This window comes from Capricornis sumatraensis, chromosome 5 (genome assembly GCF_032405125.1).
Source record: "Capricornis sumatraensis isolate serow.1 chromosome 5, serow.2, whole genome shotgun sequence".
NCBI classification, from domain to species: domain Eukaryota; kingdom Metazoa; phylum Chordata; class Mammalia; order Artiodactyla; family Bovidae; genus Capricornis; species Capricornis sumatraensis.
In genome coordinates, this window is record NC_091073.1 from 49,389,548 (window position 1) to 49,533,726 (window position 144,179).

At 39.2% G+C, this 144,179-nt stretch overlaps 5 protein-coding genes across 9 annotated transcripts in view; 2 read left to right on the plus strand and 3 right to left on the minus strand.

Moving 5' to 3' along the window:
• Nucleotides 1-259: 259 nt before the first annotated feature.
• On the plus strand, nucleotides 260-16,451 carry PMPCB (peptidase, mitochondrial processing subunit beta). Its single transcript, XM_068972395.1, has 13 exons — nucleotides 260-364; nucleotides 1,404-1,544; nucleotides 2,556-2,642; nucleotides 3,247-3,376; nucleotides 5,372-5,570; nucleotides 6,013-6,092; nucleotides 8,529-8,641; nucleotides 9,458-9,601; nucleotides 13,740-13,900; nucleotides 15,079-15,164; nucleotides 15,247-15,335; nucleotides 15,507-15,582; nucleotides 15,673-16,451. Exons 1-13 carry the CDS (start codon nucleotides 260-262, stop codon nucleotides 15,735-15,737), a joined length of 1,476 nt encoding a protein of 491 aa, XP_068828496.1. The 3' UTR covers nucleotides 15,738-16,451.
• DNAJC2 (DnaJ heat shock protein family (Hsp40) member C2) lies at nucleotides 15,923-46,613 on the minus strand. Of its 3 annotated transcripts, none has more exons than XM_068973338.1 (17): nucleotides 46,438-46,613; nucleotides 44,190-44,380; nucleotides 41,686-41,761; nucleotides 33,626-33,724; nucleotides 32,543-32,684; nucleotides 30,819-30,899; nucleotides 29,844-29,909; nucleotides 29,427-29,518; nucleotides 29,228-29,349; nucleotides 28,683-28,832; nucleotides 21,973-22,061; nucleotides 21,829-21,898; nucleotides 20,216-20,400; nucleotides 19,487-19,587; nucleotides 19,255-19,362; nucleotides 16,314-16,468; nucleotides 15,924-16,076 (listed from the first exon to the last, which is right to left on the minus strand). In XM_068973338.1, exons 1-17 carry the CDS (start codon nucleotides 46,499-46,501, stop codon nucleotides 16,002-16,004), a joined length of 1,866 nt encoding a protein of 621 aa, XP_068829439.1. In that variant the 5' UTR covers nucleotides 46,502-46,613; the 3' UTR covers nucleotides 15,924-16,001. The 3 variants fall into 3 exon arrangements, with proteins under 3 accessions (XP_068829440.1, XP_068829439.1, XP_068829441.1); XM_068973340.1 differs by having other exon boundaries at nucleotides 15,927-16,076; nucleotides 44,190-44,291; nucleotides 46,438-46,520; XM_068973339.1 differs by lacking the exons at nucleotides 21,829-21,898; nucleotides 21,973-22,061 and having other exon boundaries at nucleotides 15,923-16,076.
• Nucleotides 46,614-50,225: 3,612 nt separating this feature from the next.
• Nucleotides 50,226-65,101, plus strand: PSMC2 (proteasome 26S subunit, ATPase 2). The gene is made up of 12 exons (XM_068972568.1): nucleotides 50,226-50,348; nucleotides 52,027-52,064; nucleotides 52,589-52,670; nucleotides 53,760-53,859; nucleotides 58,632-58,763; nucleotides 59,201-59,273; nucleotides 59,652-59,747; nucleotides 60,410-60,574; nucleotides 61,449-61,536; nucleotides 63,806-64,008; nucleotides 64,105-64,201; nucleotides 64,288-65,101. The coding sequence occupies exons 1-12, from the start codon at nucleotides 50,279-50,281 to the stop codon at nucleotides 64,443-64,445; spliced, it is 1,302 nt and encodes a 433-aa protein (XP_068828669.1). The 5' UTR covers nucleotides 50,226-50,278; the 3' UTR covers nucleotides 64,446-65,101.
• A 4,801-nt stretch (nucleotides 65,102-69,902) lies between these two features.
• On the minus strand, nucleotides 69,903-106,394 carry SLC26A5 (solute carrier family 26 member 5). Of its 2 annotated transcripts, XM_068972334.1 has the most exons (18): nucleotides 106,243-106,394; nucleotides 103,869-104,008; nucleotides 100,103-100,213; nucleotides 98,865-99,031; nucleotides 98,150-98,314; nucleotides 92,441-92,593; nucleotides 89,851-89,933; nucleotides 84,836-84,983; nucleotides 83,816-83,929; nucleotides 82,758-82,835; nucleotides 81,980-82,075; nucleotides 81,676-81,782; nucleotides 77,201-77,270; nucleotides 73,826-73,918; nucleotides 72,849-72,956; nucleotides 71,960-72,160; nucleotides 71,289-71,343; nucleotides 69,903-70,087 (listed from the first exon to the last, which is right to left on the minus strand). In XM_068972334.1, the coding sequence occupies exons 1-18, from the start codon at nucleotides 106,392-106,394 to the stop codon at nucleotides 69,903-69,905; spliced, it is 2,226 nt and encodes a 741-aa protein (XP_068828435.1). The 2 variants fall into 2 exon arrangements, with proteins under 2 accessions (XP_068828435.1, XP_068828436.1); XM_068972335.1 differs by lacking the exon at nucleotides 81,980-82,075.
• Nucleotides 106,395-139,165: 32,771 nt separating this feature from the next.
• The window catches only part of RELN (reelin), a 536,845-nt gene continuing 531,831 nt past the window's right edge, over nucleotides 139,166-144,179 (minus strand). For both annotated transcript variants that reach the window (XM_068972809.1, XM_068972810.1), the window contains one exon: nucleotides 139,166-140,224. In XM_068972809.1, coding sequence (XP_068828910.1) covers nucleotides 140,128-140,224 — 97 coding nt within the window. In that variant the 3' untranslated portion in view covers nucleotides 139,166-140,127. The remainder of the gene's footprint in view (nucleotides 140,225-144,179) is intronic.

Here is a 144,179-nt window from a genome sequence, read left to right on the forward strand (position 1 = left end):
TATGTTGCCCCAAGTTACCTTTAACTCTTCTACATTTGTTCCTTGCACGTCGTAGGAGATTAAAGTAACCGCTGATCCAAGGGCTTCTACAGACTCCCTAATTCGTGTTCTTCAGGCAGCACCACGTCCAGAAAGACTCCAAGACCGCTTACAGGACTGTCATTCCCATCATGGTCACTAGGTGGGGTCCGCCCTCTCGCCTGGGCCCTCAGGTCATGACCCCGGAAGCACATCCTTCCTACAGTCTAGAACGGAGACCATGGCGGCGGCGGCGGCGGCGACCCGAGCGGTGCTGTTTTCTGCGGCGCGGCGGCGGCTCTGCGGTTTCACCGAGAGGCTCCAGATCCGAGGCGTTGCTGGGCCGGTGAGCTTCCGTCTACTTGTCTGGGTGCCACCTGGAATCAGGCTAGACCGGGCCTCACCCGCAGGACCCCGTGCGGCGACCCTGAGTTAACGGGCGTCTGCCCCACACACTTCCAACTGCGGATCGGGCCTTAGCCGGGACCCGTGGGGCATCCGGCTGCCGGGGACGCTTATTCCCGTCGGCGCTGGGCTGGCTTTGGTCACCCGCAACGCGTGACCTGCCAGGGACGTGGGATGACCGTGGTTTACTAACCCCCTCCCCCAGTTACTCAGAAGTTATTGTAAAAAGTGCGTGTTGATTACTAAAAGCAGTGGTTACAACTGAGGGGCGGGGGGGGGGGTGCTTGTTAAAAACCGAGGACCCACCCGCATCCGCTCCGAGTTCTCTTTTTGCCTAAAACTGGCTCTCGTCCAGCTCTGCTTCCTGTGAACCCTGGGGCAGCTAAAGGAAAAGTTTGTCTGTATATGTATTTTTCTCGTAAGAGACTAGCTTTCTCTAGAGTTCGTGGGACTTTTAACATATGTATAAAGAAGAAAACATATGGGGACCTGCGAATAGTCCATAGTCAATAAATCAGTCAGCCAGAGTGTATCTTGAGTAATTACCCTTCTTTCTACCCTTTCTTTTTCTGTCCTTTTCAAAACTTTGCTTTTCTTGAACAGTAGAAGCTAAGCATTTCTATGCTGTGCGTGTATTTTTATATTTTGCTCTCCCTTTCTTGACTTTTTTCTCCCCTTCTTGTTCCCTTTATGAATACTAAACATTTCTAGAGGTACTGAAATAAAAATAGTTTCTTTTAGGATAATGACAAAAACTGTTCATATTTCTTCAGAAAAGGGGATGTTTGTAGACATGTTGCTGGCTTTAGGAAAGTGGTTGGTTGAGGAATGGTCCTAGGGTAGGCAAAGGCATGGATCTAGTGAAGTAAAAGTTGAGGAAAGAGTACTTTAGAGTCTCTTTGAGATAAATTTGGTTTTCTGATCAATAATTTGTATTAAGAATAGTGATATGTTTTGCTGCTTCCTTTCTCCCCAACCAGTCATTATATCTTGGAGGAAACAGATTGAGAAGTACACAGGCTGCCACACAAGTTGTTCTGAACGTTCCTGAAACGCGAGTAACCTGTTTGGAGAATGGACTCAGAGTGGCCTCTGAAGACTCTGGGCTGGCAACATGCACAGTAAGTGATTTAGTTTGACCCCTCATTAGGGGAGAGCAGACTGTACGTGTAAAGCTTTTCAGTAGGTTGGCAGGTAGTTGAAAGTAGCAGCGGTTATTTTGCCTCGACAAGTGATTGTTACTTGTGAAGCGTTTCTTCTGATACCTCCATGCTGGGTGCATGTGTGCTTAGTTTAAGTGACTGCATCTTGTAGCAGGTTGTATTGTGCAGTGTTGATAATAATGAGAGCAGTATATTTGCTGGACTACCGTGTGCTCAATGTTTTTACATACCTTGTCTTATTTGATCTTTAAAATACTTCTTTGTAGCAGGGATCATTGCATCCATTTCATAGCTGAAAAACAAGATTCGAGAAGTTAAATGGTTTTGTCCAAGGTCACAACAACTAATACATGACAGAACCAGGATCTTAACCTAGATTTTCTGAGTCTCTTCTGATGTTCTTTATCTTATACTTGATTATTGACTGTAGTAACACACTGGGCTAACAATCTGCATCCTCAGTAAAGCTGGCAAGTAAGTATTTGTGGCACCCAGTAGACTGAAGACTAAAATTTTTAAATCTCATAATTCATAGGATTATATTGTCAATCCAGTCAAGAAAACTTTAATGTTAAGACTGGAAAGCATTGGTCAGAAAAAGGAAGAACACTGCCCCCACCCCTACCTTGCTGCTGCTAAGTCGCTTCAGTCGTGTCTGACTCTGTGCAACCCCATAGACGGCAGCCCACCAGGCTCCACCATCCCTGGGATTCTCCAGGCAAGAACACTGGAGTGGGTTGCCATTTCCTTCTCCAATGCATGAAAGTGAAAAGTGAAAGGTTACTGAGTCGTGTCCAACTCTCAGCGACCCCTTGGACTGCAGCCTACCAGGCTCCTCTATCCATAGGATTTTCCAGGCAAGAGTACTGGAGTGGGGTGTCATTGCCTTCTCCGCACCCCTACCTTATCCCCTCAAAAAAAAAATAAAGAAGATGATGTCTTATCTAATTCTTACCTGACTGTATTAAGGTTGGGCTCTGGATTGATGCTGGAAGTCGATATGAAAATGAGAAGAATAATGGAACGGCTCACTTTCTGGAGCATATGGCTTTCAAGGCAAGTTATAAAGATTATTTTTTAAATGCATTTTAAGAGACAGTAAACACAGAGTCTTATTGTAAGGTAAAGAGAACTACTTCAAAAGTGAAAGTGAAGTCGCTCAGTCGTGTCCGACTCTTTGCGACCCCGTGGACTGTAGCCCACCAGGCTCCTTCGTCCATGGGATTCTCCAGGCAAGAATACTGGAGTGGGTTGCCATTTCCTTCTCCAGGGGATCTCCCCGACCCAGGGATCGCACCCAGGTCTCCCGCATTGCAGGCAGATGCTTTAACTTCTGAGCCACCAGGGAAGCCTATGCACGTCTTATTTTTATTATTTTTTAGAATCTTTTTTCAGGATAATTACCTGAAATAATGACTGATAATTGCTCTGTAGAAGTGAAACAAAGATTTTCTCTTGGGATGTAACTGTCATCTGAAAGAATGTCACTATTTCTGAAGCCTGATGTAGTTTAGAAACCAGATTTGGTCCTTACATCAAACTGTACATAGGCTTCTGTCCTCATATTCATTGTCTGAACTGTGTAGAACAAATGAGGGATAAAGGGAGAGATTATACATATATATATATTTCTTTTCCCCCTTTCTCTCTTTTATTTCAGGGCACCAAAAAGAGATCCCAGTTAGATCTGGAACTTGAAATTGAAAATATGGGTGCTCATCTCAATGCCTATACCTCCAGAGAGCAGACTGTATATTATGCCAAAGCGTTCTCTAAAGATTTGCCAAGAGGTATTATTATTTATACTGCAGATATGTAATTTTCACAGGCATTCAGAAATAATTTAGTACTGTTTGCATTATGTTTCTTGAGAAAGAGTAAACCCCAGAAATGTGAAAATAAGTGAATCAAACTCTGGGTGAGGGGGCACCTATTTTTCCTACCAATACGACAAATGATATTAAATATTTATAGGCTGTAAGACTTGTACAAACCAGGTCTTAACACTTGATTCAAATATTAATTCCTCCAGAGTCATACCTGGCTAGTAAATGATTTTTAATTGTTTTATTATATATTCACTTTTACTGTCTACTTTTTATTTTTGTTTTTTCTCTGTTCTGTTATCTAAATTTTTCATTTCTGTTACAAGCCAGAACATATTTTATATCTTCTGACTGTTGGGCTTTGTTTTTGAACAGAACGTGCTTGCTTCTTTATTGCATTTGCACATTCTGGTTCTTCCTCCTGGAGTACACTTCTTTCTTAGCTTCCTTTCCATTAATTTCAATTTCAAATTTGAATATCCAAAATTCAATTTATTTAAACTAAACCCCCCCAAAATAAACCTAAAACAGCTCACTCATTTTTCCCTCCCCCATCTCTGGTGATGACCAATGTGAATAAAACTGTATCATTAGAATACTTAAACAATAGTTTGCCCCACCTAACTTCCAGGTTGTCTCAGTTTGTAGCTGCTTCTGGAATAAACAAGTGATGGTATTATACATGTATGTGTGTGTGTGTGTGTGTGTGTGTGTGTGTGTGTATGTATATGTAAATTCTTTGATACTTGTATATATCCTATTTCTGACTGCATTTGACTTAGAATATCTTTAAGGTCCAATTTAATTTCAGGTATGTTATTGAGGATCTATGCTTTTAAATTTCAGTATTAAATATACATTAGAAAGAAGATTCTGATTAAAACATAAATATTGGGAAATATGAATCCCCACTTTTAGGTACCAGTCTAGACTACTACTTCCAAATAGAGGAGGCCCTTCATACAGGAGCTCTCATTTTCCCATCTGTCTTTGGGCTCTTCCTTACCCATCTGGGGCTTTACTTGTCTGGACAGATGGGATTTTATTGTTTTTAAATTTTATTGGAGCATTTTTTATTTGATTCACAACATGGTGTTAGATGGACAGATAGCTTTAATTTGGTTTTACAAATTATTTTTTCCTCTTGGTCATAATCTCAGTCCCAGCTTATTCTTGCAGTCTGTTTTGTCATTTTGGGCAATATAGAGGTAATTGATTACAGGAAGTCCTTGGTACTGGAACATTATTGCTTCTGAAACAAGTCCACTTTAAGTGAATTTAAAGAACAGAAGTTTACAGTAGAGTAACAAAATGAAAGTTGATAAATTTGTTTTCTATTTACAAAGATTTAGATTGTGATTACAACTGTATACTAATTCTTCATGGATAGTTGAGGTTTCTCTTTTTTGGAGAAGCATGTACTTTCTCTGATAAAATTGCTTAATAGCATGATATATCCTTTAGTTTACTTGTGACTTTTTACAAATTAGGGTCGTTTTTGTATAAATATTTGAAGGTTTCATCAATTTTCCCCAAGGGTCACTTAATTATCCTTTGATAGTCACATGTATGTCTTTTGGGGTAATTATCCTTTTCTTCAACTGTTACCTGTTCCAGCTCTGTTGAATCATCATTTATCAGAGACTTTGATAAACAGAATCTAACCAACATTGACCATTAATTGGAATTAAGTGGGGAAAGATGTTTGAGATGACACTAATTCTAGCAAATTTAGGAATTTTCTCCAAGCTCATCTGTACCACAGGGGATTATATTTTTCGTTTTAATTTATTCCTTTTAGGTATATCAAATGTACAGAAACATTTATTTCTTCCAGTTTAATCATTTATTCACTGTTGAGTGCTGGTCACTATCGTGGTTTCTGATGCTAATTTAATAGATATTAATAGTGAAAATGAAGACTGTTAGTGTTTCTTCTTGTGTTTTATTTTCAATTAGCTGTAGAAATTCTTGCTGATATAATACAAAACAGCACATTGGGAGAAGCAGAGATTGAACGTGAACGTGGAGTAATCCTTAGAGAGATGCAGGAAGTTGAAACCAATTTACAAGAAGTTGTTTTTGATTATCTTCATGCCACAGCTTATCAAAATACTGCACTTGGACGGACAATTTTGGGACCAACTGAAAATATCAAGTAGGTATAATTCTCAGATTTTTTCTTTTTTTTGAGAAAAAATTTGAATTGTGAAAATTAACATTCACAAACATTCAAAAAGTATGTTTCAGAAAGTAATTTTTTTACCCCCAATAATCTGAATGAAATGGTATCATTACAGTACTTGAACGACCCTTTAGCCCTACTTGACTTCCAGGTATCTGGGTTTATACCTATTTCTGGAGTAAACAAGTGATATTTTATAAATATATAAATATATCACTATATTTACATTATATATATATATTTTGAAATTCTTTGATATTTGTTGCATATATCCTATTTCTGACTGCATTTAACTTAGAATGATCCAATTTAATTGGATATTAATGTTATATTATATGAAGTATAAAGGTATATTATGTGAGGATCTGTGCTTTTAAATTTCCCTTTAGTACTGCTTTTCTTTCTCCATTTACAGATCTATAAATCGTAAGGACTTAGTGGATTATATAACCACACATTATAAGGGGCCAAGAATAGTACTTGCTGCTGCTGGAGGTAAGTTTAAATTTCTATGACTGTTTTAAACAGAGTGATATGCTTATCAGTTTGATCCTGTTGGGAGATATCTTTAGTTTTCATTTACAGAGCAAATTGTTTAGTATGCTGGGTAAGGGCAATGTGGAACACTGAAACCGGACTTCCCCCGTCTTCTCTTATTAGAGTTTTTTAATAGGAAAACTTAGTGACCCTCTAGTACATAAGTGTACAGACATAATGGAATTTACTTGCAAGGAAAGGGCACATGGGTGAGCTGGAAGATAATGACAGTGGAAGATAGTGTTCAACAGTTTGGGAATCTCTTTGAGATTTTAAATGATTTCTTGAGAACCAGCTTCATCCTTGGTCAGGCATGGCCTGAGGATGAGTATGTTGTTTATTCATTCTTTGTTCATTCAGTAGATCTGCTAATTACTGAGAAGGGGAAGCATATAAGGGATTTTGAGACTATTTAATGGGAATTTGAACATGAAAGTGGCATGAGGACAAGGCCTCCTTGGAGGAATGTGTTCGAAGCCAGTGAAAGAAAGTAAGTTCAGGTTAGATTTTACTAGATTTCCTGGTAGTCTGAATTTAGGCAAATAGTACATTTTATTGGTTTCCAGTTTTATTTTCTCTTTTTAAGACAAAATGAAGATTTACATGGAATGTTCTTTTGTGTAAATTTTCCTTTAGAAATGACAATAATTTAAAATTCTAGTTAGCCCGGATAGACTTCAAGCTTATTACTTGGGAATAATGAAGAAGATGAAAATGAGGTTAACTGTCAGAAACATGTTACCTTTGTGTGGCTCTATGTGCTCTAAAGTTCTCTTGAGTTAGTGACACTGTTTCTAAAATGGCTGGTGCTGACTGGAGTTCCACAATGAAACTGCCTTGGAAAGGGGACACTGTTGGTTGGATGGGGCCTCGATAACTAAGTTGTCTAGGAGATTCTGCCATTGTTGGTGGCATATGGATTCAGTGGGTTTTGTCACACAGTTCATTGGTTCATTTTGACATTGTCAGAGTTGGGATGTCTTACAATTAATTAATGGCCTATTCTAGATTAATTACCATATTGTCTTATGGGTACATAAGCAATGATGTTTCTTATAAGCAGTGGCATTATAAATTCAGTGAAATAGGCCAGACCCAGCTTCATTTAAAAAAAAAGAAAAGAAATTATTGGCCCCCCTGCCTTTTGGATAGAGGTAAGTAGAGGTAGTACTGGGTCAGGAGCTTAGTCTGGAAAATCCAACCAGGAGGGCTACAGATAAAGGTAGTAAGACAGTGGAGGTGGTTGCCAGGTGCTGAGAATTGTGTCCATGCTCACAGGTCTACACTCTCTGCTTGTCATCTTTTTACCACCAAGGTCTTATTGTTTAGTCACCGTCTGGACTGATATCCAAGGTGGCTCTTCTATGTAGTGATTGTGAAAAGAACGTGTATATAATCATTCACTGTCTTGTTTTATACCAGAGATTGTTTGGAAAATATGGGTGTAAGTTGTGCTTTTATGATCTAATGGAATGTTTCATTAAAAAAAAAATCTCATAGCAATATTTTTTAAGGCACTTACTCATGCCTGAATTAGTCTTGTAAGTTTAAGAATCTTTCACTGAAGCTCTTTAGGCTCAAGTTTGGAAAATAGGGCTATAGAATTCAAGTACTTACATTTTGGATAGCAAATAGTGAGTATTTGATTGGCTATGAATTTATTCAGGAATCTGTATGAGGTTATTTAAGTCCTGAATTTTGATAGCAGAGTAGAGAATAAAACATGTCTTATGTCCAGCTTTCTTTAAATGATACAGAGCTCATATTCTTTTCTACTCTAAAAATTTTATTGAAAAGTAACCCATTTTTGCTAGTTTGAACTAGGACTTTTGGGGGCTCTAGTGACTTAGTTGGTAAAGAATTCACTTGTAATGCAGGAGACTGCCTACAGTGCAGGAGACCTGGGTTGGATTCCTGAGTCGGGAAGATCCCCTGGAGAAGGAAATGGCAACCCACTCCATTATTCTTGTGTGGGAAATCCTATGGGCAGAGGAGCCTGGTGGGCTACTGTCCATGGGGTCACAAGAGCTGGACATGACTTAGCAACTTCACCACCACCACCACCATTCTAGGACTTTTAATTACTTAATATAACATGATTTTGTATGGAAAGTAATACCTCCAAGCTGTCTTATCCTTATTTTTGAATTGGTGGATGAAAACTGATTGTTCTTCAGAAGGAGAAATCTGTGCAACTGCAAGTCTTATCACCAGGGATAAAACGTGCTTTGTGAGCTTACTCTTGAAAAGGCTTTTACTGACTGCAAGAAGTCCTTGTGTAACCTGTATCATTTATACCACATTAAGCTCATTGTAAACAGAAGTACTGGCAGTTAATTATGTGCTTTACATTTTATTGCTGCTGGATATATGAAATATTTTCCTTCAATATAGGAGTTTCCCATGATGAGCTGCTTGAGTTAGCAAAATTTCATTTTGGTGAATCTTTATCCACACACAAAGGAGAAATACCAGCTCTGCCTCCGTGCAAATTCACAGGAAGTGAGGTAGGCCAAGCCTCCTTAGCTTTTAACACTTTTGGTTTCTTGTGTTGTATTTATGACCGTTTGTACAAAATGTGCCTGTTGCTAACAGTAAAATGGAGGAAACCAAAGGAGTCCAAATGCACATGGACTCAGTTGCTTGTATTTCTTCCTGTTGCATATATTTAACCACCTATTTTTCTTTTTTAAGGAAAGTATTGTTTGGTCTTTTTGTGCTTTTTGACATTATGCCTATTTTCCTATTGGCAGGGCATAAAATTAATCTTTTATTTTAAAAACATCCCACATTTTGACACTGTTAGATTTATTCCTGACTGAGTCTACCCACAGTACATTTCTGTGCGTAGCTGTTAAAGCCAGAACTTCTAGAGAAATCTGCTCTCTATCAGCTATTTCTTTAAGCCTCATTAGAAGGTTTGTTTGCCACATTAGGGATGATGCTCATATGTCAGTATCTGGAAAGAAGCCTGATGTTGGCAGTTACACGAGACTTAGCATTGGCAGTACAAAAATAAGCCTGTAAAATAAGCCTAAATTTAGACAGAAAAATTCAGACTGATTATTTCTGCCAGTTAAATAATGCAAAGCTTTTTGACCACATAATTATTTGGTGGCTGTGTCTGTAGTATTTCAACTGGAGATCTTTTGGTGAAATCCTTCTGAACTATGGAGTATAATGAGGCCTGACTGTTCAAAAAACAAGAGTGTCATGGTGAGCATTTTAAGTTTGCAATTAATAGAACTGTGAATTGCTTTCTTGTCAAGCATGTTACAGAGTGGTAATCTTAACTAGAGCTTTGCATCCTTTATCCCAACTAGATTCGAGTGAGGGATGACAAGATGCCTTTGGCACATCTTGCGGTAGCTGTTGAAGCTGTTGGTTGGGCACATCCAGATACAATCTGTCTCATGGTTGCAAACACACTGATTGGCAACTGGGATCGCTCTTTCGGAGGAGGAATGGTATGTGATTTTAAAAGTAAATTTCCGTAATAAATGAGAAGATAAAACTGTGCTATGAATTTTGACTTACGTATGAACTGATCCTGGATTGCTCCCAGGCAAGAAAAAAGACAATATTTTTTCTTTTGCTGTATTTTTCGAGGATTCATTCATAGTATTATATCAACATGAATATCCTAATTTTATAACCGTTTAGTTAAGTCACTCAGTTGTGTCTGACTCTTTGCGACCCCGTAAATCACAGCACGCCAGGCCTCCCTGTCCACCACCAACTCTGGGAGTTCACTCAAACTCACGTCCATCGAGTCGGTGATGCCATCCAGCCATCTCGTTCTCTGTCGTCCCCTTTTCCTCCTGCCCCCAATCCCTCCCACCGTCAGTCTTTTCCAATGAGACAACTCTTCGCATGAGGTGGCCAAAGTACTGGAGTTTCAGCTTTAGCATCATTCCTTCCAAAGAACACCCAGGACTGATCTCTAGAATGGACTGGTTGGATCTCCTTGCAGTCCAAGGGACTCTCAAGAGTCTTCTCCAACACCACAGTTCAAAAGCATCAATTCTTCAGTGCTCAGCTTTCTTGACAGTCCAACTCTCACATCCATACATGACTACTGGAAAAACCATTAGCCTTGACTAGCTGGACCTTTGTTGGCAAAGTAATGTCTCTGCTTTTCAATATACTATCTAGGTTGGTTATAACTTTGCTTCCAAGGAGTAAGTGTCTTTTAATTTCATGGCTGCAGTCACCATCTACAGTGATTTTGGAGCCCCCCAAAATAAAGTCTGACACTGTTTCCACTGTTTCCCCATCTATTTGCCATGAAGTGATGGGACCAGATGCCATGATCTTCATTTTCTGAATGTTGAGCTTTAAGCCAACTTTTTCACTCTTCCACTTTCATCAAGAGGCTTTTTAGTTCCTCTTCACTTTCTGCCATAAGGGTGGTGTCATCTGCATATCTGAGGTTATTGATATTTCTCCTGGCAATCTTGATTCAAGCTTGTGCTTCTTCCAGCCCAGCGTTTCTCATGATGTACTCTGCATATAAGTTAAATAAGCAGGGTGACCATATACAGCCTTGATGTACTCCTTTTCCTATTTGGAACCAGTCTGTTGTTCCATATCCAGTTCTGTTGCTTCCTGACCTGCATATAGGTTTTTCAAGAGGGAGGTCAGGTGCTCTGGTATTCCCATCTCTTTCAGAATTTTCCAGTTTATTGTGATCCACACAGTCAAAGGCTTTGGCATAGTCAATTTAAAGCAGAAATAGATGTTTTTCTGGAACTCTCTTGCTTTTTCCATGATCCAGCAGATGTTGGCAATTTGATCTCTGGTTCCTCTGCCTTTTCTAAAACCAGCTTGAACATCTGGAAGTTCACGGTTCACGTATTACTGAAGCCTGGCTTGGAGAATTTTGAGCATTACTTTACTAGCATGTGCGATGAGTGCAATTGTGTGGTAGTTTGAGCATTCTTTGGCATTGCCTTTGGGATTGGAATGAAAACTGACCATTTCCAGTCCTGTGGCCACTGCTGAGTTTTCCAAATTTATAATTGTAGTGAGGTTAAATTCATTGTTTTTCAGAAGGGCATATTAACAAGTATTTGGGGATAAAAGGGATATTTGAAGTATATTCTCAAACAGTTGAAAAACATATTAAAGAGAATGGTAAAGGAAAAAAAGTAACAGTTGTTAAGGAATTTGGATAAAGGTAATTCTTCGTACTATTTTTGTTCCTATTCTGTCTTAAATTACTTCAAAATTATTGTTGTTCATTTGCTAAGTTGTGTCTGACTCTTTGCAACCCTGTGGACTGTAGCACACCAGGTTCCTCTGTTCTCCAATATCTCCTGGAGTTTGTTTAGACTCATGTCCATTGAGTTGGTGATTTCATCCAATTATCTCATCCTCTGCTGCCTCCTTCTCTTCTTGCCCTCCATCTTTCCTACCATCAGGATCTTTTCCAGTGAGGTGAGCCTTCACATCAAAGTATGGTGGCCAAAGTATTGGAGCTTCACTTCAGCATCAGTCCTTCCAGTGAATATTCACGGTTGATTTCCTTTACCATTGACTAGTTTGATCTCCTGGCAGTCTAAGGGATTCTCAGGAGTCTTCTCCAGCACCACAATTTGAAAGCATCAATTCTGTGCTCAGAACTCTTGTATCAGTATTTGACTACTGGAAGAACCATAGTTTTGACTACATGGACGTTTCTCAGCAAAGTGATTTCTCTGCTTTTGAATACACTGTCTAGGTTTGTCATAGTTTTTTGTCCAAGGAGCAAGCATCTTAATTTCATGGCTGCAATCACCATCCACAGGTTTTACAGCCCAAGAAAATAAATCTGTCACTGCTTCCACTTTTCCCCCTTCTGTTTGCCATGAAGTGATAGAACTGGATGTCATGATCTTAGTTCTTTGAATGTTGAGTCTTATGCCAGCTTTCTCACTCTACTGTTTCACCCTGAACAAGAGGGTCTTTAGTTCATCTTCATTTTCTTCCATTAGAGTGGTATCCTCTGCATATCTGAGGTTATTGATATTTCTCCCAGCAGTCTTTGATTCCAGCCTGTGATTCATCCAGCCCGGCATTTTGCATGATGTACTCTGCATAGGAGTTAAATAAGCAGGGTGACAATAATACAGCTCTGTCATACTGCTTTCCTAATTTGGGACCAGTCTGTTGTTCCAAGTCTGGTTCTAACTGTTGCCTCTTGACCTGCATACAGGTTTCTCAAGAGACAGGTAAGGTAGTCTGGTATTCCTCTCTCTTTAAGAATATTCCACAGTCTGTTGTGATCCACACAATAAAAGGCTTAGTGTAATCAGTGAAGCAGATGTTTTTCTGGAATTTCCTTGATTTCTCTATGATCCAGTGAACGTTGGCCATTGGATCGCTGGTTCCTCTACCTTTAGTCTGAACAGTTTGTACACCTGGAAGTTCTTGATTAACATACTGCTGACACCTAGCTTGATGGATTTGGATTTTGAGCATAAACTTACTTGCATATGGAGTGAGTGCAATCGTATGACAGTTTGAACATTCTTTGGGATTTCCTTTGGAATGAAAACTTACCTTGTCCAGTCCTGTGGCCACTGCTGAGTTTTCCAAATTTCCTGACATATTGAGTGCAGCACCTCAACAGCATCACTTTAGGATTTTAAATAGCTAAGAAAGTGTATATATCTGTACTCAAAGACTTTGACAAAATATATTTCATACAAATATCTTAGGTTCACATTCTATATTTCAGATCTTTAAGCAAACTGCCAAAAGCTCTACAAAGTATGTTGGTTAATAGCAGTGCATTATTTCACTTTTAAAATTAACCTTTTTTAACTTTTTTGTTGGCAAAGCAAATTGACATAATTGTTTTTTGGTTATGGTTATAAATGATTATTCAACAAAGCCAGAACACATATATAATTAATAACCATATCCCAGTGCTAGAAGTGGAATGCTGGGTTGGATTAGCCAAGGGATCCTGAGAATGTGCCCAAACTACAGTATGTGAAATCATCCCATTTTTAATTTTAGGGATAGCTCTGTCCTGACAGGATTTGTCACATCTCTTTTTTGGTTTTAATTTTTGTATTGTAGTTGATTTATAATGTAGTTGTGTTAGTTTTGGGTATATAGCTAAGTGATATATTTATATAAATCCATTCACAGAGTATTACTTAGAGTTCCCTGTGGCATGCATAGGTCCTTGTTGATTATTTTATATATAGTGGTGTGTGTATGTTAATCCCAAACTCAAAGTCTGTGAGTCTGTTTCTCTTTTGTAAATAGGTTCACTTGTATCTTTTTTTAAGATTCTACATATAAGTGATATATTTGCTTTTCTCTCAGTATGATAATCTCTCAGTATGATAATGTATTATTTTAGAAGTGGGTGTGCAGCTTCTAAGGATTAACTCTTAACATTATGACTTTCTCTGGAGATGATGCATTGGGCTGGTGAGATAACTATAATTCTTAGTTTCATTAAGTTTTAGCTTTTTATTGAGATATTGCTGAATAAAACTGAGAAACGCAGCCTTTTTGGGCAGTCACTATTTCTACAGCTCATTTTTCTTTCTCGTAGTCCGCACATGTATACCTACAGTTCTCCTGGACAGTTTCTTTTCCTTACAGAATTTATCTAGCAAGCTGGCCCAGCTTACCTGTCATGGCAACCTCTGCCATAGCTTCCAGTCTTTCAACACTTCCTACACAGATACAGGATTGTGGGGAATCTACATGGTTTGTGAACCAGCCACTGTTGCAGATATGCTACATGTTGTTCAAAAAGAATGGTGAGAAAATAATTTAAATCTTGCTTAAGAATTACCAATTTAGACTACTTTGTTCTTTTACACTGTTGATGGTGATTAATTTTTTATGGTGATATGATAGCATTTTATTAAGAGAACAAGACTAAGTACTGTTCAATAGTAGCAACTGTTGCAATGTTTTAAAGATCACATTTCTTCTGGGTTTCATGTGAAGCTGATTTATATTATAGAAAGTTCTTAATCATTAAGTAGCAGATTATTTCAGAAAGATCTTAAAAAGTTAAAAATGTGTAGACGCCAACTAGAATTTTAGAAAATATTTCTAAACCTATCTGGCTTGGAAAGGCTGTGTTATAAAAATGAGTCTGAGGTTGTAAAAGTCTTCAAAAGTTATAAAAGTCATTCATTGTTATAAAAATGAATCTGCTAAAAGAAATGTAGTGTTTTAGTCAAAACTAGTACCTTGAGACAGGCAGAAGGTCCCATGGCTTCTTGGAAAACTGTTAATTTAGCTCTGGTCTCTTTCCTGTACCATTCTTAAATGGTTTACACTCTAGCTAGATGTGAAGTGAAGTGAAGTAGCTCAGCCGTGTCCGACTCTTTGTGATCCCATGACCTGTAGCCTTCCAGGCTCCTCTGTCCATGAGATTTTCCAGGCAAGAGTACTGGAGTGGATTGCCATTTCCTTCTCAAGGGGATCTTCCTGACCCAGGGATTAAACCCAGGTCTCCCACATTGCAGGCACACGCTTTACTGTCTGAGGCAGACTTAAAGAGATTAGTAATCATTATTAGGTTTAAGTTAGACTCAGCTAGATTATTTTGAGAAACCAGTGACCCATTGATCTGTCTATCCCCTAGCAAGTCAGATCCTAACACATGGGGATTCACAAATTTTCAAAAAGACTGTAGAAGTTCTCAAAATGCAGTCAGCCTATTTTTATTTTGTAGTGAATCTCTGCTAACCATATCACTTTTGAGAAATTAACCCTACCAGGAAAATAATCAGTAATATTTTAACTTTTGTGTAACTGTTGGGATAGATAGTAATTTCAATTTTTACTAAATTGAATTCATAATCACTTGTACATTGTGGTGTAACAGAGAATATAGCATCCTTTCTTTCTTTAGGTCATTAACTCATAAAACACATAACATTTTCAAATTACTTGACCTTTGATTTTTCCAAATGGTTTTTAGGATGCGACTGTGTACAAGTGTCACTGAAAGTGAAGTTGCACGAGCCAAAAATCTTCTGAAAACAAACATGTTGCTGCAACTTGATGGTAAAAGAATAAAGACTTAGGTCTTATTTTCACATGGTTGATCTAGATTCCAGTCCTTAGTTTTCCTTTTTCTTTAAAACAGGTTCCACTCCCATCTGTGAAGATATAGGTAGGCAAATGTTATGCTATAATCGAAGAATTCCCATCCCTGAGCTTGAAGCAAGAATTGATGTAAGTAGTCCTTAGATACTGTTGGATCTTGTATAAAACAGTCTTTGTTATTAATACAACAAAGACTCAAGATAGGTATCATAAAATTTGCTTTAGCTCTGAAACATTCCAGGTATACAATGTCTTTACTACTACAAAAAACTCAGAATGCATGTATCTTCAATTTTTCAGGCTGTAAATGCTGAGATAATTCGAGAAGTGTGTACCAAATATATTTATGATAAGAGTCCAGCTGTTGCTGCTGTTGGTAAGCCTGACTCCTAGTCTCCCATGCAGAAAGTTGGCTAAGGACTTTCCTTCTATTTAGTTATAACTGTCTTTTCTTTTAAATCCTTAGGTCCTATTGAGCAACTACCAGATTTTAACCAGATTTGCAGTAACATGCGCTGGCTTCATGATTAAAAATGCTCCCAATAAACATTTGGAACATTATAAAACTGAGACCCTCAAGTTGTAAAGAAAAAAAACAACACATATACTGGTAAATAAGAATAAAATACCATATGTCAGATTTTGAAAGGATAAGACCACTACAGTGAATGGTAGATCTCTGAACTCTGAGGAATTATGCTGGGACACACTTTAAGTATAATTTTAAGAATGAAAATTTGTATAGTATTTTCAGTTTTATTATAAAAATGCACACACAACAAAGATTGTCATAAGTCATTTCTTGCCTCTACTTGCATTCAGCACTTGCTCTTGAGCAGCTTTCTTTGCTTTTACCATTTCAACCAGTTCCTAGGAAGAAGACAAACATTTTAGACAAAAAGTTTTCAGGATTTGCAGACATTTCTAGTGTTTCATATATGTAAAACATTCAAATTGGATAAATCTGTACTGAAAAGGTTGATTTTTTTAACTAACTGTCAGAGCTAGGAAATGTCTAATACTGACCCCACAACTATGGTGGTACTGAAGTAAGTACAAAAACATAATTTAAATGATAATGGAATCTATAAACTAAAGATCTACAACCTTGTATCGTTTCATGCAGTCCTTCTTTGTCCTGCCAGGCACTGCTTCTGCTATTTTTTCCCATCTTTCAGGTGTATTTACTGGGTATGTTTTCAAAGCTTGTTCCAAAAGCTTCTGTTCTTCTGTTGTCCAAGGGGTGAAATCTGTGCATGGACCTGTTTAAGAAACAAATTTTATTTGAAATAGTTATGCTAATTTATAGAAAACTGTTTTGGAACACCTTCTCAGATGAGTCATTTGGTAAGTGCCCATCTGAATCTGGTGTGTAATCTTGAAGCTACTTTGAGATTAGACACACATATACCAGTATTGAGTTGACCACAAAGTTTTCCATCTTATGGAAAAACCCAAACAAACTTTGTGGCCAACCCAATATTAACTAGGGAAAAAAAACTTTAGATAGCTCACATCCCAGAAAATTATCTGAGACAAAAGGAAAGAAATGCTTTGTATTTCTGGTCTCAAAATATACTTACTTACCAGACATTTTTTTAAAAAATCAAATTTTAAAATACACAGTTTGACTGTTGGGTTCAAAAACACAGTCATAAGAAATTTTAGATTAAATACACAGTTTGACTGTTGGGTTCAAAAACAGTCATAAGAAATTTTAGATTTCTGATAAATCTAGTTCCTTATAGCACAGAAAAAAGAGCTGCCTAATTACAAAACCGTTAGCTGGATGAGAGCCTATAAACTACTCTCATTTTATATTGGAAAAAACAGTTTTAACAAAATTGAGGCAGGTACCCAATGCTGTAGAGGCAATGTGAGATTAGATTCCATGTTCCAGTGTACTGTCAGCACGTCCACTAAAGCCTGTGCTGTACATCTGTACTAAACCAAATCTGTATGTCTGATAGAACACTTCATAGATCTATCACAAATACATTCCTTCCTAAGGATGTAAGAAGTGCATATCCCACTTTTGTAGGAAAATTAAAATGGTTAAAAAGCTGACTTGGTTCAGTAGTAAGTCTAAGTTAATGAACTGATAGCTTAAGTTATTTCAGACCATGCAACGAGAACACAGCGGTGCCTATCCTGCCAGTAATGAGACTACTACTTCAAATGGTATCCGGGGGTGAAGTCTGGAAATCTAAGTTATTTCCCAATTAAAAGATACTCATAGGCACAGTGAACAAGTTAAAAAACAACACACACCTCAAAACAAGGCAGAGAACTTCCATTTAAAAACTTCTGGCTTTTTTGAAGTCAGCTTTTAAGTTCCAGAAAGCCCTTAAGTGGAATTTTGTTTTATTAGTTTGAAGACCTGTTTAACATCATAGATTTAACTCACTTTCTCTCTCTTGGAAAAAGATGGAATTGGCATGTAATTATTATCTGCTATTATATCCAAGTATTGGGTTGGCCAAAAAGTTCATTTGGATTTTTTGTAACATTTCCTGGAAAAACCTGAATGAACTTTGTGGCCAACCCAGTACTTCACAATACCAAAATGAATGAAATGTAAAATTTCTATGAGAAATCACCATTCCAAAAAATGCAGCCAGCTTGCTGTTTACTGGTACAGTTGGAGAGAGGGGGGCCTATCCATTAAATCCACAGAAGAGATAAAGGAGTCGGGCCCAAGTACCACGTCACCGCCAATCACTCCTGCCTTCACAGGGTCACCCACTTAACAGAAAACAACCATCAGTGCCTGCCTCAAGCATGCAAATTAGAACCATAAGAAAGGGCTGAGAATAACAGAAATATCTGAACATGTCTGCATTTTTGTGGAGGGCATAGGGACCAAGAGCATTATCTCCTTTAGACGTGCCCTCCAAGTGTCCTGAAATGTCCACTTTGTTACTTATCTTTCTTGTGCTCAACTGCTCAGTGGTTTCTGGCTTTTTGTTGCCCCATGGACTGTAGCCTGTCAGGCTCATCTGTCCATGGAATTTTCCAGGCAAGAATACTGGAGTAGTTGCCCCTTCTACTCCAAGTAACATTCTTAAAAGAGCCAAAATAACACTCAGCCTAGACAAAAGGCACCCTTGATTTTGCAAATGCAATGAGCAAACACAATGATTTTTTGCTCTTTACAGAACATTCTAAGTCGCTTCTATTAAAATATTTTCAAATTGAAATACCGGATAATAAATCAGACTAAGAATATAGGAAAAGTGGCACTGCTAAGATAGGGACAGGAGATCACGAAGAGTCAAAGCTGTTAGTTAATCCCAAAACAGATTTGGCACTGTGATCTGGAAAGTGTATCCAAGATTAGCTTAGGGAGAAAGGACTGGTGGCTCACCAATGCATGAAGTGAAAGACAACTTTTCAAACTTTTGTCAGCAACTCAGAGTAAGGAAAAATGTATCACATCCCAAACACATATACACATGAAAAGAAGTTTCACAAATACCCACTTGTATAACAGATGTAATGCCCTCTGATATTTTCTATTCATGACCCATTAAACTGATTTCATGACCCACTTCTGAGTCATAATTTGCATTTGAAACACACTGGTCCAGAGTAATCAGATTATCTAGAACACTCAAGACAATGTCAGCATAACAAATTGTGTCTGTGTAACTTGTTCTGAACAATGATTTGTAGGCATGCTGCCCCTCTACTCCTGTCTTCTCTTAAAAACTAGGACATTTCCTTATATATAGTGTATTTTTCAAAATCAGGAAATTAACCTTGATAAGTTAATTACAGACCTTAAATTTCAATCGTCCTAATATCCTTTAATACTGATTTGTAAAATTCGATAAACAAAACAAACACACCCCTCCCCTCGTGGCATATGAAAAGGAAGAACTGCAGTTCTCAGTGGTGTTGAAGTCAGTCAGTCCTAAAGATTACACTTTCCAGTCCGCTAAATGCTTTATTTTCCAGTCATTCTGCATGTAGGCCCTAGATCTTGTATATTCTCAGATAGACACAAGATTAGCATTTTCTACTCAGAAGAATGAAATTACATTACCTTCAAATCGTTCTGAAGGTGTTGCATTGTCTGCCTGAGGCACCACGCCATGTTCTTTCTTAAATTTATCAAAAGCCTTTTTATTTATGTCATCCTTTTGATGAGGGTCTGAGAAGGGAAAAAAATTTTTTTTAATATAATACAGTTCATCTCAGTCTTTCATTAAATTGCATAGATTACTTTAAAAATATGTATCTAAGGTAGCAAAGAAACTGATTTGGCAAAAACTAACCAAGTTTTTGAAGGCTCTTTGCTTTGCCGATAACATCTTTGGCGGTTCTCTTAACTCCAGAAGAAGAATGTATGTTCATGTAATTAGCAATAACTTCCCATCTAGAAAAATGGATATAATAATGAGAACAAAAAAAAAACAAAAAATTCAGAATGATCCTACATTTTTACTGCAGAAGGGTTAGCTATAACATCTAAAGAATTAGCTCTAAATTGGTGCTCTAATTATTACTATTGCCTGGACTTAAGTGTTTAAATCAGGTGTATATAATCTTACAGATCGTGTAAAAAATCAACAGAAATAAGAGCACACATTTGTGCACACTGCCATTTGGATACATACTTTTAAGCTCCAGGTTGAGGTGGGAAGTAATAAAGGAGAATCAAGACTAAAGAGAAACCATGGAACACAAAACCTAGTGCCTAGTATAAGCCACAATGGACTAAGCCAACATGACAGTCAAGGTTTATGTTTCCTGATCCTTAATTTCCTGAGGAACTGATGAAGCGTCCTGCTGTATATATGGATTTTTGTATGTGTGCTAGTGTAAGCTGTTAAGACTAGCAGGTTCAAAATGCACTCTGCTTTTGACATTTTCCACCATGGCACAGAATTTAGCATCTAGACCCAAGCACATCTTTGGAAACTTGCTGTAATATGCTGCTATTTCAGATGCTTGTCTACATAATCCTGAGGCCCAGTGAAGAGAAGCGTCATTAGAACCAATACCTTGAATTTGTTCCAGCAGGGAAGAGATTCACAGCTTTAATGAGTAATTGCAGATCATCTTCTGACCAATGTTTACTTCCGTTTCCACCTCCGCCAGCTGACTTCTCTGCATTCTTAGATGCTTGTCGCATACGAGCCTCAGCTTCCTCTTTCTCTTTTCTAATTTGCTCATTTATTTCTTCTATCTACACAAATATCATAGGTAAGTCAGGGACTTAAAGCATCTTACTACTCTGAGCTCTCTTTCTGGCTGGGCCCCTGTGGTTCTCGACCCTCAGCATCATCCAGACAAGGACCCTATACTGCCCCAGCCAGGCTGCATATCTCTGCTTCAAGGAACCAAGAACCAGCCTCAGCGTAAACTACACTGTATTCCTGTCACATAGTTATCTATTTGCTGTGGACACTACTTGTCAAGTCTACAGTCAAGGGTTACCCACAAGGCAATTTCAAAGCTCATATCTATCCTTTCTTTTGCAGATATTATCGTTTATTCTCTACAAAAAGGTCGCAGCACAGCAAAATGCCCTTTGTTTAATCTTCAAGTTCTACCTTTTACACTGTCACTTCCAGTGTACCTTCAAACATGCACAAGTCAAACAACAAAAACAAACACATGCCTTTACTTGATGTTGCTTCTGCTATCCTGGAGTCATCTTTGACTCACTTTCCCACTTCAGTCCCTTAGAACAAGTCACCAAGTCCCAAAGATTTCAGTGATTCCCATCATCACTCATAGTCCAAATCCTCCAAGTGAGATTCTTACACTAGTCACTTATACTTATCCAATGCCTCTTGTCTGCAAATGCCAGATTAATAGCAGTGTTAACCCTGTGCTATTCAAAAGATCTGTGCTTATGGAAACTAGTCATCTTGGTATTCAAATCTTCCTTAATTTGGCACTACTCTTCTTAACCAACTTAATCTCCCACTCCCCCCACCCACCAAACTTTCTACTCCTACCTGTATTTTATGGTTCACGCTGCTCCCCTGACCTTCATTTAACAATGTCGCCCTTCAAAACTGGCTCAAACCCTTCACTGAGCTTTCTTGACTGCTCCAGCCTAGTGTTGGCACTTCCTCTCTAAGCTACAGACAGTATTTACTGGGGGTCCTGCATCTTTTGATCCTTAGGTCTTTTCTCTTTAGTGTAACTGTTCCTGAACTTTGTGGCAGCAATAGATATCATAAGACTTTCTCCACATCACCTAGGCACAGGGTTATATATAGCAGGTACTAACACTTGTTGCATTGAATTGAATTTCTGGGCCTGTTTCCTCATCTGTAAAATAAAAGGTGTAGACTAGACAGAATAAAAACCTCTTTTGGTTCTAAATGTTATTACCCTACAAAAATTTGCTCAAGGAATTAATCAACACAATTTTTAACAGTGATTCTGAAAAATCTGTGATTAACGTGCTAGATGACCACAAATCAAACAAATATATATGATAATAAGCATAAATACTTAAATCCAGTTTACATCAACCCAAACAGAAATGAGAGACTTTCTGCCCCTACAGTAACTTCCATGTTAGGTGGGGAAATACTGAGGTGAAAGCAGTACTGAGGCAGAATTAAGTACTAAATACAGGTAGAAGTGAAACGATTACCTGTTTTTCCAGAGCAGCCTTTCCTACTTCTTTAGTAGATGATGTGAGTGTTTCATTCAAGCACTGTAAACTTAAAAGAAAAAAAGGGATGAAACTTTATCCTAAGCCCAACAGAAGACTTCAACAGCAGCTCTATAGTTATACCTTGCTAATTCAAGCCGATCACAAAGTTTTTCCACTTCTTCCATCATTTTAACACGTTCTGCCTCACTGTCAGAAAAGTGATTCCAGGTCTAGAAGTATAAACACAAACATATTCATCTTCTATCTACTGGCACTCAAGACATCCATAAACACTTACAAAGCTTGAAGTTTTTGAGAAGTTCTTGGTTGAACATGTTGCCTTCTGACCACCACCAACCACATTCCCCAGGCACCTCCCAAGGCTCTCCCTGGCCAGCCAGCAATAAAGAGGCATCAGGAAATGGATGGAGCAAAACAGAAACAACGCGATGGTGCAGAGGACCTCTGGATGTTATAAAACAACGATTCCCCACAGAACCACTGAAGAATCAAGACACTATTCACAACAAAATCCCTTTGTTAGGCTGCCTGTTCTATCTAGTGTGCACCAACTATAAAAAAATAATGTGTTAAGGAAGAGGAAGTCCAGCAACACCTGCTGACTAGAGATGATACTTAGGATGGAATGTCATGATGTGCCTGGATAAACAAGAAGTGGAAAATACTTCTTATGCTTCTTTAAGCTGCTGCTGATACATTTCCCATTCTTTGCTCCCTTACTCCATGCAATCTGGTGCTAAGGTTCCAATGCTTGTTTTACTGGGACACTTCCCTAGGCTTCTGCTTCCTCTCAGTTCAGTCACTTAGTCATGTACGACTCTTTGCGACCCCATGGACTGCAGCACGCCAGGCTTCCTTGTCGATCACCACCTCCTGGAGCTTACTCAACTCATGTCCATCAAATTGGTGATGCCATCCAACCATCTCATCCTCTATTGTCCCCTTCTCCTCCTGCCTTCAATCTTTCCCAGCATCAGGGCCTTTCCCAATAAGTCAGTTCTTTGCATCAGGTGGCCAAAGTATTGGAGCTTCAGCCTCAATGTCAGCCCTTCCAATGAACATTTAGTACTGACTTCCTTTTGGATTGACTGGTTGGGTCTCCTCACAGTCCAAGGAACTCTCAAGAGTCTACTCCAACACCACAGTTCAAAAGCATCAGTTCTTTGGCGCTCAGCTTTATTTACAGTCCAACTCTCACAACCAAACATGACTACTGGAAAAACCATAGCTTTGACTAGATGGGCCTTTGTTGGCAAAGTAATGTTTCTGCGTTTTAATATGCTGTCTAGGTTGGTCATAGCTTTTTTCCGAGCAGCAAGCATCTTTTAATTTCATGGCTGCAATCACCATCTGCAGTGATTTTGGAGCCCAAGAAAATAAAGTCTGTCACTGCTTCTGTTGTTTCTCCATCTATTTGCCATGAAGTAATGAGACCGGATGCCATGATCTTAAGTTTTTTGAACGCTGAGTTTTAAGCCAACTTTTTCACTCTCCTCTCTCACTTTCCTCAAGAGGCTCTTCAGTTCCTCTTTGCTTTCCGCCATAAGAGTGGTGTCATCTGCATATGTGAGTTATTGGTATTTCTCCTGGCAGTCTTGATTCCAGCTTGTGCTTCACCCAGCCTGGCATTTTGCATGATGTATTCTGCATATAACTTAAAGAAGCAGGGTGACAATATATAGCCTTGATGTACTCCTTTCCCAATTTGGAACCAGTCTGTTCCATGTCTGGTTCTAACCGTTGCTTCTTGACCTGCATACAGATTTCTCAGGAGGCAGGTAAGATGGTCTGGTATTCCCATCTCTTTAAGAATGTTCCAGTTTGCTGTGATCCACACTGTCAAAGGCTTTGGCATAGTCAGTAAACAGAAGTAGATGTCTTTCTGGAACTCTCTTGCTTTTTCTATGATCCAACAGATGTTGGCAATTTGATCTCTGGTTCCTCTGCCTTTTCTAAATCCAGCTTGAACATCTGGAAGTTCTTGGTTCATGTTCTGTTGAAGCGTCGCTTGGAGAATTTTGAGCATTACTTTGCTAGTCTGAGTGCAATTGTGCGGTTGTTTGAATATTCTTTGGCACTGCCTTTCTTTAGGATTGGAATGAAAACTGGCATTTTCCAGTCCCGTGGCCACTGCTGAGTTTTCCAAATTTGCTGGCATATTGAGTGCGGCACTTTTGCAGCAGCATCTTTTAGGATTTAAAATATCCCAGCTGGAATTCCATCACCTCCACTAGCTTTGTTCGTAGTGATGCTTCCAAGGCCACTTGACTTCACATTCCAGGATGTCTGGCTCTAGGTGAGTGATCACACCATAGTGATTATCTGGGTCATGAAGATCTTTTTTGTATAGTTCTTCTGTGTATTTTTGCCACCTTTTCTTAGTATCTTCTGCTTCCATTAGGTCCATACCAGTTCTGTCCTTTATTGAGTCCATCTTTACATGTAAGTGTTCCCTTGGTAGCTCTAATTTTCTTGAAGAGCTCTCTAGTCTTTACCATTCTATTGTTTTCCTCTCTTTCTTTGCACTGATCACTAAGGAAGGCTTTCTTATCTCTCCTTGCTATTTAGAACTCTGCATTTAGATGGGTATATCTTTCCTTTCCCCCTTTGACTTTCCATTCTCTTCTCAGCTATTTGTAAGGCCTCCTCAGACAACCATTTTGCCTTTTTTTTTCCTTGGGGATGGTCCTGATCACTGCTTTCTGTACAATGTCACAAACCTCTGACCATAGTTCTTCAGGCACTCTATCAGATCTAATCCCTTGAATCTATTTGTCACTTCCACTGTATAATCGTAAGGGATTTGATTTAGATCATACCTGAATGGTCTAGTGGTTTTCCCTGTGTGTATAGTTGCTCAGTCGTGTCTGACTCTTTGCGATCCCATGGACTATAGCTCACAGGTTCCTCTGTCCGTGGGATTCTCCGGGCAAGAATACTGGAGTGGGTTGCCATTTCCTTCTCCATTTAAGTGTGAACTGTGCAACAAGGAATTCACGATCTGATCCACAGTCAGCTCCGAGTCTTTTTTTCACTGACCATATAGAGCTTCTCCATCTTTGGCTGCAAGGAATATAATCAGTCTGATTTTGGTATTGACCATCTGGTTATGTACATGTGTAGAGATGTCTCTTGTGTTGTTGGAAGATGGTGTTTGCCATGACCAGTGCGTTCTCTTGGCAAAATTGTTAGCCTTTGTCCCGCTTCATTTTGTACTCCAAGGCCAAACTTGCCTGGTACTCCAGGTATCTCTTGACTTCCTACTTTTGTATTCCAGTTCCCTATGATGCAAAGGACATCTTTTTTGGATGTTAGTTCTAGAAGCTCTTGTAAGTCATCATAGAACCATTAAACTTTAGATTCTTTGGCATTAGCGGTTGGGGCTTAGACTTGGATTACTGTGATACTGAATGGTTTGCCTTGGAAACAGAGATCACTCTGTCATTTTTGAGACTGAACCCAAGTACTGCATTCTCTTTTGTTGATTATGAGGGTTAGCCTATTTCTTCTAAGGGATTCTTGCCCACAGCAGTAGATATAATAGTCATCTGAATTAAATTCACCCATTCCCATCCATTTTATTTAGTTCCCTGATTCCTAAAATGTTGACATTCACTCTTGCCATCTCTTGTTGGACCACTTTCAATCTACCTTAATTCATGAACCTAACATTCCAGGTTCCTATGCAATATTGTTCTTCACCACATCGGACTTTACTTCCAACACCAGTCACATCCACAACTGGGTAGTGTTTTTTTGCTTTGGCTCTGTCTCTTCAATCTTTCTGGAGTTATTTCTCTGCTCTTCTCCAGTAGCATATTGGGCACCTACTGACCTGGGGAGTTCCTCTTTCAGTATCCTATCATTTTGCCTTTTCATACTGTTCATGGGCTTCTCAAGGCAAGAATACTGAAGTGGTCTGCCATTCCCTTCTCCAGAAGAACACGCTTTGTTAGAACTCTCCATCATGACCTGTCCATCTTGGGTGGCCCTACAAGGCATGGCTCATAGTTTCACTGAGTTAGACATGGCCGTGGTCCATGTGATCAGTTTGGTTAATTTTCTGTGATTATGGTTTTTATTCTGTCTTCCCTCTGGTGAATAAAGATAAGAGGCTTATGAAGAAAGCTTTCTGACAAGAGACTGACTCGGGGCAGGGCAGGGGGAGACAAGGACTGGGTCTGGTCTGATGGGCGGGGCTATGCTCAGTCAATCTTTAATCCAATTTTCTGTTGATGGGTGGAGCTGTGTTTCTTCCCTGTTGTTTGTTCCCTCCCTTCAAATGGCAACCCACTCCAGTATTCTTGCCTGGAAAATCCCATGGATGGAGAAGCCTGGTAGGCTACAGTCCATGGGGTTGCAAAGAGTCAGACACTACTGAGCAACTTCACTTTCACTTTCTTCCTTAACACCACCTGTTTGGTACTTTCTAAACCTAGTACTCATCTTTAAGTATTTCAATTGCCTGTTCTCTTATCATTCTCCATCATTAGTGGATCCTGAAAGCAAAGACTGTGTTATCATTATTGAACCATCAGCGCCCTTCTATCCATACCTTAAGTATTGGTGACTGCCAGGGTCCGATCTCTACACTCCTTACTCTGTTCTTTCTCCCTGGGAGTCTCATCTATTCTCCACTGAGATGTGGATGACTCTGTGATGATCCTGCTAAATGCCAGACTTGTACCTCAAAGTCACCTACTGAGTATCTTCATCTCAACATGCCCAAAACTGAAATAATTTTTCCTAAGCCCTTTCCTCTTCCTTTGTTTTCTATTTCACTGAGTAATATTATAAACCATCTAATATTCCACTCAAGAAACCAGAACACATATTAACCCTTCTCCAACTTATAATCAATATCAATACCCAACAGGCAACAGCCAATCTTACCTCCTAAATGTTGGTTCATGTCATTTACCTTCTTCTGTTTCCACCATCTCTACCAGTTTAAGGCCCATCCGCTCACCTGGATTATGCAAAAGACTTTTGTCTCTTGGCCTCTTGTGTTCTCTTGGCATCCTGAGCAAAACTGACTCAGGATCAGATTTAGACTAGCAATGTCCTTTAAGACCCGACCTCTCCTTCAGCTGCCTCTGGTTCATCAAACCTCCTGTATGGATGTGTCAGTGGCTCCTTGATCTCTCATCTAACCCCATATACACACTGACACCTGACTAAATCCCACTAGATCCAAAAATCCTTCCTTAACCACCTGTTTGGTACTTTTTCAACCTGGTACTCATCTTTAAGTATTTCAATTGCCTGTTTTCTTGTCATTAACTAGTGGATTCCTGAAAGCAAAGACTGTGTTTTCATTATATCAACATCAGTTGTAACTGCTTGGCACATACTTAGTGCCTATCAGACATCTGATGAGTGAATAAAAGAACTTATGCTGGAAAGGAGCAATAATATAAAGTTACCAAAGGCCAGAACTTTAACCCTCTTTTATGTACCATCTCTAAGAACTTTTAAAATTTTCTATTTTCTAACTAACTTTTAAAGTTTTTGATTCAGTTCTCCTTATGCCAAATCTAACAAGTGCTACATGTGAATGATCTCCTCTCATCTTCATAACTCTTTCTAGGTATTATTTCAGTTACTGTAAAGGTGAGGAAATTGAGACACAAATAGGTTGAGGGAACCTCCTAAGAACCACAGCCAGGACATAGAAGTAGAGAATGACTTCAAATCTAAGCTGCTAGCCCTGAGGCCATGCTCTCAACAACTATAATACACTGCATTCTTCTCAATATAATTTTCTAGGTGAAATCTGAGGAAAATATTTCATTTTTTCTATTTAGATTTTCTGCTTGTCAAAAGTCTGAAGAGACAGATTATATTTTTATTAAATGTCTTTCAAAGCCTAGTGATGGGGCAGTTTTAATTTCAATTTTATGAAGTGAAGATTTAAGATGCCATATATTAGAATACATATTCTAGTGTCTGGAGCCTCTGGAGAGTTACATGAAAGAGTTTTCTGTACATAGTAAGCAAGAACATACTTACTGAATTAAACTACAATGGTGTAGTATATGGTGTGGCAATCTCTAGCTTGGAATTTCATTAATTTATCCATTTGATGCTGTGAGATATGAAATAATACTGGCCTCTAACTTTACCAGTTTAAAACATAAGACCGTCTCTTGGACAAAACTACATTTGAAAACTTTTGGGCCTTTTTAGTCAATATTTTTAGTAAAATCTGTATTTGAACACAAACTACCAGCACTGAACTAAATAATATCCCTTTATTTAGACAAAAATGAAAGCTTTTAGATCTTTAAAAGCAACCCATGTTTAACTTCTAAAAGAACTTTTTCTGTGATAAAAATTAATTTTACGCTATTAAAGAAGCAACCAGACAAAACCAATTTGTGACGCATTCTTAGAATAAATGATCTAATATCTCCAGCTGGGGGAAGGGGGCGAGATAGTGATGGTAGGGGACTTGTGACAGACACAACCAGGAGATACACAGCTGACACTGTTGCTCTTATTTAGATCCTAATTTGAACAAGTATAAAAAGATGTTAAGATAATCAAGAAGATCTGAATATGGGACATGTATTAAAATAATAAGCTTTTTTCTCTCTGAAGGTTTAAAAAGGCAAAATGGTTATTTTAAAAACAAACAAAACACGACCCTATCAGAGTTGCATACTGAATATGCATGTGTGAAATTTTTAAAAAGTGAATTTTAAAACATTTATGTTTTGAGATAAAATGCAGATGGTAGTTTATATTTTAATCGTATAGAAATATTTTAAGTTTAAACAGAAATCTGATTTACTTGTACGTAGTGCTTGTTCAATCAGTCGACATACCTTGCATGAGTTTCGAAGTTTTTGCCTTTCTTTCTTAATGGCTTTTTTCTGGATATCTTTTTCCTTCTTTGCCAATAATGCTTGTTGTCTAACTTCCTCTTCTTCTTTCTCCTTTGCTAACCGAGCAGCTTCTAATTCAGCTTGTCTTTGCTTTAATAAAATTATTTCGTAATAAAATTAGAATTCTTAAATGCTCTATAGCCTTACTAAAAAAATACAATTTTTAGTAACTTGTATTACAGAAAAGTAAACATCAACTTATTAAGACTGAAGGAAAAGCAGATGGTAAAGTTCTACAAAAATTTATAGAAATGTAAAACAGACATATTAGAAATAAGTGTAGTATTAAGAAATTTATATGACATCATGTTTTTGCCCAGTAAGAATTTGGTGGTAAAGAAGATCCTTCTATGAACTGTGCCAAGTGCCATGATTCATTCAGAGTAGCACCTAGTTCTCTGCTGACAGATTCAGTGTTTAAAATAGATCTGAAGACAGACAATATTATGAACATTTAAAGTCCAACTTATCAAGTGTCACCTTACTTTCTCTTTAGCCTCTTGCTCCTTTCGTTTTGCGTCTGCTTTTGCTTTCTTTTCTGCTTCTTTCTTGGCTTTTTCCTCTTCCTTAAATTTTTTTATCCTTGGGTCACAGCTATATGCATTATCTACCAAAACAAAGTTAAATCTTTTGAATGTCTAACATTTAATTAAAGAACTCTAAAAATTCGTCAGTTACACTTACCAACTAATGTTCTTATTCTGTTCATTTCTTCTTTTTTCCTTTGGGCCCTTGTTGCTCTGTTTTGCTTTTCAATCCATCTCCTTTCGTCACGGCTATTAAATAGGAAATATTGGAAACAAGCTATTGCTTATAGACGGTATGGTAACACTTTATAAATAAATAAAACTAGTTAAGCAACCAGAAGAAAAAGAATTTGCTGACTTGAGCTTTATTGACAATTTCGGTAAGTAATTTCATTAGCATATCATATTTAGCACTATTAAGCTTAACTTGTGAGATGGGATCTCAAAATATCAAAAAAGTCATTTAAAATGGATACACAGACAAATGTGAAAGAAAATATACACGGTGCATTTTTATATCATCACAAATACCAAAGAACCAAAGAAATGTCTTATCAATAATTTACATACATACCATTCTGCTTTTTCTTTTTCTTCTTCATCTAAATAAGAAAATTCTCTCCAAGAATCAAAATTATACCTAATATAAATAGAAATAAAATAAAGTCAAGCTAAAACAAATGAAAAATATCTTCCTTTTAAAATTAAGTTAGGGGCATAAAATTTTAAGAAACTTTAATGACAAGTGGATGAGTTTAATAGATCCCTCCCCTCTTTTCTGATACTAAAATCACACTATACTCAAGTCTTTTTCTTCTTCTTTTTAAAACGATGCTGTATTTGTAGTCAAAAGTCTAAAATACTTATCAGCCCCAAATCAAAATCCAGCTTCCTGCTATCTCTTTTGAATATCTGGTTTTACTCTTGACTGGGACTTGTTACAAGCTGTCCCTGCCTTCACCTCCACTAGGTTTGTCAAGTTTTAAGGTCACCTAGTAATGGTTACTTTACCTGGTTTGTATTTTCCGAAGGTAAGAGCAACTACAACTGACAGAGCTAAATTTGTCGTTTCTGTTTTACAGTGATTTTGTTTTCATATTTACCAGATAATTAATGAGAAAGTATAGCACACATAATATAAAAGTAGAAAATAAGCAATATGTATTAAAATTCGTGAACCAGTTAAAGACCACAGTCTTACTTTGTCATATATTCAAATAACTTTAAAAAATAAATGAAAAATTATTTTTTACTGAATTCAAATGACTCCTTATTTTTCATTTTTTTTTATTGCTATAGTGTGCTTGACATCTAGAAATCTGGTTGAGACAAAACAGATTGAAAAAATAATCATAAAAACCTAAACATTACACAGGGGATAATACAGCATTCTGTGGAAACTTTGATTTCTTAAGAGAGTCCTCCTTTTGTTCAGTGAAGGTTCTGTGATTTCCCCATCCATCAATTAATTTATAAAAGTCAATCAAGTACTTATTGATTACTTTTCTTAAAAAAATGAAAGCACTGGAGAAACAATGTATTCACTCACCAGAAAGAATAAAATGCATCTACATCTTCAAATGATGAATTCATATCACCAAGTTTAGGGACATTTTTTTTATTTGACCACCTGAAATATTGAAAAAAAGAAAAGCTAAAAACATTTTGTACAAACATTCAACAACTGATTTGTTAAAAAAGTTTTTATCAATCCCTTACAATCTCCCTGCCCTACGTCCTCCGTGACTAAGAGGCAAAGCAGAGGGATCAGGAGTGCTGTGATGAGCAATACAGGTGCAGTAAAAGGGAGGGCAAGGGGAGGATGGGGTGCAGGATAAAACAATGGAGCAGTGTTCTCACTCTCAGCTTATCTTCAGTTCTATAAATTACAAGGTTGTGGAAGATGCCAGGGGTGGCCAGGAAAAACAGACTCTAGTGCTGCGTTTCAAGCTCACTTAGTCCTGCAGTACAGGCAGTACAGAAGTGACCTACAGGCTGAGCCTTTTAAGAAACGTGAATCCTCAGAGGGAATAGATTTCCACCTCCTCATCTCTACCACCTCCCCCTTAAGAATCAGACTTGTAGGTTTAGCACTTCACCCACCAACTCTGGAAGGACCCTGAGACTGCTACTGACCTGTTTTTCCAACTTGATGCACTGTTCCACACACACACATGAATACAATACACTAATTTTTTTTTAACAACCTTAATTTTTTTTTGTTTAAACCACAAAACAAAGGTAAGGAGAAAGGGTGTAGGAAATAGTAGGCTGTATCAAACCACTAATCAAAGTGCTTCTCAAACTTAGCTGCTGCTGCTGCTGCTGCTAAGTCACTTCAGTCGTGTCCAACTCTGTGCGACCCCATAGATGGCAGCCCACCAGGCTCCCCCGTCCCTGGGATTCTCCAGGTAAGAACACTGGAGTGGGTTGCCATTTCCTTCTCCAATGCGTGAAAGTGAAAAGTGAAAGTGAAGTCACTCAGTCGTGCCCGACTCTTAGCGATCCCATGGACTGTAGCCCACCAGGCTCCTCCATCCATGGGATTTTCCAGGCAAGAGTATTGGAGTGGGTTGCCATTGCCTTCTCCCAAACTTAGCTACCCATCAAAATCGCCTCCGAGCATTAAAAAACCTATAGGCATTCCAAACCACTTAGATTAAAATCACAGTTTCTCCAGGTGGAACCCAGGCATAAGGAACTGTTCAAGCTCCCCAGCTGATTCCAATATGCAGCTAAGATGTGCTGAGGAAACCTTCCAGTGCAGATGGAAGCAAAAAAATGTAGATTACTGGTTCACACAATTTGAAACCGATTTTAATTAAATAAATTACATATGACTTAATCTTAAATATAAATTCAGCCTTTGTCAGAGAACCTTATGATAACCAGATGCTCAAAAACAGAATAAAAGTTTTTCCTAAATGTAAACTGACCAAATGTAGTAGTGTACCTGTTAACAAAGGTGAAGGAGAAAATGGGAAATCACTGTCACCTAAGTATCAGCATCGCACTACATAAAGTCAATCACTATTCTTTCCCCCAAAGGAAATTTAAAAGAAAAATGTCCTGCGAGCTAATTTAACTAAAGGAAGGAAGAACTGTTTAGAGAATAAAATAAACAATTATAGTAAGTTCAGCAGAGGAGCTCAATATTGTAAAGGAGGAGGAAGAAGAGAACCAAGCTATTGTTAGAGGGAAAAAACAGAAACTTGGAACTATAAGAAGCCAGCCAGTAAAGCATTATGATCACAAGGGAATGCCATAACTCACCTGGAATTCCTTTCAAACACTGGGGAAAACACTTCGAAGAAATTGTCCTTTGCTTCACTTTTAGAAGGAACTGAGTTATCAAAAGTAGGATCTACACTGTTAAATGCTCGTCTTTTCACTGGATCAGATAACATTTCATAAGCTGAAGAAAAAAAAAATCAAAGGTCATAGCACCATAATGCTACATTTTTTTCCTTAAAATAAAACTATGTTTTGTACTTAAAAGTTGTATGTGCTTATGGGGAGGGGAGGACTTCAGTAATAGCTTGGGCACTGCTGGTTGCAACTGGACTTAAAAACTTCTGTAAGTATTTCCTCTGGAAAAGAAGGGACAAAACAGTAAACACTCAATCTTGAAGAAAGCATGACTGAGGAAAAAGAAACAGCTAGAAAATTAACTGTCAGATCCCAAGGCTGTTAAAAAAAAACAAACAAAGGATCTTTGGCATCCTGAGCACTGTATAAGAGTGAGCCAATAAAGATAAGTTTGAAGTGTATCCAGTTTTTAAAAAATTAACATCAAAATTAAAAGTCACATTTAAGGAAACATTTAGAAATGGTGGTTGTCTCTATTAATTTGCTTATGAGGATATGGCTATGTAAACAGCCACTGACAGTTGTGGGTCCTTTACTAGGATAGAATCAACTTCTTGATTTAAATAAGCAAAATATCTGAGGAACAATTTAATTCCATAAAGTGTCTGAAACTGAAAAAGATCTTAGTAGTCTCAACCTTAAACACAGCACTTATATGAAGTAACTCCAGGATAAGCTTCTCGTAAGAATCACCTGCAAATCTTGTTAAAAATGCAGATTCAGATTCAGTAGGTCTGGGGCATGGCCAAAACTTCTGCATTTCTGACAAGCTGCATTTCTGGTATTGCTGATGCTGTTGGTTGGGAGAAGCTCACTTTATAAAGTGAGGCTGTGGGGGAGATGACCACAAATAACCAGATGTTAACTAAAAATGTTTTTAAATGTTATGGTATAAATGAACTACAGTCTACATAGGAAACCCAATCCAAACAATTAATAAAGAATATTCACTATTAAAAATTCCCAACTCTTAATCCGCTTTCTTACCTTTAGTTATGCAAGTGAAGTAGTCATTATCTCCTTCTTTTATTGGTTCACCAGCTGCTTTCCGTTTGTCCGGGTGATGTTTTAAAACCATTGCTTTATCTACAAAGTAAGATTTGGATAACTTGTCCTTTAAGTCATCAAAATTAAAAAAGAAGATCAGTTAAGCAGAGCCATTTTTAAAAGCATAATATTAGTTTAAAAAATATTTTCTCCCACAGTAAAACATATGCTTATTAAAAAGAAATTACAGAGAAATAATTTTAGTGTGTGTGTGCTCAGTCATGTCCAACTCTGTGCAACCCCATGGACTGCACCCTGCCAGGCTCCTCTGTCCATGGGATTTTCCAGCAAGATTATTAGAGTGGGTTGCCATTTCCTCCTCCAGGGGATCTTCCTGATCCAGATACCCAAGTCTCTTGTGTCTCCCACATTGGCAGGCAGATTCTTTACGACTGGGCCACCTGAGAAACCCTGAAATAACTTCAAGAACTGGCCAAAGTGCCAGCACCCAAAAAGACAACTGCTATTAATATTTTGGAGTACTTCCACACAGACTTTTCGGCCTTAAGCATGTACCTTTAAAAATGTAGGTATAATCATATTATATATACCAATTTAAGTTGTGATTTTTTTCAACTAAGCATTACAGCAGTTCCATTTTCCAGGCAGTTGCAAACGCTTCAGAAAATTTTAACAACTATTTAGTACAGTATTTCAAGTAGATTTATCATAACTTATTCAACTATTTCCCTACTGTTGGGTATTTACTATAGATTGTTTCCAATTCTTCACTACTGTAAGCTATTTCAATATGCATCATTTTGTACAGAAGTATTTTTTCATATTTATGACTTTCTTCTCAGAATATACTTAGAGAAGTATATCAGTGAGTGGAATGTATGAACAAGTCCCTTTCTAAAAGTTAAACCACTGCAACCCCTATGTTAACATTCTTTTCACCACAACCTCAACAGCACTGACTCAATCGTTTAAAATATCATTATCACTGGTGCTCAAGGAGATCAAAAAAATTTTTGTGGTTGTTTCTATCTTTCATCCCTTACTTATGGAGTAATATAGAGCTATCATAGTTTTTCTTCTTAGTCTGTGAGTCATTTTACAATGAATAATGGCTAGCTGTTAATATCCATAAAGCATTTAAAAGGTGCCAGCACTATTTATCAATTAATCTTTTCAGTAACTCTCTGAGAAAAGTACTATTAGTTTCTCCATTTTACACATGAGGAAATAAGGCACAAGGAGGTTAAATACCACTTACTTTACCTCTGTGCAACCTGTCCAAAGTCCTGGCCAAATCGGGCTCCAATCCAGGCAGCCTGACTCCAGAGCCTGTGCTTGTATGCTGCCTCTCCTAGTCCATCATGTTTGATGCTCATGCTCTCCCCAGCTGCTGTGACCATTCTTGTGTTTTTAAAATACATTCAGTTCATTAATTCATATTTACTGATTATTTCCTTTATATTGTATTACAGTACTTATAAAGGAGGTCCTTCATTCTTCAGAAGTTTGATATGTTTTTATCTGAGTATCTTCTATGGTCAAAATTGAAAAGCTTATTTAATTTTCAAAGTCCTAATATTATCTAATAATCCTTCCCTTCTCTACTAATTTGTGAGGCTTCCTTTATCTCAGTAAATTTTACCAAGGTCTGTTTCTGGCTATTCTTATCACAGGATTATCTTTAAAATGACTCTATCTTTCTAATATATTTGATGGTACCTTCCAGAAACTATTATTTTTATTTTTCTTGCACTTGGCTACTTAATTCCACTCTCTTAGTTTTTAGACAGATCCTGTTACCTACAGCTTCCCTTTTGACTCAGCTGGTAAAGAATCCACCTGCAATGCGGGAGACCTGGGTTTGATCCCTGGGTTGGGAAGCTCCCCTGGAGAAGGGACAGGCTACCCACTCCAGTATTCTGGCCTGGAGAAGTCCATGGACTGCGTAGTCCATGGGGTAGCAGAGAGGTGGACATGACTGAGCGACTTTCACTTTCATATATTACCTATAAATAACATATTTCTTTCTAATAGTTCTCTCTCCTTTAATATCTTAATTCACTGACTCAAACTTCCAAATAGCATAAAAGTCATTGGCAGACTCCCTCATGGGTGTTTATGAGAATATCACAGTTAAAAGTTTGCTGGCAGTGAAATCTGAAATATGTAGGAATTAATTATATTTCTTTTCAAAGTTCTATTTCTCAAAAAAGAGTGAATATTAAATTGTACTGTATGTACTTTCACTATCTTCTTAGGACATCACATTGATATATTGATAATATTATGTAAATATAAGCAGATTTAGCTTTGTTAATATATTTCTTGAGTAATATTCATGAGCAGCATTCTTTTAACATTGTTGAATTCATTTTGCTATCAACTGTTTTTGTTTGTTTTTAGTATTATTCAATACATTCATGGATGAGATTTGTAGTTTTGTTTTTTTTTAAAGCTTTTCTGGCCACATTTAAAAAATTAATTAGAATAGTTTGAAGATTCACAACTAAATTAAGAGGGTGATTAACAGACCTATAGACCCTCTGCCCTTCCTTATCAATTCCTCCCACCAGAGCAGTCCATTTGTTATTTTTTTTTTAATCTGTTTTTTTTTTTTTTTTCAAATCTGGCTGCACCATGTGGCTTGTGGGATCTCAGTTCCCTAACCAGAGATCAAACCCAGGCCTTGGCAATGAAAGTGCTGAGTCCTAACCATTGGACTAGCAGGGAATGCCCACTATTTGCTACAACTGATGTCCCTACACTAACACTTCACAATCACCTAAAGGCCACAGTGTTCACTCCTGGTGGTGGATATTCTGTGGGTTTGGATGAATGCATGACAACACATATCCACATAATATACAGAGTATTTTCACTGCCCCAAATCCTCTGCATTCTACCTATTCATCTCTCCTCAATCCCTCAACCCCTGGCAACCAAGAACTTTTCACTGACTTTTCCATAATTCTGCCTTTCAATGCCACATTTTCCATACTAGGATTACATTAACAGTCATGAAATGAATTGTTCCTAAAACAGTTTATGTTCAGCATAAGAATTTTCAATTCCTTAAGCATTTGAAAAAATATCCACTTAAGAATACTATAAGAATACTTTTCCTTCTTATAAATCCATTTTAAGATATTATCTTCTTTTGTCTTTCCATCTTCCTCAATGATATTCTTTTAAATATGTGAATTGAATGTTTTATTTTTTCTCTCCTTTAGAAAAGTTAACAGGTATTCTCTGGTGGTCCAGCAGTTAAGATTCCACGCTTCTACTGCGAGGGACCTGAGTTCGATTCCTGATCAGAGGACTAAGATGCCACATGCCTTGCAGTGCAGAAAAAAAAAAACCGGGGGCGGGGCGGGGAGGAGAAGGTAACATGACAGCTTTGCAGGCAATGAACTTCCTGATGGTAGGGCTCTAGCTGCCAGCCGTCTGTTCTGATAGTCAGTGATCTTGCTCTCACATCTATTAATACAATTTTTATTTCTGTCTAGGTCCAAGTGTATGTATATACAAATACTCAAGTCAATTTTATTTTTGGTTTGTTGAATCAGATCTACTTTATTACATAGAATAAAGTGTTCATATTTTAAGTACTCCATTCAAAAGATTGTGAAATTGTATACAGTTGCTTAACAACCACTCAAAGGAAAATACTGATTGTTTTCATCACTCAAGAGTTCCCCTGTACCCTCTTTTCCAGTCAAGTCCCACCCCCCACCAACTGGGGCTACTCTTGGGATTTCTCTCATGAGAGATTATGTTTGTAGGCTCTTGAAGTTCATCTAAATCGAATCATACAGTATGTCTTTGTATCTGACATAATGTTTTAAGATTCACCCCCCTTATGTATATCAGCAATTTTTAAAAAACTGCTAAACACTATTTTATGAATATAAGCAGTTTGTTTATCCATCATCCTGTTGGTGAACATTTGGGTGGCTTCCAGTTTTTGGACACTGTGAATGAGGCTGTTATGAATATTTCTGTACAATATTTCTTTTTATGGCATATTTAGTGATTTTTGTATATACTGCAAGGGTTCAGAAACTTTGATAAATACACTTTTGTTTTTTTGAGCTACAGTCAAAAAAACAAACAAACAAACAATTGTATTATCAGTTTGTCCACTAACACTTAAGAGGAGACATTTTCACCTTCTAGCTGGTTTAAGAAGAAAAGGAATTTACTGAAGGTTATTAGGCACCTCACAGGAACTAAGAGTCTGACTATTAGGCCTGGAAGCTAATAACAGAAACAACAATCACATCATACAGGATAGTTCAGAGGTGTGATGACCCCACCATTGTTAGGCACTGCAAGAAGGAAGCACTGGCTTTTCCCACGGCCAGTGGTTGGGGAAAACCATAGCTTCTCTAGTCACCGCTCGGGGCTCTTCTACCCTCGTTGGCAAAATGGATGCTGTGCAGATCGGCCTAACTCACACTGTTCTCCTTTGAAATTCAAGTGTGTGCTGAGGAGTAAACCCTAATGGCAACCTACTCCAGTATTCTTGCCTGGAAAATTCCATGGAGAGGAGGCTGGCAGGCTACAGTCCAAGGAGTCACAGAGTTGGACACAACTAACCACACACATGCACGCACACATGCCTACAAATATTCTCAATCTCAAGTCACAGCTCTTTATAAATCAGGTAAGTTTTCTTGTTTATTTGCAATTACTGCCTCTGTTACATTTATTCTGACCCACTCTTTAGGGAAATTTGACATCTTTTTATTCTTCCCTTCTGAATCTTGGGACATTCCTCTAGGCTCTCTGCTTTACTGTTTTCTAACTGTAGTCAGCCTTTGTAATTCTAAACCTTGCTCTCCTGTTTTGAGTTTCCAGGCAATTCTATTTTTTTTTCTCTTGAGTCTCTCTCTGCAATGCCTATGCCGCCCCTGCCTTACCCCAATGCAACATCTACGTATCACACTGACAAGGTGGACTGTCTTCTTTTGAACCTTATGATAAAGTCTGAGATAGGCGATGCCTGTTTTTTGTTAATAGTCTCCTCTTAAGCTACACTGTTTTTCTCCCTCACTGACTCTTCCACCTGGTCACCTCTAGTCATTTATGTACAGTATACTCTGCCCAGAGGTGGGGCTGAAGGAGGCAAAAGATGTCCTCCAATATTAAAAATGAGATAACGGAGGCCAAAGAACATCTTTCAGTTTGAAAGAGAGACCAGGGTAATTTCTGAGCAACTGTTGTGCATGTTTATTGTAATTTCGGACTTCTCTCTCCTCCCTTCCTCACTAAAGACAGTTTCTGGGGTTTTGAAGGTACATTACTAAATGGGCTTTTATTGTACACTCATATTGCTATTATCAGAAAAAGCATCTATGATTTTTTATATAGAAGTACAGCTGATTTACAATATTGTGTTAGTTTCAGTTTATAGCAGTGATTCAGATATATATATATTTTTCCGATTCTTTTCCATTATAGATTATTACAAAAAGTCTCTATTATTTCTAATTTTAAGAGGCATTCTATGAAACAGTTTTCAGCTTAAAATATGAGAATTACTTTTCAAATATTTATTTATTTATATTTATTTGGTTGCAACGGGCCTTAGCTGTGGCCTATCGGATCTTCAGTTGTACATATCAGATCCAGCTCCCTGACCAGGGATTGAATCTGGGTCTCCTTCACTGGAGCACAGAGTTCTAGCCACTGGACCACCCAGGAAGTCCTCCATAAGAAGTATTTTAAGCTAAAATTATTAAATTTAGAAAATTCAAATCAAAGACTTTATTTCCAAGCAGAGACTATCAAACCTACATGCATCATTTGGCAGTGTGGCAATTTTTCTTCAAGAAAAAAATGGAAATACTTTTAGTATGCAAGTACTTTCTCTTAGTCCATCATTCAACTTTCCTAGCAATTTATTCTTTTCAGATAATGCAGAAAAGGAAAAAAAAAAGATGACTTACTTTATCCACTCATGAATGAATCCCTAATTTTCATCATAGCCATACAAAAAATGAAAACTTTCAACAAACTATTATGTACAAAATATGCTGTAAGGATATACTATACAATGCAGGGAATATAATCAATATTTCACAGTAACTATAAATGGAGTATAACTTTTAAAAATTGTGAATCACTATACTGGACACCTGTAATTTATATAATATTATACACTAACTACACTTTAATTTAAAAAATTAAAATGTGAAAAAAGCCTACAACCTCCTTTATGTGTTGGTAACAGGATTCAAGAACTAGAAGGGTCTCAAATGTAATCAGACTCATATTATTAGGTTTGTCTATGCTAATAATTACAAACTTGCAAACAATTAACTTTGCATTTTTACTTTTGAACTAGATTCCAGGGAGCAGTAAGTAGCAGTCATCTATTTTACAGTGACAGAGGAAAGAGAGTGTCAGTCTTCTGAATAAATACTGAGAATATTCAACAAGGAGGCAGAGAGTTAGTTGTAAATCCACATGATGTTAATAATCTGTACATTGGGGGTACAAAACTTTTGGCAACAGAATATTCAAAAATTAATTTCTATTATCCCAATAAAATGAATGGACTTAACAGAAGCAAATGGATGTTTCTTTTATAATCATTACATATGTTTCTATCTTTAGAGAAACAATTCCCTCATCTTAAAACATAAAACTACTTTCATAGTTCTAAACCACTTTCAGTTCTTTCACAAATTTGTATGTGCCAACACATTTATAGTATTTGTATGCTATTCTCTCAGAGTAAGACTTTGCAGATACTTTTCCAGAGCAAATAAAATTTCCTAGCATTTATGTATATTGCAATGACAATTCATATGCATTAACATATGCTTATTCTAAAATCATGGCAGGCTTTAAAGAAATCCAATAATAGGTCTTAAATAATCTCATAAATTCAACTAACAAAATGAAGAAGATACTTCCTGTGACTTTCCTAAATACAAACAATAATGGGAAAATTTTGAGTTTATTTATCACAGTTGTGTGTGCTTTGTGCTCAGTCACATCTGACTCTTTGTGCACCCCCTGGACTGTAGTCCACAAAGTGTCTCTGTCCGTGGAATTTTCCAGGCAATAAAACGAGTGGGTTGCCATTCCCTGCTTCAGGGGATCTTCCCGACCCAGGGACTGAACCCGAGTCTCCTGCATTCGCAGATGGATTCTTTACTACTGCATCACCTGGGAAGCCCCATTTACCGTACTTAGGCTCAACCGGTATTTTTCAACATGAGGTAGGTCTCATTCAGTCATCTTTCTCCAAGTAGAATACTTTCTCTTCTTGACTGACCCTGATTCCCTGCTCCTTTTTCATATGGCCACAATTTTACCTCCTCTGATCTCAATATCCATTCTCTACAGTAGAAGGCAGAAGAACACTGTTCTAAGATAAAAGAGAAAACTGATCACCTTCACCTCTTTCATGAAGCTTTACTAATCAGGTGACAAAACAGTGTGTAAGAAATTATGTCCACAAGACATCAGAGGACAGAACAGTTTAGAACACTAAGTGGACAGTGACCCTTAAGCCAATGAAGACTAGTTTGCCAACGATTTCTGCCCCTGCACCTGCACCCCACCAACTTTTAACCATGTCAATAAAAAGAACAATGAAGCATCAGATACCTCTTTCTCGGACAGAAGAGATAAGATGGTATCAACAGAGATGTGACCTAAGATCACAAAAGAGCACCGACAAACTGAAGCTATCAAGGCATCTTCCACTAAGCACAACTGGCCAAACTTCCAAAGGGAGGCGAAATACTATTTTTTAAAAAAGTGTGCCATTAGAAGAATGTTGTTTATTCTGTCACAAATACACTCACCTGGTTTCTTGACCCTAATGAGAATATCCATTCAGGAGACTTATTGTTTATTTTTGATTTTGAAGGTAAGGAGACTGTGGTTATACATTGGTATACTACATAACTTACATTAAATCCAGAGTTATGCCTAGAAACTGTAATCATGCAATACTTTTTCAAGAGGATAACATTTGCTATGGCAGATATTTGATTATTCCAAAATAACCAAGTACTTACGAGCTGCTTTAATCTGTCTCTGTGTAGCTTTGTATCTTATGTGGCCAAGTCCAAGTACTGCATAATGATCTTGGTTCTGATAAAGACACAAAAGGGAGTCAAATGTGAAATGAAGCCATATATCCTATCCCTTGTGTTGCTATCCTAATACAATGTTTCCTAAATTAGACTCTCATAATAGAAGTCTAGTGAAATATTCCACATGAGTCCTGAGGTCATAGAAGTTTAGAAAACGTGGACCACTGTATATATAGCCTTCTTGATAATTTGTATACACAGAAAGCAAACAAAGGCTCTGAGAAGCCCTGCAGTTAAAAAAAAAAACAACAAAAAACCCAAAACAAAAACAAGCAGACAGAAACTTAGAAAGTCTAGTATTTTTTGAAATTACTTGACCAAATAACTTTTTCTATTAATACAAATTAATATCCTATGGCTATCCTTAAATCAAGGTATAGCCAGAAAGATTTCAGAACTGAGGGGGGCATTACAGAAGCCCCAGTAGGTTGGGCCAGTGGCAATGACAGGATAGGAACCATGTGAAGCCAAGAAGCTTGGATGAACATTTTGACAAACTGAGGTTTCTTTGGATAGCAAGCACCTGCTTTCATTTTTCCTTGCAAATTTAGAGGCTGAGGCAGCACTTGAGCGAAGGCTCCTAACAGAACTCAAAGGGTGTATGCAGTATCAGAGATTGAGTGGGAACAAAGGGGAGTTGAAGGTATAAAACATGGGAGAAAAAAAATCGAATAGGATCAACTGGTGTTCCTTTAAATTCAGGACTGCAAACTCCCAATGGATGGGTTCCTTTATTATGCCTGGCACTCACACTTCATTCCACTCTCTCCAACTATTATTACATATCTTGGTCCTCTAGTCTTTCCTTAAGCTTCATAGACCCTGCTCCACCCTCTCATCAATGGCCTTGTTTCCTGCTTAAGGAAAACTATGTAAATTACCACACTCAAATTCCTGCATCTTTTTGCCACTGTCCTGCATCCATATATCTTTTCCCTTTCCCTCACCACTGAGAAAGCCTGTCTTACTAAGACAAATTACTCCATTCCTCTTCTTGGTTCTAAACACCATCTTCTCTACGTCTGTCAAATGCTACCATCTTTCAGCCGTCTTCTAAATTTCAACTGAATTATTTTCATCAGTAGAAGATGCTCTGTTATCGCTCCTCATTGAGACCTTGCTTCCATTTCTTAGCTTCCCATCAAAATTACTTCTTGAAAAAGCTGTCCTCCTTTAGCTTTACATCCTCTAGAATTTACTTTTCAAATCACTCCAATCTAGTTCTACTCTGTCCATTCTCAGCCCTGGGGTTATGAAGCTGCTCTCTTCAGAATCAATTTCCAACTGCCAAATACAAGATCACCCAACTGCCTTTATTTGACTTCAACTTTCACTGGCAGCACAGGTGACTCTTTTCTTGAAACATTATCTTGCTTTAGTTTCTGTGAATCCACTGTTTTTCTCCCATCTTTCAGTAGCTTTTCCAGTTATTCTGACTGGCTTCTCAATGCCCTACAAAGCTCAGTCCTGGGGTTTCTTTCTGTCTCTCTCTATACCTTGATCCAAGCTGATCTGATCCGATGCCAGGGTTGGAAGATAGTAATTGCCCTGTAAACGCTCATAACTCCCTAGTTCACTCTACCACATATGTCTGAGTTCCAGATGCAGAGCAACACAACACCATGCCCCCCACAAACTTCCTTTTCCTGCAGTGCTGTGCTGGTGACCAACACCACAGTCTAACAGGTGACTCAAGCTGGGGTGATCAGGGGTCTTCCAAATACGTCCCCTTCTCCTGGGCAGCACGACCAAGGTCTCCAAGACTCGTCAAGTCTACCTCCCCCCAAAGCAAATCTTTCTCCTCTGTCTCAAAACTTGGCTACAAATTTAGTTCAAGCACCAAGCATTCACTTGTACACTAGCCCTATAACAGCAAACTGTTCCAGTCCCCTCTCATCCTGCCCTCCCTTTTCAAGCAAATTTCTGTACTACCAGAAATTACTTTTCTGAAATTAGCTCAGAAACTTCTGATGATGTCTTACTTGTCCTGAAAACAAATTTAAATTCCTTCCTTGGTATGGCATACAAAGGACACTCCAGAGTTCATTCAGATTCTGCTTTCAGCCTGATTTCTCACCACCACCCTTTCATGTGCTACTCTACCCTTCACCAAGTCCTGAAGAGGCAGCACACATTCTTTTACTCCTTCGTGTCTTTGCATATCTATTCCTTCTGCCCAGAACACCTTTTCTCCCTCTTGCTTCAAAGATTGTCACTTAACCTTTCAAGACCACTCAGACATTACCTTTTCCGTGAAACCTTTCTGGATTTCTCCAGTAGAGACAGCATCCTATGGCTAGTGCTGTCCCACTCAGGACTTGACCATAAACAGGTGCTAAATTATGATTATTTTGTTGAATCATTTAAAACCATGGTTTAATAATGGAAAACTGCATCTGACTGAACAAGATTCAGATATTAAATACCTTCCAGTCTTTGGGATCAAGTGTTTTCAGCATGGGAAACTCTTCTAACTGCAATTCTTCATCTTCTGATTCCTCTGATAACTCTTTCTTATCCTCCAGTTCCTGAAAAGAGGCAGAAGCATTTCTGTTTCTCCTCTTAACAAAAGCTTCAAACCATCTTCCCACAGGTTCAACTTGACAGAGTGTTGAGGCTGTGAGTGAAAGTGTTAAGAGAGGCTTCAGTGTATTGCACAGAATAAATCTGTTCCAAGGCAATAAATATCAAACCACTGACAGCGTAAGTATATAATTTTAAAACCATCAACTGAGAAACTAACTGCAGTAATCCAGTTAACATGAGGATAAGCAATAAATAATCATTTCCTAGTATTTACCGAGTTAATCAACATCTTCCAATTATCCGATAAAACAAGACGATCAGCAATATCAATAAATTGATACTTTTCTGAGAAAATGAGAGGAAGATGAGGGACAGGGAGAGATGTTTCTAACTGCCTTCTTTTTAGACTAGTAATTGTAATAAAGCAACAAATAATTATAAACTCATAAAGAGCCTCATCAAAAAAATCTTCTAAAAACTCAAAATATTTCAATTATTAAAACCTGAATTTAGATAGCTTTCAAACATTTTAAGAATTCACTAGCAATGATTTTTTCTGAAGGACAATTTTCAAGCAGCTAACAGGAATTTACTAATGAAACTGTGCTTTAGTGGAACAGCTCTGAAATCAAAAGCTCTGAATTTCAGCGTGGGTCTGATTATTAGTAGCTATCTGAAATGAGTCAGAGATGCCTTCAACTGTAAAATGGGAATACTTATCTGCTTCCTTGTAAAACTGGATGACAAACTATGAAAGCACTTTGAAAATCAAAGGAAAAAAGCAAGAAAAGTGAAGTCACTCAGTCATGTCCGACTCTTTGCCACCCCATGGACTGTGGCCTACCAGACTCCTCTGTCCATGGAATTTTCCAGGCAAGAATAGTGGAGTGGGTTGCCATTTCCTTCTGCAGGGGATTTTTCAGACCCAGGGATTGAACTCAGGTCTCCTGCATTGCAGGCAGACCCTTTACCATCTGAGTTACCAGGGAAGCCCCAAACTGTTAAGTAAAAGTAAGTCTTTATCATTATTCCTGGGAAGTGCGGTAAGTCACTATACCTTTGTACATTAACAAAGAAAGGTAATTTGGGTCAGGAAAAAAGTCAGCATCTTGATTTTAATTTTATATTTCAAACAAAAGCAAAAAGCTGTATTATCTAATAATAACTCAGATTTAAGTCTTTCTTTGTACTGAATAGCCACAATTTTGTAAAACTAGTTCCACTTTTGTTTTACTTGAGTAGGAAAATTGAGGTTTCTTCTACCATTCACAGAAGATTCCAAACCACTATGTTCAAGAAGTACGACCTGTGTGTGTAGTGCAGGTGTGGCTTTCAAACCTTTCTATTTTCGAGATTACAGAGAAACCTCTGTAAGCAGGAACACAACATGTGCCGCGAAGTATGTCTGAAATCACATACAACAAGCGTCTGTATAAGTAGTTCTGATAATCAATGAAATCACTGAAACTAGAGACTCTTTAAATTTACAATACTATGACTATCCTGGGCTATAAATCTAAGAAGCTGCAGCAGCAGGGGAACTTTCTTTCCCTTAAAAAAACCCCCAAAACTGAAGAGAGTTGATTTACATAGGACGTTTCACTTAATGACTGCCTTTAAAAGTCTGTCTACATGTATCTTACCACCACCACACAGTGGTCTTTTCTTATCGAATATAAGGAGCACTGTTTGGGTTGGGATACCTAAAAAACAAAGCCGGAGCAGACGTACAGAGGGAGAGAGGTGTTTAAGTGAGCGCCGGCAGCAAAGCTTTGTAGGGGCTCAGGCACGTGGGGAGCTCGCTGCAGGCAGTTTCTTGCCTTAGGCAAGGAGATGCTTTTAAGAACCTTTTTAGGGTACTGAAGGGTTCGGTTCCGAACTGCTCCGCCTGATCCATGAGTCAGCAGCAGCGACACGAGGAAGAAATTGCGGGGGCAGAAGGAAGACGCCCCCCTCCCTCCTTCCTTCCAGTCCGGGGAAGGACTTCTGTGTAACAGGGAGCAAAAAGACACTCGTGACGTCGCAGCCCCGCACTCGATAAGCTAGCTGCCACGGGCAAGGAGAGCGAGGTTACGGGGTCACCAAGGTGGAGGACCGAAGAGAGCGGCGGCTGAGGCTAGACGGAGCCGGGGCTGAGTGGGCACGTACCAGAGGTCAGAGCGTGGGTGATGGCGGTGCCCTGGCCGTCTGCAGCGCTTGGCAGGAGCAGCATGACGACGCCGGAGCCAGCCCCGCGGGCGCAGCGGCTCGCGTCCCAGGAGGAGGGCGCTTAGAGTCCCTCCAGCTCTACCTCTCTGTCCGAGCCTCGCGCCTTGGCTCGACGAGGTCCAGGAACCGGCGCATGGAGACTGCTAATAACTACTTCCGGGATGAATCCTTCGTGGTGCGTAGGCCAATCCCACCCCCATTCCCCTCCGCCAACGTGTGCGGCTGCCTTGGTCCTCTACTGACTAACATCCGGGTGGGGACCAAGATTCACGCATGAAAGGTTCCTAGAATTATCTGTTTCCTGGTTTAAAAAAAAAGATTAATTTCCGCTTCCAGTGCAATACATAGAACATGATTTTCTAAAGCAGCTCTTACTATATTCTTTTCCTTTTTAAGTTACTACTACTTTATTAGTCTGAATGTAACCGTTCATTTTTGTAGTAGCTCTACTTGTATAAAAAGTGAAAAGAGGTGTACAAATTAGTATTGAGAATAACTGTTACAGCCTATACGTTTACAGAGAATTCTGTACATACAACTCTAATGCAATTATGTTTACCTAAATAATAATAGAAAGTGAAAGTTGTTTAGTCATGTCTGACTCTTTGCAACCCCATCAACTATACAGTCCATGGAATTCTCCAGGCCAGAATACTGGAGTGGGTAGCCTTTTCCTTCTCCAGAAATAATAGAAGCTAATGTTTGTTGTGCTGTTACTAGTTTACCCGTGGTATCTCATTTAACACTCCTATCATTTGCAGAAGAAACCCCTCTCAGTGTTAGATCCTAATCCAAGGCCAACAATCATTTTACACTGCTCTAGGAGCATTAAGTTTTCTTTCAGGATATTCCCAATTACAGGACTCTGGGACTAAATTGTTCATAAAGACATTTATACTTCAGCTGTATGATTCCTTCTAGGACTGAAGGAAAAAGCCAGAATTAGCAAAAGGAAAATGGGTGAAAATTCACAGACCCTCCCACCCCCCAACTCCCACTCCCATTAGCCCTGCCAGAGTATCTGGATTAGATTGTGCAAAAGAAAAGACTTGATGTACCCACTCTTCCTGCAAAGAGAACCAGAAATAAGCAAATTATAATCTAGGAATTAATTTTCATTGTTAAAATACATTGACTTTTACCTGTGTATGTCACATGACAAAACTGGTATTTCAAAACTAAGCTAATCAATTTCCCACTAAAACTCTTATTGACCTCTTTCTTTATTAATTTTCAGTTCAGTTCAGTTCAGTTGCTCAGTCATGTCTGACACTTTGCAACCCCATGGACTGCACAGGCCTTCCTGTCCATCACCAACTCTTGGAGCTTACTCAAACTCATGTCCATTGAGTCGGTGATGCCATCCAACCATCTCATCCTCTATCGTCCCCTTCTCCTCCCTTCTTCAATCTTTCCCAGCATCAGGGTCTTTTCAAATGAGTCAGTTCTTCGCATCAGGTGGCCAAAGTATTGGAGTTTCAGCTTCAGCATCAGTCCTTCCAATGAATATTCAGGATTGATTTCTTTTAGGATGGACTGACTAGATCTCCTTACACTCCAAGGGACTCTTAAGAATCTTCTCCAGCATCACAGTTCAAAAGCATCAATTCTTCAGCGCTCAGCTTTCTTTATATTCCAATTCTCACATCCAAACATGAGCACTGGAAAAAACATAGCCTTGACTAGACAGACCTTTGTTGGCAAAGTAATGTCTCTGCTTTTGAATATGCTGTCCCAGGTTGGTCATAATTTTTCTTCCAAGGAGCAAGTGTCTTTTAATTTCATGGCTGCAGCCACCATCTGCAGTGATTTTGGAGCCCCCTAAAATAAAGTCTGACACTGTTTCCCCATCTATTTCCCATGAAGTGATGGGACCAGATGCCATGATCTTAGTTTTTTGAATGTTGAGCTTTAAGCCAACTTTTTCACTCTCCTCTTTCACTTTCATCAAGAGGCTCTTTATTAATGTAACCACTGTTAAAACAGTCTCCAAGGTTCAAGATAACATGACTCCATTTTCTTAATATTAATAATTTTTTCTCACACTTCTTCCATCCATTCTCATCATAACCTTTAAATTGTAGAGAAATCACATAAAATTCTCATCTTAACCATTTTAAAGTGTGCAGTTCAGTAGTGTTAGGTACATTCACTCTGTTGTGCACCCAATCTCCAGTACTCTTTTCATCTTGCAAAACTGAAACTCATGGTGTTAAATAGCAACTCCCCATTTCCACCACCCCTATGTCTCCATCAACCATCATTTAACTTTCCATCTCTGAATTTGACCCCTATAGGTAACTCCTATAAGTGGAATCATACACCACTATTTCCTCACAAGTGGTTATGTGTCAGATTTTTTCAAGGCTGAATAATATTCCATTGTATGTACATCTTATTTATGCATTCATTTGTTGACTGGGTTGCTTCCACCTTTCAGGTATCATGAATAACGTTGCTACGAATATGGAGTACAACTATCTCTCTGAGACCCTGCTTGTGTGTATTCTTGTGTGTATACACCCAGAACTTGAATTGCTGGGTCATTTGACCATTCCATTTTTAACTTTCTGAGGTACTGCCATACCGTTTTCAATTGTAGTTACACCATTTTAATATTTCCATTTTCTCCACATTCTCACCAACACTCCCCCCCCACCAGCCTTTTTCAAGATAATAACCATTCTAACAGGTATGAAGGGATGTTTCACAGTTTTGATTTGCATTTCCTCAGGGCCTAATGATGCTGAACATCTTTTCCTGTGCTTGTTGACTATCTGTAGAATTTTTTTGGAGAGATATCCATTCAAGTACATTGTCTATTCAAAGAATCAGGTTTTGTCCTGAGTTTTAGATTTTTCTATTCTCTTTGGAAGACACCACATAGCTTAAAGGATCTTAGTTCTCCCACCAGGGATTGAACCTGGGCTCCCACAGTGAAAAAGCTCTGCATCCCAACTTCTGGACCTCCAGTTCTAACCTTTGGACCAAGTTTTAGTCCTTTATATATTCTGTGTATTAACCCCTTATTAGATACATGACTTACAAGTATCTTCTCCCATTCTGTAGGTTGCCTTTTCACTGCTGTGTACAGAAGGGTCAGGCTTTTTTTTTTTTTCCTCCAAATACTACAATTGTCTCCCAATTGCTCTCTTCTGTTCCTCATCTCCTGAATTCGTTTCTTTCAAAACCTGTTTTCCCTGACTTCCCTGTATCTGAAGACTGTACCACTCCTTACCAGCGAGCTCAAAAATGGAAACAATTTACCTCCCCATCCGTTGTTAACATCAAATTAATGAACAACTCCTATTTACCTTCACTCTATAAAACAAGCCACTACCCACTGCGAATCTAATAAGCCAGGTACTTTACAGACGTCGTTGTTTAATACCTCCACAATACTCTGAGGTCAAGAGGAAAATTAAAGCACAGAGATTAAAGAAGTTACCCCAAAGTATAGCGTAAATGACTAAAGCAGGATTTAAACTCAGCAACCTGAGTCTGTGTTGGTCTTGAAATCTGTTGCTGAGGGACCTCGCCACAGTGAGAGGCTGAAGGAGAGCGACGTTCGCCCTCAAACTGGGATATATTCCCCCTTTCCCGCTTCGCCGGGTGCAACGCCAGCGTGTGACCTCCGGGGCGCTCTTCTGCCTGGCGCCGCAGTGAAAAGGCCGCGGAGCCGGCTTTACTTCCGGTGAGGAAGGGAAAGGTGGGGGCACCACCGGAAGCGAGGAAGGTGCTGTGTAATCACCGAGGAGCTGAGGTATTTGGATCCCTTAAAATGCCTGATTACCTCGGTGCTGATCAGAGGAAAACTAAAGAAGATGAGAAGGACGACAAGCCCATCCGAGGTCAGTTGACACAGGCAGGGGCTCCAGGCCGCGTCAGGACCAGTCTTGGCCCGGCGTGGGGGGAGGGGAGTGGATTCCAGGTTGTCGTTCTGTCGGTGCGGCAGCCGGGTTAACCGGCTTTCAGTCCCACGTCCTGTGTTCATGTTTCGCTGATCGAAATTCTTATTCACATGCAGCTCTCAGGTCTTGAAGAAATCTCGCACTCCACTTGGTCTTGCAGGCCTTGAAAAGTTCCCCGCCTGGTGGTGGTTGCTTACCTGGACCCTCTTTTCCGTTCTTCCGCTCCCTCAAGTGACAACTTGCTGCTATCACTGCATAGCCAGGATCCTGAGACATACTGTAAAAAAAAAAAATTTCTTTGACTAGGTAATGCACTCACATGATTCAAAACCCCAAAGAGAAAAAGATAAATTGAAAAGCGTCATCCTTGACCGCAGCCATCTCTCCACAGAGGAAGCTGATTTTGCCATTTTGCCTCATCTTTCTATACATTTTCTATGTACATACAAGCAAGTTTGCTTGTATATTCCTTTTCTATTTTAAAAAAGAAAAAGCATAAATGTAAATTTCTGTACATCTTTTTTTTTAAAATCTTAGTATGTTTTAAGAATTAGTTTATATCATTATATAGAGTCAGTGTGAATTGTGTAGAATCCAAATTATTGGACTTTCAGTCACGTATGAATTAATCATCATTGATGGACATTTCGTTTTCTTCTAATCTGTTGGCCATTATAGAGCAATGAATAACCTTGTTCATGAGACTCTTACCACATGCACGGACACAAGCTGTAGGGTAAATTTTAGAAATGCAGTTGAATTTTTTTCTTTTTTGACATTTTTATAGACAGTGCTGGATTACTCTCCTTAGAGACCATACCACTTGACCCTTTACCTGCGACACTTTCGTTTATGATTTCTTTGCTTTTGTACTCTCATGTTTATGCTGCTTTGTTTCTTATAGGTTATTTTAAAATGTTCTTACAGTGGGTTTTTTTGTGTTTTTTTTTCTCTTAACTCTTTACTTTCTGAACAAGTTCAGCCTCTCGTAGCACCCTTTCTTCTTAATAGTCACCCACCCCTCAAAGAAACATTTCCTCTCCACTTTCATGTCACTCTTTTTCCTTGAAAGAGATGCTCAGTTACCCAGTGGAAAACTTAGTCGTTGATTTAACATTTCATCTGTGTATTTCTCTGGATAAGTTATAATTCTATAAACATATTAACAGGTTTGTCCCTTGGATACAGTTATAACTAACGTGTGTGGAATTTTTTGTGTTTCTAAATCCATGTCTTTATCTTAAAGAAACACTGAGACTAACATTCTTTCAGGTGAGAAAACTGATGCTCAGAGAAATTAGTGGTTTTTCCAAGGTAACTTAGCAAATGCATGACCCTGCTGGGACTAGTGCTCAAGTCATTTTGATTCTTAAAGTCTCTGGGCTCTCGGTTCTTGTTATGTCATATCACTCTGAAGCTATTTTATATAACGTTAAGAATCTGCCTTCGCCCAGTTAGATAAAAGTTCCTTCAGTCCAGGAACTAATTGATGGTTATATTTATATCACTACAACTTTGCACAGTTCTTCTCAGTTGGCATAGTTTGATTTGAACAGAAAAGAATTGTGAGCTCAAGTTTCTTTTGTTTGAATTTCATGTATTATCTCTCTTCTTTTAGCGCTGGATGAAGGGGATATTGCCTTGCTGAAAACTTATGTAAGTCCTTTCAGTATCTACATAATACAGATGTGTTGTGTTGAAGTAAGGACTCTTGTTGATATTATCTTTCCAGAATAGTTAGAAGAGACTCTCAGCAGTTTAATCTTCACTGAAAAAAATTATATATCTACAGTTTCTATCTAGACTAAATCAGAAGCTTATACATTATTTTTATACTATTTGTAATTAAAGTGTGATACAATATGGAAAGATATTGAAATAACTTACACAAAAATTTACTATATTGAAAATGTGTGAAAATGAATTAGCTGAAATGGTACGTTTTAATGCATAGAAATGGGCCTCAATTTTAGATAATTTCAGGCATCATGTTGATTCGTTATTTTGCATGATGGTGTGTTGCCTGCTTGGGGAGCATAGGTTGGTTCAGGAATTGTTCTGAAAATGAGAAACTCTACTTTCATTTTACAAGCTTTAGGACAATAATAGCTATTACAAGTGTAACTTAAAAGTTTTTGTTAATATAGTTTAATAAATTGTTGATATCCTTTATCTCCTAGGGTCAGAGTACTTACTCTAGGCAGATCAAACAGGTTGAAGATGACATTCAACAACTTCTCAAGAAAATTAATGAGCTCACCGGTATAAATATATTTTATTCCTGTTTCCTTTCTTTATGTGTAATGGTTTAATTATATCAAAGGAGCAGAAATACAAATGTTACTCTTTAATCATACACTTAAAAAAAGTCATCCTTTACCAAACACTATTTTATTTGCTACAAATAAATGTGCTATTCCTCTTATAAATAGTTTGTTTTCACTTTAAAAGCCAAAATAGAAGAGAATTCTTCCATAGAATCAGGGCCAAAGTTCCATATTAACCACAAAAATCCGTTAGTGAATATAATGGATATGCACTAATAATTAATACACTCTAAGTTTTTATTATTGTTTCCTTTTTTCTTTCATTTTTTGAAGTTTTTTATGTCTACTGTTAGTCATCCCTATTCTACTCTTAATTGCTAACAAGGAGTATTATAAAATCCTGTCTTCCAGATTTAAATTATGTATTATTTCTGCCCAAGTGTGTAAAGCAGTATATATAACTTTATTTTCACAGAGAAAAAACTAAAAAATGAAATATAAAAAAAATTCCCCTTATCTGTTAAGAGATTGGATCTCATTTAATAATCTCTTTCACTATTTCTACAAGCAAGTTTAATGCTTGGCGATTAAGAAACATTATCCTTTAAGCAAGTGATGTTTCTGTTGGTCAAGGCCAAATTCAATAGACTCTAATTAACAAGTCAGAATTTCTTGAATAAAAATATCTTACATGGTATTTATTGCTTGAAGTAAGCAGACTGTGGTCTAGTAGTTGGAAACTTCTTGAGAACTTGAGTGGCGAACTTTCATAGTATTTGACCTGCACAAAAAAATGTCAAATATGACATTACTTTTTTGGCCTATGTGTACTCTGGGGCAGTAGTTTTCACTTGGGGTGATCCCCCTAGGACATTCGGCAATATCTGGACTCTCTTGATTCTCCTATCTTGAGGGGGAAGTGGTGCTAGTGATGTAGTGGCTAGAGGCCAGGGATGCTCCCAGCCATTCTGGAATGCACAGGACCACGCCAGCAACCAGTTACTCAGTCCGAAATGTTAGTATTGCTGAGGTTGAGAAAGCTTGCAGTACATTTCAGTGAGTTTTGTGATATTTCTTTATATAGGTATTAAAGAGTCTGACACTGGCCTGGCCCCACCAGCACTCTGGGATTTGGCTGCGGATAAGCAAACACTCCAGAGCGAACAGCCTTTGCAGGTTGCGAGGTATGCATAGTGGTCTCTGGAAATTTATTTTTTATCTGTACTTTTGAGTATAAGGCAATAGTTCCTAAAGAATTTTTATTCCATATTCCAAGTAAATAAAGCTTTCTCCAGAAGTATCTGGGGTTAAAATTTTATGCTTTTAGTAATAATTCAAGAAATAGGCAAAGACATAACCATATAAAAGATTTAAATGATATAGGAAAATACAGAGCAAAATGCAAAAACTTGCCTTTCCCTCCTCACTGTTCATAAGTGATGATGTTCAGGCATCAGTGCTCCTTTGAACACTCATGTTAAATATTTTTCTGTGGGTGTGCATACATACCTATAGCATAGCTTACTAGAAGTGGAATGGGGACAGAGGTATTTACTGTTAAGAAACGTGTGGAGAAAAAAATGGTTCGCAGTTTAAACTCTTAACCAAAAGGTTTTGAGGGAAATGTATGTTTGCCTGATCAGTGTTAAGATACGTGATTATTGATTTCTGCACTTTTGCCATTTGGGCAAAAAACCCAGCTCACTTTAATTTGTGTTGTGCTGATGACTAGTATACCTACTTCTTATTACTTCTTTAATGTTTTTTTACCTGTGATGCTGGGCTCCCATGTCCTTCAGTGTGCAGGTTTTCTTGAAACTATTTGTGAATGATTTCTTTCCATTTTCTTGGTCCTCTGTTCTGGACTTCTGTTACTGACTGGATTGTTTGGATATGCTAATCTTTCTTTCCTGCTCTTCTGTGTCTTTTTGCTCCACTTTTTCGTGATCTTTTCTGAACTTTGAGTCCATGTATTGATTTTGTTCCCCCTCTCACTTCAGTTTTTAATTTCTGGAGCTTTTCTTTCTTTCAGTGTATGTTTTGTTGCTTTTTGAATGTCCTGTTCTCATATCATGGTCATAATATGTTGTCGTCTCTAAGGAAGCTAAGGCTACATTGGAAGGTTTCTGTTTCCTCTAAGATGGTTTTTCCCTTTTTTCTTGCTTGGTGTCTTTTTTTTTTTTTTTAATTGGAGGCGAATTACTTTACAATATTGTGGTGGTTTTTGCCATACATTCACATGAATCAGCCACAGGTGTGCATGCGTCCCCCATCCTGAACCGCCCCCCGCCCCACCTCCCTCTGCATCCCATCCCTCTGAGTTGTCCCAGTGCATCGGCTTTGCCCCGTTTCATGCATCAAACTTGGACTGGTCATCTGTTTCACATATGGTAATATACATGTTTCAATGCTATTCTCTCTAGTCATCCCACCCCCGCCTTCTCCTACAGAGTTCAAAAGGCTGTTTTTTACATGTGTCTCTTGCTGTCTTGCATATAGGGTTGTCATTACCATCTTTTAAATTCCATACATATGTGATATACACATATGATACAGAATTAATATACAGTATTGGTGTATTTCTTTCTGACTTACTTCACTCTGTATAATAGGCTCCAGTTTCATCCACCTCATTAGAACTGACTCAAATGTGTTCCTTTTTATAGCTGAGTAATATTCCATTGTGTGTATGTACCACAGCTTTCTTATCCATTCGTCTGCTGATGGACATCTAGGTTGCTTCCATGTCCTGGCTATTGTAAACAGTGCTTCAGTGAACACTAGGGTATACGTGTCTCTTTCAGTTCTGGTTTTCTCGGTGTGTGTGCCCAGCAGTGGGATTGCTGGGTCGTGTGGCAGTTCCATTTACAGTTTTGTATGGAATCTCCACACTGTTCTCCATAGTGGCTGTGCTGGTTGGCATGGTGTGTGTCTTTTATGCTAGATGTCTGACAATCTTTGGCTTCTGTTTTAGTGGGAGGCAAAAAAGCCGATAGATGCTCTAGATTTGGCAGTGAAGCATGTCTGCCCTAAACATCACTGTAGCTTATATGGTTGACTGTTTAGCTGGCGAGCCTGCAATGTCAGTATCTTTAGATCTTTTCACTTGGACGGTCATTTTCTCTAGAGCAGTTGTCCTCTGTCTCCTGTTGTTTCCAGTCTCCAGTATTTTGGAAGAACAATGGAGGTAGGGGTCTAGGGAATGTCAGCAGCAGGTTCACTTAGGTTTAATCACGCTTCCCCTCTCCTCCACACCTGCCTCATTTTCAGTCAAGTTAGTACCACCACTACCACCCTCCTGCTCCTTGCCCCAGCATTTCTTGATAGCTTCTGTTTTACTCTCTGCCGAATATTTTCATCACCTCCAAATGAAACCCCAAACACATTAACTGTACCTATTCCCCTTTCTCTTTGGACATGGCAGCAGCTAATCTACTCTATCCATATGGATTTGCCTATCCTGGACATTTCATGTAAACGAAATCATGTAGTATATCACCCTTTGTTTCTGACTTTAGTGTCACATAATGTTTTAAGCTTCATTCATGTTGTAGCTTGTATCAGAACATCATTCTTTATAGCCAAATAATATTCCAGTCCAATTTCTCTCTTCATTGGTATTGTCTGTTTGGTGAGACCTTGTTCTCACACTTCCCACTAATTCTTTAGACATGGTTTCCTTTGGTTTTCAAAAAAAACATTTATGACACGGATTAAAGATTCTGTTTAGTAAGACCAGTGTCTTCCCTTGAACTGCCTTTCCCCTGTGTATGGGCTGTATCTTACTTCTCTTTGTGTCTCATAACTGATGGAAACTGGATGTCAGTTTTGGAACCCAGATTTCTCCTTTCCCCAGGGTTTGTTCCTGTTGTTTTGAAGTTTTTTGGTCAGCCTCTTGTAATCTCCAACTGGTAAATGTTGCTTCAGCCAGTTGATGTTAAATAACTGCCGCTGATTGTTTCCAATAAATGCCCTGTGGGGAGGGCATCTGTAGACAGTGAACTCTGAGTCAGGTCAGATAGAAACAGATCCTGAGAATGGGGCTTTTTAGCCAGTTGTCAGACAGGTCAGGAGTTTTCTGAGGCTGGGCTTTTGGAGGAGCTCCATTTCTTCATCCCTGCCTTCCCTCAGGGAGGCTGCTTGTTTCCACCTTTACCATGGCTGAGAGGCTGTTGGCTTTCAAGTCTTCCGCAGAGGTGGGGAGAGGGCTATGGGATTAAAGTGAGTTTAAATGCAAAACACTCAATGTTCTTACTGGGATTTAGCCTTTTTTTTTTTTCCAAACCTGTAGTTAATTTCCAGAATTCTGAGAATGTTGATTTGGACTGTTTTTGCCAGTGTTCTCTTTGCTTTTAAGGATGAGCAGGTTTTCAAAACTCTTTACTTCAATGTTCTGCAAGTTGAGGTCCCTGTATATATACTTTCTCAGCTGAGGATTAAAAAAATCTGTATCTGTGTTGGCAGGGTCTGTCAGATAAAGTAGTAATGGATATTTTATATAAAATTATACTTCCCTGGTAGACTTTGGCTAATAACAGAAAATGGAGTCCTGTCCACAATTTATGCTGCAAGGACAAAGCATTCTTTACCTTATTCTTCAGTTCAGTTCAGTCGCTCAGTCATGTCCGACTCTTTGCGACCCCATGAATCGTAGCATGCCAGGCCTCCCTGTCCATCACCATCTCCTGGAGTTCACTCAAACATGTCCATCAAGTTGGTGATGCCATCCAGCCATCTCATCCTCTGTTGTCCCCTTTTCCTGCTGCCCCCAATCCCTCCCAGCATCAGAGTCTTTTCCAGTGAGTCAACTCTTTGCATGAGGTGGCCAAAGTACTGGAGTTTCAGCTTTAGCATCATTCCTTCCAAAGAACACCTAGGACTGATCTCCTTTAGAATGGACTGGTTGGATCTCCTTGCAGTCCAAGGGACTCTCAAGAGTCTTCTCCAACGCCACAGTTCAAAAGCATCAATTCTTCGGCGCTCAGCCTCCTTCAGAGTCCAACTCTCACATCCATACATGACCACAGGAAAAACCATAGCCTTGACTAGACGGACCTTTGTTGGCAAAGTAATGTCTCTGCTTTTCAATATGCTATCTAGGTTGGTCATAACTTTTCTTCTAAGGAGTAAGCATCTTTTAATTTCATACCTTACTCTTAGCTCTGCCTAAATGCACATTACAGAGACTATTTTGTATTTCCCTGTATTTGTTGCAATAGCTTATAAGCTTTTTCTCATATGAGTTCTGTTTTTGTGTTTCTTCTGTAAGCAGATAGTATAGCAAATAGGGAATAGATTACTTTCTCCTGTGATGTATGCTGCTGCTGCTGCTAAGTCACTTCAGTCTTGTCCGACTCTGTGTGACCCCATAGACGGCAGCCCACTAGGCTCCTCCATCCCTGGGATTCTCCAGGCAAGAACACTGGAGTGGGTTGCCATTTCCTTCTCCACCTGTGATGTATGTGGGATAGCAAATTCACCTTCACCATAACCCATAGGAAGAAATATATTTAAGTTAAAAATAGCAGCAACAGTAAGAATGGGTTTGAAATATAAACTCAGGGAAAAATGAAAACACACTTATTACATGATGTAAGATGAGATGACTGTCTTTTAATAAGAAAAATAAAAAGGAGAATACCAGAAGATACAGAGGAGTATCACTAATAAAGGGATATAGTTATAAAAATCAAGAAAGGGAACTTCCTAATGATGAACTATTTGGGTTTAATTTTCCAGGGGAATATATCTTCTGAAATTTTAGTGGCTTGACTAAAGCTGAGCAGACCCTTGGGATTGAGCATATTCTGTAGCGAAGGATCCTTCACAGTGGCCCAGTTTCTGCAGTTTACACCTGCTCGGTAGTGTACTGCTTGCCCAGGAGAGAATCCAGTTACTTGAGTTCATTATTAGTGGTTCAGGTTCCTTACTCTAATCAAGCCTTTTGCCATGTTAGATGCACAAAGATAATCAATGCTGACTCAGAGGACCCGAAGTACATCATCAATGTGAAGCAGTTTGCCAAGTTTGTGGTGGACCTCAGTGATCAGGTAGCACCTACCGACATTGAAGAAGGGATGAGAGTTGGGTAAGATTTCTATCTACAGTGAATACTCGTCTTTCATTAAAAATGCCCTGTCACATTCATGTCCTTGACTTTCTTTTGAGTGAATGAACTGGGTGTCATGCAATACCAGGGGGTGATCTAGTAGAGGACTGTGCTTGAACATCCTTTCTTCTGCATCTGCTTCCTGACCTCCCACCCCTACTTAGCCTTTCATGGCCTCAAATATCAGGGTTAAAGTAAGTACAGAATTTTAGAGTTGAGCTTGCTGGTCTATTTAAGGTAACATGGTGTAGGTGGAGGAAGCATCTGCCCTAGGATGGTTATAAGGACTAAGGGAGTTAATGTAATTAATGTATATAGAACACATGATAATTCAGTCTATTTTTTTGCATGTGTTATTGAGTTATGAGTTACGAGTTACTGAGTTAAAGAGTTGTGTCTTTTTCTAACCTCTTTAGTGTGGACAGAAATAAGTACCAGATTCACATCCCACTGCCTCCTAAGATTGACCCAACAGTCACCATGATGCAGGTAAGAAACTGCAGGAGGGAGAAGGAGCGGCGTGAATCTGACTACAGTCGCATTAGTATCAACAAGTGCTGAAAGTTTTAACTGATAAAACATATCAATGTGTACACATACACTGAAGAGTTGCCAACATTTTAAAAATAATTTTTCAGGTGAGAAAGTCTTTATCAGTTTTTTACTAGTTTGTCTCTCACTTAGTGTTAGAACAGGTGGTATAGCTTGTGAGTCTAGGACACTGGCAGTGTATTCAATTTTTATTGAAATTCTTACTTGGTGTAAGTCTTGATTTTTCTTTAGGGTATAGGGTCTACTCTACTGGATAGAACAGTTAGTATTCAAAAGTGTGTGGCTCTGTGTTGTACATTTTCATCCTTCTCATAGGTGGAGGAAAAACCTGATGTTACATACAGTGATGTGGGTGGCTGTAAGGAACAGATTGAGAAACTTCGAGAAGTAGTTGAGACCCCACTGCTTCATGTAAGTGGCTGAGACTGTTGCTTTTTAAATTTCTTTGTACAAAGATATGACAGCCTTTTGCCTACTGTGCACTAAAGTTCTGCTTATATATTCATTTTAGATATTTTTATTTTCCTAAATAAAAAATTTTGATGGGGTAGAGGGTAAAGGTGTGGAGAATTGGGAAGTTCCAGAAGAGAAGGCAAAAGGATTGAGCAGCCAACCCAATTCAAAAAAGAAAAATCTATTTAGAGTGACAAAGGAGGTTGAGATATAACCTTTATAAATATGTTACATATGTTATAGGTAGGTTATTATAAAAGAAGCAGTGTGTTTTAATGATATCAAGAAGAAATGGGCTTAAATTGAATCAAATTAAGCTTAGAGAATAATGCAAAAAACCAAGATATTAAATATGAGATAATACTTTTGTTAAACTTTTTTTTTTTTAATTAGGGGAAAAAAGTGTTTTTGTTAACCCTGGATAGTAGGATATCTTTAAAAGCCATTCAGCCTTGTATTAATGAGTCTGGATCTTATGTCATAGAATAAGTAAAATTCTTATTTAGATCAAATACATAAATTATGGACTTAATAATTTTGGTTTAAAAATACTGATGTAGAGATAGTCCTGTTTTTATTATAGAGAGGTGGTAAGTGTGAAAATTATGTCTCCATCACAGCCAGAGAGGTTTGTTAACCTTGGCATTGAGCCTCCCAAGGGTGTGCTGCTCTTTGGTCCACCGGGTACCGGCAAGACACTCTGTGCTCGGGCAGTTGCTAATAGGACTGATGCTTGCTTCATTCGAGTTATTGGATCTGAACTTGTACAGAAGTATGTTGGTGAGGTAAAGTAAATTGATTATAATCAAGGAATATGTAGCTCTGTGAAAGATTTATAAAGCATAGATGAAATTAAAATGGTGATTCCCCATTGAAAGCTTGAGACCTGAAATGTTTTGATTGATGGATTGTAATTAGTAGTTAGAAGTCTAGAAGCCACTAGTCTTCCCTTGTAGTTATTTGGAAATAAACAACTGCTTAACATTTTTAATCAGTATGCTCCCTACTGAAGGGTACCATTTTCTACAGATTTGGTTTATAAGATAAATACCCCAGTAATGCCCAGAGAATGTATTAGAAAGAGTGTTCACTTCAGGGGCCGTGTTTTATGTTCTTTTGAAAAAGAGACTGGAGAATGTCTATATATGTATGTGGGGGATGGTGTATGTACACATACAAACAGACATTTTTTTTTATTAGGGAGTAAGTTTAGGGCTGAATATATTACATTGAAATGTTAATGATTAGTATACTTACAGTGAGAATTAGAAAAGGATCTTCATATGTGGAGATATACTTTTATTCTTTGATCAAAACTTACAAATCAAATTCAGTGGTCAGAAATGCCAAGTGATCAGATTCTTTCATTTCTTCAAGTTTTATTGATTGAAATGGTACCTTTATTCAAATGTGTTAATTTGATCTCAAGTCTTAAAGTTATTGACTATTTAATAAGTGCAGAATCATGAAATTACTTAATAGTGCTTTAAACCTAGTGAGATTAATTTGATGGAATAGGTAACACACTTTAATCTTTGTGAGAAAATTTTAGGTAATGACAGTTGAGGATGCTTGCAGGAAATACTGAAAAGGTTGAAGCATAACTTCTTAAGAAGATTTTAAACCAGGTCTGAATTAACAAATTATTTTTTTCATTAGGGGGCTCGAATGGTTCGAGAGCTCTTTGAAATGGCCAGAACAAAGAAAGCCTGCCTTATCTTTTTTGATGAAATTGATGCTATTGGAGGTATGAATGGTATCTTAGAGAACTTTAAGACTGAGTTTCATGAGGATTCTATAGTAGTATGTGTGAAGGTCCCTGACATGTTAATCTTGTATGAAGTTTTGATTCCGACTCTTTCATGAGCTTTGGCACGTGAGAGCTACAGATCTAATAGTAGGACTATGCCATAAAGGGGAAAAGCGTTAAATAGCGTCGGTATTTCTCAAAGTCTTTATCTTTGAACTTTCCCAATTTCATTCACAGAACTCGTATTTTCATACTTTGGCAACTCCTTAATTGAGATACAGCTTCACTTAATTGGATCAGAAAGCAGTTGAGGCATAATTTAATTGGTAGTAGTTCATAAAATGTACATAAAATATTATTACTGGCTTCATAGATTTGATGAAATACAATATTAGCTGTGCGATCTAAACAAGTTGTCTTAACTAACTCTGAGCTCCAGTTTGCTTCTCTTATAAAAAGAATAATTACAGCTTTATTTCATGGGTTTTTGAGAAGCTTGAAATAAGTAAGAAATGTGGTAGACTCTGAAAATTCCATAGTTTTATTGTTCCTTGGCTGTTGTTAAAATCTATACAAGTAATAGTCCCTGTTACCTGCAGAAGCGTTATATCACTAGACAGTTGTGATTTAATGAACTCAGTGACCAAAAAAATATAGTGGACACTGTAACAGTGGTTGGGGACTGTGGTTGTTAGCCTTGCTTTTAGACTCGATGGGTATTGTGGGCTTTGGACATTCTTCTCTAAATGTTCAAGGGCCGTAATTTGTCCAGTCTATAGATGTGGTGGTGACCCTGATGTCATTTTTGTAATACCTTAGGAATAAGCGTTATGATGTGAGGATGCTCTGAATCCGTGGTTTCCAAAGTGGATTTTAATAAAACTGTATTAAGGTGAAAGTGAAGTTGCTCAGTTGTGTCCGACTCTTTGTGACTCCATGGACCATAGCCTACCAGGCTCCTCCGTCCATGGGATTTTCCAGGCAATGGTACTGGAGTGGGTTGCGATTTCCTTCTCCAGGGGATCTTCCCAACCCAGGGATCAAACCCAGGTCTCCTGCATTGCAGACAGACGCTTTACCCTCTGAGCCATCAGGGAAGTCCATATTAGGGTACAGTTTTGTATAAAACTGTATTAGGGTACTAGAAGAAAATACTTGGATTTTGGTTCATGTTTAATCTCGTTTAACAATTTTTCATTTTGGTGTTTGATACTGTACATAATACATTAATGCAACACTATGTATTTGTACAATTTTAAAATGAATATATATATATATATATTTGGAGGTCATTTTTTGTGCTATACTGATTGCAATGAAGGCGAGTATTGACACTGCTATTCTAATGTATCCGAATTGGTGTGATAGTAAGCTGTTACAGTTCTACTGTATTATGGATTTAGCCATATTTTTGACGGTTTTACAAAAGCATGGCATTTTCTTACATATAATCAAATACCATTATAGTGCTAAAGTTTGCATGTATTTTTGTTACCTAGTCCAGGTGTATGTTGTGTCAAATAAAAGAGGTGTTCTTGAGTGACTTAAAAAGCAAAATTGCTTAAAGAAGATTTTAAAAAAATACTTATTTAAAGGAACCTATGTTAAATAAACCTATGATAGTTTAGTTAGTTTAGTTTAGTCGCTCAGTCGAGTCCGACTCTTTGCGACCCCATGAATTGCAGCACGCCAGGCCTCGCTGTCCATCACCATCTCCCAGAGTTCACTCAGATTCACGTCCATCGAGTCAGTGATGCCATCCAGCCATCTCATCCTCTGTCGTCCCCTTCTCCTCCTGCCCCCAATCCCTCCCAGCATCAAAGTCTTTTCCAATGAGTCAACTTTTCGCATGAGGTGTCCAAAGTACTGGAGTTTCAGCTTTAGCATCATTCCTTCCAAAGAACAACCAGGGCTGATCTCCTTCAGAATGGACTGGTTGGATTTCCTTGCAGTCCAAGGGATTCTCAAGAGTCTTCTCCAACACCACAGTTCAAACTCATCAATTCTTCGGCGCTCAGCCTTCTTCATAGTCCAGCTCTCACATCCATACATGACTACTGGGAAAACCATAGCCTTGACTAGACGGACCTTATTCGGCAAAGTAATGTCTCTGCTTTTGAATTCTAATGGTTTTGTGTAATGCAGGCTGTTCTTACAGAATTTACTTACAACTGAGAGGTTCCTTTGGGCTGGAGGGCATGATATTCCCCAGAGAGTGCTTCTCTGAATGAATGTGAAGATCATGTCTTTCCTCCTGTCTTCTCAGGGGCTCGTTTTGATGATGGTGCTGGGGGTGACAATGAAGTGCAGAGGACCATGTTGGAACTGATCAATCAACTGGATGGGTTTGATCCTCGAGGCAACATTAAAGTGCTGATGGCTACAAACAGACCTGATACTCTGGACCCAGCACTCATGAGGCCGGGGAGACTGGACAGAAAGATTGAGTTTAGCTTACCTGATCTAGAGGTGGGAACATCATTTCACTGTAGAAAAGGGATTCTTTAAATTTTTTCCTTCCTGTGCTATTTTCCATTTTAACATTGTCAATTTCCCCGTTCTCAGGGTCGGACTCACATTTTTAAGATTCATGCCCGTTCAATGAGTGTTGAAAGAGATATCAGATTTGAATTGTTAGCACGACTGTGTCCAAATAGCACTGGTAGGTGGAAAGATCTTGCTTCTGTTTTTCGGTCTGTCTGTCTGGGCTGCTTTCTTTAAGCCTGTTACTTTCTTTTGGTTTGAAAGGTGCTGAGATCAGAAGTGTCTGCACAGAAGCTGGTATGTTTGCCATCCGAGCACGGCGAAAAATTGCTACTGAGAAGGATTTCTTGGAAGCTGTAAATAAGGTCATTAAGTCCTATGCCAAGTTCAGTGCTACTCCCCGCTATATGACATACAACTGAGCCCTGGCAGTGTTTGCGAAAACATTTCTTTTCATTGGAATCCTAACCGTATACAGGTTTCTTAATAACCATTTCACGTACAAAATAAATGGTTTTCAAAATTGTATGCTTTTTTCCCAGATGCCTTTTTTTTTCCTCTGCGGTACAGTAAAGGGTGATATCTAATGCCATTCGACAGAAAAGCTGTTTTTTGACTCACTAACCATTTAAAGGTTCCAAATTGTAAAGTGCTCACTTTGACCACGTATGTTCTAGACATATGCTGGCAGGGCGCTGTACCTACATTATCTCACTGTGTCTGCCACTGTATCTGCCCAGTGAGGTGGATTTAACAGATGCACAATTTTCCTAACTTGTTTCCTTGTCGCAGAGCTGAGATTCGAGTCCAAGTTTAACTGCTCCAGTGCTGATGCTTCTATCCATAATACTCTTCTTCCCTCATCACAGTGGCCGATCAAGGCACACGATCACATGTGTTTCAGTAGTTGTTTTTTTTCCTACAGTGTTGAATAATAAAGCTTTGGCTAAACTTTGTTTAAAGTGTAAGAAGCATCTGATGTAATGTGTTTTGCTTTGCCATTTAAGTTGATTTCAAATTAATTAAGGATTGTTGATATTAATGACTAGCAAAGTAGTAAAGTAGAATAATATATAATACATATTATTATATGTATTATAATAATATCATTTAGAAAACCCAGAATTGGCTTTATACAGAAAAGTACTTATACAGAAAGTACTTTAATGGTTTAAAATTTTGGTAAAGCTCCCATAAGAATTCTGGTCTACACTGAAGTATTTCTAAAATAAAAGTATTAGAATCCTAAACAAAGTTCTTTACAATTATTTCATGTACCGCCACCACCAAATTCCTTCCCTCTTTCACCACAATAACCCCCTTCTATGCCCCTCCCAAACACTGAGACCCAAACACAATAAAGAATATTTTTATTGTAGTTCAGTATTCACAAGTAATGCAAAATAGAGATGAATACATTGTAATTCACAAAAAATTGACAACATAGAAAATGCCCTAAGCGTTGCGTTGAAATCTTTAAATAAGAAAATTTTTAAGCAGAAAAATTAAAGCCATTCATTCATAAAATCCAACCAACCTCCCTTCTCTTTTCATTATTGTGAACTTGATCAGAAACGCTTTTCCCTAAACCTGCTATAGTCTTTCAAGAAGTATGAAGTAAAGTGAACCATTTCCAAGTGATGCTTGTAAGTGAATACTAAAGATTTATGTTTTTGTTCTGTTTTGTTAGAACACACTCTTTAAAGTCTTAGCACTTGTTCATATATCACCACATACATCAGATGGATCAATTTGAAACAGCTCAAATTAGATATGTGGTACTCAGGCCGAACCTGTTATAGGTTCTGAATAATCTTGACATCTCCATTACATGATGAAAATCTACTGGCCACACATCAAATCAGTACACAATGAATTATTTGAAAAATATGGGTGTCTCTGCCCAGACACATGCATGCAGATAGCATCAACACTAACTAGAGTAGCATGTCTGTATTCCATTTAAAAAGAAGAAAATAACACATTCACTGGTAACTGCCTCCACGTAAAATATGTATTTGTGTGTACAGACACCTGTTTACACATGTATCAGCATGCTGATAGAATACAAAGGATTTCTGACTTCAAAAAATACTGTAATGACCTTTTAAATAACATTTTTAAAATGTGATTAGATTTATAAAATTTAATTTCCACAAAGCCCAGGTTCATTGGTTACAATGAAAAACCTGGTAAGGCAAAGTGGATTTTTGAGATGCTCAAAGTATATTAAACCTAAGTCAGACAGCAGGCAAGTTACCTGGCTTGGAGTCCTGGCTTTTGAACGTTTTGCTATGGGAAGGAATTAAAAACCATTGTGTGCATTTTGGTCAGCTATATGTTTGGAGAATTAGATACTTTATCAGCACTCAAACCACATTATCAAGAACCTACACACTGAATCCTAAAAGCATTCCTAAAAGGTACACTAAAAAGGGACCAACAGCATTTTTGCACTCACTAAAGCATACAGTCTAACACCAAGGAAGTTGGGTTTGATTTTAGGATTGAAACTGATTAAAAGGGTGGGCTTCTTCACCATCATAAACTTCCTTCCTCATTCCCACTCAAGGGCACCTCCCAACATCAACACACACCTGCCCCCTGGCCGGCAGACTCTAGGTTTGCTACCCTCGCCAGTCACACAAGAGGGCGGTCTCATTTTCTCAACATGGACCTTTGTAGGCAGGCATCTCCTTTCTCTGTTAGACAGGTAAGGATGCAGGACCAAATACAGGGAGTGGATATTTTAGATGTTGCCTGAAATCTACAAAATGACCTCGTAGGGCTGCAGAGGACCCATTCCCTTCACTGTTTCTCTTGAGTCCCTCTGCAGATGAGACTCACATTGAGATCCCACTCTCAGCTGCTATGTGATTGTACAGTCAGTGTCTATGACACGAATGAGGAGTTTCCTGGGCCCTGGTTCACAATTGTTTGCAAACGTATTCCATCCAACTGTGAGAACAGATGAACCATGGTCATATTGGCAGAGGATTTGAAAAAGACAGCTTCAGTATATGGGACCTTCCTGAAAACAAGGTGTTTCCATACTGCCATAAAATAAAGTAGTCTAGTCCTTATATCTATCAGTGGATTATGCTCTTTGATAGGGCAATAAGAATCTGAATTTGAACCTGGGCTAAAAAACAGAAAGATACAAACAGAAGGATACACAGCTTTTAAGGTCCAGAAAAGAATGCAGTAGAGATAAAATTTGTAAGTATAAAAAGGTCAGGAAACTTCCCACTATATGAAACAAAAGATTCCAAAATATTTACATATAGATTACATTTTGAAATGCATTCTTATGTTATCAGAGGCATGCAGAAAACACACTTTTCCTCAGTAAGACTTCAGTGCTTTTTATGTACATGGTAGAATTCTCTTCAGAATAGGTTAAAAATTAAAGGGCAGAAAAGTTAAATGCAAATTTGTAAGCTATGGATGGTACTTTTCCTGTATACTACTTTCAGTCTATCACCAACCAAGACTTGAGTATATGCTGTGTGTAAAGCATTTATTGAAAATTAATGCTAAGATTATGCAATATATAACATTATTTAAAATCCTTGAGCTCTACTTTAATGGCTGAAATGATCAAGCCCTTATACAAGTTTTCAGTGTAAGTTGAGGTCCTACAACTACATGCTCTTTCAGAAGGCAAATGTATCTGGTCTTGTGTGTGATGAGTGCAAAGGAAACAACTGGATGCAAATTTAATTTCACTCTAGATCTAGATACAGTATCGGTTATAAAGGAGGGGGACTACTTAAATTAGTAAAGTCATTGAGAAACCTGATAGGAGTTAAAGGAACAAACCATAGGGTTTGGTTTGGAGTAGGCTCATGTTAATCTAGTCTTTTCCTGATGTACTTTTCTCCTCAAAGTGTTTTCTTCCTGAAAACTAAAATGAGTCAGTAAGGAAACTCATAAAAAAGACAAAACATTAGCAGGAAATCTTAGCAGATGAGGCTTTACGCAGATTGACTAATACTTGTGCTGTGATTTGGAGTGACCTCGTGGTTAGAATTACAGGAGCAAGAACTTGATGACATATATTGGTTTAAAGGTCTTTTGAACAGCTATAAAGAAAAATGCTTGAAATAGCTTTTTACTCATTGGCTTAAAACTGAGTTTGATGAAGAATTAACTGATAATTCTATGGACTTAGAAAGATAATACTCAATTATCTGTATGGTTATAGATAACTATACAAATCTAATCAGGATTTGGTTAGATTTCTAAAATACATGGTCCTGAGGCTACTTCACTATTAGCAGCAACAACAAAACTTCTAGGGAGGGGTCCTACTGGCCACAGGTGTGATGATTTGAACACCAAAAAGAATAACTATAATAGACAAACACATTAAAACTACAAAAATTCATGAATCTATAATTATACCAAAAAAGAGAAACCTAAAAGAACTTAATCTGTCATCATCTATTAAACCAATTCCTTACTTTGAAGTCGATAATTAAGCATAAAAAATAAAACATTTAACCTGGCTTTCAAGTAAGAACTGTATTTAAGGATAATCAAATAATTCAAGTTGAGAGAAAACTACAGGAGAGAATTAGAGAAAAAAAAATCATAAACCCTTAATAAAATTGCTGATTAAGCCAAGAACTATTACTAAACGTTAAAAATCCTGGGTGAATGGCTAATGGAGAACTGAGCATTCATTCAACACTAAAAGAACCATACAGATGATTCACTAGTCACAAAGGAGAAAATAATTGGGGGATGGTTGTCACATTAATCCCATGATTTATTTTAACATCATTAATGGTAGATCAACAAGATATTATTTGTTTTCTGTTGTGATGTGATTTGAAGCATGTGTCTCATCTATGATATATTCTAGCAAAAAAAAAATGTTTTATTCACATTCACAAAGGCTTTAGTTAGATATAACTTCTAGATTATAGGTACTTCAGGAAATGGAGGGACAAGCTAACTAACACCTTGAAAAAGCAAGTGGACACATTCACAAGATGGGATTCTACACAACTGCTCAAACTCCCTTAACAAGTCCATGTCATAAATAAAGGGACAGTGCTAGGTTAAGATAGACTTCTGAGACTTAGAGGGACATGACCATTTGTAGTGTAAGGTCATATACTGAATACTAGCTTGGATAAACCAACTACAAATGTGGGGACACTTGGGGAACTTTGAATATGGTCTGAGGTAAATAAATGTGTTTCAGAATGAGAAAGCAGAGATTGTGGACTGAAAAAAAATAGGTTACAGAACACTACATAGAGTATAATCTTATTTTGGTTAAAAGATATAAATTATATGAATAGAAAAAGATCTGGAAGAATATGCATTAAAGTGTTAGCAATAATCTTTGATGGTAATGTAAGGTTTTCCTTAATTTTGTTTATCTTTTCTAATATTCTCCAATGTACTTATACTGCTTCTATAACAATAAATAGTTATTTTTAAAAAAGAACTTCTAAAAAATTGTGAGTTCGCCACTTCTGTGAAGTAACTGATTATAGAAAGTCTGTAGATCAACAAGAAGAAAAGAACTGCTACCCATCTGGTGACAGCATACCTGATTTGTGGATAAAGTACTTAAATAAATTTTTAAGTGCTTGGCTCACAAAGATAATACTAAGAAATAACAGAAATGTCATTGAACAATAAAGGCAGGCAAGAAGCTAACATTTTTGAAAAGTCAATTAAAAAAAATACAAGTAAGATACATCTTGCTGTGTGCCATTCACCCTCCAAATCAAGCCTTGACTACTAGTATTTACCCTCAGGGGGAAAAAAAACCCACAACAACTTAGAGTCTAGTATTTAAAACATGTAGGTTAACAATCACGAGAGGCTCATACCCCATGGCAGGCTGAACTCCTCGCCTAGGCCTCGGGAGTGGCGTTGGGCTCAGAGTCCTCCTGGGGAGGAACAGCCGAGCCTTCCTGTTCAGCAAGCGCTTCTCGGGCTTGGCTGCCTAAGACTGCATCGTGAATGCTGTGAAACAGCAGCTCCAGTAAGGCAGGATTTTCAAAGAATCGATTTCGAGTGAGGTCATTCACAACTTGGGCTATAAAAGAAAAAGGGAAAGTTAGCCCACACTCTGGGTGTCAGTCTTATACATTAAAAAAATAACACTTTCACATAAAATATTTAAATGATATAAAGTAAAAAATCTCACCCCAATACTTGTCCTCATGACATCACTCCCCTGGTCAAGGAAGCCACTTTTATTATTTTCTTGTGTATTCTTACAGTATGTCTTTATGCAGATGTAAATATAAGTATATATTTATTATTTTCCATTACCCCAAAGATAGCATCATCTTTTGGTATGTATGTGTATGTATACATGTGTATATGTACATACATATAAAATTCGGGATTTTTTACTTAATCTTTTCACTTTTGGTTTTTTTTTTTTACCATTACACAGTGTTCTACGTATGGTTTATTTAACTGGCCCCTTCTGTTTGACACAAATTGATTTTGGCCCTTTGTTTTTGTATACTGTGATGATTAATCATGTAATGTGTCATTTTGAGTGTGTGTAGCATGTTGCTGGATTTTCTGGGTTAAAGGTAAAAATGAATTTGTAATTTGGAAAGAAAATGCTGTTCTGCTCTCCACAGCGCTGCTGCAGTTTGTACTCCCACCAGCAATGTCAGGGTTCCTATCCTCCCATAGCGAGCCTATAGAGCCTGCTGTCAAACATTTCCGATTTTTACCATTCTGGTAGGTGAAAAGTGAAGCCTTTATGTGGATTTAATTTTCAAGTATTGTTTTAACCAAAATTTATATTAAAAATAACAGGCATTTCATGGTAAAACACTTAAATGATTTTATATAACTTTGTTATGGCAGCCATTAAATACATGATTACTGAAAAAAACCACAACTCCTTCACAGTGATTTACGAGCTCCTTTCCTCAAACTCCAGTGCAAGAGGCCTGCCACAAGTAACCCAGGAATGTTAGTGCCTGTTGAGTTGCTAATTTCAAAGCTTAGCTTCAGAGTAATTTTCAGAAGAATAATTTTCATTTTCACCAAAACTAAAATTAAGGGAAAACTCTTCTAAGTGTAGTTATTAAAAAAAGAAACAAAACCAAAATGTTAAAATGCCTCCCCCAAGGATGCAGAGAGATGAAGTTTTCTCTTCATGGATACTGTTTAGTTTTTTTATAACAAAAATTATTGTAAATAAATGTAATACAAATTCTGTTTTAGAAATAAATAAATAAAATGCCTCCCCATTCTAAAATTGTACTCACCACTGCATCCTGCTAAATATACATAAATACCGACATCTCCATATTCTTTCACAATCTGTAAGAACGTTGAAGTAAAGTTTAGTTTCTCTTGACTCTGTGAGGTATCAAGAGAAGTTTCTTTCTACTAATATGTATTAAGTGATATAAGATGCTCTGGTTCATGCACTTGAGTGACTTTGCTTCAAAAATTATGCATTTTGAACTAATCATTTAAAATTTGCATTTTGTTTGATTTTTATATCAACAGTGATGACTTGGAACATTGAAGAATTCTTGTTAAATTTTATTCAAGTGTAATAAAACCATTATGGTGATGACTTTTAAAAAATCTTCTCAAAGAGATATATACTAAAATATTTATAGATTATATGATGACTGAGATGTGCTTCAAAATAAGAGGAGGGGAAAGTGGGTGTGGGGGATAAACGAAACAAAATTGGTCATGAATTGATAATTGTTGAAGCCGAGTGATGGTTACAGGGGGTTCATTACACTCTGCTCTTTACTTTTGTATATTTTTGTTCTTTTTAACAACAAAAAGTTGAAAAACAAAAGCAACAGCAACCAAATTTTGAGAGTTGAAAACCCTAGTTCAGTTTTCTGATTTAACTGATGGCGATTCTGGGCACAGAGATATTATCCTTAAAAGACTCCTTGAAGATGATGCTTACCCCTGCCAGAGTTTTTACACCAACAGAATCAATAAAATTGACTTGTGTAAAATCCAGAATGATGGTGTGGATGTTATCCCCTGGGGGCATAAATCTTCGCAGTTCCTCAGGAAGTGTGTTCTTGATGACTATTGGGGGGTATTTTATTTCATTCTCATCTTCCTCAGGCTTGGTGCCATCTTCTCCATCTACTTCGGCATCCTATGTCAAAATCAAACCAAACCAGAATTCTATAAACAACTCATATTTTGGTTCTGAGAAAGATTTATGAGAGAAAAATTAGTCCTTATATTCTCCAGTTTCTGATTATAGCAGATCTCTTCTAAATTACTCACTATATTCCAGCCTTGTATATGACAAAAAAGGATATGTACATAATAGTCAATTTTAGCTTTCTTTTTTTTTCTTCTCTTCCTCTATTTTTTCCTTCCTCTTCCTCTATTTCCTTCTCTTCCTCTAATGAAACCACTTTCTTTACTATTCATATCCATTTTCCTCTCACTTCTAAAATAGTCTTATTAATTTCGACATGACAGACCACAGTTACCATAAGACCAAACAGCAAAAACCAGTCTTTGAGGGTTTTTTCCACTATCAGCTGAATGAATTTCTGACAAAGTAATAATAGTAACATTTAGTAAGGTATTATGTGATTTTCACTTGTAAAAATCACATTTTCCTGGCTCCTATCACTGCTTATTTCAGAAGCATTCTCATAACTGACCTTCTTATGTATTTTTAATATATCAAGGACACTTACCTTATTTCTAAGCTTTCCTATTCTAGGGACTTCATGCTGTGTTAAAAGGTGAGGGGCACGCAGATCAAGAGTAAAGGGGAAGCACGCAGATCAAGAGACAAAGGAAACTGCACTGCAGGGACTACTCACCACTTTCACTACAGTCGCATTGGCCATGTTGGCATTTCCAACCTCCTTAGCATATTTCCTCATCGCCTTTCTTCTTGCTCCCATTATGAAGGCCGGGTTCACTCCGGTCTTTACAGAGGGCAATAAGTGCAACAATCACTTCTTGCTCCCAGAATCCACCCAAAGCAATTAATCTTTAATTCTCCCCATCTGATCGTTTTCTGTGCCGAGTTATCACCCTAACCCTTGCTCTACCTCTCTCAAATGCCCTGAACTGGGTTACTCCCTCATTAAAACAACATTGGTAACTTTTCTTGTTCTTGGTCTTGATTCAAGACAGCCAGAAGCTAAATATTAAAGAGAATTTTAATGTGGACCACTCGTTTAAGGTCTTTATTCAATTTGTTACTAGTTCTGTTGTAACCTTCGGTTTTTGGCCACGAGGCATGTGGGATATCTTTACTTCCCAACCAGGAATCGAACCCACACCCCCAGCACTGGAAAGCATAGTCTTAACCCACTGGACCACCAGGGAAGTCCCTAAAAAGAATTTTAAAGTAGTGTTTTACAAACTTAGATCTCTCAGCTTTTTATATTTGAGAGAATGTGTAGGTTGACTGGGAGGTTTTCCTCTTTAGTGGATAGTGTGGGGTGGAGTACTAATCATGACCAAAGGAATCCATATATTCCCAAGAATAAGAAACTTAATTTTTTTCTAAATATTTCTGAAACAACTATATGCATATATTAAAAGAGAAAGAATGGTGGTGTTGGTTACCCAACAATTGAAAAGTACTTAATTCCATCCACTAACTTGTATAATTGCAAATCATTAAAATGATAAATTTTAAGTTATATTTTACTATAATTAAAAAAAATAGAGATGGAGAGAATGAAATAGATAAATGGTATATACAGACATGTAAGTGACCCTCACATGCCTATCAATCTTTAGATTCCATCCTCAGAAATAATCACTCTTAATTCTTGTGACTCACCTTTCTTTTTAATGCATTGCTATATAAGTCACTATTTGCATAGTAAATTGGGGCATTTATTTGGAAAATTTTTATTCCAGGAATTTCTTTGACCTGAAAAATAAAATGTTAGTGAATTTAATATATGGAAATATTTCAGAATCAAAACTTCAACTACCTCCCTTTTCCAACTTGAAAATTAATACAGATGTTGCCAAGGACCCTTTGACAGGATTTAAATAAAATAATGTCAGTCTTTGCAGCCAAAGATGGAGAAGCTCCACACAGTCAACAAAAACAAGACCGGTAGCTGACTATGGCTCAGATCATGAACTCTTTATTGCAAAATTCAGACTTAAATTGAAGAAAGTAGGGAAAACCGCTAGACCATTCAGGTATGACCTAAATCAAATCCCTTATGATTATACAGTAGAAGTGAGAAATAGATTTAAGGGTCTAGATCTGATAGATAGAGTGCCTGATGAACTATGGAATGAGGTTCATGACATTGTCCAGAAGACAGGGATCAAGACCATCCCCATGGAAAAGAAACGCGAAAAAGCAAAATGGCTGTCTGGGGAGGCCTTACAAATAGCTGTGAAAAGAAGAGAAGCAAAAAGCAAAGGAGAAAAGGAAAGATATAAGCATCTGAATGCAGAGTTCCAAAGAATAGCAAGAAGAGATAAGAAAGCCTTCTTCAGTGATCAATGCGAAGAAATAGAGGAAAACAACAGAATGGGAAAGACTAGAGATCTCTTCAAGAAAATTAGAGATACCAAGGGAACATTTCATGCAAAGATGGGCTCGATAAAGGACAGAAATGGTCTGGACCTAATAGAAGCAGAAGATATTAAGAAGAGGTGGCAAGAATACACGGAAGAACTGTACAAAAAAGATCTTCACGACCCAGATAATCATGATGATGTGATCACTCATCTAGAGCCAGACATCTTGGAATGTGAAGTCAAGTGGGCCTTAGAAAGCATCACTACGAACAAAGCTAGTGGAGGTGATGGAATTCCAGTTGAGCTGTTTCAAATCCTGAAAGATGATGCTGTGAAAGTGCTGCACTCAATATGCCAGCAAATTTGGAAAATCAGCAGTGTCCACAGGACTGGAAAAGGTCAGTTTTCATTCCAATTCCAAAGAAAGGCAATGCCAAAGAATGCTCAAACTACCACACAATGGCACTCATCTCACATGCTAGTAAAGTAATGCTCAAAATTCTCCAAGCCAGGCTTCAGCAATACGTGAACCATGAACTCCCTGATATTCAAGCTGGTTTTAGAAAAGGCAGAGGAACCAGAGATCAAATTGCCAACATCCGCTGGATCATGGAAAAGCAAGAGTTCCAGAAAAACATCTATTTCTGCTTTATTGACTATGCCAAGGCCTTTGACTGTGTGGATCACAAGAAACTGTGGAAAATTCTGAAAGAGATGGGAATACCAGACCACCTAACCTGCCTCTTGTGTATGCAGGTCAGGAAGCAACAGTTCGAACTGGACATGGAACAACAGACTGGTTCCAAATAGGAAAAGGAGTATGTCAAGGCTGTATATTGTCACCCTGCTTATTTAACTTATATGCAGAGTACATCATGAGAAACGCTGGGCTGGAAGAAACACAAGCTGGAATTAAGATTGCCGGGAGAAATATCAATCACCTCAGATATGCAGATGACACCACCCTTATGGCAGAAAGTGAAGAGGAGCTAAAAAGCCTCTTGATGAAAGTGAAAGAAGAGAGTGAAAAAGTTGGCTTAAAGCTCAACATTCAGAAAATGAAGATCATGGCATCTGGTCCCATCACTTCATGGGAAATAGATGGGGAAACAGTGGAAACAGTGTCAGACTTTATTTTTTGGGGCTCCAAAATCACTGCAGATGGTGACTGCAGCCATGAAATTAAAAGACGCTTACTCCTTGGAAAAAAAGTTATGACCAACCTAGATAGTATATTCAAAAGCAGAGACATTACTTTGCCGACTAAGGTCCGTCTAGTCAAGGCTATGGTTTTTCCAGTGGTCATGTATGGATGTGAGAGTTGGACTGTGAAGAAGGCTGAGTGCTGAAGAGTTGATGCATTTGAACTGTGGTGTTGGAGAAGACTCTTGAGGGTCCCTTGGACTGCAAGGAGATCTAACCAGTCCATTGGGATTTCTTTGGAAGGAATGATGCTAAAGCTGAAGCTCCAGTACTTTGGCCACCTCATGCGAAGAGTTGACTCACTGGAAAAGACCCTGATGCTGGGAGGGATTGGGGGCAGGAGGAGAAGGGGACGACAGAGGATGAGATGGCTGGATGGCATCACGGACTTGATGGACGTGAGTCTGAGTGAACTCCGGGAGATGGTGATGGACAGGGACGCCTGGCATGCTGCGATTCATGGGGTCACAAAGAGTCGGACATGACTGAGAGACTGAACTGAACTGAATGTCAGTCTAGCTGACTTACTCATGTTCTGAAGGAAGGCATGTTGAATGGAAAGCCTTTAAAAATGCACATCTTCCCATTTCTTTTAAAAGTCTTTGTTTCATTTTTTTTTTTTACCATAAAATACAAAGAAGAAACTGAAAAACATTAAAAAAGCGAATCTAGGAGAGGGGAGCTGCCACTCAAACTGAGAAGCAGTCACATAAAAAGAACAGAAGTTTATATTGGTTTATTCACAGAATGGAGGTAGGAGTCAAAACAGACTCAGGTGAAAATTTTATCAAGAAGCCTCGTGAAATTCTGGAATGCAGTTGCAAACAGGTAATTAAGCACATAATTCTTTGGAAGGGGGAAAATATACCAATCCTACCACAAGTCTAATTTATTAATATCTTGCAGTGAGTCTGATAACTTCTTCCCAAACACAAAACAATCAGATAAAACCAGTTTAAGACTTTGTAAAAGATTCTACATAAGAGATTCCACATCAGAAAAGAAAATTCAAAGTCAAGGATATTTTGAGCCATAGTTTTAACCACTAAAAATGTAGCAGAAAAAAAAATGAAGTAGGAGAATTCCACAGCTCCACCACCCAGATTGTACATGGTTAATATTAGAATTTTATCACCCATTTGAATTCATCAGAAGGAAATCACACACACACAGACCACCCTGGCAAACAGTCTTGGTATTTTGTAAACATATACTTTAAGTCCAAGAATATATATTTATCCTCATTAAAAAAGAGGAAAAATATTATTAACAGGCTGTGTAACTGATGTATAGTATAAACTATAAAACCGAATCCAGACAGTAAATGGAAATTCAGACTTTTCACTCTGATCACCACACTTCCCAGATCTCCACCCCTAACTCTCTATCCTGAGTAAAAATAATACTTAATAAGCCAATCACATCATATGCTTACAACCATTTAAAATGATAGAAAAAAAGGACCTACCTCCTCATACGCATCTATATCAATGTACACATCAGTGTCAGGAAGCTGCCCAAGGACTTTGTAGCTTGGACTGCAGACAGAGAGGGAGTATGTTAAAATACTATCATGCTGATGCTCAGGTAGTGATAGAAACACAAGATTCTGCACATTTGCAAATCCTGTATGGATTTGCTAGTGACTTCAGGGATATTTGGTTCTTTTCTCTTTTCCTTTATTTGGTCCTTTTATGGTCATTTTTCAGAAGGGCTCCACTTATATTTGCATTCCCCATACCATCCCAAACCTAACACATCTCACACCCCCCACCCACATACACCTCACACATACACAATTTACATACACAGCACATATGCCTCACACCACACACACACACACACACACACACATAACACCACACACATGCTCGTATATACCATCCACATATCACACACACAATCTGTTCCAGACAAAAGACTTAGGGATTTAAAGATGGGAGGAAAAATGAACTGTGCAGAGTTCAAACTATGTCTGGGACATGATCTCATGTCACTCGGTAGAGAGAATTATCTTCCTGCTCTAATTCTAAAACAGGAGAGGGGATTTTCATTTTATTTGAAATAAGAGAACTGACGTGGAACAAGAGGTTGGATGATCAACAGAAGGTGTGGGGAGAAAACAAAAATCTCAAATCAGCATAGGAGTTTCCTTAAGTTTAGTGTGAATAGATTTTTTAAAAACTTATATTTAATTGAAGGACAATTGCTTTACAATATTGTGTTGGTTTTTGGCATGTATCAACATATATCAGCCATAGGTATACATATCTCTCCTCCCTCTTGAACCTCCCTCCCACCTCCCACCCCATCCCACCCCCCACCCCATCCCACCCCTCTAGGTTGTCACAGAGCGCTGGTTTGAGTTCCCTGAGTCATACTGCAAATTCCCACTGGCTGTCTGTTTCACGTACGGTAGCGTATATGATTCCATGCTGCTCTCTCGATCTGTCCCACCCTCTCCTCCCCACCTCTCTGTGTGAACAAGTCTGTTCTTTATGTATGTGTCTTAACTGCTGTCCTGCAAATAGGCTCATCAGTACCACTTTTGTAGATTCCATGTATATGTGTTAATATTTGTTTTTCTCTTTCTGCTTACTCCACTCTGTATAATAGGCTCTAGGTTCATCCACTTCTTTAGAACTGACTCAAATGTGTTCCTTTTTATGGCTGAGTTACATTCCATTGTATATATGTACCACAGCTGTGTACCACAGCTTCTTTATCCATTCATCTGTTTATGGACATCTAGGTTGCTTCCATGTCCTATGTACTCTAAATAGCTGGGGTACTTGTGTCTTTTTCAATTATGGTTTTCTCAGGGTATATGCCCAGAAATGGGGTTGTTGAGTCATATGGTAGTTTTATTCCTAGTTTTTTAAGGGATTTCCATACTGTATTCCATAGCTGCTGTATCAATTTACATTCCTACCAATAGAGAAAGAAGGTTCTTTTTTCTCCACACCCTCTCCAGCATTTATTGTTTGTAGATTTTTTGATGATGGCCATTCTGACCAGTGTGAGATGGTATCTCATTGTAGTTTTGATTTGCATTTCTCTAATAACGAGTGATGTTGAGCATCTTTTCATGTGTTTGTATGTCTTCTTTGGAGAAATGTCTGTTTAGGTCATCTTCTGCCTACTTTTTGATTGGGGTGCTTGTTTTTCTGGTGTTGGGTTGCATGAGCTGCTTGTATAATTTGGAAATTAATGCTTCATCCGTTGTTTCATTTGCTATTATTTGTATTCCTACACATTAACAACAAAAAAATCAGAAAATTATTGCAACGAAAAGAATAAAATACCTAGCAGTAAACGTACCTACAGAATCAAAGAGTTGTATACAGAAAACTATTAAGACACTGATGAAAGAAATCAAAGCTGATGTAAAACAGATGGAAAGATAGTCCATGTTGTTGGGTTGGAAGAATCAATATTGTGAAAATGAATATACTACCAAATGCAGTCTACAGATTCAATGCAATCCCTGTCAAATTACCAATGGCATTTTTCACAGAACTAGAACAAAAAATTTCACACTTTGTATAGAAACACAAAAGACTTCAGATAGGCAAAGCAATCTTGAAAAAGAAGAATGAAGCTGAAGGAATCAACCTTCCTGACCTCAGACTATACTACAGAGCTACAGTCACCAAGACAATAAGGTACTGGCACAAAAACAGAAACATAGACCAGTGGAACAAGACAGAAAGCCCAGAGATAAACCCATGCACCTATGGGCACCTTATTTTTGACAAATGAGGCAAGAATATACAATGGGGAAAAGACAGTCTCTTCAATAAGTGGCACTGGGAAAACTGGACAGCTATGTGTAAAAGAATGAAATCAGAACGCTTCATAACAGCATATACAAAGATAAACTCAAAATGGATTAAAGATCTAAACATAAAACCAGAAACTAAAAAACTCATAGAGGAAAACATAGGCAGAACACTCTATGACATATATCACAGCAAGATCCTCTGTGACCCACCTTCTAGAATAAAGGAGATAAAAACAAAAATAAACGAGTGGGACCTACTTAAACATAAAGGCTTTTGCACAGCAAAGGAAACTATAAACAAGGTGAAAAGACAACCCTCAGAATGGGAGAAAATAATAGCAACTGAGTAGATTTTTAAAAATTACTTTTGATTTCTGTGGCTGTGCTGGGTCTTAGTTGTGGAATGTGGGATCTTTCATCTTCATAGTGGTATGTGAGATCTTTAGTTGCAGCATGTGAACTCTCACTCACAGCATGTGAGATTTTGTGTTCCTTGACCAGGAATTGAACCCAGGGCTCTTGCATTGGGAGTGTGGAGTCTTAGCTCCTGGACCACTAAGGAAGTCCCAAATGAATAGATTTTAAACATTATTTTTCAAGAACACAAATTTCTATATCTTTACAGTCTGGCTCAAAGTAGACAGTGAAATGATGATAGGTACTATTTCTTAAACACCTGATATTACCTTATTATAGCCCATTAAAAATATCCTGGGTTTATTTCTGCCATCATGTAGAAAAGAAACTGAAGTCCAGTGGGGTTAGGTGAGTTGTTCAAATTAGAGAGCTTGGCAGACACAGAATATGGCTCAAGGTGTTTTCTTTGACATTTCATGGCCTTGTTACCATGTTCTGGTATTCCTCAGCATGTATGTAAACTGCTTTGTGAGTTAGAATCCATAGCGGAAATGTCACAGGTTTTTCTAGGTAGGTTCCCTCAACAAACATTCAGTGAACACACAATCATGTGCTGGTTCTGGGCTCCAGGAATCTCACCTCTACAATTAAGTTGCTCGTGCTCACAGTCTAGTGATGACTGTGGACAAATATAACACCAAGGACTGATACTGTAGACAAGAAGAAAGGTTCTCAGCTGAGTTCACAGTTAGGAGAAAACCTTTTAAAAGAGACTCAAAACGTTGTCCGTATGTTGCAATCTAGTTGCCAGGGGGCAGGGGTGAGTAGGGGTTAACACACGGACCACAGGTGGCAACAGTGGTAAAGAACCTGCCTGCCAAAGCAGGAGACAAAAGAGATGAGGGTTTGATCCCAGGGTCGGGAAGATGCCCTGGAGGAGGAAATGGCAACTCATTCCAGTATTCTGGCCTGGAGAATCCCATGTACAGAGTAGCCTGGAGATTTACAGTCCACGGGGTAGCAAAGAGTTGGATGTAACTGAAATGACTTAGCATATGGACCACACAAAACACAAGTAACCTGGAGACATGCGAGGTGCTGGAGGACCAAAGCACTGTTGTGGGCATACAGGGGAGGATGAGAGCTCTCTGGCTGGCTGAGTGGGGTCTTAGCGTATGAGGATTTCAACAGACAGATGCGGAAAAGGTCTTCCTACCCAGCTGGAGTGCACTGATAAACCTCAGGTCTAAATACTCCTTGTTTCTTTTCTAATCACCCCAAGGAGCAAGAAAGTCTTTCTGAACTCTGATTGGGTTTTATCTGGCCATTTTTTAATGTTTATTATCACTGTACCTTGCTTATGGTTACTGAAGCACTTATAATCATGCATTTCAATTTCTTGAAGATGGATTATAAAATGCTCTTTATGAATTAGCCTCTGGATTCACAAAAACTCATATTTGAATCATCGTCTACCACTTGCTGTATGATCTTAATCAGTCTAGGCCCCTGTTTCCACATCTGTGAAATGGGGATGCTAACAGTCATCAGTCTATAAGGATGAAATGATACAAAGCGTGGATCTCGGCACAGAGCCAGGCACATAACCACAATAATTTAATGCCACCATTACTTCATTACCATGATTAGCATCATCATCATCATCATGAATCTATCATTCTTAGGAGAGTGAAGCCTTTTTGAAGGGAAGGGCCATGTTTTATCTACTGCTTTGGTCTGTATCTAAAGTCACTGTTGAAGTGTCAGGCAGGAAACACACCCAAGCCAATATGCGCTCTCACCTCTGTGTTCTGTAAATCACAGTCAGCAGTGCGATGATCACAGCAGTAATCAAACCATAGTCCAGTCCCAGGAACAAGGAGGAAACAAAAGTGGTAAGCCAGATGGTCTAAACAAAAGACAGAGAGCTTTAGGTAGAATCATGGGAAAAACTTCCTGAGTCACACACACACAGTACTTAGCCTTGCTTAACTGGATACTGCATGTAATAGCTGGCCACAGTAACTTATCTTTCTCACATTTTTACCAGCAACAATTCATCTGTTGCTATGACATACTCACCTAACAATCACCTTTGTTACTTACCAGCTCTATTTTGCTGGTTCTCCAGAAAAAGGGGAGATCTGAGAATTGCATAAACATTCCTTTCAGGTTGACAATCACAATGGCCGACAGCACAGCCTGAAACACAGCACATCCACACATGCCTCCCCTCTTGTGTCCGGAGACCCCCTGGACACACTGTGTCCTCAGGGGCCTTGCTGGCTCCTCACTGTCCTCCTGCTGCCCTCCCCACATCCTCTATCCGCTCACTTCCTACACAGCAGTGATGGTATGTTTGGAGCCAAGAACATCTGGATTTTCAGGACTTGGTTAGCTAAAACGGGCCCTGGAAAACCAGGTTTATATCCTAGTAGCAAACCTGTATGGTGGCCAAGAGGTTTAGAATTAAATGGTACTCAAGGAATGATTTCCTCCATGGTCTTCCTGCATCATGAGTTTTATACTCTATATCGTTCCTAAGTTCTACTAGGTTAAATGTTTTATGAGTGCAGGCCATCTCAAATTTTTAATAGCAGTATAAGGTCATAAAAGATCAGAGAGAAGGGACCTTGGAGATAAGCCAAACCCAAACCTCTGCTTTGCAGATAAGGAAACAGAACCAGAGATATTGAGAAGTCTTCCCGGAGGTCCCAGGTATTGGCAGATTGTAGAAGAGGATATTGACCCTAGTGTTGACCCTTTTTGCTACTACCCTACTAGGGTTATAGTAAAAATCCAAGAGAGTCACAAAAATTTCAACTAGTAAAACTGCAAAATCTCTACACATGGAAAAACCTCTCACCAAGTCCAGGGTACACACCTGAGGTAGTGATTCAAAGAGAAATCCAGTGGCTAATATGACCAGCAGAATCATTAATGAAGCCAAACAACCTGCAAGCTGGATGAGAAAAGACACATGGAAGGGGCTTTTAGGAGACCTGAGTGAGAAGTGGGACATAGGTTCCTCTTAGTCTCTTGAAAATCACTATGGAAAGATATGGCTTCACATAAGTCATCCATACCATTACATAAACCTGTAACTGTTTCCCACTCCATTTCTGAGGTTTTGGTTCCTCTTACAGCCTTCAGGTGAAAGTCGCTCAGTCATGTCTGACTCTTTGTGACCCCATGGACTATACAGTCCATGAAATTCTCCTGGCTAGAATACTGGAGTGGGTAGCTGTTCCCTTCTCTGGGTGATCTTCCTAACCCAGGGACTGAACTCAGGTCTACCACATTGCAGGCGGACTCTTTACCAGCTGAGCCACCAGGAAGTCTTTTAGCCTTTAAACAAAAGCTGAAATGCTTAAATACTCTGAATGAAATGCCCATGCCAGTGGTGGAGAAAAGGACATATATGGTGCAGACCTAAGACACACAGGGGCCAGAAGAGTTCAGACATGGCTTTACTGTCCATTTACAGTAGCCACATGTGGTTATTTCAATTGTAAAAAGTAAATTAAATAAGATTAAAAATTCAGGTCTTGGTTGCACTAGCCACATTTCAAGTGTTCAAGAAGGCCATGTGACTAGTGGCTGCCATACTGGAGAGCACAAATATCAAACATTTCCATCACTTCAGAAAGTTCTATGGAACGGGGCTGGCAATCTGCCCACACTCACTCTCAGGTTTTCATGACAACATCCTATGTCTGAACCTTGAAGTTTACTCATAGCCAGAAATGTTAATTTTTTTGATTTGACTGGCGAATATACTCCTTTTCTGTAGATTCAGTTCCTTGCGATTTGCTTCAACCAACCATGCCTTTCTCTGATTCATACACAGCTCACTGGAGCATGGATCTTCAGGCAGAATACAATCAGGAGATTAGTTTATCACCCAAATCACCAGACCTTAGGGGCCAGCTGCATACACACCTGTGTTTTCCCTCCGGTTCCCTCCTGAACAAGGCTTCGAGACAAGGAGCATGAAATTGAAAAAGTCTGGAAGAGTGAGCCGATGGAATTGCACAGTCCCAGGGCAATGAGCTCCTTTTCCATATGGAAGGAAAGCACAAAAGAGGTTAGTTATTTTTCAGGAAGACAGGCATGATGACCCATTTAATGGACATCTTCAACAGTACGGGCCGTCTATTCATTCTCTTTCCAGATATAAAAATTTGTTTAGCATGAATTCAAAATAGGAATTATTGCATAATTTAAGGTGGGAGGAAAACATTTTGAATTTTTATTGCGTTAGAGATAAATGCTGTGATCATCACCTAGCCCCCTCGTTCTTAAACACATTCTCTACACAATGAATATTTTTGTTTTTTAAAGAAAACTACAGCAACAGGGACAAAATATTTTTGATGTTTAAGAGAAAATTATTGGTGGATAGGACTACTGGCATCTTTTAAATGCCTGGGCTCCTGTTCATCCAGGAACCCATGCCAGTGTCCTCTTTGGACCAGTGAGTGAATCCTTATCTCAGGGCAACTTCTGGTCTTCCTAGTTGGATCACTGTGTCTCATACAAACATAGAACATCTAGTCTCCTCTTAGAACTACCCAGTGTTACAGTAACACTTCAAGCTAAACTAATGCCTCATGGTATTCAGATTAAATGATTTATCTGCAGCTATCTTATAAAAGAAGGTAGCAAATAATATATTTGAGTGAAGAATCATAAACACTAAGTTTAATGAACAAAGAGAAAGCTTCTGAGTAGAGTAAAAATGGTTCTGGAAAAATATTAGATTCTCAAGCTGTGAGCTTTAAAGTAGGGACAGCACCTAGAGGAGTTTGGCAAACTGTAAACTTCAGAGTGGAGATTTCACCTACTGATGAGGTGAGGTAGGATTCAGTACCTCAGTGTTCTGATGATTTAATGCCTCCCACAGTAGAGTAAGATGACCATACTGCTAGGAAGCATCTGCAGGAAATTAATTATTTTTACCTGATTGCCATCAACCTGGTAGCCATGCTTATTTGCCAAGGTCTTGGCCATTGAGATGGTGACTGAGAATCCAACGATGGCTATGGCAATGGCATCCACGTACACAAGGTGGAAGAGGCTGGTGTCTGGATTGGCTGGAGGTAGCAGCCTGAAAAGTGAAGCCGACTTTAACCTGGGTGTTGTGACCACTGGAAAAAACCATGCAGCTAGAGGGGGGCATTTTAGTGGGGGGAGGGGCACTATCTGCAGATGAGGTAATCAGCACTTGGGTACTTGTTTCAGCAAAAAGCAGGGCCCTCTTTGAAGCACAGGTTCTTTCCAGGCCCCATCCCCAGAGTGTCAGCTTTCAACCTGAATGGGTTATCAGCAGAGATCCAATGCCATTTTATTTAGAAAAGGAGTAACCCCATACCTCACAGCTCCCCGTATGGCAGGTGTAAGTAAGACTCAAGAATAGGAAGAAGAGAGGGTCAGTGAAGTGCTCAGATGCCACAAGACATTCAAACCAAAACTGAGGTGAGGAGGGAGCTGGACAAGGCATAGGAGAATTACTACTGTCTAAGCAACACCAGGGAGAAGGCAATGGCAACCCACTCCAGTACTGTTGCCTGGGAAATCCCATGGACAGAGGAGCCTGGAAGGCTGCAGTCCATGGGGTCGCTAAGAGTCAGACACGACGCAGTGACTGAGTGACCTCACTTTCACTTTTCACTTTCATGCATTGGAGAAGGAAATGGCAACCCACTCCAGTGTTCTTGCCTGGAGAATCCCAGGGATGGGGGAGCCTGGTGGGCTGCCGTCTCTGGGGTCGCACAGAGTCGGACACGACTGAAGCGACTTAGCAGCAGCAGGCAACACCAGGGATACTCACTGCTCTCCCTTGCTATTTGATGTAAGGACTCTGCTTTTTCCCCGCATCCCTTTAGGTGAGTTTCTAACATGGGAAAGGAGCAGCAGCAGATTATACTTCTTGGGTCTCACCTGGGAACCCTAGGAGTCTGGAGGGGCCATAAATGTGACTCCTGGAGCTTCCTAATGGGGAACCTAATTTTGTGGTCCATTCCTATAGTTTGGAACCTTTGTCCTAAAAGAACAGAATAAGTATTCCCTGGAACAGTATGGGGGAAAGGGCAATAGAGGTTTTCAAAGGCACTTGCTCTAATTCAAGGCATTGGGCTAAATAATAACATCAATTAATGGATGCACAGTATTATATTTTTATAGTCATTTATTAGGTGCTTCTTTTTGTGCCAAGTTCTGTGTTTACCTATCTCTAATAGCACTGTGGGCTAGGCACCATTATAATCCCCATTTTACAGATGAGGCATAGTGAGGTCAAGCAATTTGTCCAAGATCAAATGACTCATCTACCAAGTTCAACAAAAACTGTGAAGGACCTGCCTCTCCATGTTATTTCTCGTGCTGTGTCATATCATAGTGATGAAGGGGTTGTCTCAGGCTCTGGGGTAAGGGAAAGGGAGGGGAGCAAAGGCAAGGAACCTAGTATGTGTTAAGCTCAAGTTTGTCCTTACAACAACCCTTCTAAACAGGTGTCATTATTATTCCAATGTATAGGTGAAAAAAATGGATATTTGCAGAGTTAAGTGATCTGCTGAAGACAGAGCTGGAATCAGACCCAAGAGGTCTGACTACAGAACTTACTGTCTTTCCCTGCAACTTTGCTGCATGAGTATTAATCAGGAGAGAAGGCATGGCGGCAGGTTTGGGTCTGAGGAATAGGAATATGAGAAAAGAATGCATGCAGCAGTGAATTCAGAGAAGTAAACCAAGGAACGTGATACATTGCCATGAATGGGATCTTTTAACAGTCATCTATCAATTTCTGGACACTGTATTGTGTATTTAAGTGTGTGTGTGTGGTTAAGTGTGGTAGTTACAGCAGTGTTTTCAAATACAATCACTAACAATTCCTCCCTTAACATGTGTGTGCTGCTCCCATATCTAGATGCCGTCTGTTTCCCCTCTAGTTGAATCCAGGCTGGCCATTTGGTTTGCTTTGACCAGAACGTGGTGGGAGTGATGAGTGCGGTAAGCCACTTGGCAGCTTCTGCTCTTCTGTCCTGTTGCCCTGAGCCGACACACAGAGACCCTGGCTACCCTGCTGGAGACCCGTGTGGAGAGAAGATGCCAGCTAGCCCTCAGCTGTTCCAGCCACTGCAGCTGAGCTGTTAGACAGAGGTCCTCTTGGTTCCTCCAGCCCCAGTCATCCCTTTAGAGTCTGTGGCTGCCTGAGAGACCCCTAGTGAGACACTCAGTTGAGCCTCACCTACATGGAAAAACTGTGAGCAAATAAACCACTGTTGTTTGGCAATGAGGCTCATATATCGCTGAAGTGGTATGACTGTACATAGATAGGATGTTAGACAGGCATTATTGGTTTCCTGCCTGGTTTTGAGCAAAGTTCCATAAAGATAAGGTTTCTGGGAAGCCAAGTTTCAAAACGGTACTTTTTTTTTTTTTTTTAAGGTTTAGCTTTTACTAATAGAGGGAAAGCATATTTGGGTATAATGCAATAGGGAAAGGAAGGTATTAGGTAGGAATTATGGCAGCATGTGAATTTTAAAAAGGAGAAATCTAAGTGTGAAAATTCACCATGTAAGTTACTTGTGATTAGTTATTGAATAGGGTTATCTATTGGATCCAAAGACTCGTGTTTATCACATGACTAACTATGTTAGTGACCCAGGTGTGAGGTAATGGAAAGATCACACAACTGGGTATCAGAAGACTGAGTTCTGAGTCCAGACTGGGACTCACCGAACTGCACTCACATCTCTCAAATGTCACCTTCTCTGACACCCTACCTAAAAGAGCAACCTCAGCCCCTCCTGTCTCTTACCTGGCTTCCCCTGTCTTATGGCATGTCTCACTACTGATGTATTGCCTATTTCTCCTAGTAGAATATCAGCTCCATGAGAGCAAAGACTTTTTTGCTTCCATGTTCACTTCTGTTTTTAACTGCTGTGTCCCTAGCACCTAATAGGCATTCAATAAATATAAGCTGAATAAGTGAGAATAAATGAAGTTTTTAATCTGTTAAGTGAGGATAACACATATCAACAGTGTTATTGTGAGCCATCAATTGACATGGTGGGTATAAAAGTACTTAAAAAAATTGTAAGTGCAAGTAGAAGAGCAAGGATTATCACTGTGTTATACTTTTAAATGAATCATAAGTAACTCATTTATGATAGCAATTCACTGAAGCTGAGTGCAGGCTTCCTCCTTCAACACTTGCTCCCTGGATGAACTTTGGCTTGGAGAGCAACTCCTCTTCCCTGGGCTTCCCTGGAGATTCTTAGCTGGTACCTGGGGCAAGCCCTGATGGAATATGCCAGGTTCTCTCAATATCCAACATCTGGGCCAATGTCTGATTCTGTTCTTTTGCAAGGAGAGGAGAGGGTGGCAAGAAACAGACGGTACCAGGGACAAAAAGCCAGAGAGACACACAGAGAGATACAGAGTGAACCAGGGATGATCAGAGAGGGACAGATGAGACCAGGAGAGGCTCGTAGTCACTCTTACTCCTTTAAATATAAAAAATAATAGTAAAATTAAAAAATATATAGAATTAGATAGAAAAACAGATGAAGCAAAGCAGCAACATGTGGTCTAAAGCAAGAAAACTGGTTGAAATAATGAGCCACAGAGCTTTCAGTTAACGTGTCTAGACCATGCCCTGTGTGCCAGGCACTACATGGACTGCTCTACCTGCACTGTTTCTCGTAGGTCTCAGAGCCGCCCCTCAGAAAGTCACTAATTACCATGCTTGCTTGGCAGAGGAGGAAACTGAGGATTTGAGATGGTGTGTGACTTGCCCAAGGTCACAGAGCTAGTAGGTGACAGGCCAGATTTAGGTCATTTTGCTTTTAACTCCTATGCTACCCAGGAAGAGATCTATTAATAAAAAACTGCTAAGTGGAATGATGCTAAAGCTGAAGCTCCAGTACTTCGGCTGCCTCATGTGAAGAGCTGACTCATTGGAAAAGACTCTGATGCTGGGAGGGATTGGGGGCAGGAGAAGAAGGGGACGACAGAGGATGAGATGCCTGGATGGCATCACGGACTTGATGGAAGTGAGTCTGAGTGAACTCTGAGAGTTGGTGATGGACAGGGAGGCCTGGCGTGCTGTGATTCATGGGGTCGCAAAGAGTTGGACACGACTGAGTGACTGAACTGAACTGAACTGAAGTGCTATATAGGAAAAAAAAAAAAGAAAAACCATTGTTGGTGGGACTGTAAAATGGTGCAACAGTTATGGAAAACAGAATGGAGGTTCTCAAAAAATTAAACTAGAACTATCATATGATCTAGCAATGCCACTTCTATGTGTATACCCAAAACAACTAAAAACAGGGTCTTGAAGAGATATTTGTATAGTCATGCTCATAGCAGGATAAGTCACAATAGCTAAGAGGTGGAAAGAACCCAAATGTCCATCAATGAGGATAAACAAAGTGTGGTACAGACACACTGTGGAATTTTATTCCATTTTAAAGAGGAAGGGAATCCTGTCACATGCTATAACATGAACCTTGATGATATTATGCTAAATGATATAAGCCAGTCACAAAAAAGGCAAATAGTATATGATTCCACTTATGAGTACTAAAATAATCAGATTCATAGAGCTAGAAAGTAGGGGCTGGAGGGAAAGCAGAATGGAGAGTTATTGTTTAACAGTAGAGAGTTTCAGATTTGCAAGGTGAAAAAGTTCTGGAGATCTGTTTCACAACAATGTGACTGTACTTAGTATACTGAACTATGCACTTAATGATTAAAATGGTGAATTTTATGTTATTATTATTATTTTTACCACAATAACCTCTGCCACACATACACAAGCTAAAAAAAAAAAAAACAAACCCGAACCCTTAGCTATTTGATATATAGGAGAAAATGATTTTTCATTTCAAGAATACTAAAGTAGGGGATATAAGATATCCATCCACTGATTATTCAAGTCATACTGTTACTTATAACTATTTTCCTACCCCAGAGGAAGTGTGCCAACGACATCCACATTGTACGATTCATGCAGGTTAAACCCAGCCGAAATGCCAGTTCCCATAACCACCTGAAAGAGACACAAACCTGAATGCACTTTGAGAAATAAACATTCAAACATCACAAAAATAAGCTTCAAAGAACTTGTTAGCCAAGCCAAATCTATTCTCACACTTTCAGTTTTAAAAAGAAAAATTATAGTTAGCTCCCAGCATTTCTAACTTTTTCTAATGACCCTTCTCCACAACATGAAAGTGGACTCTACGGTCTCCTTGTGACCTGGAATTCTTTCCTCTTTACTTTGCTCTGTTTCATCCTGAGGCATTTGGCTAGTTGGCTACAAACAGAAAGAAGCCGTAAAACCTTCTAGGAGGTGGCTTTGCATTTAGGGCAAGTAAGTTAAGGCTCCAGCCAAGGTGGCACAAACAAAGGACAGGAAATATGTCTTGTGAGGGTGATACAGTGACATGTATCATTGTAAAAGGCAAGTTTGGGTCTACAGTTGTGGATCAGCATCCTGTGGGCTCTGTCTCTAGGACAGCAGCACCAAGGTGGTTAGAGGTGCCCACCAGCGCCTCCAGAAGCATGGCTGTCTTCTCCCATGTCTGTGGCAGAGTCAGAGCGAAACCGCCTGTCACTGAGCGTCCTTATATATAAGGTTTTCTGGATTTAGTCTGTGTGTGAAGTAAAAGCCTCAGTGAGCTACAAGAAGAGAAAAAAACAAAAGAGATGGCAACTTTCTTCATTCCAAAGAACGACTGCCTGTAGAATTTTCCGAGTGGGTTACGTAGGAGCACAGGAATAGGGGTGGCCAGAGAAGGGAGCCAGTCCCCCATGGAGGGGCCTGCTGCAGGGAACCAACAAGAAGGAAGCTCATGATCAGACACAGCAGCCTGCGAGGTCAAGGGCATGGCTGCTTCTGGCCCCATGATGAAATGCTTCTTCTTTGTTGGTGGTAATGTCTGCCACACTTAACTGCATCTGTTGTGCATCTTGAACTGGGGGAGTGCCCCCAAATTCAAATCCACAGGATATACATGGCTCAAGTTTCTGGAGCATCAACTTTATGCAGTGGTAAATAATTTAAACCACAGCCTTCCTACCAACACACACAGATGCATTTTGAAACAGAATACGAAATCCCAAACAATTTTATGATAAGAAAGAAATTTTATGTTTAAGGAGTCATGCAGATACTGTTCCCAAGTTTCCAGCATGGCTTCCTTCTTCCTTGTTCTGAGGAACACACAAATAAGTGAAAAACCCCAAAACCAAAAACCAAAAAAACACAGGTTCACCATAATCACAATGAAAGAATTCTGGAGAACCATTGCTCCGGGAAACATGAAGGAAACTTTAAAGAGAATCTGGAAAGTGGACAGAGCTAGAAACCTCGGCCAGGAAGAACAGTCTTCATTATTTACTTACTTCATGGTTAGGGCCTGTCCTTCTCCTTTGCCATGCAAAGGAGCTGAGAACCTCCTGTTGTTCTCCAAGAGGAAACAGGAAATCTGTGTCAAACCCCAGTGATAGAACAGGTCTTGAGATGATGAGAAACAGTCCTATTTGTGTGTAGATGAGATGAAAGCAAGGAAGAGGATCAAAGGCCCTGGCTTCCTTGTAAGCTATACCAGTTGGTAGGTTTTGGGGCTGGAACTTCTTGCTAAATTTGGATCAGATACCTATCCTTTTTATTTCTTCCCCTGTGGGTTCCCAAACTATACACCAAAGTGCCTCAGAGTCCCAAGGAGAGCTCACTGGGTCTGTGAGACTTTCATGGGAAATAGGGACACCTGTCAGATACCATGCAAACTTCTAATTTGAGTAGCTCACAGTTTCCACATTAGCTCCTACTACAGCGGTTTCAGTCATACCAAAGGTTTGCAAAGCCTTTGGTCACTGTGATTTAGAAAACAAGTACTATACAAAAATCAAAAGTGAACAGGAAATGAGGGTAGTGGTGTCTGATTCCCAGGTTCAAGGGGTTGTGCAGTGTCCACAAGCCACACAAATTCATTAATAAATTGCTGTGGTTATTTAAGAATGTAATAACATTTTATTTCAATTTATACGCATTATTTTTACAAACAGTTCTTAAGTTAGACATAAATATACATTAAATTGTTTGGACTTGGTTACTTAGTAAATGGAACTATTAGCTAGGTATTTCTTTTGACCTACGAGTGCCAAGAATTAACAAAGTTTGGGAACCTTTGTCTTTTGCTCTTTCTACACTAGAAACAGCTTAGTTTTTTCAAGTCATTAAAGTATTACATATTAATTATGAAACAATTAGACAATAAAAACTCTGAGAAAGAAAAATCTCCATAATTTCACTCAGATAATTCACATTCACATTTTTGTGGATAGTCTTCATCTATATTTTGAAAGTCACCCATGCCTATGTTTTAATGCTTTTCTTTTTTTGTCACTGTATTTGTAAAAGTTCCCCTTGACAAACTCCAACCTTCTCTTGGAGGAACAGAGAGGAAAAAAGGTCTAACTTCTCTCTCCCCGGTCCCACTTCAAAACCCTTCACAGAAACAGCTAGGTGAATGTGGCTGGAAGTTGACTTACCGCAAAGAACTCTAAAGGAATGGGTGCTGGCAATTTCTCTTTAAATCTCTCATTAAACTCCTTGCCACCCAACAGCAAACCAAAAACCATCAGCCCAACGCCTAGGGAATACACGTTGAGGTTTTTAACATTCTGCAACACAGCAACTGTACTCTGTAACACAGTGAACACTGGATGTTACATCAAGCAATAGCCACTGAATAGACAGTCTAGTGTTCTAACTCACACTAGCCATCCCAGTAGTGGACATTTCCAGTTAACAGCTCTCAGGCTGAAATCCCTCTCTTTGCAGCTTTCACCACTAGGAGTCATTTTTACCCAGCTATACAACTTTGTAGTTGTAATACCTACCCAACAATCATATATTACAGTGTTTTTTGCTACACTAATGTCTCAATGTAGAATTGTAAAATTCAGAAGAGTCACCATGAAGCTGAATCCTGAGCATTAGGAAAGGACCATGGGTTATATCAGCATAATAATCTGAAAGCAAATACACAGAAACGCTTTTAGGAACTGAAAGTGGGAGAAATCATTTTTAGCAGATGAAAGAAGAATCAGGTGAGCTTCGAAGGCAAGAGAGTAGCTGAAACTTAGAAAGAAGCCCAGGAAACTTAAGAGAAGAAAGCCACTTAATTGTCTCCTAAGGCTGCAGTCTCGGCACCCCACGTGCAGTCAGTACTCATCTGGACCCTGGGCAGGTCACCAAGCCCAGACTACAAACCTTTCCTATCAACGCCTAGAGCATTCTCTGGTGTGCCTCTCTGTCCTACTTCCTTTGTGACAAGGCACTTTGAGAAATCTCAGAGTAAGAAGCATGTTACCAGCTATTATGGGAAATGAAGAATTTAGTTATTTAGGAACTATTCCCACAGTTGGAGGCTTCTCAAGTGGCTCAGTGGTAAAGAATTTGCCTGCCAATGCAGGAGATGCAGGAGCTGTGGGTTGGATGCCTGGCTCGGGAAGATCCCCTGGAGAAGGAAACAGCAATCCACTTCAGTATTCTTGCCTGGGAAATCCCATGGACAGAGGAGCCTGGTGGGCTACAGTCCATGGGGTCATGAAGAGTTGGATATGACTGAGCATGCGTGGACACCCAGAGCTGGACTTCATTCTAATCAATGAAACACTCAATTTAATTGTCACTTCCTCAAAGCTACTTTCCTAGATCCCTAATCTAGCCAGCCAGTCAGTTCAGTCGCTTAGTCATGTCTGACTCTTTTCGACCCCACGGACTGCAGCATGTCAGGCTTCCCTGTCCACCACCAACTCCAAGAGCTTGCTCAAACTCATGTCCATTGAGTTGTGACGCCATCCAACCATCTCATCCTCTGTTGTCCCCATCTCCTCCTGCCTTCAATCTTTCCTAGCATCAGGGTCTTTTCCAATGAGTCAGTTTTTCGCATCAGGTGGCCAAAATAATGAAGGTTCAGCTTCAGCATCAGTCCTTCCAATGAATATTCAGGACTGATTTCCTTTAGGATGGACTGGTTGGATCTCTTTGCTGTCCAAGGGACTCTCAAGAGTCTTCTCCAACACCGCAGTTCAAAAGCATCAATTCTTCAGCACTCAGCTTTCTTTATAGTCCAACTCTCACATCCATACATGACTACTGGAAAAATCACAGCTTTGACTAGACAGATCTATGTTGGCAAAGTAATGTCTCTGCTTTTTAATATGCTGTCTAGGTTGGTCATAGCTTTTCTTCAAAGGAGTAAGCGTCTTTTAATTTCATGGCTCCAGTCACCACATGCAGTGATTTTGGAGCCCCAAAATAAAATCTCTGACTGTTTCCATTGTTTCCCCATCTATCTGCCATGAAGTGATGGGACAACATGCCATGATCATTGTTTTTTGAGTGTTGAGTTTTAAGCCAGCATTTTCACTCTCCTCCTTCACTTTCATCAAGAAGCTCTTTAGTTCTTCTTTGTTTTCTGCCATAAGGGTGGTTTCATCTGCATATCTGATGTTATTGATATTTCTCCCAGCAATCGTGATTCCAGCTTGTGCTTCTTTCAGCCCAGCGTTTCTCATGATGTACTCTGCATATAACTTAAACAAGCAGGTTGACAATATATAGCCTTGACGTACTCCTTTCCCATTTTGGAACCAGTTTGTTGTTCCATGTCTGGTTCTAACTGTTGCTTCTTGAAAAGTGAAAGTAAAGTCACTCTGTCATGTCCAATTCTTTGCAACCCCATAGACTGTAGCCTACCAGGCTCCTCTGTCCATGGGATTTTCCAGGCAAGTATTGGAGTGGATTGCCATTTCCTTCTCCAGGGCATCTTCCCAACCCAGGGCTTGAACCCAGGTCTCTAGCATTGTAGACAGACGCTTTTACCATCTGAGCCACCAGGGAAGTCCTTGACCTGCATACAGATTTCTCAAGAGGCAGGTAATGTGGTCTGGTATTCCCATCTCTTGAAGAATTTTCCACATTTTCTTGTCCACACACAGGCTTTGGCATAGTCAGTAAAGCAGAAGTAGATGTTTTTCTGGAATCTCTTGCTTTTTCTATCATCCAACGGATGCCTTCAATTTGATCTCTGGTTCCTCTGGCTTTTCTAAATTCAGCTTGAACATTTGGAAGTCCACAGTTCACATACTGTTGAAGCCTCACTTGGGGAATTTTCAGCATTACTTTGCTACCATGTGAGATGAGTGTAATTGTGTGGTAGCTTGAACATTCTTTGGCGTTGCCTTTCTTTGGGATTGGAATGAAAACGGACTTTTCCAGTCCTGTGGCCACTGCTGAGTTTTCCAAATTTGGTGGCATACTGAGTGCAGCACTTTCACAGCATCATCTTTTAGGATTTGAAATAGCTCAGCTGGAATTCCAGTAGCTTTGCTCATAGTGATTCTTCCTAAGGCCCACATGACTTAGCACTCCAGCGATGCTTCGTAAGGCCTACTTGTCTGGCTCGAGGTGAGTGATCACACTATCGTGGTTATCTGGGTCATGAAACTCTTTTTTCTATAGTTCTTCTGTGTATTCTTGCCACCTCTTCTTAATATCTTCTGCTTTCTACCATTTCTGTCCTTTACTATGCCCATTTTTGTATGAAATGTTCCCTTGGTATTTCTAATTTTCTTGAAGAGATCTCTAGTCTTTCCCTTTCTATTGTTTTCCTCTCTTTCTTTGCATTGATCACTGAGAAACGCTTTCGTATCTCTCTTTGCTATTCTTTGAAACTCAGAATTTAGATGGGTATATCTTTCCTTTTCTCCTTTGCCTTTAGCTTCTCTTCTTTTCTCAGCTATTTGTAAGGCCTCGACAGACAGCCATTCCACCTTTTTGCATTTCTTTTTCTTGGGGATGATCTTGATCCCTGTCTCCTGTACAATGTCAGGAACCTCTGTCCATCCATAGTTCTCCAGGCACTCTATCAGATCTAATCCCTTGAATCTATTTGTCACTCCCTCTGTATAATCATAAGGGATTCATACCTGAATGGTCTAGTGGTTTTCCCTATTTTCTTCAATTTAAGTCTGAATTTTGCAGTGAGTTCATGATCTGAGCCACAGTCAGCTCCTGGTCTTGTATTTTGCTGACTGTATAGAACTTCTTCATCTTTGGTTGCAAAGAATAATCAGATTTCGGTATTGACCAGATTTCGGTTGTAGCTTTGGAGTTCTCACAGGAGAAGATGAGCGCACATTCTTCTACTCCGCCATCTTGTGTGTATGAATTATAGATCCCTAATCTAAAGGTTTCCCTATTCAATTTTCATAGCAGCCTGATTTTTCTTTCATAGCACTTAACACAATTTACGCTTAATTACACATTTATGTGACTTATTTTGGTTGCTAAGTCATGTCTGACCATTTTGTGACCCCATGGACTGTAGCCTGCCAGGTTCCTCTGTTCATGGAATTCTCCAGGCAGGAATACTGGAGTGGGTTGCCATTTTCATCTCCAAGGGATCATCCTGACTCAGGGATCAAACCTGCATTTCCTGCAATAGAAGGTGGATTCTTCACCACTGAGCCACCTGGGCAGCCCATTTATGTGATTCAGTTCAGTTCAGTCACTCAGTCGTGTCTGACTCTTTGCGACCCCATGAATTGCAGCACGCCAGGCCTCCCTGTCCATCACCAATGCCCAGAGTTCACTCAGACTCAGGTCCATCGAGTCAGTGATGCCATCCAGCCATCTCATCCTCTGTCGTCCCCTTCTCTTGCCCTCAATCCCTCTCAGCATCAGAGTCTTTTCCAATGAGTCAGCTCTTCGCATGAGGTGGCCGAAGTACTGGAGTTTCAGCTTTAGCATCATTGCTTCCAAAGAAATCCCAGGGCTGATCTCCTTCAAAATGGACTGGTTGGATCTCCTTGCAGTCCAAGGGACTCTCAAGAGTCTTCTCCAACACCACAGTTCAAAACCATCAATTTTTCAGATTTACTATTTGTCTTCCCATTGTACTGGGGACTTCTCTATAGCTCAGAAGGTAAAGAGCTTGCCTGCAATGCAGGTGACCTGGGTTCAATCACTGGGTCAGGAAGATACCTTGGAGATGAAAATGGCAATCCACTCCTGTATTCCTGCCTGGAGAATTCCATAGACAGAGGAGCCTGGTGGGCTACAGTCTATGGAGTTGCAAAGAATCGGACACAACTAAGCAACTAATACATTTGTCTTCCTATTGAACTGTAAGCTCACTGCTCTGCCTAACACAGTGTGTGACACATGAATTCTTACAAAGGCCAAATAGGTCTTTCATTCCAAAAATATCTTTAGCAGCATTTGATAAGAAGCAGTTCCACTGTCATTTGGTTCTAATTATTTGATAATTTTCTCTTTATCCATGGGCTACTTAGAAATATGTTTTTAGTTTCCAAATGTATGGGGGGTTTAAGCCATCTTTAGTTATCAATCGCTAATTATATTGCACCATGTGAAACTGAATTTTTAGAAGTTGTGGTCAGCTGTATGTGACCATTTTCAACATGATCAACTATTACCATTGTTACCTACATGCTTGTAAGTAATTTATATTTTCTCTTAGTTGGGTGGAAGGGTCTATGTACATTATATTAGATTAAACTGGTTAGTTGTGTTAGTCTAATCCTTTATGGATTTCCAATTTTCACCTGCTTGAGCAAGCAGTTTTTAAGAGAGAGATGTTATCCCAGAATGACTTTAAATTGACTTCCCTGGTGGTAGTCACCTTCCCTGAAGGTAGTCTTTACCTTCTCAGATGGTAAAGAACCTGCTTGTAATGCAGGAGAACATAAGAGACATAGGTTCAATCCTGGGTTGGGAAGATCCTCTGGAGGAGGATATGCCAACCCACTCTGGTATTGTTGCCTGGAAAATTCCACGGGCAGAGGAGCCTAGTGGGCTACTGTCCATGGGGTTGCAGAGTCAGACACGAATAAGCAACTTTCACTTTCACTTTCCCAAAGAGAACCTAATCTGATCTTATGAAAAAGCTGTCTCTGGAGCTAATTAGGCTAAAGTTGTGGCCACCAAATAAAGACCTGACAAAAAATTTCTTGTGAGGTAGGTAGTATCACATATTAATGAAATGAAACTTTAAGATTTAATTCCCCTTGTAATGCTCTTCTCAGAAAAGCCTTAGAATGACTAAATCTTCTCCATTCTACTGAAATTCTTAGAAATAAGCAAAGTGAGCCTTGAGATAGGGGAAAGAAGGAGGAAAAATAAAGAAGGGAAACAAGTACCAGTAAGTTGGGACGTTGCTTACTTACATACACCACTGAAAAGATCCCACTGTACCGCTTTGTTTTAACTCCAAACAGGTATTTTAACATGGAGGTGAAGACATGCACAGCTGCAGCAGTGGTAAACCCACGGACCAGGGGCTCCGTGAGATATATGGCCACAAATCCAAATCTACAGACACCTAGGCAAAACTTTTTTTTTTTTTAATGACAAAGAGACAAATAAATCACATGATAGATAAGGAAGTTAAATCCAACGGAAAACATCCCAAAGTTTTTTCTGGACCACTTTCTAACACTACAAATTTGTATCTATAGCAGGTAAGTAGCTAACAAATCAGTCAGTGGTTCTTCAGAAAACAACAACATTTGGAGGGGCCTGGAGCCCCACGAAGCACTGGGCACCCTTTTTATGCTCCCTGTCCCTCAGAAGTGGGGGCACACTTAGTCATGTCATTGCTTGCTCCTTCCAGGCAGATAAGAAATGCCTTTTCCCATTACCAACCCACCCTGCTTCAAGTTAGTCTTGCTTTTAGAGCCTCTAAAGTACCCAACAGAAGCTAGCTAGTTCCTACTCTATATCAGTTTGCGTAAAGCATGCAGTGGGACTGGCATTCTTGAGCTACAAACCCTAAGCTCTGGAGTTTTGCTGGCTGACCCTGCTCACGACCAACCAGGAGTGCTCGAAAGGTATATATTAAATGAGCAAATGAGAGCTTATTTCCACATCTGTGAGTCTTACCTGAATGATTCCTGAAAGTAAGGTCACAGACATGGCGACTTTTACTCTCAAGGCATCTCTCGCCTCTGTCCCGTTGGTTGCATTTACTCCTCCTGGAATGACTATATCATCCGGTACTAATCGAACAGCCACACCGCCTATCATCAGGCTAATAACTGCAAATGGACCTGAAATAATGAAGCATTAATCAGAGAAATGATTTGCAGCATATCTGATACGATTGTTGCCAGTATCCCAGGAGAGACAGGTGAGGCCAATAAATCCTCACTGAAATAGCACTGCACAGTGACAGAATCTTCCATTCCATACACTCTTCTAGAACTTTGACATTTTCCCATGAAGAGGTGGCCTAATTCCTCTCTCCTTGAATCTGGGTGGGCTTGCGGCATGCTAGTAACCAAGAAAATGCAGCAGAAGTGATACTGTGTGACCTATGAGGCTACGTAACACAAGATGGTATGACTTCTGCCTGAGAGCTGTGCTGCCTGCTTGAGCTTCAACCCTGTGTATGAGAAAACCCCAGAAAGGACCCCAATGGAGAGAGGGTGGGGTGAGAGGTAAGAATAGAGGGAGAGGGAGAGGGAGACCCACCTCCTGTAGCTGCTCTGGCTCCAGCTCCCACCTGGAGCTTGAGAGATGCTGAGCCAAAACCGTCCAGTTGAGCCCTTCCCAAATCCTGACCCACAGAAACTATGAGAGATAATCAAATGATTGCTTTTAGCTGCTAAATTTTGGGCATGTTTGTTACTTAGCAATGAACATCTGAGATGTGTGTGTGTGTGTGTGTGTGTTGGCTGGTAGCACCCTCAGGCAGCACCAACACTATTATGAAACCCATATAAACCTGATCCTGAATACACTAAAGAGAAACCATGTACAATTCAGGGTCTAAAATAAGATGCAAATGCAATGTATGCATAGCTATAGGAACTTGAAGTATCATTAATAAATAAAAAGAAAACACAGATGCAAGGAAATTGTATTATGAACTGAAATACTTACATCACAGATCTCTTGTCTTTTTAGACAAGAAAACTGTCTTTTTCTACTATGCCCATATTATAAGAAAGCTATTAATTCTAGAAATCTTGAGAGAGAGTGTATTTTTTAAAAGCACCTATTGGGCATACAGTAACAAAAGTTTGATCTCCTAATAACAAACATGCTATTTCTTCAGCACATTGCAAAGCTGGGAAATCCAAAAGGAAAGGTAGTAAAACATCAACTATAAGGTTTACCTATGGATACGTGTCGGGAAGTTCCAAAAAAACAATACATGATAACGGGGTAAAATGAAGAGTATAGGCCAAACACTGGAGGCACAGCTGCCAACATTGCAAAGGCTAAACCTGTGGGATTAAGACCAAACAGAAATGGGAGATCATTAGAAAACAGCGGGCTCTGTGTATTCCTCTCCTGGTTCTTTATGATGAACAAATGCAAACCATGTTAATTTAAGCTGATGTGTCTCAGCGTGCCCACGCTTCTGTCCCACGCCTACACAGAATCTTGTATTTGTGCTCAGAGAGTCCAGGCTGAGACAGTTTTCCTTGTCATTCCCTCTTCACCAGGAGTAGATTTTTTCTGCTTTAATCTTTCCCAAATTAGATATGGGCAGAAAGTCTTACTTGACTGGCACAGCTGTAATCTGCTGTTAATTCCCAAAGGCCGGCTGTTTCTCCAGTGGGGTGCTTTGAGGGTTCTCTGGAGACCCCTTTCCAATGAGGAACTCCCAGTGTAGCATTCTCTGGCAGATGTAACACCCTTCCCTCTAATCTTGGCCCCTTCCACGTTCCAGGTCTTACACCTCTTCCAGGTTCTTTCTGCTGGCAGCTGCTTATGCTGTTGGCAGTCTTCTTGGGCAGGTTACTTTCAAAAGAGCCAAGCCCGTTTACCTCCCAAAGCACCCCATAGTGCTTTAGCCCCAGGAAACTTTGCAAGTGCAGGCCACATTCTGCTGTTCTAGGTGGTTCACACCATTCCACCTGTAGATTCACTTTTCCCGCAATAGTGCCCACAAACTTCAAGGGACACGTGTCCAGTGCTCCAAGTGGTTCTGTTGCAGTCCTTCTTTCCTTCCTTGACATTAGGTGGAGGGTAAATGCATACAGCTTTTTCGCCTTTCTCTAGAAAATTCTCATTCCTAATCTAATGTCAGTCTCCTTGTCCCTCACATGCCCAGCTTCTTCATTCTCCTCCAAATCAATCCAACAGCCAGTCCTGCTGATTTTACCTATAAAACACAGCATGTATGTTTCCAACTCTTTCCAGTTTTACACCTACCATCTTTATCAAAATGGAAGAAGCTCCAAAAAAGCTGCAGAATGGCATTTCAGTGAAAACACAAGTATGCAAAATCCTAGAATTTCTCTGAAGCATTTGTCTATGTGTGCTCACTGCAGCCATTTCCTGAAGCTCTGTCAGTCCAACTTGACTGAACGTCAGTCAAGATCCTGTTTCCCACTTCAGATGCTGAGTTTACTTTTGCTCCTTCCCTCACCCTCACCTCTGCCTTCAAATATGTCCCTTTCTCTGTCCTCTGGTGCTAAAATGGTTATGGAGAATGGTCCTAAACCTGATTTAAAACTTTGTTTAACAGATTTAATAGATTCAACAACTCAGTTACTTGGCAAATTGAAAATCCAACTAACTGATCACTGAGGAATTTTTTTTCTTAATTTATCATTTGGTAATTAGTTTTCAGGAAACTGGAGAGGGAATAGTTTTTCCAGCCAGCTAACCTAGAGGCTCCAAATAGGAAAAGGACTATGTCAATGCTGTATATTGTCACCCTGCTTATTTAACTTCTATGCAGAGTACATCATGAGAAACACTGGACTGGAAGAAGCACAAGCTGGAATCAAGACTGCCGGGAGAAATATCAATAACCTCAGATATGCAGATGAGACCACCCTTATGGCAGAAAGCAAAGAGGAACTAAAAAGCCTGTTGATGAAGTGAAAGAGGAGAGTGAAAAAGTTGGCTTCAAGCTCAACATTCAGAAAATGAGGATCAGGGCATCTGGTCCCATCACTTCATGGGAAATAGATGGGGAAACAGTGGAAACAGTGTCAGACTTTATTGTTTTGGGCTCCAAAATCACTGCAGATGGTGATTGCAGCCATGAAATTAAAAGACGCTTACTCCTTGGAAGAAAAGTTATGACCAACCTAGATAGCATATTGAAAAGCAGAGACACTACTTTGCCGACTAAGGTCCGTCTAGTCAAGGCTATGGTTTTTCCTGTGGTCATGGATGGATGTGAGAGTTGGACTGTGAAGAAAACTGAGCACCGAAGAATTGCTGCTTTTGAACTGTGGTGTTGGAGAAGACTCTTGAGAGTCCCTTGGACTGCAAGGAGATCCAGCCAGTCCATTCTGAAGGAGATCAGCCCTGGGATTTCTTTGGAAGGAATGATGCTAAAGCTGAAACTCCATTACTTTGGCCACCTCATGCGAAGAGTTGACTCATTGGAAAAGACTTTGATGCTGGGAGGGATTGGGGGTAGGAGGAAAAGGGGACAACAGAGGATGAGATGGCTGGATGGCATCACTGACTCGATGGACATGAGTTTGAGTGAACTCCGGGAGTTGGTGATGGACAGGGAGGCTTGGTATGCTGCGATTCATGGGGTTGCAAAGAGTCGGACACGACTAAGCGACTGAACTGAGCTGAACCTAGAGGCTTGTCAAGCCATTATCCCCTTTTGATTACACTGAGTCACTGTTGCCTCTAACTGGTTTCCCTACATTTATTCTGGTGCCACTCCCATCAACCAAGTCCCTTCCCCACACAACAGTCCCAGAGATCTCAGCAAAAACAAAACAAAACAAAAAAACCCCAGGGGAAAGCAAGCTGACAAGCTTTCACTGGACTCAGAATGGAACCCAAAAGAGCCTATCGAGGCTGTGCAGACCTGCTGCTGCCCACCTGGCCAGCCACTGGCCCCCCACTCCCCACACTCCTAGCACACTGCCTGTCTCAGAATTCTTCAAACACCCAATTCTTTTCCTGCTAACTGCCTTCACACATGCTATTGCTTCTTCTTGAAAAGTATTTCTTCTCATTCTTTATGTGCCTCCTACTCATCCTTCAGGTCTCAGCTCAATCTCACCTTATTTTTCCCCCTATTTGGATGAAATATTAATTTTTTAGATATCAGACAAGAACAGAGCTAAATAATCCAATTTTATTGCAGCACTGTAAAAAAAATTCCTTTACCACAGTGTAAGATTTAAATGCATATGCACAAGGGTCCATATGATATAAAATGTAGTAAGGTGGCTGCTGCCCTGCCAAGTACTTCCAGTCCCTACTTAGGTCCTATTGCAATACTGGTCAATCTCACTTTCTTAATGGGGTTCTGTGACTTACCTACTTAAATTAGGTCCCCATATTATTATCATGTCAGAGTGCCCTGTATCTTCTTTCATAGTGTTTACCACCATTTGTACATACACACTTATGTGTATTTTTATTTATTTCATGCTTCTCTCCCTAACTGGATAGTTAGTTCCATGAAGACAGGGAGGGCCAGGTTACACACGTGTGAACAGATGAATAAATCAATGAGCATTTTCTTAAATTCTTGTATCTCTATAAAATTATACAACTGCAGAGGAATTCAGTATATCATGGGACCTTATAATTAGATATGGACTTAGTCAAGAACCTTGTTTTAAAAATGGAGTATAGTTGATTCAAGGACAGCCCCTAACAACATGTTCATGGAGTTAGAAATTAATTTAGCAAAGGAAAGGCAATGCCCCACCAGTTCCTAAATGTATTGATCTGTAAATGTATCACCATATTCTGCAACTAAAAGCTCTGAGGCTTTTAAAGGGTAAAATGTTTCTGAAGAATTGCTCTAGACAGGAAAAGGTGCTAGAACAATGTGATAAAAATTATTAATTTAAAATCATGATGAAATTAAACAGAACAAACTTAACACAATTGTTTGAGATGATATCAGAGGAAGAAAAAAAAGAAATATATTCTACTGACCTTGAGGAAGCTGCAGCACCCCTGTGCTTATGCCTGAGACCAAGTCACCTAACACATACTCCTTGAATTTGTATGCGGGCAACCACTTGGTTATGGGGAGGAACATGTAAATGATATTTCGTATTTTCTTAGGAGTACATCTGGAAGGACAAAGAAATAGATAAATGAGAACCATTTCCGTAGAATTCACATCAAGGCATTTTCCCTTCCTTATATTTTGGAACAAAAAGGAAAAATTCAGACTGGTGATGAGAATGATTTTTCTATTCTGCGGAGGTCAGAGAGAACAGCTGCTTATTATTTTTTTAGAAAATAGGAACATCTGAATTGGCTCCACTCGAATGCTCCACAACTGACCATGAAAAATAAGAAAAAGTTGGCTTCAAAATAGTTGAGATATCCCAGAAGCCATTATTTCAATAGGTGAAATCTTTAATGTGCTTTCTGTGTTGATATAAAGTATGGGAAGTACTTACCCACTGAGTTAACTTTTGATTATGGAAACACTGACCAGCACCTACCCACTTAGTTTTCCCTTTTCTTTTTTTCCAAAAACATTTTTATTTTGTATTGGGGTATAACCGATTAACAATGTGTGATAGTTTCAGGTGAACAGCAAAGAGACTCAGCCATACAAATATATCTAAGTTTTCCCTTATAAAATGAAAGGAATTCACACAGGTATTATGAGCTTTATAAACATGTGTTCAATGTTTTAGGGTCTTTGATTAGGTAAACTCAAAACACCGTCTGTTACTGTAGCTGAGTCTATGCCTGGTTGTCTTGGTTAGGTGGAACACCATGGTAATAAAATCAAGGCATTGTATTTAATCCCTGGATGTTTTAATTAACTTTGATACAGAGACTATATCATGGGCTTTGGCCAGTCCTCTTGCTGGTCGATGCCTGTAAGAGTATAGACAGATGAATTCCATTACCACTGTGACAGTCTCAAGTCCTCTTGGTGACAAGGAAGCAATTTATTCCACTTAAAAGGATAATGCATTATTGTGAAGTGTTAGTCGCTCAGTCGTGTCTGACTCTTTGGGACCCCATGGACTGAAGCCCACCAGGCTCCTCTGTCCATGAGATTCTCCAGATTGTCCATGAATACTGGTGTGGGTTGCCATGCACTTCTCCAGGGGATCTTCCCTACCCAGGGATCGAACTTGAGTCTATTGCATCTCCTGCATTGGCAGGTGGGTTCTTTACCACTAGTGCCACCTAGGAAGCCCATGCATGGTATTTCATATAGTGTCTTTAGTGATTAAAAGTACTCGGTAATTAGATGTGTAAAGATATTAGAAGCAAAAATGTAAGGCAGCTATGACAAGAGCAATGAATCTGAGTAAAACAAACTAGATTTGATAGCAGTCTCCCTGTTTAGAAAACTGAGATATTAATAATAGCTACATATATATAGTGCTTTCCATGTGCCTTGCATGTGCATAAATTAATAGATTTTTAACCCCAGTAACCCAGTGATGTAAACACTATTACTATTCCCATTTTTCAGAGGAAGAAACCAGTGCACAGCTGATAGGTGCTTGGGATTAGGATTAAAACTCAGGTAGTCTTGACTCCAGTGTATGTATTTTTAACCTCTCATGATGTCATATCTAGAGCACAGAGTCACTGCGAAGCTTAAATGAACACAGCACAGGAGCTGTGGTCTCAGTGGTTCAGGAGGCAGCAATCAGATAGTTTGCACAATGAGGTGTGCAATCGGGCACCAAGGTATTATCAGTCTCAGGCCTGCCACATTACTGTATCCGTGCTTTCAAAATGAAGAGTCACAAGACACTGAATGTCTTTGATAGCTTCAGCTGGGGACTCACATTCATAGATTGTTGGGGACTTACATTCATAGATTCATACATAGAGTAGAAGCAGGAAAAAGACTACAGTGGTTGGAACATTCCTGAAATAGAAGAGGTGGATATTTTTTCAGTAGGGGGAAGGATCAAGCCATTTTACTGGGGGGCTTTGGAGGAGAGTTGACAGGTTAGGAAGACAATGAGATCCTATGTCCTTCTCCTGGCTGGGATCTCCCAGCTTCACAGTCACTGAAAGCAGTGGATATTTTAAAGGTGTGTGGAGAACTGAAAAGTGGATTGTTTATATAAACCTTTATATGACATAAGGCATAGTTGGAATTTCAAATGGTGAAATGCATAATAAAGCTTGTGTTCCATCAAATATCTACCACTGAATGTAGATGTGGACATCTGAATGAACCATGTGGACAGCTCTGCAAATCACGAGTGCTCATCATTTGCTTTTTCCTCCACATCACAGATTCTCTTTGTACACTGGACCTTGCTTCTCTTGTAACTGAATGACAGAATGAAGGAAACAGGCTGAAAGAACATACGTGAATGCCTGTTTCAGCTTATCCCCGATGGAATCCGAAACCTTGTCCTTCTTGTGCAATCTTTCTTGGAGGACTGGATGGCTAAAGATAGGTCTTTCCACATAGTACCGGTGGGTTGCTCCAAGGATTTCATTTTCTTCAGCATGATCCATAGTACTCTGAAATTATTCATCAACAGCAGGAGATAAGCATTTCCTGAGTGTCACTAAGAAATAAAATAAAAACTCTATTTCAGATGCCAAAATCTTACAGATGATTGTCTCCTGCCATCTCTTTCTGGCAGTCTTCTTGTAAGTTCTCTAATGACTTTTTCATCTTTGAATACCCAGAGCACCAAACCTAGTGATCTGGACAGAGTAGGCACAAATAAATGGAAGGAAATTAAGGTCAACAAGAAACATATGACATTTCTTCCCAGGGCAATTAGTGGGTAATGTGTATACTTTAAACAAAGGATTGTATTAAATTCAGTGCACAAATATTGCAGCAATTGGCTCTAAGTCAATATTAACGAAACAGTGAATTAGGCTGACTCTAACAATTCATGTGTCAAAGAAACAGAAAAAAGAGCAAGACCAGTCCTTAAACTGACTCCAAGTTTATTGAAGGTACATTAGCCTCCTTCCCAATTCTGTACTCACATATGGTTACTCCTTACATTATTCTGTGGTTCAGAGTTGAGGCTTATATGCGTAAGACTATTAGGATGACTGATATTCCTATACCTACATCTATATATCTACTTATCTACATAATGAATACTACTCATATGAGTAAAAGAAATGTTTAAGGAACAAAAACCCAATATGCTTCTGCACAGAGGAATATGTTAACTTCAGCTTTATGACAGTGAAAAATCAGAAAAAACCTAAATGTCTACATAAATTTTTGAATAGTCATAAATCAAACACTACACAGTAATTTTAATAAATGAACTAAATCTATATACATCATCATCATAAACCTCAAAAACATAATTTTCAATAAAAGTGTAAGGCACAGATGGGTACTTCAAGAATGCAATTACTGAAAGTTTAAAAAACTTACAAAGCAATTATATATTTTGTTTATGTGCACACATATATGTAGTAAATGTATAAAAGCATGCATGACAATGATAAACACTAAGATCAGGATGGTGTCACTTCTGGAGAGAAGGGGAACAGAAAGGAGCTTCAACTGACAGTATCTGCAATGTTTAGTTTGTAAAAAAGAACTGGCGCAAATAGAGCAAAATGTTAAGATTTGACTAAGTTATGTGGTAAGTAAACTGGTGATTGAGGTTGGTACATGATTCTTTGCAGTTGTAAATTTGAAAGATATATTTTATAATAAAAAATAAGTGTACAACAACCAAGGCCATGAGTCCCCAGTGAAGGAAGTAAAGGGCAGAGGAGCTGGGGGTTAGCATGCTTATGCTTAGTCGCTTCAGTTAGGTTTGACTCTTTGTGACCCCACAGACTGTAGCCCACCAGGCTCCTCTGTCTATGGGATTTCCCAGGCAAGAATACTGGAGTGGGTTGACAGTTCCCTCCCTAGGGTTAGCATGAGTTAATGGTTAGGTGCCAGTGTGGTAACTGCAGGTGGGTGCTGGATTACTGATGCTGATCAATACAATTTGGTCATGATGAAAAGTTCAATATTCATCAAACTGAAATTACACTCAAATTTAAATCATGTTTGTGTGACCAACCAGAAAACATCACACAAAACAAAAGCCTAGGTCCAAGGAGGTTGAAAATTTAAAAGTCTAGAATAAAGAGGAATTCTAGCAGCAAATGCAACCAAGTATCAGTACTGATGATATGAAAAGATAAGCCTGACGAAAGAGGATTCTGCAGCACAATTTGACTAAGACTGTACATCTTTTGTTTTAGAGTTAGCAAGACTGGCTTCTCATCTAACTTTTAATTTATTATTCCAGGAACTCATCATAATACACAAGAATGGCCGGGCTGAGGAATGTGGGTGGGTTTACAGACAGCAACACTGCCACTCTGCCTCCTTTCTGCCCCCAGCTCCTCCAGAACATCATGCAACGGCAACATAGAACCATGTGCAACTCAGGCTACCTACCAAGCTGCTTCCAGCCTCTGTGCCTGTGCCCAGAATTCCATTCACTCTGACAAGGAATGCTGTTTCTTTTCCCTCACTCTCATTCCATTTTCCCTATATCCTAATCATCTTTCAAAAGCCAGGTTTTGTTCTTTGCTTTCCTGAGTCCTTGCTCACCTCTAATCTCCCATGAAGTGGGCCTCTACTCACTGTTATGTATAATATCCTCTCTCTCCCCATTATATAATTATCGGTTTCCTCTTCTAGACTGTAAATCCCTCGAGACAACACCCTGAATTCCCAGGACCCAGCTCGGTCCTTGTCTCACTGATGAACACACACAGTCTCTGTACTGGTGCACCATGATTATTGATAGTGTATGTCACGCTTCCTCTCTGTACTTCACGTTACAGAAGACTAAGATTGCTCTGACATTTTTATTTAATGATTTTTCTGGAGACCTCTTCCTTGATCATCTTCTAGCCTGTCATATAGAAAGATAACTTCTTCCTTCACGTAGCCAAAGAGAAAAAGACCAGGTAGATCTGAGAGAGGTCTCATAATATGAATCCCTGTTGCAAAAATCTAGTTTTACCATTGATTTTACTGTTACTCTTCTTGAATTTGCCCAGTTGTCAATGGGATGAATTGCAATGAATTGGGATGTGTTATCGTAAAGTGCAGTAGTGACCAAACCTGCCCTCTCACCACAATGTTCTGGGCAAGGTTTTAAAGGATTGGTGTCTGGCCTTACTCTGAGCCTCCTGAATTAGGGTCCCATAGATGGGGTCTGGACAGTGAGCACTTACTTCACATGGGTGTGGGCATGCACCCCTGTACCTGAGTACAGCAAACTGCTTTGAAGCTTTCAGTGCAATACAATAGGTCATGTTAAAATGTAGCAGTAGAAATAAAACATTTCTAAAATATTAGCCATCCTTATTTTTATTCTCAAAAGTCCCTTGGCTTCCCCCAACAGAAATTCCTCATTTACACCTATTACTATGAAGGTCATTTATCATTCCCTCATTTCTCTTCCTCCTACAACCTCAAAATTCTTTCTACCTCCTTAAGCATGAACAGAGGAGCCTGGCGGGCTACAGTCCACAGGATCGCAAAGAGTCAGACACAACTGAGCATGTATGCAGGTTCAGGTTCATTAAGCAGGGAAATTACGTGCATGTTTTAAATGTCCCTAGGAAGATTCAAAACATCTTTTGAATCTGGCTTTCAATTGTCCCTAAACTTGGAATCTCCTCAGAGCCTCTGGGAGGTGGGGCCCAGGCCTCTTTTTTAGAGCATCCTGCTGCTAAGCTGCTAACTCACTTCAGTCGTGTCCGACTCTGTGTGACCCCATAGACAGCAGCCCACCAGGCTCCACCATCCCTGGGACTCTCCAGGCAAGGACACTGGAGTGGGTTGCTATTTCCTTCTCCAATGCATGAAAGTGAAAAGTGAAAGTGAAGTCTCTCAGTCGTGTCTGACTCTTTGCGACCCCATGGACTGCAGCCTACCAGGCTCCTCTGTCCATGGGATTTTCCAGGCAAAAGTACTGGAGTAGGGTGCCATTGCCTTTGGATGAATCTAATGAGCAAATAAAGTTAAGAACCACTGGTTTATAACCTAAGAGAGATAAGTATATGAAAAAGACATTGGAAAATCACAAAGAATTATTTGAAAACAAAGCCAACTATAAGCTTTTAGGAAATTAATAATGAATCAGTGACATGATTAAAGACAGATGAGATTTTTTTAAGTAAATTTTATAAAATGACATGTTTGCTGTAATTCAACATAACATTACATATATATACACACACACAAACCATGATATAATATACTTGCTGAAAAATACATGAAGCAAGTTATGAAGAGGAATGTGAAATATATGGAGAGATGATTTAGCAGTGAAAAATGTGCCTCTGCATGTGCCATTTTTGTTCCGGGCACTGGCCCTCCTGGCACTGGAATCATCCGATCCTACTGCCAGTGACTCTGATTCAATTGGTCTAGGAGGCAGGCAAAGATTGAGATTTAAAAGCTCCCCAGGTGATTCTTAATGCACAGTCAAGGTTCAAAACCACTGACTGAGGAGATGGCAATATATACACTCACACCTACCTATCAAGCCAAACAACAAGAAGGAAACTGAATAGGGTATAAATAGATTGTGTGCAATGCATTATATTACTATCTTTGCTTATGCGTATCTTTGAAATATTTAATAAAAACTTACAAAGGAGAGAATTATCAAGCTTGGGTTTCTACAGAAAAGTATTATTTCTATTCTTATATTCTCACAACAAAAGGGAATTGTGTGCAGGTGGGCAGTGCAAATGCTAACATTTTATGAAAATGCTAAAGAAAACTGAAATCTTAGTTATTACAAACATTCAAGTTTTAAATTAAGAGCAAATATTAAAAGAATTTAGACCCCAAAACATTAGATGAACTAGGAAAGCCTTAGGGTATGTACTCTCTGTAGAGTTGCCAAATAAATTATAGGATATCTAGTTAAATGTGAATGTCAGATAAGTAACAAATGGTTACTATAAGTATGTTCTAAATATTGCATCCTTATATTAAAATTTTATTCTTTCTCCCAGCTTAGTTGCAGTTGAGTATCTTATATTGTCCTTTGCTAAATCTGGGAACAATAATAACTCTCTGTAGGTCAGGAAGAGACACAGAAAAGAGGGGATTCTCAAACTCTTTTGAGGTTTTAGGATCCTGGCTACAATATTTGTCCTTCTTGAGATATCTATTTGGAAGTTCAAAGATGTCTCAACTGAGAAAGGAAAGGACTTCTGGGAAGAGTAAAGGAGAAGAGGATGTTGTAATGAAAGATTGTCCTTTGGGGGAACTTTGTATGCTTATCACAATAATTAAATAACTAAAGCCTTGAAGGCTATCAATAACTGCTTTATCAGAAGAAGAGGTTATACATCAGAAGAGAGGCAAAGTAACCAAGGGACCAAGGCAGGAGATCAAATGACCAGATGATTATCTGACAGATAATGAGCTTCCAGTATGTAGATTGCCGTTATAAATCACCAAGTTGCAAAACTAAGTACATAAACCCTCACATGAGAAAAGTCTTCTGGATGGACCTAAGGAACAAGTCTTCTGACACAGTCTCCAACAAAAATACTAATGACAGAAAAGCAAATTGATCTCGATGTAGAAGCCCTGTTTTTCAAAGCTATGAAAGAAGGGATTTAAAAACAATTTAGAATACCTTTCAACGTTGATTTCTAGATCTGAAAGTAATTTTGTAAACCATCCAGTTTAAATTCCTCACTGTGTAAATGTGAAAATAAACTCATCTACACTCACTTGACTTATCCCAAAATATTCTCAAAATGCAAACCTTGCTTCCTATTCAAAGTAGTTTTAAAAAGCACACATATTTATAAATAAAAATGTAGCAGCAACATTTTTAACTTCAAACTAAAAGCAAGAATTAGTTGCTTGCCACATCTACTGGATCATCGAAAAAGCAAGAGAGTTCCAGAAAAACATTTATTTCTGCTTTATTGACTATGCCAAAGCCTTTGACTGTGTGGATCACAATAAACTCTGGAAAATTCTGAAAGAGATGGGAATACCAGACCACCTGACCTGCCTCTTGAGAAACCTATATGCAGGTTAGGAAGCAACAGTTAGAACTGGACATGGAACAACAGACTGGTTCCAAATAGGAAAAGGAGTACGTCAAGGCTGTATATTGTCACCCTGCTTATTTAACTTCTATGCAGAGTACATCATGAGAAACGCTGGGCTGGAAGAAACACAAGCTGGAATCAAGATTGCCGGGAGAAATATTAATCACCTCAGATATGCAGATGACACCACCCTTATGGCAGAAAGTGAAGAGGAACTAAAAAGCCTGTTGATGAAAGTGAAAGTGGAGAGTGAAAAAGTTGGCTTAAAGCTCAACGTTCAGAAAACGAAGATCGTGGCATCCGGTCCCATCACTTCATAGGAAATAGATGGGGAAACAGTGGAACCAGTGTCAGACTTTATTTTTTTGGGCTCCAAAATCACTGCAGATGGTGACTGCAGCCATGAAATTAAAAGACACTTACTCCTTGGAAGAGAAGTTATGATCAACCTAGATAGCATATTGAAAAGCAGAGACATTACTTTGCCAACAAAGGTCCATCTCGTCAAGGCTATGGTTTTTCCAGTGGTCATGTATGGATGTGAGAGTTGGACTGTGAAGAAAGCTGAAGGCCGAAGAATTGATGCTTTTGAACTGTGGTGTTGGAGAAGACACTTGAGAGTCCCTTGGACTGCAAGGAGATCCAACCAGTCCATTCTGAAGGAGATCAGCCCTGGGATTTCTTTGGAAGGACTGATGCTAAAGCTGAAACTCCAGTACTTTGGCCACCTCATGCAAAAAGTTGACTCATTGGAAAAGACTCTGATGCTGGGAGGGATTGAGGGCAGGAGGAGAAGGGGACGACAGAGGATGAGATGGCTGGATGGCATTCCTGACTCGATGGACACGAGTCTGAGTGAACTCCAGGAGATGGTGATGGACAGGGAGGCCTGCCGTGCTGCGATTCATGGGGTCGCAAAGAGTCGGACACGACTGAGTGACTGAACTGAACTGAACTGATGGTTTTGTGGAAGATGCTCCAAACTGAAGGTTGCGGTAAGGGTCTGGCCCTAGTGCTGCCTCTCAAGCATTCTGAGCTTTCTATGCTATTATCATAGGGTCAACTAGACCAGTCACAACAAACTTGGAAGCACATTGAAATGACAAGGAGAGCTTAAAAGACCACAGATTTGTCCTTGAAATCACAAGGAGAGCTTAAAATACCTCTAGAGATTCTGACTTAGTAATTCTGGAGTCTGTATTTTTCAGAGTTCACAGAGAAAGATTATAGTTCAGAAAAAATTTTTCTTTCACTTATGACTTTTGCAATCTTCTCTTTAAAGGAATTTGGAAAAGCTGCTTCCTCTTTTCTATACCTCTGGGACTTTTAGCATAACGAAGATAAACTCCCTGCTTTTCCTTATTAATGATCATGGATTAATTGAAGTGGCCCAACAGGTGGAAAGACCCAAAGGCCCAATAATCCCTGCAAGCTGGTCCTGAATGCAGACTGTAAGCTCTGTGAGGACAGTGTGAGTGTCTGAACACCCAACAGAAAGCAACATGCAGCTTGTGGCCTGAATGCTCTTGGAGTGTTTGTGAGTGGTGAGGGCCATGGTTGATGGAGGATATAGCCTGTGGCTCTTCCCATCCTTTCTCTCTTCTTTTGTAATTATCCACCTCCCATTCAATTCCTGGGCCAAAGGATTCTTAGAATCACATTCTGAGAGGCAACACCATATGGTAGGCTTTGGGTTCAGAAGGACTATGTTGGAGGCTGGAACTGTCATTTCATAGGTGTGTGCATTCTGCAAGCCTTCATTTGCTTATCCATAAGTGGCAGTCAGGAGCACAGGCTGTAGATTCTCTCAGACCAAAGTTCCAGTCCTGGTGTTCCCTCTTGCAAGACATCTAGCAAGTTACCTGACCTCTCTAAATAGAGTGACCCTAGTCCTGGCTTATGCTTGCTGTCCCAGAGTAATTATCACTTCCAAAGTGTCCTGAGCTGGAAAATAAATTACATTTCCTTCAGATTCTTCAGCTATAACACTTGGATAAAATCATTATAGATCTGTGAAAATAAATTAGAAAAAGTTTTGGGCTTCCCTGCTGGCTCCATGGTAAACAATCTGCCTACCAAGGCAGACTGATTGATGCAGACCAATGCAGACCAATTTGGATCAGATTGATCCCTGGTCTGGGAGGATCCCACATGCCGATGAGCAACTAAGTCTGTGTACCCAACTGCTCAGCCTGTGCTCTAAGAGCCCAGGAGCCTCAACTACTGAACTCACGAAGTTCACAACCTATAGCTCGTGCTCCACAACAAGAGAACTCATCACAATGAGAAGCCTGCTCACAGCAAGAGTAGCCCCCACAAGCCACATATGGAAAAAGCCCACTCAGCAACTAAGACCCAGTAAAGTAAAAAATAAACAATAAAATTATAAGCGTAAAAAGAAAATATTTCTAAAGTACTTTAACTGGGGCCTGGCACACAGTAAGTGCTCAGTAAATGAGACCATTATTATTGCTACTTTGAGCAGTGTACCTAATTTCCTTTAATCTCCTTGCTCATTTGTAAATGGGGATAATGATTTTCTTCTGTCTACATTTAACTGTCATTTTGAATCACCAACACATTCACAAGGTTCAAAAATTCATGTGTAAGAAGCATTAAAGTGACGTTATACTACCATTCCATGGCTGCGAGGCAATCATGGTGTCAGCTTCTTGTATCTTCCCAGAGATATTTTCTACATAAGCAGATATAAATATATGGTCTTCTTCCTATAAACAGTAGCATGACTTACATCATTCTGCACCTTGCTTTTTTTACTTACTATATCTTGGTGACCTTTCCATATCAATACAAAAGATCTTCCTCATTCTCATGGCAAAACCAATACAATATTGTAAAGTAATTAGCCTCCAATTAAATAAATTTATATTAAAAAAAATAAAACAGTCGCAGAGTGTGCTGTTACATGGATGTTCCATAATTTCCTTGGCCAGTCCTTGTAGTGCTGCATAGAAGCTTACTATAAGAATTATGAAACACTTACAGTAAGACACTCAATATTTATTATTTATAATTATTATCTTTTAAATTTTATTTTTTAATTGAAGGATAATTGATTTACAGAATTTTGTTGTTTTCTATCAAACATCAACATTAATCAGCCATAGGTATTACCTATGTCCCCTCCCTCTTGAACCTCCCTCCCTTTTCCCTCCCCACTGCACCCCTCTAGGTTGATACAGAGCTCCTGTTTGAGTTCCCTGAATCATATAGCAAATTCCCATTGGCTATCTATTTTATACTAATACCTTTTAATTGAACCTCACTCACGTTTACTTCATATACTTCATTTCTCAAGTCCTTGGGTCTCCATTTATTAATTTGCTCAGTGCAAATCTACTTAGTCCCTACTTTTTTGTTTGGCTAAAATTTACAAGTTGGCTATGCTTAGAGACTAAAAAGCTCTGGTACATGCCCTCAGGGACCTGTCATCTAGGGTCTCTGCAATCTATATCCTTTAAAGGATTTCTTACAGGTGGGTATAGGCATATGAAATAATGGAACATACAGGGGAATGTAGGAGGTTTTTGGGATGGGAATAAGAGACCATTGATGACAAAATACAAACATTTAGGAAATGAGATCAAGGGGCTTTGATATAAAAATCATGCTAGTTTTTCCTCATTATAAAAGTAATATATAGCAAAAAAAAAAGTAATATATAGCACAATATATAATTTTTCACTTTTGTCATGCATAAATGATATGTTAAATGTATATTACAAATACAGTGTATGTACATACATGTAATGTATATTCACAGAACTGAGATACTGTCTTAATAGTTTTTCATTAAAATGTTTTGTACCTAACATTATGTCATAAAGATTGTGCCATATCAATAAAGGTCAGAAGATATTTTTAATGATTATATAATATTTTCTAATATATATACCATGATTTAGTTAAGCCTCTAGAAGGGAATGGCAACCCACTCCAGATTCTTGCCTGGAGAATTCCATGGACAGAGGCGTCTGGCAGGCTACAGTCCATGTAGGTCACAAAGACTCAGACACAACAAAATGACTAACACTTTCATTTTTCATTTGTTTATCATTAGACTACTTAGGCTACTTCTAATTTTCTGCTATCACAAGTGAGATTTTGTTTTTCAATCTCTGTGAGTTTATGTGTATAATGTTAATGAAACACAGTCCATATTTAAACAATGTTAATAAAATATAGTCTATATTTAAACAATGTTAATGCAGGGAGGCCTGGTGTGCTGTGATTCATGGGGTCGTAAAGAGTCGGACACGGCTGAGCGACTGAACTGAACTGAATGTTCTATTTAAGTATTGGACAACTTACAAAGTGGGTACATAAAAACTACAAATTGATTTAAAATATTATAAATGAGAGACAGTTATATGAGCTCCTTATACATATACAATAATAGTTAATTATAGCATAACATTTATTGAGACTGAAATTGAAGAATCTCAGCATCTATGTAAGGCAGGAATTATCCATGTTTTTCAGAAGAAGTAATAACAGCCTGGATTGGAATCTAGGATTGCTCAATGCAGAAACCATGCTCTTAAGCTATGTTGCTTCATTAACTGTGGATCAGACTAGTCATATCAAAATATTTATCTACTTCTATCTAAGTTATACTAATTACAGGCATATGCTACCACATGTGATCTGTTGCTTATGAAGCATTGTGGTCTTAACCAAATTAGAAGCAAGACTAGAGCTCAAGGAAGGCTTCAGAGAGGATACTACCTGGAAGTAGCTCTTGAGGGATGGATTGTTGTTGTTTAGTTGCTCAGTCATGTCCAGCTCTTTCTGACCCCATGGACGGCAGCATGCTGGGCTTCCCTGTCCTTCACCATCTCCCAGAGCTTTCTCAAACTCATTTCCATTGAGCTGGTGATGCCATGCAACCATCGCATCCTCTGTCATCCCCTTTTCCTCCCGCCTTCAATCTTTTCCAGCATCAGGGTCTTATCCAGTGAGCCAGCTGTTCACATCAGGTGCCCAAAGTATTGGAGCTTCAGCTTCAGCATCAGTCCTTCCAATGAATATTCAGGGTTGATTTCCTTTAGGATTGACTGGTTTGATCTCCTTGCAGTCCAAGGGACTCTCCAGAGTCTTCTCCAACACTATAGTCCAAAAGCATCAATTCTTTGGCACTCAGTCTTCTTTATGGTCCAACTCTCACAACCATACATGACTACTGGAAAAACCATAGTTTGACTATATGGACCTTTGTTGGCAAAGTAATGTCTCTGCTTCTTAATATGCTGTCTAGGTTTGTCATAGCATTTCTTCCAAGGAGCAAGCATCTTTTAATTTCATTGCTGAAGTCACCGCCTTCAGTGATTTTGGAGCCCAAGAAAATAGAGTCTGTCACTGTCTCCATTGTTTCCCCATCTATTTGCCATACAGCGATGGGACTGGACGCCATGATCTTCGTTTTCTGAATGTTGAGTTTTAAGCCAGTTTTTTCATTCTCTACTTTCACCATCATCAAAAGGCTCTTTAGTTCCTCTTCACTTTCTGCCATATGGGTGGTGTCATCTGCCTATCTGAGGTTATTGATATTTCTCCCGGCAATCTTGATTCCAGCTTGTGCTTCTTCCAGCCCAGGATTTCGCATGATGTACTCTGCATATAACTTAAATAAGCAGGGTGACAATACACAGCCTTGACGTACTCCTTTTCCGATTTGGAACCAGTCCATTGTTCCATGTCTGGTTCTAACTGTTGCTTCGTGATCTGCATACAGGTTTCTCAGGAGACAGGTAATGTGGTCTGGTATTTCCATCTCTTTAGGATTTTTCCACAGTTTGTTGTGATCCACACAATCAAAGTCTTTCTTGTCAATGAAGCAGAAATAGATGTTTTTCTGGAATTCTCTTGCTCTTTCTATGATCCAATAGATGCCTGCAATTTGATCTCTGGTTCCTCTGCCTTTTCCAAATCCAGCTTGAATATCTGGAAGTTCTCGGTTCATGTATTGTTGAAGCCTGGCTTGGAGAATATTGAGCATTATTTTGCTAGTGTGTGAAATGAGTGCACTTGTGCAGTAGTTTGAACACTCTTTGGCATTGCCTTTCTTTGGGATTGGAATGAAAACTGACCTTTAAGTGAGGCATGTGATTATGCACAGAGAAGTGAAAGGTAAACCCACTCCAGTACTCTTGCCTGGAAAATCCCATGGATGGAGGAGCCTGGTAGGCTGCAGTCCATGGGGTCGCTAAGAGTCGGACACGACTGAGTGACTTCACTTTCACTTTTCACTTTTATGCATTGGAGAAGGAAATGGCAACCCACTCCAGTGTTCTTGCCTGGAGAATCCCAGGGAAGTGGAGCCTGGTGGGCTGCTGTTTATGGGGTCACACAGAGTTGGACACAACTGAAGCGACTTGGCAGCAGCAGCAGTCACAGAATGGGCTTCCCTCGTAACTCAGCTAGTAGAGAATCTGCCTGCAATGCAGGAGACCCTGGTTTGATTCCTGGGTCAGGAAGTTCCCCTGAAGAAGGGATAGGCTACCCACTCCAGTATTTTTGGGCTTCCCTGGTGGCTCAGATGGGAAAGAATCTGTCTGCAATGTAGGAGACCTGGATTCGACCTCTGGGTTGGGAAGATCCCCTGGAGGAGGGCATGGCAACCCACTCCAGTATTCTTGCCTAGAGAATCCCCATGGACTGAGGAGCCTGGCGGGCTACAGTCCATGGGATCGCAGAGTTGGACATGACTGAGCAACTAAGCACAGCATAGCACAGTCACAGAATACCAAAAGTACTGGTAGAAACTTTTTTTTAGTCAGTGGAAATGAAACTGGAGAGGCTGAACAGGATGTGGTCTTAAAGGATGATAAAAAGCAGGCTATACATTCCAATTTGAAGCCATGTGCTCTAGCTATTTGACCATCTTCCCATCCTCCTTTGTCTTATACAGAACTACTGATCAAAACCACCTACTATGAGAGAATTAGTCAAGTCCACTAAAGATACTAATCATCCAAGCACTAATTTTCTATGACTCCTTAAAGTGATAAATTGCAAGATTTATTTTCCAACTAGGAATACATGAAAGATCATTAATACTCAGAAGATATGCCTCTAGAATCTTCTTTGGGATGAAAAGCTCAATAATTCATATTGGTGCTTAAGTTTGAATGACAGATATTTTAATAAGAAAGAGTTCTCTTTAAGTGAAAATGGAAGAACAATATACTGGTTTACCAGTCTTCTTTAATAAACATAACACAGACATGGTAAAAATACAAGTATTATGGAAGGACTAATCACAAAAATAAATGGTTTTCCACCCCTCTTCTCCCAAACTCTAGCTCTATTCCCTAAAGCAACCTTTTTAAAATAGTTTTTTGTTTTTAGTTCTGGTGGGCTTATTTTTAACTCTAAATCAGCTTTTCTCAAAAAGTGTGTTATTAGTATTAATATTTTGGGGGGACATATGTGGAACTGTGCTGTGCATTTAGCATGTTCATCCCCAATACTAAATGCTAGTAGCACCCTCCAGTCACTATGATACATTTCCAAATCTCCTTTAGGATCGAGAACTACTGCTCTAAGTAATATATGGCTATCTTTTGATTTATTGAATTTAGATATTATCTGAGTGCTTACCATGAAAAATGAATATTTCAGTCTCCTTAGTCCCTACTATTTTTTTCTAGATTGTATTACATTTTAATTTGTTTACTTATGTAACCAATATAGGCTAAAACATTGTCTCTGTTCTTTCCTTCTGAAATTTCTATAAGACATCTACTGGAGCTCATTATACCAATGTGTCTCTCAACCTATGACATTCTTCATCTTTTAATCTCAACGGATTGATCGTAGGCAGTTTTCTCAGATTTGACTTCCAGTTCATTGATCTTCCTTTGGGTAATATGTTGTTTATTTAATACATTAACTAAAAATAATCAATGTATTTTTCATTTCTTTATTTTCTTTTTAAAATATGCTGTTCTTTTTATGCACATTTTTCATTTTGTTTTCTATTCTTTTTATCCCTTTAACAATTTTTAAAACAATTTTAATTTTTTTCATATATTTCTATTATTTTTGATTCATTGGGATCTGATTCTTCTATTTGTTTTGTTTGCTCAAACTCCCTTACGATTATTTATAGGTTTTTTAAATTGTGAGCTCATATTGGGTGGGAGGAGGTGAGAAAATGTTCCATGTTTCCTTGTGCCAGAGGGCACGTCTTCCTTCCAGATTTAAATGGCATAATCCCATCTCTATATCTCAGATCTATAACCTCCAGAGAAACTGATATGGTTGTGCTGGGTATAAACTTGCACTAACTGCTCTTCTAAATGATTTTCTGCATTCTTCTGGTAGTTTTTATTTTAAAGTTGACTATTTCCAAATAGGAAAAGGAGTACATCAAGGCTGTATATTGTCACCCTGCTTATTTAACTTATATGCAGAGTACATCATGAGAAACGCTGGACTGGAAGAAGCACAAGCTAGAATCAAGATTGCCGGGAGAAATAGCAATAGCCTCAGATATGCAGATGACACCACCCTTATGGCAGAAAGTGAAGAGGAACTAAAAAGCCTCTTGATGAAAGTGAACGTGGAGAGTGAAAAAGTTGACTTAAAACTCAACATTCAGAAAACGAAGATCATGGCATCTGGTCCCATCACTTCATGGCAAATAGATGGAGAAACAGTGCAAACAGTGTCAGACTTTATTTTTTTGGGCTCCAAAATCACTGCAGATGGTGAGTGCAGCCATGAAATTAAGACGCTTACTCCTTGGAAGGAAAGTTATGATCAACCTCAGTTCAGTTCAGTTCAGTCACTCAGTCATGTCCACAGCATATTACAAAGCACAGACATTACTTTGCCAACAAAAGTCCATCTAGTCAGTCAGTTCAGTTCAGTCGCTCAGTCGTGTCCGACTCTGCGAAACCATGGACTGCAGCATGCCAGGCCTCCCTGTCCATCACCAACGCCCGGAGTTCACTCAGATTCACATTCATCGAGTCAGTAATGCCATCCAGCCATCTCATTCTCTGTCATCCCCTTCTCCTCCTGCCCCCAATCCCTCCCAGCATCAGAGTCTTTTCCAATGAGTCAACTTTTTGCATGAGGTGGCCAAAGTACTGGAGTTTCAGCTTTAGCATCATTCCTTCCAAAGAACACCCAGGGCTGATCTCCTTCAGAATGGACTGGTTGGATCTCCTTGCAGTTCAAGGGACTCTCAAGAGTCTTCTCCAACACCACAGTTCAAAAGCAGCAATTCTTCGGCCCTCAGCTTTCTTCACAGTCCAACTCTCACATCCATACATGACCACTGGAAAAACCATAGCCTTGACTAGACGGACCTTTGTTGGCAAAGTAATGTCTCTGCTTTTCAATATGCTATCTAGGTTGGTCATAACTTTTCTTCCAAGGAGTAAGCGTCTTTTAATTTCATGGCTGCAGTCACCATCTGCAGTGATTTTGGAGCCCCGAAAAATAAAGTCTGACACTGTTTCCACTGTTTCCCCATCTATTTCCCATGAAGTGATGGGACCAGATGCCATGATCTTCGTTTTCTGAATGTTGAGCTTTAAGTCAACTTTTTCACTCTCCTCTTCCACTTTCATCAACAGGCTTTTTAGTTCCTCTTCACTTTCTGCCATAAGGGTGGTGTCATCTGCATATCTGAGGTTATTGATATTTCTCCCGGCAATCTTGATTCCAGCTTGTGTTTCTTCCAGCCCAGCGTTTCTCATGATGTACTCTGCATATAAGTTAAATAAGCAGGGTGACAATATACAGCCTTGACGTACTCCTTTTCCTATTTGGAACCAGTCTGTTGTTCCATGTCCAGTTCTAACTGTTGCTTCCTGACATGCATATAGGTTTCTCAAGAGGCAGGTCAGGTGGTCTGGTATTCCCATCTCTTTCAGAATTTTCCACAGTTTATTGTGATCCACATAGTCAAAGGGTTTGGCATAGTCAATAAAGCAGAAATAGATGTTTTTCTGGAACTCTCTTGCTTTTTCCATGATCCAGCGGATGTTGGCAATTTGATCTTTGGTTCCTCTGCCTTTTCTAAAACCACCTTGAACATCTGGAAGTTCACAGTTCACGTATTGCTGAAGCCTGGCTTGGAGAATTTTGAGCATTACTTCACTAGCATGTGAGATGAGTGCAATTGTGCAGTAGTTTGAGCATTCTTTGGCATTGCCTTTCTTTGGGATTGGAATGAAAACTGACCTTTTCCAGTCCTGTGGCCACTCCTGAGTTTTCCAAATTTGCTGGCATATTGAGTGCAGCACTTTCACAGCATCATCTTTCAGGATTTGAAATATTACAGTAATCCAAATCTATGCCTCAACCAGTAATGCTGAAGAAGCTGAAGTTAAATGGTTCTATGAAGACCTACAACACCTTTTAGAACTAACACCTCAAAAAGATGTCCTTTTCATTATAGGGGACTGGAATGCAAAAGTAGGAAGTCAAGAAACACCTGGAGTAACAGGCAAATTTGACCTTGGAATACAGAATGAAGCAGGGCAAAGACTAAAGTTTTGTCAAGAGAACACACTGGTCATAGCAAATACCCTCTTCCAACAACACAAGAGAAGACTCTACACATGGACATCACCACATGGTTAACACTGAAATTAGATTGATTACATTCTTTGCAGCCAAAGATGGAGAAGCTCTATACAGTCAACAAAAACAAGACCAGGAGCTGACTGCATGGCTCAGATCATGAACTCATTGCCAAATTCAGACTTAAATTGAAGAAAGTAGGGAAAACCACTAGACCATTCAGGTATGACCTAAATCAAATCCCTTATGATTATACAGTGGAAGTGAGAAACAGATTTAAGGGACTAGATCTGATAGTGCCTGATGAACTATCGACTGAGGTTCATGACATAGTACAGGAGACAGGGATCAAGACCATCCCCATGGAAAAGAAATGCAAAAAAGCAAAATGGCTGTCTGGGGAGGGCTTACAAATAGCTGTGAAAAGAAGAGACATGAAAAGCAAAGGAGAAAAGGAAAGATACAAGCATCTGAATGCAGAGTTCCCTCATAACTTTGAAGGCACTGCTCCATTGTAGTTTAGTGTCCTATTCAGTGATGAGAAGCTTAATATCAATCTTACGTGACTTTATTTTCTCTTTCTAGAGCTCCAATAGATTGAAGTTGGACATAATGAACTGTTTTCTATGTTTCTTATCTTTTTTAGCATATATATTCTCCATCTCTTTGACATTTGGTTGTTCATTCCAGGATACTGCTTAAACTTTATCTTTCAGCTGCTCTACTAAATTGATTTCAGTAATTACTTTTTAAAATTTCAAGATCTTTTTTTGTCTGTTTTCTGATTGTTACTCTTTCTTTATAGAATTATATTTTTGTTGTATGGAAACCATATATTTTTAATCACTCTGAAGGTACTCAGAGTTTTTTTATTTTTAAAAGCTATTTTATATATATTTTTCTTTTTTTGATAGTCCTTATATATTTTTTTAAAACTGAAGTATAGTGATTTACAATGCTGTGTTAGTTTCGGTATACGGCAAAGTGATTCAGTTATATATATATGTGTGTGTGTATATGTATATATATAGTATTCTTTTTTACATTCTTTCCCATTATAGGTTATTACAATTATTGAATATAGTTCCTTTTGCTATACAGTAGATTCTTATTATTTATCTAATTTGAATAACAAATTGGGTGGGCCAAAATGTTTGTTTAGGTTTTCTGTAAGATATTATGGAGAACCTGAATGAAACTTCGGGCCAATCCAATAATAGTGTCTATCTGTTAATCCTAAACTTCTAATTTATCTCTCCCCTCCTGCTTCCCCTTTGGTAACTCTAAGTTTAAAGCTATTTTAAACAATCTCCCCTCTGACATTAATAACTGTTTATCTTGGGGTTGTTTTTTTCATACTACTTCATATGTCAGGTTATTCTTGTTTTTATAAATATGTGTGTATGTGTGTATACATATATAAAAAGACCTCATTGACTTTTCTGATTATATATAAAGACCTCATTGACTTTTCTGATTAACTAGGGTCACTTTCCTCCACTATCTTGTACACAAGTGTTTCAGGACAGGATTCTTCCCTGAATGGAGTGGTGATCAGGAACCTTTGCACAGCAGAGTAGGCTCTTCAACTTCTAGTTTGACTTTAGCGTGAGGAGGCAAGAGCTGGCCTTCAGACTAGGGTTCACTCTCTTTTCAAATGCCAGAAAGAGAAAGGATTTACTCCACAATGCCAAACTCAATTAGAAGCACTGGCTCACCTTAACTAATCCATTAAAAATTCCATCAAGCTCTGCTTTCAGGCCCCCTTGCTCATGCCTGCTCTCTGTCCTTGCTGACTCCATGCCCTGAGTTTCTTTCTAGAACGTCACTCTCCCTCCCATGGTGGACCTTCCTGCACCAATTTCCTGATTTTGTTACACCAATAACTCGCCCCCACTCTCTTCAGGTTCTTTCTATTATCTGCAAAATGTCACAGCCATTTAAAAAGAGTTATAGGATAGAGGGAAGGCAAATGCCTGTGCCTAGGATGTTATCTTTCATCTTTAACTTGTTTCTTCAATTTGCAAATTTGGTGATTGTGTGCTAAATTTTATACAGTAAATATATTTTTAACATAAAATATATAGACATATTTTATATTATGACATTATGAAGAAAAATTTCAAAGTATTTACCACAAAATGGTAAACAGAGGTTATGTTCAGAATTGTGGGTAATTTTATTTTCCTTTTGTCCGTACTTTCCAAGATTTCTATGGTAGACACATAACAAACAAATAAAAAACACATAACAAACATAGTAAAAGTAAGTTTTAAGTGCTGATAATAGGAGCTAAATGTACTTACTGTTATCCTTTCAGAGGAGGAGTCTGCAAGCACAGGAGATACTTGCATTTGAGAGGAAAGCTGAGACTTATGTTTAGAGACCTCAGAGAATCCCACATTTGAGAATACCACTAACTGAGAGACGGACGTAGGTGAGCTGCTTGACTGTTCCAAGCTACCAAGATTATGCTTCTGTTACCTGCTTCACATACAACCCTAGGAGACAGGTACTAATTTCTCCACTGTCAATTAAACATATCAGGCCTCTTCAGGTTTGTTCTCTATTGATAGTTGAAATGAAAACCACTACTGCATAAATCACACACCAGTGTCACCTACAGGATCCTGGTGAAAGTGAAAGTAGCTCATTTGTGTCCAACTCTTTGAGACCCCATGAATTATACAGTCCATGAAATTCTCCAGGCCAGAATATTGGAGTGGGTAGCCTTTCCCTTCTCCAGGGGATCTTTCCAATCCAGGGATTGAACCCAGGTCTCCCGCACTGCAGGCAGATTCTTTACCAGCTGAGCCAGCAGGGAAGCCCAGGTACGTAATGACAATGATTGAAGTGAACCAGGTAATAAGTCTGTGCCAATCTTGAGAGCACGTGCCAAGCTTGAAGTGGTCAGCACTAATCAGCTCTTACTGAATGCTGGGTTCCATTTTAAACTTCCTTCATAGTGAGGTTCAATTGACATATAGCCAATTGTACAGACCAGTACATTGTTTAATGTGTTTTACCATGCAAGGAGATCTAATCAGTCAATCCTAAAGGAAATCAACCCTGAATATTCATTGGAAGGACTGGTGCTGAACTCCAACACTTTGGCCACCTGATGCAAAGAACTGACTCATTAGAAAAGACCCTGTTGCTGGGAAAGATAGCAGGCGGGAGGAGAAGGGGATGACAGAGGATGAGATGGTTGGATGGCATCACCGACTCAATGGACATGAGTTTGAGTAAACTCTGGGAGATGGTGAAGGACAGGGAAGCTTGGCGTGCTGTAGTCCATGGGGTGGCAAAGAGTCAGACACAACTGAGCGACTGAACAACCACCATGCATTTCAGACTGCTATGCATAGAGCCATTTCATCATCCAAAATGTTGTCTGGTGGCCCTACCAAGTCAGTCTCTACCACACTCCCATGTCAGGCAGCCTCAGTTCTGATTTCCATCATCATGGATTACTTTTGTCTGTTCTAGAGCCTCATATAAACAGAATGTCCAATTTTTAAAGAACGCTTGAAACTATATTTTAATGAACACTTCCCTTAATTAAAAAAAAATTTAGTGTTGGAAATCAACACAAATTTTTTAGAAAACAACATGTGGACCCAACAAAACACAGGCTAAATTCCCTTCGCCAGTAGTGTAACCATTTTGGGTCTGGGCTATGGTATAAACCAAGAATATGTTTTGTGTAGGGTTATTAATTTCCCTCATGGTTACTGGTTTTGGTACTGACAGCTTTTCTTCTTTAGTGACTAGCGGCACATTCTTTAAAAAGGAAGGGCAATTCTTGTCTTCGGGGCATCAAGAAAGCAACCATTGGGAGACTGAATCCCATTCTAGAGTCAGCCTTGGGGATAAAGGATAAAGGCAAAGGATGGGAAGAGACTAATTTGGTGACAAAACAAAAAACTGGGGAACATCCAGAGCGTGTAACAAAGGAGATCACAGGGCTTCTGCTATTTTGACTAAATACTAAGAAACTGCACCATCATTTCACTTTATAAGCATCCCACTGAAAAGGCCCTATAAGGACCTACAAGATCTTTCACACCCTCCCAAACTCTACCTCTCAGCTGCCCCTTTCTTAGGTGATTTCATTTCCTTCTACTTAACCCTCATCACTCTGCTCCAGCCATTCAAACCTCCCTGCTGTTTTATGAATATACCAGGCACATAACTGCCTCAAGACCTTTGTGTTTGCCAGAAAGCTCCACGCCCAGAAAGCTTCATAACTTTTTCCACCACCTTTGCAGGCCACTTTATTTTAAATATTGTGCAACTCCTCCACGGCCTTCTTCCCAGCTTTATTTTTCTCCACAGTATGTATCACCATCTAGCCCACACTGTATTTCACTTTATTTTCTGTCTTCTCTCCTCTCTTCACAAAAATGAAAATTACATTACTTTTATTTGTAACTACCACGAGGACAGGTTAGTGGTAGGAATTCACTAGACATGTGTTGAATGGTTGAATGAAAGGAAGGAAGGAAGAAAAGAAGGAAGAAACAAAAACCCCTGCTAGCTTTGGTGACCGTTGTTAAGTGTTCATTAAAACAGGAATCAGTTAAGAAAATGTTATCATTTTTAATTACCTTACAATATTCAGGTGTTTTGAGGAATAAAAGATTAAAAAGCAAACTAGTGATGATCCTAAGAACCCTGACTATACTTAACTATCTTCAAATATTAGATTTTTGTGGGAGGACAAGACTTCTCTTGTGGCTCAGATGGTAAAGAATCTGCTTGCGATGTGAGAGACCCAGGTTCGATCCCTGAGTCAGAAAGATCCCCTGGAGAAGGGAATGGCAATCCACTCTAGCACTATTGCCTAGAGAATTCCATGGACAGAGGAGCCTGGCGGGCTACAGTCCATGGGGTCTCAAAGAGTCAGACACGACTAAGCAACTACACTTTCTTTCACTTTCAAATGCTTATATATAAACACATAACTGGTGTTTGAGTTTAGCAAGAATAAACTTTTTTGTTAGATTTAAAGTTATGATCATAAAATCATCTTTTTTCTAGTACATTTATTCCTATGTTAATTCATTTTGAGAAGTAGAAAAAGAAAAAATTATAAAATAACAAAACAGCATGTATCCAGTTTCACTAAATCTTTGGGAACAATGTTCAGCAATAAACACATGAAATGAATCCAACCTTAGAAACTTTTTTGAGTGAGTGCAGATGGAAAGGTGATTGCTGAGTTGGGTCTATGGTTCTCAATCAGATTTTTGGCACCAGGGAAGGGCAGCTCCGAGACACAAAGAGCTCTGGAGTCAGTAGCTTTCCACTCCAGAAAAAATACTGCCCAACCTAAGACATTATTTAGGATTAAGACAGGCCCTGGGACTAGTCAGTGCTGAATTTAGACCAAGTTGGGTTTCCCTGGTGGCTTGGTGGTAAAGAATCAGCCTGCCAATGCAGGTTAGATCCCTGGGTAGGGAAGATTCCCTGGTGAAGGAAATGGCAACCCACTCCAGTATTCTTGCCTGGGAAATCCCATGGACAGAGGAGCACGGCGGGTCCCTGGGGTTGCAAAAGAGTCGGACATGACTTGGTGACTAAACAACAACAACATGTCCAGGCTGCACCCCATTAAGATAGCACTCAACACACCATGTGCGGGAGATGCAAGCAACACCGGATCATGGGCTGCAAGCCCACATTTACTAACACATAGCAGCTGGGATACAATTTGCTTAAACTTTAGAAAATTGGAGAATAATTGTAGAGCAGCTCTAAGCCCAATAGCAGAGAGAAAATAAAAAATTAAGTGATCCATGGGCCTCCTTTCTCCTTAATGCCTTTCCATCCTTTGTCAACTCATGTCTGTTTCTCTTTACTGATCTGACAGTCACACATACACACTGTTTTTCTCTTCTTCTAAGTATTCTGGAATATGAAGGGCAGCAGGAGGGAAAAAAAGAGAAAGATAAACAGAAATTTCATGGATTACAGTAACTTCTATCTCTAACTTGAAGAATAATTTTCAAAGTGTGAACTTGAATTGAATTTACGATGTAATGGCAACAAGATTAGGTCCCAACAAACGATGAAGGTAAACAATGTGCTCTTTTTCCCTATCCCAGTTCTGGTAACTCGATAGTCTACAACTACTTGAGAAGGTGTGAGGATCTTTTTTTTTTTTTTTTTTATCTCAGTTTGGTCACAGAAGCTCACATTTCGGCAACAATCAATGCGATCATCCTTATCCCTTGCTGACACCTTCTCCTCAACCCCAGAAAGTCACAGATCACCTCTAGGAGAAACTTTCAATAGGCTAGTAAACACAGGCATGGACACCAAGAGAAGAGAGATAATTGTCCTTGGGGACCTGCAGGAACAGCTAATCATTTCAGAGGGGCAGAGTTATATCTTATTCAGTCCATCAAAATGTACAAGGTGCTGAGAACTCGCAAAGCGTCGTGGGAATACTGAAATGGCGAGAAGGCACAGACTCTTCCTTGAATAAGTTTAAATTGCTTGATTTGGACTGCTTCTTAGAAAAGTGTGTGTAGGCTTGGTTACTGTGCAGTGTAAGTAATTCTGGGCTAAGCCACACATGACACAGGTTTTACCGGTCTGCTTTTGTATCTTTAAGTTACACCATTTTAGAATCAGTTCTTAATGTTGATTTAACTCAGGGATTCTCAACCTTGGCTGGCTATTAGCATTTCTTGGGGGGTGGGGTGGGGTGGAGGAGGGTTTTTAAAAAATAGAGATGTCTGGCCCTGCCCCAGTCCAATTAAATCAGAATCTCTGACCCAGTGTATGTACATATTTTAAGTAAATTCTACATGTGATTCAGACATGTGGGACTACATAGTAGTAGTTGAAAACCACTGATCCCTTATGCCACCCTCATTTTATACAAGAAAAATGCGGTCCAAGGAATTTAATTTGTTATTTGCCCACGTACCTAGTTAAGGGCAGAGCTTGGATTAAAACCATGATGTCCATTAATTTACTAATCTAATTAGTGTGTATCAGTGGCATTCGAAGGGCTCCCCAGGTGGCACTAGTGGTAAACAATCAGTCTGCCAATGCAGGAGATGCAAGAGACATGGGTCAATACCTGGGTTGGGAAGATCCCCTGGAGTAGGAAATGGCAACCCCATCCAGTATTCTTGCCTTGAAAATTCCACGAGCAGAGGACCCTGGAGGGCTATAGTCCATGGGGCCACAGAGAGTTGGATATGACTGAGCACATCCATCAAAGATGTTGGAGGGGTGCCACCAGCTACCTGCCACTGCTGCTGCTGCTAAGTCGCTTCAGTCGTGTCTGACTGTGCAACCCCAGAGACGGCAGCCCACCAGGCTCCCCCGTCCCTGGGATTCTCCAGGCAAAAACACTGGAGTGGGTTGCCATTTCCTTCAATGCAGGAAAGTGAAAAGTGAAAGTGAAGTCGCTCAGTCGTGTCCGACTCTTTGAGACCCCATGGACTGCAGCCCATCAGGCTCCTCTGCCCATGGGATTTTCCAGGCAAGAGTACTGGAGTGGGGTGCCATTGCCTTCTCCGGACCAGCTACCTAGTTGTGACTCAACAATAAGGTAAGTTAAGGGACTTCCCTGGTGGTCCAGTGGTTAAGAATCCACCTTCCATGGTGGACGTGGGTTCGATCCCTGCTCGGGGGACTAAGACCCCACATGCTACTAAACCTGTGCACTACAACTATGGAGCCTGCGTGCAGCAGACAGATCCCACCTGATGCCACCATGATCCCGAGTGCCACAACTAAGACCCAATGCAGCCAAATAAATAAATAATAAAATATAAGGGAAGTCGAAACTGGTTCATTTCTAAGGATCAACTGGGTTGGTCTTGGTCCAAATTAAAAAGAGAGAGTAAGCAGTGATGTTTCTGGCATTCTGTGCCTTGTTTTCTTCCAAATAGTGCAATGTGATATTGGCTTCTGGAAATGTTACGAATTGTAGTCTAGGTAAAATCCATTATCACCTATGATTCACTCTACCATTTACTAGTTCCAGGGGGCCTCTACTTAGCCAGATCCAACGTGCAGCACACAGAGCAGGGGGCAGGGTACCCAGATGGCAGGTCTAGTGCAGTTCAATGAAACCCTGATTCATGGGGCTGAGAGTTGGAGAAGACAGAGCTCGCTCCTTGGCCCTAGAGATAGAAGAAGGAAAGTTAATCCAGAGGTTGCTGGTTCTTTAAAAGAAGCTACATCCAAGATATTCTTAATGTTCTCCACTCACTCCTAATACCAACCAACTCTCTCCAAGACACAACTACTGCTGTCACAGTGGTTCAAACTGAATATGGTAATTATGTGAGACATATATTCTTCCTGTATGAACTGTGCGAGTGAGCAAGTTCAAAGTTTGAACTCAGCCATTCCCATATTACAAAAGTTGGCACATGAGTAACCATCCTGAATGAGGCATCAGTGCTGAGAGAAAAATAATCTCAGAAACATTTCCTTGAGAAGAATGACAAAAATTGAAAAACCAGATTAATAATGTTCAAGATAAAAGTTGATCATGATCAACTAAAAAATTAATAGGATTAATTTGTCTTTAGCATTTTATAAATAATAGTTTTTACTTCCCATTCAGAGAACACTAACTCAAAAAGCCAAGTATTATTCCATTTGAAGTAAATTAAATTATACCCACAGTTTTTAGATTTACCCACATCCTTGCTTCATTTCCACAAAGCCCTTGTTCTTGAGCAAGGCACCATGAATCCTCCACGAGATATACAATATTCTGAATGCATGTGCATTTTTTCCAAGGATAAAGTCCTAGCTTTGACCAGATTTTAAAAATGACCTGTCCCCTCCCTAAAGCCCCGTAGAACACAACTGTTTTCAAGGGTAAAACTGGGAAGAAGATGATGTGATGATGTTGATGGCTTCTGGTATCTATAATGAAAGGTTTTGTGAAATTGGCCTCTGGAACTGTCTTCCAAAAGAAAGATGGAAAGATTTCATGAAGGTGGATCATCTTCCAAGAGAATGGACTTAGATAAAACAGTTTGGGAGGCAACAGAGTATTAAACTTATTCATGCTGTCTTTGTTTTACTAGATTGAAATGAAAGGAAAAGAAAGTAATCATCTCCTAATATTCTTGTTGATTTTGACTTCACTAGCTTAATGATAATGCAAACACTAGGGAAAACAGACTTATATTCTTATTTAGTTGTATTTCCTAGAAAACCTTTTCCTTTGGAATTACTGAAATGCAGACCACTGGCAATGATAGGAGAAATAAATTACCAAATAATTAGGATATCAGGGGGTACACATGGCATTTAAAATAAATAAAAGCCCAACTGGTTTTGATTTTAAATTGAATAGGCAGTGCACACCTGCATCCACTCTTTACAAATCGGCCCACTGTTGTTGCTACTCCTGTTTTAACTGTTAAGTTCCCGCATCTTTCATCCTTCTGCAGCTCTTAGCAAAGTGCCTCATACAGGAAAGGAGCTCCAATTCTTGGAGTGAGTCAATTCTTTTGGTATCACTCATAAATTAATGAGGGACGTGTAACTCTGTATAGTTTCAGAGTAGTTAAAGAGAAAAAAAAGAAAAGAAACCCTACGTAACAGAATTGGGGCTTCAGGTGTTACTTACAGGCTAGAATGCTTTCCAGCAGTGCACTTAAGGTATCAGCCATAGCAACCTTACCTAGGAATTCTTCACCCCCAAGTTTCTTTCTAATGTAAATTAGATTGAATTTCTCTCTCCTGCCTCCTGTCCCCTGCCAAAGTCTTCAGAAACAGAAAAACTATGGAAGTAATTATAAGGATTGCGTGGCATAAAACTATTTCAAATTTCACTTCAAGAAGGCATGCACTTCCTATTGCATCCTTCAAATTCCCCTGCATTTGCCAAGCTTACCTTAAATGATACATTTATATAATAGACATTGTTCCCACTTTTCAGATAAGAAAACGCTGAATCTCAGTGCACCCTCCACCATGAACCTGCCATGTCTGTTGTGTTTCCTTACGTGTTTTGAAAATTTTAGACCTCGGATTGATACACAGTACTCATCCCAGTGAAGAAAGGTCTCCCCACCTTCCTCACAGCCTGACTGCTGCCTTCCCTACGGCGAAGGTCCTTGCACAGCTTCCAGCACGCTTCCTCGTGGGTTTTGCCCAGAGTGCGCCTCAACGAGTCAGTCGACACAAGTAAACTGATTTCCTGATCAACTATTTTATTAAATATCAGAACCTCTATTGCGGTTGAGCGCCCATCACGGCAAGTGTTTAGCACGCATCACCTCAAGTGTTTAGAAGCGTACCACTGCTCAATTTTAGGGCAGGAAGGCCCTCAGCAAGCCCTCCGCTCATGGAGAAGCCAGGGACTCCAGGTACAAGATTCCCCCGGGCGCGGAGGGGAGCCGTCCCGACTACGAACTGCAGACCCTCTCGGGGAACCCTGGCCGTCCAAGAGGCAGAACCCACCCCGACTCCCGGCTGGACTACGGGCGGCGCTCGGCTCCAGAGAGCAGGCGAGGGCAACCCCGGGGCTGGGGGATGCGCGGGCTGCAGTAAGTAAGAAGGTGTCTTGAGGCTGCGCACAGCACGGCAAGGCTGAGAACGTTCTGAGCACCTGAGAAGCTGTGAAAGCAAAGTTGTGAACAGCAAAGGGTTGAGTCAGAACCAAAGAGTTGCGCACGTCCAGTAAAGACGCAAACGTCTGGCAAAAAAAAAAAAAAAAAGTGTGCGGCCGCTGCAGACAGGGAGGCCTGAGCCGGAGGTTTGCAAAGGAAGGCGCTTCTTGAGACTTTCCTGTCAGGTGCTAGAGACAGGCAAGGTGTGGGCAAGTCAAATGTTGAATTCACTTTAGGAAAGCAGTTTCAGGAGAGCCCAAGAGACAGAGCGGAGCTAGAGATGCGGGGAGAGGCGGCGACGCGGGAATCCCGCGGGTCCCCGAGGGCCTGGCGGTGGGCGCTCCGTGCGCGCCGCAGCAGCTCCTCCCCGGCCCCGGCCCGCGCGCACCCCCCGGCCGGGCCCCGGCCCGCGCGCACTCACCGGCCGGCGCTCCCCGGCGCTGCCCTGGCGGAGCCGCCGCCCCGCCGCGCTCCGGAGCCGCCGCCGCCGCCGTCGTCTCGATGCCGCGCCGCTGCTTCTCTGACAGGCTGTGGAGGCGCGACGTCCCGCGGGACCCGTAACCCGAGCCCGCCCCGCCCCCCGCCGCGCGACCCCTGCGACCCAGAGGCCTCTTCTCCAACTTCTAGAACTTTTCAGGTGTGCTGGAAATTATACGCCGCCCGTCCAGCCCCCCCAAGGCCACGGAAACAACACCCCCGTTTGTCTCCCGCTGCTCACGGGGTCTTGACGATGGGATTCGTGGAGCAAACACGGTAAATAAAGCGGTAGTATTCAAGTGGGAAACATATGCTACTATTTTTTTAAAATGAAAATCAGTTAATATCTATTTCAAAATACACTCCTTGTGGAGAATCATGTTGATACAGGAACAATGACAAAACTGAATGACAATGTTAAGGTGTTTTTTTTTAAAAGCTTTGAGGTGTTGCCTCGGATAAACACTTGAACATATGCGCCACGGATTCTTTCCCAGGCATTCGAGTTAGAATGTACAAATCAGTTTTTGTTTTTTATTAAGTAATGCGACCTGATATGCAGTTTAGCAAACAGGAAGGTAAATGGAGGGAAGATGGAGTATGGAAAGAAGGAAGGGATAAAATAAGGAGAAAGGAGGGAAGGAAAGAGCCTGTTTTGCTTTTAATGCCTAATAAGAGCACCGTGGCCAGAGTGCTCCAATCCAAGAAGAAGAATGGCAGAAATGATTTCGGTATAAAAACTTTCTTATGGCCTTATCTTAGCAAGGATTATGGTTGATTCATTAGAGTCACACCGCCCCCCCTCGCCCCCCCGGTTTTTGCATTTCCAAAGCGACTGTATGATTAGCTAGTTACTTCGCGGCGGCTCTTTTAAAGCTGAAAAGTGCGCCTCTAGAACTAGTACCATCTCTTCAGAGGCCGAGCATCACCTTCACAACGCTGCCTGGGAGGAAGAGCTGGAAATTCCTCTCTCTTCCACACGAGGGCACTCTCTTCAAGGGTACCACACTAGCCTGAGAGTCCGCTGATGAACTTAACTGATATCTAGGTGTGTGTACTTTTCTTCAGACTTTGATCATCTCTGAATAAATCCTAACAGTGAGATACTGAGGAGGAATTTGGTACCTGTGACATACATTTCCGGTGTCATCCATTTGACACTTTGTCATCTTATGAGATTACCTTGTCAGTCCTTGAGCCCAGTACTTAAACTATAATGTACATAGGAGATCTTGTTAAAAATGCAGATTCTGAGTCCATCTGGGTTGGAGCCTGAGATAGGCACTTCTAACAAGTTCCTGGGTGAGGCTGGTGGGCCGATTAGAGGGCCAGATTTTGAGCAGTAACACTGTAGACAGGTAGATTATAAACTAGTTTTGGAAGTAAGTCAGGTGACTTAATATGACAACAATTGTAACAGTAATACTGAGTATCACTTAGTATTTGGCACATGTGCTTGGCATTGTTCTAAGCACCGTACCTGTATTAACTCATATTAGGACAGCTTTGTGAGTTAGATAGTGCTATTGTTTCTAGTTTATTTTCCTTTTGGTGGCTTGATTTAATTTTTAAATTTGTAGATTAATATTGGTCCCCAAAGTGAAAGCTATACAAATGTAGTCAAGAGAAATGTCTTCCCTCCTTTGTTCCATTCAACCCGGTCCCCCCAGGAGTAAACAACTTCATGGTTTCCTGGCTTATTCTTCCTGGTTTCTCATCACAAAGCTAGGCAGTTATAGGTATATGTTCTAGTTTCCTTTCTCAAACAATGGTGACTGTAAAAGCTCTTTTTTTCCTCAGCTTTTTTTCATGTCTCAGTATCTCTGGAAATCACTGTATATCGCTTCACAGAGATTTTCATTCATTCTTTGTAACAGTTACATAATACTTCATTGTGTGTATGTACCACACTGTGTTCATTCACTCACCTATGTTTGGATATTTATGTAGTTTCCAATATTTTATAGTTGTTATAAATATTTTATTACAGATAGGAAATTTAGAGGGAGACCAAATAATTAACTTCAAATCACCTAAAATATGAATGTGAAAGAAATTACATTAGAATTAGTAAGGATTGACTTTCTTCTTTAATGTTTAAGGGAGTTGTTTAGTTTTTGTTAAGATAATTGTAGAGGTGGTCAAAAGTGCCTCACTTATCACAGTATGTCTGTTTTCTATGGATAGTAATATTCAGGAATTTCTGTAATAATTTTGGTGTTACTGTCTTTAGATTTACTGAGGCAGTATTTCTTACACAGTTTCTGCCTTTTTATTATTCATATGTATTACCACAAATGATTCACCAGTATTCTCTCCATAAAAAATTACGTTTCCAGACTTAACTTCTCTTTCTCTGTATTGGCATGGTTTCTAGACAGTGGATCCAGAGGCTGGAATAAGGTAATGAGGCCACTGGAGAGAGGCGGGCTTTCCCACTGTCACTGCATGGCCTCCCACATCTATAAAGACAGCATCCATTTCCATCCATGTTGGATTTTAAAAATACTATAAAAATTCATTTATAATAAGCACCCAAAGGACTAAATGGAAGATACAGTAATGATGACAAGACTGTCTCACCTCTGAACTGGAATTCTTGCACTATCAGCTCTTCCCCCCCCCCCCTTTTGCACAATAAATAAATGCATACGTTACTTTTTGTATTTACTACTGTATTTTGTATGTGAAGCAGTTTGTAGTTTCTCTGGAGAAGTGTGAATCCTTAGCAAAATTCTTGTCAGAAACTTAAAATTATTCCTCAGCTGTTGTCCCAAATCTACCTATTAATTCTAATCTTCCAGCTTCTTTCCTTAACTTACTCCAGCCCCTCTCCACACCTCGGTCAGAGTGGACTCATCCCAGTGCCTCCTGGGAAAAGCTGAATTTTGTTAGTTTGAGCAAATGCTTGCTTGCTTCCCTCCCTCCTGATGCTGCCAACAACACTGGCCCCTGGCATCTCTCCGCACTGCTCCCCAGGTGCCCCTTCTCAAATTCAAAAGAGCTGTGACTCCCCTAAGGCGGCCAGCTGCTTCCCATCTTTGGTTTTTGCACATGCTGCTTTATTCTTAGAATATATTTCCCCATTGAATTTGCCTGACAAAGCCTATTTATTATTTTCTCTTTTTTTGGCCATATTTTACAGCTTGCAGGATATTAGTTCCTTGACCAGGGATTGAACTCAGGCCCCTTGCAGTGTAAGCTCCAAGTCCTAGCCACTGGACTGCCAGGGAATTCCCTATTCTTTTTTTTTTTTTTTTTTTTTTGCGATAGTATTTAGATCCTCACTTGAGAACAGAAATATGACAAGCCCATTTGTACACAAAACTCATTCAAGCCTTCAGTTCAGTTCAGTTCATTCCCTCAGTCGTGTCCGACCCTTTGCGACCCCGTAATTCAAGCCTTAACATTGTATTATATTTTATTTTGGCTTTTAAAGAAATGAAATATTTTAGACACAGTCAATGTCTTCCACGTATCCCACTCTGATCCTATTTCCTCACCTGAGGTAACTGCTGTTATGAATTTGTATGTACCAGTACCACACATGGTTTTATATTTTTGCCTTTTATGCATGTATTCATATGCAACATGTGGTATTTGTTAGCAAATTTTAAGATCCGATGAATGGCATTAAACCATATTTATAATTTCACAACTTTTGCTGTTATCATTAAGAGGTGTACTGTTTATCCATTTCCATCACAATATTCTATTATGCAAATAAATCACAATTTATCCATTCTCTTGATGTACACTTGATTGCTTCTAATTATTTGCAATTACAAATAATGCTGTTGTGAACATTCTTATACACATTTCTTTGTGTATATATGTGAGTTTCACTATGGTAAATACCTAGAAGTAACTGGGTCGTGCTGTATACACAAATGCAATTTTTACTGATATTGTAACATATTCAGTGTTACTGATATTAAACTGCTCTCTACAAAGATTTATATTAACTGTATTTTCTTGTTTTCAATATTCTTGATGTCCTAGCATCAGGGAACTGGCTGAAGAATACAATTTGCTGTCAAAATATCAACCAGAAAACATTAAAATGAATGGATACATGTTTTAAGTGATCTCCCATCATTCTTTCTTTAACATTGGAACATAAGGAAGAAAGTTTGGGGAATTTTAAAAGTAATACATGTATTGAATCGCCAGTCCATGTCTGACGCAGGATACAGCATGCTTGGGGTTGGTGCATGGGGATGACCCACTGAGATGTTATGGGGAGGGAGGTGGGAGGGGGGTTCATGTTTGGGAACACATGTAAGAATTAAAGATTTTAAAATTAAAAAAAAAAAAGTAATACATGTTATTTTTTTTAGGTAAAAGGTAAAATACAAGTGATGTTGACTAGATTAGATTGGAGTGTAGTTTACATTAAAATGTGCGATGAATAAGAAACAACTGTGTAGAAATCATGGAAACTTGGTCATAAAGATGTATATTTTTATCTGTTACTAAACTTTGTTTCCTTCAGCAAGATAAGTCAGTTGAGTCCACGCTACTTGAATTCCTACTTGAACTATATTTTCAAATTAAATAAATCAACAGACGTAAGTCCCAACGTATGCTATTAAACTTTGAGATGAATTGGTGGGGAGTTCCAATCCTGTTCTGAGGGTAAGACTCATGGATGAGGGCATTGTAAATATCTCATCAGTCAGGGGATAGGTCTATGGCACACATAAATTACTTGCAAAGATAAGGCTTTGGGAAAAATTCAACCTCTTATATCAGTGAAAAAATGAAACAAAATACTACCAAATGGTGAACCATCATCTGACAATTTGTGAAAAAAGAAGAATCAACAATTAAGAACAATAGTTATAAATATTTATGGACCACATATGCACCAAATTATACGAAGTGTCATATGTTACATTAAGTAGAAAAAAGGCCTTTATGTCTTCAAGGAAATGATTCACAATGGATTTGATACTAGACTCAGAATAAAATTTAACTAAACTTCTCAGCAAGATCATCCCTATTGTTTCCCTATTCAATGAGAAATACTACTGCCATTCAATGCTTTCTTACCTAGATATATGTATTTTTAACCCTCTGGAAAACCAACAAATACAACAAAATTAACATTTATTATTTTGTAGATGTTAAAAACAAGCAAGGAAAACGTCTGTCAGCATTTTTAATCTTCAACACTGTCACATAACAAGCACTTAATAGATATTTGCTGAATGAATGCATGAGTACTTACGAGCTAGGCATTATGTCAGCAGCTAACAAAATTCTCAGGAGTTAAATAATTTTCAGAATTCTTTACTGACTTTTCTTGGCGTGACTGCAGAGTGAATAATAGGAAAAACCCAAATGGCTACATTGAAAAGCATGGCTTCATAATGGCTATTATCAACGACAGAACAATAAAAAACCAGAAAATATATCTGACACTGTTCTTTCCAAACCTGCCCAGACTTACAAATCCTACACACAAACAACAAATAAAGACACAAACAGCAAATAACAAATGAACTTCAAATGGTTTTTGAACATAATTTTTATTTAAGCATGGACTTTTAGCTTGGTTCACCCTAGAGTGCAACCTTTTTGTTACGTTAATAGAGAGTTCAGGGCTACAGGGCCATTATAACGTTGCTGGTGTTGGTACAACTTCATCAGAAGGTATGAATATGACCCGCAGGAAAAACAGTCCAGAAAGAGAACACAATGAAAACATCCACTGTTTTACAAATCACTCTGTTATCACAGACACAAAATGGCACTTACTGTTAGTAAATCAGCCACAGAACACTTTAAAAGTATCTTTTAGACAAGGAAATGGGAACTCCTTTGTGGGAGATAGGGTTTTCATCCACAATTTTTTTAAGTAGAAAATATTTCACGGTCAAGCATTTTTCTTATCCACAAACAACACTAAACCAACATACATTTCGAGGGGTATATTAAAGGAGATACAATTCTTTACAACTATCTTCGTGAGTAGGTATTTCAATGAATTTTCTGTAGAATATAAGTAGCCTGAAATTCAGCAGCAAAAAATATTGCAACATAGTAAGTAAATACAGTGTCAATGTGTTATATTGTAGAAGAGAATACATAAAGAACCAACAATGATAATTTAATCATATAAAACATGATACATAGCTGAAATACAGTCCACTTAAATAGCTTTGTGACCAAGAATGTTAAATACTGTACTAAATGCCATTTTAAACATAAAATCTCTTAAACTTTTTTTTTCTGTTAAACTATTTCTTATTTTTAATACTGCTACTGTAACTGATATTACAACAGATCACAATTTGCACGGATACATCAACATGAAGACATTTACTTATGAGAAATAAGTCACTTGTCATTAGTTCACAGTGTGGGAAAGTGGTATACACTTGGTCTTGAGAAGGGCTTTCAGTGAATCACTAAGTCCTTCACAGAAGTTTCCTGATATCAGATGCAGTGCGAGATTTAAAAGAATGCGAAACAACACATCACATATTGGAAGGAAAAATAAACTTTTTGATTCTTCATGGGTATCGTCTAAGTGACCTTCGTCTTCTGTTGTAGAAGTGCCTGAGCCCATGTTGTCGTGAAAAATTCATCATGTAATTTTGTTTGCGAGTGCTGTTAAAATCAGAAGGGATAGAAGCAGGGAGGGAAAAAAGAAAGAGCATGTAAGTTCCATCACTGAAAGCACAATCTAGTCTACGTCCTAAGTTACCCTGCTATTTTTTGGAAAATTCTCAGGGTTTATAGGCCATGCTAACATTACCACCCCAGGACAGAAGAACTAAAGGTTGACAACTGCATTCACTGCCTTTGGCCTTGAAGAAATCCCGTTCTTTTCATGAGTGAGTTCTGAACCAGAACAAATGGTAAATTCTCTTGATTAATTGCAAAAGTGGACTGCAACTGTTTTTGGATTTTTAATTTTATTCTCGAACTCTTTCTGAAAAGGCTGACTTGAATGGAATTAATCTGAGATAAAGTGTATACTATGCCTATTACCTTATTTACATACATCTTTAACAAGTAGGAAGGACAATTTGATTCTTCCAGCAACCATTGCCATTTAAAGCTTGAGAAACAAAAACAAAGGAAAAACAAACTTCTTTTCGGAATCAGCTTGATCTTCCTATTTCCTGCGGTCTCAGGGGCAAAATGAAGAAGCAATTTTTTTTCTCAGAATATCAGATTTTGCTGCCTTCCTCAAACAATAAGCAACTGGGGTCATATTCTATGAACATGGCCTTATGAAGGAGACACCCTACTGAAAAAAAGATAATAAAATAGAAAGTGTAAGTGAATGTATATACGTAAAACTACTGCTGCTACTGCTAAGTCGACTCAGTTGTGTCCGACTCTGTGCAACCCCAGAGACGGCAGCACACCAGGCTCCCCCGTCCCTGGGATTCTCCAGGCAAGAACACTGGAGTGGGTTGCCATTTCCTTCTCCAATGCATGAAAGTGAAAAGTAAAACTGAAGTCGCTCAGTTGTATCCGACTTCTAGCGACCCCATGGACTGCAGCCTACCAGGCTCCTCCGTCCATGGGATTTTCCAGGCAAGAGTACTGGAGTGGGGTGCCATTGCCTTCTCCGAGATGTAAAACTATGTGCACATATCCCCCTCATGTATATACACACACATTCATACATACATACTCAAGGTCAAGCTGATAAAAATTCTGAAAATGAATTTTAGGAACCTGTAAAAATATGCATGATACTGGCAGAGATAGCTGTTAAAGTTCTGATATGGAAAATGTAATTTAAGAAGGATACTTATCCATAAGATCATTGAAAAGAATCAGACTCCTTTCACACATGGACCGGAGTGACAACATGTTTCCATATAGCATCAAAACGTGTTTTTTAAGAGTGAGCCTTTTAGTATTTTCCAAATTCACTCAATCTCTTGAATGCTGTCTTGTCTTAAAGTCTTTTCTTCCTTGTTTGTGTGCTCAGTTATGTCCAATTCTTTGCTACTCCATGAATTGTAGCCTGCCAGGGTCCTCTGTCCATGGAATTTTCTAGGCAGGAATACTGGAGTGGGTTGCCATTTCCTCCTCCAGGGGATCTTCCTGACTCAGGGATTGAACCCTCGTCTCCTGTTTCTCCTGCATTGCTGTTGGATTCTTTACCACTGCACCATCTAAAATGTGCATGGAGCAGGATAATGTCATGTGATGTGATTTCACCATGAAGGTAAATATGATTTGAATTTGCATTGGGTTACAGAGGAAGGAAAGAGTAATTTCGCACTGAGCAGTGTATTCTTCTGCTCAACAGACCAGATGTAAAACATGTAAAATAAAATATGCAAAGATGTAAAATAACTGTTTTACCTAGATATTATACTAACATTTGTAATATACAGAAACCTTTAAAATGAGGATTTTATAGATGTTACATCATTAGAAAATAAAATTTATAATAAAATCTCTCAAAGAAAAATATATAAAGTGAATTTTATCAGATATACTTGATCAAAAAGTAATAGCATTTGTGCTAAAACTTGATAACAAGACATTGCATTGATCTATGGTTTACAAAATAAAATGATAATAACTTGCACCCTGGATTTCTATCCTATGGAATTGTTAGAAGTGATAGAATGGAAACAAAATATACTCTGAAGACATTATAGAGAAAAAGAAAAAACAATCTGGTTTTGTTTTCAGATAGCTTGACTGTCCTCCCCATTCCCCTGGTGTGTTAATATTATATGTATCAATCAAGTTGACCAGTTTCAATGTCACAGTTGAAGGAGGAAATAAATGTATATATTATTTATTAGTGGTGAGAAGTACTACTTGCTACCTATGTGAAGTCTAGTTATAAAAAAAGAACAATGACCTAATGTATTGAACTAATCAAGTGTCAGGAGAAAGAATCCTCTCACCTCTTTAGTTACAGAAGATTAACCCGGAACTAGCTATCTTCCTGCCAGCATCCTAGGACACTTCATGAGTGCTCTTTCCCTGAACTTCCCTGAGCTATTATATTACAGTGGTCCCCTAAGCTAGCCTCCTCATCCTTTCTGCTTATGAAGGAAACACCACTGAAGAGAAACCATAAATACCAAGATAGTATCACTGAATGTGTAATTGCAAAGAAATTTGTGTAATGTGGAAAGAAAGAAGGAAAAGCTGCTCAGTCATGTCTGACTCTTTGTGACCCCATGGACTGTAGCCTACCAGGCTCCTCCATCAAACATTGATTTAATCTTGTTAAAAAGGATTCCTAAGCCTTTTATCTAAGTCAACTTTGCCAGCTATTTTAAGTCCTCCACACATGTCATTTTACTCTTTTTTAAGTCCTTTCATCTATTGTACTTTACAGACATCTCTATTCAAACTCACCTTGAGTCACTTCCACCTGCCTTACTGGATAATCTTCAAACCAGCTTCCTAAATTTCTACTTATTTTGCAAGTATTACATTTTTTTTTTTTATTGCTCACCCCTGCCAGTAGGTTTCCACCCCTACTTTGAATCCTCATACTGTTCCTTTTGTGCTTTGCATGGAGATGACTCATGTTCATATCTTGGCTCCCCTTGACTAAACTTCTCTGGGTGTAGTAGGTGTGCCCCACTCCCCCCACCCCCGTACCATAGCACTGAGCCTCCTGCCTGACCCCTGAGTGGTCATGGCATGTTTGTTGAACTTTTGGTGACTTACTGATTGGATTCCTGTTGTAAATCATTACTCTTTAACTATAAGGAATAATTGCAAAGTTAAAGCAATGAAAATTATTCTGTTGTAAACACATTTAATGATATAAGGTACTCACAGAAAATTTAAAATAGTTAAAATATCTTACAAGAAAAAAAGATAAACTCAGAACACTTAGGATATTCAGTTATCTCAATGCAACCTAAACTGATGGGAAAGTGACCTCAGTATGTGGGAACACAGGAACATTTCATTTGAACAAAAGTTGATGTGCATGTGTGGCTTCAAAGCAACTTCTCCACATAACTAATTATGGACCGATTTAAATTCTACATTTTTATGTTGTTTGTTTTTAGTTGCTAACTCGTGTTCAACTCTGTGACCTCACGGACTGTGTAACCCTCCAGGCTCCTCTACCTATGGGATTTCCCAGGCAAGAATACTAGAGTGAGTTGCCATTCCCTTCTCCAGGAGATCTTTCCAACCCAGGGATCCAACCCATGTCTCCTGCATTGCAAGTGGATTCTTCACAGCTGAGCCACCAGGGAAGCCTGCTTCATTTTTTATGAGTGAGAAAATAAATATTAACAGGTTGCAGATCTTTAATACCTTGATAATAGATCCAGCTTGGGAGCTTATATTTACTTTAGGAGGCATTTTGCTTCAGTGGATATCCTTTAATTTTGAATAAATGTATATATCCATAACATATCTTTAGATCACTGCAAATGTTGATATGCATTCAGCATTTGCAATAGATGTTTGTTATAGATGGCTAATGTTTTGTAGTCACATTAGAAATGGCCACATTTTCAAAGCACACTGGAAAAATTTTGTTACATAAAACATAAGTATCTCTGGTGACAGGATGGAATCTAACAAAAGTAGATTTTTTCCAGTTCAT

Bases quoted from the DNA above. Each gene is read 5' to 3' on its own strand.
- PMPCB (XM_068972395.1), top strand. From the start codon at position 260: ATGGCGGCGGCGGCGGCGGCGACCCGAGCGGTGCTGTTTTCTGCGGCG. The intron at 13,901-15,078 runs GTGAGAAAATAA...AATGGTTTTTAG, and splicing joins CATGTTGTTCAAAAAGAATG to GATGCGACTGTGTACAAGTG. The intron at 15,165-15,246 runs GTAAAAGAATAA...TCTTTAAAACAG, and splicing joins CATGTTGCTGCAACTTGATG to GTTCCACTCCCATCTGTGAA.
- DNAJC2 (XM_068973338.1), bottom strand. From the start codon at position 46,501: ATGCTGCTCCTGCCAAGCGCTGCAGACGGCCAGGGCACCGCCATCACC. The intron at 29,519-29,843 runs GTATGTATGTAA...CCTATTTAATAG, and splicing joins GAAAAAGAAAAAGCAGAATG to CCGTGACGAAAGGAGATGGA. The intron at 22,062-28,682 runs GTATGTCGACTG...TTATACTTCTAG, and splicing joins AACTTCGAAACTCATGCAAG to ACCTGGAATCACTTTTCTGA.
- PSMC2 (XM_068972568.1), top strand. From the start codon at position 50,279: ATGCCTGATTACCTCGGTGCTGATCAGAGGAAAACTAAAGAAGATGAG. The intron at 64,009-64,104 runs GTGGGAACATCA...CCCCGTTCTCAG, and splicing joins TTAGCTTACCTGATCTAGAG to GGTCGGACTCACATTTTTAA. The intron at 64,202-64,287 runs GTAGGTGGAAAG...TTGGTTTGAAAG, and splicing joins ACTGTGTCCAAATAGCACTG to GTGCTGAGATCAGAAGTGTC.
- SLC26A5 (XM_068972334.1), bottom strand. From the start codon at position 106,394: ATGGATCATGCTGAAGAAAATGAAATCCTTGGAGCAACCCACCGGTAC. The intron at 81,783-81,979 runs GTAAGTAACAAA...TCTTTTGTTTAG, and splicing joins GAACCAGCAAAATAGAGCTG to ACCATCTGGCTTACCACTTT. The intron at 77,271-81,675 runs GTGAGAGCGCAT...CTCTGTCTGCAG, and splicing joins GTGATTTACAGAACACAGAG to TCCAAGCTACAAAGTCCTTG.